Source organism: Marmota flaviventris, chromosome 5, assembly GCF_047511675.1.
Source record: "Marmota flaviventris isolate mMarFla1 chromosome 5, mMarFla1.hap1, whole genome shotgun sequence".
Lineage (NCBI taxonomy): Eukaryota > Metazoa > Chordata > Mammalia > Rodentia > Sciuridae > Marmota > Marmota flaviventris.
The window spans coordinates 94,933,902-95,078,080 of NC_092502.1; the positions used below are offsets into that span (position 1 = coordinate 94,933,902).

At 34.2% G+C, this 144,179-nt stretch overlaps 1 protein-coding gene and 1 long non-coding RNA gene across 8 annotated transcripts; both read left to right on the forward strand.

The window, feature by feature from the left end:
- The first annotated feature begins 32,175 nt into the window (after positions 1-32,175).
- Positions 32,176-96,427, forward strand: Tmem161b (transmembrane protein 161B). Of its 7 annotated transcripts, none has more exons than XM_027927604.2 (12): positions 32,176-32,277; positions 50,643-50,746; positions 63,423-63,506; positions 65,892-65,989; positions 70,875-71,031; positions 85,258-85,409; positions 86,158-86,218; positions 86,705-86,845; positions 89,255-89,368; positions 92,722-92,896; positions 93,906-94,002; positions 95,234-96,427. In XM_027927604.2, exons 1-12 carry the CDS (start codon positions 32,275-32,277, stop codon positions 95,509-95,511), a joined length of 1,464 nt encoding a protein of 487 aa, XP_027783405.1. In that variant the 5' UTR covers positions 32,176-32,274; the 3' UTR covers positions 95,512-96,427. The 7 variants fall into 7 exon arrangements, with proteins under 7 accessions (XP_027783405.1, XP_071468534.1, XP_071468536.1 ...); XM_071612432.1 differs by lacking the exon at positions 32,176-32,277 and adding an exon at positions 34,342-34,360; XM_071612433.1 differs by lacking the exon at positions 93,906-94,002 and having other exon boundaries at positions 95,234-95,428.
- A 41,712-nt stretch (positions 96,428-138,139) lies between these two features.
- On the forward strand, positions 138,140-139,958 carry LOC114086275 (uncharacterized). The gene is made up of 2 exons (XR_003581624.2): positions 138,140-138,490; positions 139,647-139,958. It is a non-coding gene; the product is annotated as an uncharacterized lncRNA (long non-coding RNA).
- Positions 139,959-144,179: the final 4,221 nt, after the last annotated feature.

Genomic DNA, 144,179 nt, shown 5'->3' on the forward strand with positions numbered 1-144,179 from the left:
TTGAAAACTGGACCAAAAACTGTAGAGTTTTTTTGGCTTAAAGAACTAATATTCAATTAACCAAAAAAATTGTAAGTAGACACAGAGGAATTACAAGAAGGTAATAGGGAAAAAGAAGGTAAATAATAAAGTGATAGTTAAATAGAACCAGACTAATAGTTACATTAAATATAAATTGATTAAATGCTCCAGCTAAAAGGCAACTTTCTTCTGAATGAATAAGAAATCAAGACTTAATTATGTGCTGTCAAAAGGGAATTCACTTTAAATATAAAACAGAGTTAGCTGGGCGTGGTGACCCATACCTGTAGTCCCAGTGGCTTTGGAGGCAGGAGGGTTCCAAGTTTGAGGCCAGTCTCAGCAATTTAGCAAGGCCCTGAACAATTTAATGAGACCCTGTCTTAAAATTTAAAAAATAAAAAGGCTGGGAATCTATCACCTCTGGGTTCAATCCCCATTATCTCCCCTCTCCGGGAAAAAAAAAACAAAAACAAATAAACAAACAAACAAACAGAATTCATGGCATAAGGAGATTCTTATAAGATAATCAGGATACTGATTGTAAATATGTCAACAATTACATATTTTTTAAAAAGTAGTCAGTATGTCTAAATACTTACAGTGATTGTATTTGATAAAATTTAGAACTTTTTTTCTGGTGCTGGGGCTTGAACCCAAGGCCTTGTGCATGTTAGGCAAGTATTCTACCACTGGATTATACTCATATTTGAGACTTCAAATATCCACTTTGGAGTATCCATTTGGAATATCCATTCTTTTCATGCACATATAATATGCTCAATAAAATAGATTATATGCTGAGTCATAAAACAAGTTCTTATAATTTTTAAGACTAAAGTTTTGCAAACTATGTTCTGCAGTCATAATAAAATTAAGTTATAAGTTATAAATAAATATAAGTCATTTTTAAAAATTCATGTATTTGAATTAACCTTGCACTCTAACTCAGTGGGCCAAAAAAGAAATAATAACTAAGAGAGAGAGAGAGAGAGAGAGAGAGAGAGAGAAATAAAGATATCACAATGAAAGTTAGAAAATATTTTTTCTAAACTAAATACAATTTTATTTGCTAACTATACATGAAGAAAGCCAAAGAGAGGAAGAGAAAACAGGTAAAGGAACTACATCATATATCAGTAAATAAATCCTTAACAATCAGAAAGAAATTTGCAGAGAGGTTCATGTGTCTTCCATGTGTTCACAAAAAGGGGTTTCCTATATAGTTTCTGGCACTTTCAAATTTTTAAGTAAGTGCTTATTTTATGAATGGGCAAATAAATTAATAAACAAGTAAATATGTGGAAAATTTTCTCACAAGTGGAGTAGTTGACCACCTACCTAAAATTCTATGGAATCTCTTACACATAAAGAGGAACTTATTAGCTATCTCTATAACAATGGATGCCAATTTAACCATATGACCATGGAGAATGTTTGATTCACAACTAGATTTCCATCATCTCACAATTGAACTTAATGCCAGAATGTGGCACTTGAGTTGTATGGTGTCTGAACAATCCACTTTCAATGTCTCTGACTCTCTGTATCTGACAGCCCCACATGGTAAACAGCATCTATTTACAGATTCTGGATGGTGAAATCCTACTCCTCTTTGTTGTTGATCACCACCAGATTAGTCTCCATTCTAGAGAAGTTCTCCTTTAGGTGAAGTTCTCCTAAATCAATTCTCTTTATTTCAAGATTTTGAGTTAGTAGGAATAAAGTAGCAGTGGGAACTAAATGACTTCCAATTCTTCAGTCTTCCAATTCTTTCATGGCTGAATATTGTCTTGCACATTCCAATTCTGTGTGGACTAGTTCTTTTATATAATTTTTGATACTTCTTCAAGAAGCTGAGAATACTTTTTAAATAGAATGATAAAAGTAACAGATAATGAGTTTGCCTTAAGGAAGACAAGTATCAGTGATGAGGCAAGAGGCAACTTGGGAAAACTGGGATTACTTTTGTGAGCTGCAGGAGAGTTTGAGTTGATGTCTTAGGACTCAGGCTCATTTTTGAACCTCACTTCCATCTGAGTACTTTTCAAAGCCATATTGAGAAGAGACCTTTTTCTTTCTTCAGAAAATCTGTATCAACCCTTCCTTAAAACATCTTTTGCATGATGGAGGTCAGCCTGGGCCATTTAGCAACAATTTCAGAGGTTTCAGTCCATAGATAGCCAGATCCATTGCTCTGGGTTCTAGGTGAGGAAAAACATCATGGCAGAAGACTGTAGTGGAAGAAAGCACTCAATATTTCATACTGAACATAGAAAATATACTACATATCAAATTTTATGGGATACAGCTAAAGACTGTTTAAGAGAAAAGTTATAATTCTAAATGCATATATTAGAAAAAATATAAAAATGGTAACCTAAGTTTCCAAGTTAAGAAGCTAGAAAAAGAAAAATAAACCCAAAATAAGTGGAAAAGGAAATACTAAAAATAAGAGCAAGAATAAATGAAATCAAAAACAGAAATTGACAAAAATGGTTCTTTGAAAGGATTAACAATAACATTAAAATCCTTAGCAAATAAAAATGTGATGTTATTTTTCTTGATTCTGTTATGTTTGTGGAACTGTCATTTAAAAAAAAATTTGTAAACTAGTAAAATTTTTTAAAGTTATCTTTTTTAATGATTTCTTTTCATTCTAAATAAACATTTTCTTATTCAATTTTTAAATTTGAAGTTCCGAGTTGTTTTAAAAGAAGATCTCTCCAATTGTACAACCTTTAGGCTATACAAAATTAGATCTTCCCCTGTTCTGAAGTATTTTCAGTTTTAAAGCTCTGCATGTTCACATTTATGGAGTGCTACAGTATGACAATCATTGTGTAAGACAGAGAATATATTAATAGAGATGGACAGAATTCTTACCCTTGTGGATTTTATGGTTTATAGGGCTTCCCCAGATCCACCAACACAGAAACTCTAGGGGAAAGGAGAACATTAATAAGTGCTCTAGATAATTCTTATAACTAGGCAAGTATGGGAAATATAAGGAACTTGAATATTCAACTCTCCCTTTTCCCTGATTTGGTTCCTGACTCAATTCTGACCATACATTGTAGGTCTGCAAATTATTTGTTATCTTATAAAGTGATGTGAACCCTAGGTCTTTATAGTGCTACAGGCTTTCCTATTTAGAGTCATAATTTTATTCAATAAATATGACATTTTAGTTAATAAACATTTATTGGAAGTCTACGAGCTGTTACTAAAATTGTTATAAAATGAAATCAAATGTTAAAACAATTTATGTTCTTTAAATAAAACAGATGATAATTGATCTCCAAAGGTGTTTTCTATGAGTTTTATTCTGGTTTGTGTGGGCATGTTGGTCATACTATCAAGAGGTACATCCTAAATTCCCCTCTTATTAAATCTGGCCTAGAAGACCAAAATAATTTGATCTATAGGATTTAGCATAAATGATATCCTGGGACTTCCTCAGCTGCATTGTAGAAGTTTTGCAGTTTCTATGTCTTATCTTGGAATGCTAGACAGACTAAAAAATTCTACTACATTTATTCCACCATGATGTTAAAAATTCCAAGCTAGCCATATGGAGAAACCACAGGGGGAGAGACATTCCTGGCAAGTACCTAGCTGTTCTACTGTAGGCACCAGTGAAGAATTCTTGGTTGGCCAGTGCCAGCTAACATCTGATTACAACCATATGAGAGATGACAAAGGAAATCAACTGGGAGAAAAGAGGGGGAGGAGGAGGAGTCAGGAAAACTCTCTGAAGGACATGTCTGAGCTAAGTCTTAAAGCATGAGGGAGGAGTAAGTCAAATAGGGAATGTGAAGAACAAAGTGCATTCCAGGAAGAAATGCATCAAAAGCAAGGGCCAGACATGTGAAACACAAGGTGATACAGATAAACTGATATACTGGTACATGTAATTCAGAATTTACTAAAACATAAAGTTCAGAGTGTCATGAAACAAGATTGGTGAAATAGTTAGGTGTTGGCCCTTGGATGGTTTTGAATGCCATGTCAAGGATACTAGTTTTGAATACTAGTTTTTGATCCCTTTTTCATACTTCTCAAATAGTAGAGGACATGAAACATGAAAAGCCCTAGGTTGAACATGATGTATCTTTTTGAAGAGACTATTATCCTCAATGGCGAGTAATTTAATGCAGTATTATTTTTTATATTTAAATAAATATGTGAGTGTGTAGAATGCCATGTTCACTTAATTTTTTTTTTACTTATTTAATGTGATGCTGGGTATTGAACCCAAGGTCTTGTACCTAATAGGCAAGTGTTCTACCACTGAGTACCATTCCCAGTCCTAAAAGTAGGTTAAGGTATTTCAAAGCAGAAGGTTACTCTCCTTTTGGTTAGTTCCTCAAAGGTATGACCTTGCCCTCTTTTACAATCATTTCTTTGGGGAAGTCTGACAAAGTGATGAGGAACTACTAAAGGGACAACAGATTATCTATTCCCAATTAATTTCAATTGAATTATGTAACCTTTGCCAGCCCCTCACTCAGAGATCAAACTTTGTCTCTTAGATCACTAATTCCTTGGTGTGTGGTAGATTTCCCAGAACCATAAGTTTGTTCCCTTTCTGACCATGAAATGACTACAATGGAGATTTCTATTGCTTCTATTCACCTATTTGATTGAAGTCTTTGAGGCAGGACATCAACCTGAATTTGCTAAGTGCTGTGATTTAAATTATGCCATCCTCTGGGGCTAGTTCTTATGGCTAATATTATTTCCCAGATTTAGTCTGCCATTTTCAAACTTTCTCCCTGACAACTGTTGAGTTTCCTTTATGTCTCAAAACAAGACTTCACAGTACCTTTGGTTACAAACAATCTGTATTAATTTAAAGAAACATTTTATAGGAGCATTTAAGTAAACTGAACTATTTCTCCAAGTCTCATTTTGAAAATTTTAATATGAAGTCAAAGTAGAGAATTTCTGAGCCTTAAGTTTAACACATTAAAAATTGCCCTGATCAATGATTTAAATATACTGACAAGGTTAGATCAAGATGAAGTTAACTTATAAAACTGCTTATCTTCCCAGGGGAAAAAAATCCTTAACGAAAAATAAGAAAAAAACAAATCTTGTGACTTAAGAACAAGCATAGGTTCTATGGGCTGAGGTCATGGTTTAGTGGTAGAGAGCTTGCCTAGCATGTGTGAGGCACTGGGTTCGATTCTCAGCACCACATCTAATTAATTAATTAACTTTAAAAAAAAAACAAGCATAGGTTCTATTCACAGACCAGAAATTTTAAGGAATTCATGAAAGCACAAAAGAGAAAAGGCAGAAAGGATAACATTATTACTCAAAAGAGAACTCCAGCAAAAATCGAAAGTGGCTTTGGAGTTTTATGTCCATTTGTTGACTCATTCACATATGTGTTGATTCAGATAATATGTAGAAAGTACCCATTAGGTGTCAGGTACTATTTTAAGCACAGAATAAAACAGTGAACAAATATTCCATACTTTCATTCAGCTTTCAATATGGCAAGGAAAATAGATAAGACACAAGCAAATAACAAGTAAGTGATATATGTCTAATAATGACAAGTACCAGGAAGAATAAAATAGAGTAAGAAATTATAGCATAAAGTGGGGTCCAAGGTTATATTTTCCATGGGATTGTTAGAGAAAGCCTCTCTGAGTAGATAATATTTAAATGGAGACCTGAAGGAAGTATGTGACCATGTGAAGCACTCATCTTGGGAAAGAGCATTTCAGGCAGAATGAACAGTAAGTATAAAGACAGACAGGAGTGTGGTTGGTGACTGAGAATACTGAGGAAGTCTTAGGTGACAAAGTAAATCAAGCACTGAGATAAAATGGTAGTTGAAGTTGGAGATGAAGCCTGGGAGAATAGGTCAAGTAAAGTCTGATAATCAGGCCACAAAGGATATAGGAGTTTTTCTAAATGTGAACAATGAGATGCTACAAGAGAGTTTTAGGTGATGGTATGACTTGACTTGCATTTTTTAAAGAATCACACTTGCTTCTATATGGCAAATAGAGAACATGGAGAAGCAAGTACAGAAGGAAAGAATGAAAATTGGAAAATGAGTTAGAGGTACAGGGATGATCCAAGCAGAGACGGTGATGGTTTGCTCTTGGGTGTTAACCATGGAGGTTGTGTGAAAAACAAAAACAAACAAATAACAAAACTCAGAACTTAGAGGTAACTCTAAATAATTACTTAAACTAAACATAAAATTAATAATAATCTGAAAATAAAATTCCAGATTATCACCCATAATGATAAAAGGCAGTAGTAGAAGAAAGGGAACAGAAGGAAGTGAAATTGGCTAAAGGAAGGATAAGTTTACTGCTTACTTTTAGATTTTAAGAGAAAAATACACATAAAATGGAAGTTAAACATATATAAGCAGAATAAAATAAAAGATATGATTTAGCAGCTATTAAAACAAGACAGTAAGCAAGTTGATTCATTTCATTAAAGGCAAAAATTAAAAAGTAGCAAATAATATAAAATAAAATTTCAAGGACAAAACCAATCACAATAAATATAAATAATTTCCCCTAGTAAGATAAAGCCTTTGTCTACTTGGGCTTTTAAAAAAATCCAGCAATATACTTTTTAAAAGAGTGAAAGAAAATGGACTTTTAAATATCTGAATCAATAGAAACCTCATTATCAGAATCACCTAGAAAAGGCATTATGTTAGACTCAAGGTATAGACTTTGGGATAAGGGCTTTTTTCCTTCTTCAGAAGCCCAAAGTAAAGCAGAGATGTTTTGCATATCTGGGCACCAATACTTGTGATTTCTTCTGAAGAAAGTAATGGAGAATAAAAGATACAGGGTAGAAGGGAGCTTTACTTCAATTTTCTATCACATACATTTTTGTAACTTCTTGAATTTAGTTTTTCATGTATTTGTTTTATGGTTATTTTCCCAGTTGAGTATATTGTTCACTGAAATAGCTAATATGACCAAGGTTCTGAATGAACTGAATATCTATATGGAAAAAGATTAACCCCCTGACCCTTTCCTCACATTACATACAAATTTAAATCACAATGTATCAAAAATAAAAATGTGAAGGATAAAATAATGGAACTTCCAGGAGGAAATAAAAGAATACCTCATGACCTTAAAGTAGGCAATGTTTCCCTTTTTCTTTTGGTACTGGGGGTTGAACTCAGGGGCACTCAATCACTGAGCCACATCCCCAGACCTATTTTGTATTTTATTGAGAGACAGGGTCTCACTGAGTTGCTTAGTACCTTGCTGTTGCTGAGACTGGTTTTGAACTCATGATCTTCTTGCCTCATCATCCAGAGCCAATGAGATTACGGGCGTGTGCCACTGTACCAGGCATCTTTTTACTTTGTTGGAAACAGGGCCTCACTAAATTGTTGGGGCTTTCACTAAATTGATGAGGCTGGCTTTGAACTTGTGATTTCCTGCTTCACCTCCCAAGTTGCTGGGATCACAGGAATGTGCCACCATGCCCAGCTAATGTTTTTCTTAAATATAAAAATACTAACCATGAAAGAAGAGACTGATAAAATAGGCTACATTAAAATTAAGAACATATTATCATCAAAAGACACCAAAGAAGAGAGTGAAAACTGTCTTTGACTAGGAAAAGAGAAATGTAAAACAACTATTGATAAAGGACTTATACTCAAAATATATAAAGCATTGCTATAATCAGTTAGAGACAATTCAATGTTTTCCAAAATAGACCAAAGATTTGAGTAGTCCCTTCATAAATGTATATGTCTAAATGATCATTACACCTTTGAAAAAGGATTCAATGTCATTATTAATCATGGAAATCCAAATTAAAACCACAAGTAGATAATATTGCACACTAAACTTTTCAAAATCAGGCACAACTATTCTTGAAATTTCTGGTAAGTTATAAATTGTCATAATCCCTCTCTTCCTACTATTTTTATCTTCCCTCCATCTACTAGCAAATTTCCATCCTGTCATGAAATTCCTTTGTAGATGATATCAAGGTGATAGTTTTTATTTTCAAAACATAATTTTTTTCTTCCAAGTTCAACTGGCAAATAACAAGCTCATAATAATGTAATGTATAAATCTGTACCAGCCTCTTCCTTGTCTAGTCAACCTTTATTTGGTTCTTTATTAGAAGACAAAGTGACTTATATTTTCTCACTTATTCATGGAGGAAGCCTCAATCAAATAAGTGATTTGTGTATTAATGAGTGAATTGCTAAAAAACAGTATACATGGAGAGTTCCCCAAAGAGAGAAAATGAAAATTTTTATTATGCCCAAAAGGGACTTGCATGTCACCTATAAATAGGGAATGAAGTTAGTGCAGTTATGGTCAGAAAAAAACTAATGACTAGCATATTTAAGAAAGTAAAATTGCTCTCATATTCTAGGTAATACAAATTTCCCAATTTGGTCTGAGTACCCTTTAATTTTATCTGATCATACAACATTTCTTTCTGCTATTATAGATCTCCAGAGCAGAACATGAAAAATATTCTTTTTTCTCTTTCTTTTCATAATCATTACACACTGAAATTACTGTTCTCTATGATCAGAGATTTCCCTGTAGCCTCTTTTCATATATAGTCTATGCTCTTCTAAACTTTCCTTTCCATGGTTCCTCAATAATCAAATCAGAGCTTTTAGGAGCTAGGGTTAACTCTTGGTCTTAGTGCTTTCAAATTCACTTTTGGGAAAAGAAATTGATAGAGAATTTACTTTTTTTTTCCATAAGTAACTACTTCAAGGAATTATCTTTTAAAATGAATTTCTGATGATAGAATTTTAACATCTGATGAACTGGTGAAAAATGATGGTGGTTGGATTTTTAGGTGAATAACCTTTCCTCTCAGCTTCCCTCTGCCCCTTATAGCTATAACACACGGTCTCTTTTCCAGTAAAGCTAGTTCTGTTTTCTACAGACTACAAAGTATAGTTATCTGATCTGCCCTTAGTCCCATGTAACTTTGATCTATTTTCTTTCAGAGGTATCTCCTTCTCAAAAAGCCAGGAGGAACTGGCAAAAAGTTGAAAAAAATTCTTTTTTCTTTTACCCAAAATGAAATGACCTAAGTTGCAAGGACTAGGTAATCTCAGTTTCTCTGGAAAGTACAAAGTATTGTTTTTCATGGTAGGTAGTAAACAAAGAACAAAATACATCCTTGGCAACACAAGCAGCTTACAATGGACCTGAATATAGGTGAAGAGCCTGAATATTATGTGCCAGCATTCACAACTTTTGTAAGAAGCACAAGCAGCTAACCAAGGGCCAATTATTGCAACCTTTGCACTGAACTGAAAACATCTATACTGTCCCAAAAGAAGGAACACTGTTTCAATAGTTTATATCATAAGTGTTCAAAAGTTATAAACCTGCAGTTTTAACATTTTTAAAGTCAGTACATGAGTGTGGAAGACTATAGAACAAAGTGATAGATAGCATTTTAACTGATGTTAATATGTGGCCATATTTGATGAGGCTCAAATCAAGACTGAGAAAAATCCATAAGTGTGTAACCTATGCAAAAAAACTCAGAGAGATGGTAGACATACTGAGCTATTTGAGAGTTGTTTTAAATACAAACTTGCTCCCTTGGTCATTTCATTTAAATAAGTAAATTACCAAATAAATGCCAGTGATATGGGATTCATATTAGTATCTCCACACCTAAGTCAAAACTGAGCAGTCCCCCAAAGACTGGTAAGCTCTTACTTTAATTTGTATCTTTGATACAGCTTCTTATTTTATACTGATAAATAAAATTTGGTGTCTATAAGGAAAAAGTGAACTAACTCAGGGAACTGGTGGTTATGGCCTAAGTAACTAGCTTGACAAAATGACTAAGTTTATTAATAATAATAATTGCAATCACCATATAAAGTGCTGTTTTAAGAATTGCTTTAAGACCTTGATGTAAATTAACTCATTGAGTTCTTTCAGAACTCTATACGGAAATTATTATTTTCAAAGTACAGAGGAAAAAAATCTAAGGAAAAATGTGGTAAAATCATTTCTAAAATTCCATAGTCAGGAGTTGCCAGAATTTGGACCTTAGCCATCTGACTCTGAAGCAACATTCATGGCCATTCAAAGCTCATTAAATTAGTCAATTATTCAATATTTATCAAATATGGGTTATGTTGTTAACACTGTGTTAGGCTTCAAGGCATATATGAATGAAGTATATCTCATACAATACCTGCTCTCATAGAATGTCAGGAGATCTATGAGAAATGAATATGAATAGTAATCAAATAATCACATAAACAAATGTGAAATTACAATGTGATTTATAAATAAAGGAGGAATGTATGATATTATGGAAGCCAAAGAAGGAGATTAAGGAAAGTTTTGCTGAAGAACTGACATATGCACTAAATATGAAAAATGGAGAGGCTTAAAGTAGGCATAGAGGAAAAAGAAGAGATTTCAAAGCAGAGGAAACACCACATACAAGTTCTGTGTGGTTGACTGGGTGTGGCATATGCTTGTTTGTATTCCCAGCTTTTCAGGAGGCTGAGAGGCAGGAGAATTTGCTTAAGCCCAGAAGTGTAAGACCCTGTCTCAAAAAAGCAAACCAAAAAGCCTTTTGAAGTGATTGGGAATCGGAAGCATACTAGTAATTTAAGGAAGGCTAATGTGAGGTGGAATCATAGTGAGCAAAATGGAGAAGAGTGGAAGACAAGGCTGGGAATACCAGTAGGTGCATACCTGGCAGGGTTTTTGAAAGCCATATTATTTTGTCTTTTCCTTAAAACCTTTACATTATCACCTTTCCAAGCACTGAAAGATTTCAGATGAGGGCAGGAGTGGTGGTGGAGTTACATGAATAGATATATGTTTTAAAGAAACCACTCAAACTTTAATAGTGATAATGAGATGGATAAGGACCAATAGATGTAAACACCTGAATTAGAGGGTTATTTTAATACTCCAGGTGAAAGGTAATTATTATGGAGTGATGATGATATAAAGAGAAGTATATAGAATCAAGCTACTATAGGCAGAAAATCAATTGGAACCTCCTAAAAAACGATCTAAGATAATTTGGTCATACACAATTGTTTTGTTGTTTGACAGATAAAAATAGTCCCCAACTATTGAGATAAACAAAGGGGTAACTACTAAATCAAAATGAAAGCAGTCTCTAGCCAAATTCTGTCATACAAACACATTTTAAAATAAATATTTATTAATAAAGATGCATACATGACAGTTCATATATAATATCTTCTATAAGATCAATTAAGCTCTAGCTCTCTGTTCTTTCATATGCTGTGATATAATAGTTATCTATTGCTACATGACAAATCACCTCCAAACTTCGTAACATGAAACTAATATATATATAAAATTTGTTTTATTATCACAGTTTCTGTAGGTCAAGGATTTGCAATCAGATTGGCTGGGTAGTTTTGGTTCAGGGTTTCTCATGAGTCAAGATGTTGCCCAGGGATGTTAACTGAAGGATTAACCAGGGATAGAAAATCTGCTTCCTTGATGACTCACTCACATGACTAACAACTTAATCTTGACTATTAGCAAAAGACCTTAGTTCCTCCCTATATGAATCTCTTCATAAAGCTATTTGAACAGCTTCACAATATGAAACTTTTCCCCTCCAGAACAGATAATCCAAGAGAGAACAAAGTTGAATCTGCAATGTCTTTCAAGGCAAAGCTTCAGTAATAGCATGTATTTATTCCATAATATTGTACTGGTTACATAGATTAGCTCTATTCAGTATGACAAAGGACTACACAAAGGAACACTAAGAATCACTGGTATTGGGTCATTGAATGTGTCCCATAAAGTTCATGTTTTAGAAACATGGTCCCCAATATACCAGTATTCAAAAATTAAATCCTTGTAAGGTAATTAGTTTTTGAAGTATCTAACTTCATGAATAGATTAGTCCACTGAAGCATTGATGGGATAATGGTGTTTTAGTCAGCTTTTTCATCACTGTGACTAAAAGACCTGACAAGAGAAATTTTTGAGGAAACACTTATTTGGGACTCGTGGTTTCAGAGGTCTCCGTCTGTAGACATCTGGGTCCATTGGAGCTCAAGTGTGGCCGACCATCATAGCAGAGTATGGTAGAAGAGAGTGGATCAGGACATGATCAGGAAGCAAAGAGAGAGAGATTCCACTCATCAGATACAAAACATATACCCAAAGGTACACCCCCAGTTATCCCCCTATTCCAATCACACCCTATCTACCTTCAGTTACCATTCAGTTAATCCCTATAGGGATTAATTCACTGATTGAGTTAAGGCTTTCATAACCCAATCACTTCTCAAACTATCTCACACATTGGGGGAGGCACCTAATATCTAAACTATAACAAATGGAGTAATGGAGTAATTAATAAGCCACTGGGACAGTAGTTCTATTATGAAAATGAGTTCTCTCTTTGGAAAGTTTACTCTGCCTTGCTACACAATGCTCTTTTCCATGTCATGATGCAGGAAGAAACCCTCATTTTGCATGATGTTTTTGGACTTTCTAACCTATATAACTGTGAGCTAAATAACCTCTATTCTTCAGGTTCTCAGATATTTTGTTATAGTAACAGAAAACAAACTAAGACAGTCACCAAGGGCCAAAGTTGGCTATCGTCTTTGACTATGACATGCATCACAGGGTTATTTGAGGCAGGTACAGCCATAATTTAAGGCAGGCTTCAGGCAATCAGGATTCACTCAATCAATACCTACGCAGAGGACATTTCAGGAATCAAACCTTGGGTGCCCATTTGTAAGGATCCAGGTTATGGTGCTTGCTAGGAATTTATAGCCTATTCTGTAAAGGCAGAATGTCTAACATCTTTTGACCAAACCTCATACTTTGAATAACAGTAATTTTGACAATAAAATCCCTTGCTAATATTCACTATGCTAATTAGTAAAATTTTGTTGTTTGTTAAGATAGCTAAACACTATGTACTTGTCATAACTTCCTCTGGAATGTGGCTTTCTGATGAAATACTAGCTGTTATATCTGGGAATGTGAATTCTAAATTATGGCAAGCAACAGTATGCACAATACACAGTCTATAGTCTAAATTAACTACATATGTACCTATACATAGTATTACATATCCTCAATTTTTGAATGTAAATTATAGACATCATACTACCATCCATGATTTAAAAAATGTAAGCTATGACAAAAGTAACAATTCTGGCCAATAACTATCATCATATGGAGCTGTTCATATTGGATAGAATTATTTATAATGGAAATTAGTGAATGGTTATTAGGAAAACAATTCTGGTATTGGGGTGTGTTGCCAAAAAAAATCTATATTTATTTTAATTTTTGAGGGTGAAGTATTTGTACATTATATTATAGGGTTAATTTTTGAGAACAAAGTATTTGTAGTTTATATTACAGGATTATATCATAAAGAATTACATGAGTTAATAATTTCAAAGCACTTAGGACAAGTGCCTGACACATAGTAAAGTTATCAGTAAATGTTTGTGATGATGATAATAGTGGTTGTGGTGATCATTTGATAAATATATACATTTTATTATTATCAGTTGTATTGAACACTGAATTTTTACCCAGATTCCTCAAAAGAACCAAAATACTTGTTTTCTCAGCTATTAGGAATGCTATTGGCTGACAGTTCTCAAAATGTCAGCTCCACTAAAGCATTGCCTTCAACATTACTCAAGGTCACACCAACATCCAGGGGGAGAGCCTGTATCCAATGACTGGTCATTGATGGGTATATAAAGGTCCATTCCCCCTACTTTAACTTGGCACACTTCTGAAAGGCTACTGTAGTTTTAGAGCCACCCATAGAGTCATTATATGCTTTGTTAGAACTATGTCACAGGGGCCAGGGTTGTGGCACAGTGGTAGAGTGCTTGCATGTGTGAGGCACTGAGTTCCATCCTCGGCATCCCACATTAAAAAAATGAATAAATAAAAATAAAATAAAAGTGTTGTGTCCATCTACAACTAAGAAAATATATATATTAAAAAAAACTGTATCACAGCCCATCTTCTCCCTATACCCCATCCTGTATTTCACCACAGTGTCGATTCCAAAGGAATTCTTTTTGATAAATTTTCCTGTATACAAGTCTCAACCTCAGGTTCTGCTTCCTAGGGAACATGATCAGAAACATCAATGTTGTTTAATAATTTAGAAAACTACATAAACAAATGTATCCTTTTTTATTGATTGGTGATTATTAATACAAGATGTAAATTTTATTTTTAATTTTGAAACAGGGTCTTGCTAAGTTGCTTATAGCTCCACTAAATTGCTGAGGCTGGCTTTGAATTCATGATCCTCCTGCCTCAGCCTCTCAAGTTGCTGAGATTACAGGTATATACCACTGCACCCAGCTAGATTAGAAATTTGAGATCTAAAGTTAGTGCTAGAGACAAATATAACAAATTATTAATTGAAATATTTATCATATTAAATATTTTCTCATGGAAAATATGGCAATATATATATATATAAAAAACTGTTCATCTGATGTATGGAAGCACAAAAGGACATGAAAGCTTTTAAAACAGGTAGTTAGTAAGCACACTTTGTTTATCAGCAAAGGCGACGGTAATACATAGTCTTAGTAAGCAAATTTTGTTTATCAGTAAAGACTACAGTAATAACAAAATCTTAAAGGGCTATCAAATAACAAGTTCTTACTAGGCAAATTTGCTGAGTCCAAAAGTTTCCCTGGTCACCCTTCTTATAGTGACTCAAATTGCTTCCTTCCTTATTCTGGCGTTTTTCATCTCAATATAATGCCTCATCATTGTTGGTGCTAAGAAGGACAGTACAGTGAATATGTTAGTCAGCTTTTCATCACTCTGAACAAAACACCTGCCAAGACAACTTAGAGGAAGAAAAGTTTATTTGGGTTCACAGTTTCGGAGGTTCAGTTCATGGTTGGCTGACTCCATTGCTGTGGGCTGGAGTATCAGAATATCACAGTGGGAGAATATCACAGTGGGAGGCTGGTGTTGTGGTTCAGTGGTAGAGTGCTTGCCTAGCATGTGTGAGGCCCTGGGTTTGATTCTCAGCATCACATATAAATAAAATAATGGTTCATTGACAACTAAAAAATATTAAACAAACAAACAAACAACAACAACAAAAAACAGTGGAAGCACATGGCAAAGGAAAGCTGCTCAGCTCAGACAGCCAGAAATGGGGAGAGAGAGGGCTGGGGGGAGAAAATATTAATGAGGAGCCAGGGACAAAATATAGTATCCAAGCACATGTCCCTAGTTACCTACTTCCTCCAGCCATAGCTCATCTGCATATAATTACCACATAGTAGTTCACTTGAATTATTAATCTATAAGAATGGATTAATCTACTGATAAGATCACAGCACTTAGAATCTAATCATTCACTTCTGAACCTTTCTGAATTATTTGGCACATGAGCTTTGTGGGGGACATCTCTTATGCAAACCATAACAGTGAATCATTCAGTGACTCAAATGTTTTGATCTGGAAGTGACACATAACACTTTTGGTCACTGTCTACTGGTAGACAGTCACATGGCCCTTATCAACTTGCAGAACAAAGAAAAATAGCCTTTGACATATCCAGAAAGACAAGAAAAACTGAAATATGGGTGATCATTGATAGGTGTCAGTCTTGAGGACAGTCTTGCATTGTTGAGGGAGACTAATATTTTAGTTTTGATAAGGATTATCTTATAAAGAACATCCTATTCTTGAGACAAACTCTCTACATAGATCTTATCCTAGAAAAGAAATTAATTTTAAGCCCCAGTATCTATTTTGTAATTTGAGTGAAAGAAATTTAGTTAGATATAGAGAATCAGCAGCTAGAATAGAATTTGGCAAGCCATGGACAATCTCTTTAATCATAATTAGATAGATAGAGATAGATAGATAGGAAAGTCACATTTGAGTGAGCTTTGAAAATCTAGATAAAAATCCCCCCAGAGCCTTTCTTGAAAAGATGATTGTAAAATTTAAAAACAAGAACAAAGTAGAAATAAAAGTGAGCTTTGCCTAAATTTCCTTCCATATTTGACAATTCATTCTTGTAAGGAAAGGAGTAAAATTATCCTGTCAAGTAAATAAACCTCTCATCCTTATTTCTATCACATTCTTCAATAAGAAAAATGTTTCATATGAAAAACATTCCGTACTATAGACAGTTCATAGCATGAAAAGTTCAAACATTAAAACTATGCTGTAGTTTGGATTTGGAATGTACCCCAAAGGCCCATATGTTAAAAAGCTTGGTCCTCTGCTTGGTGCTATTAGGAAGTATCAGAACCTTTAGTAGGTAGGGTCCAGAGGAACAAAATTAGGTCTCTGGCAGGGGGTGGAGGAGTTGGGCAGGATGCCCTTGAAGAGGATACTGGGATCCTGGACTTTTCCTCTCTTTTTTTGCCTCCTTGCTACCATGAGGTGAATAGCTTTGCTCAACCATATGCTCTCAACATGATGTATTGACTCACCACAGGCCCAAAGGCTATGGGCCAAATAAACATAGATTGAAATCTCTAAAACTCCGATCCAAACTAAACCTTTCCTCCTTATAAGTTAATTATCTCTGGTATTTTGTCAGAGTGATAGAAATCTAGCATGCACTCAAGAAAACAAAAAGGAAATAATGATAATATTTCCTTGCTTTAGTCAGCCAGGGCAGTGCATACCTATAATCCCCACAACTCCAGCAACTGAGAAGGATTACAAGTTTGAGACTGGCCTCAGCAACTTAGTGAGGTCCTGTCTCCAAAAAAAAAAAAAATGGTTGGAGAAGCAACTTAGTAGCAAAGTTCCCCTGGGTTACATCCCCAATACAAAAAAAAAATATATATATTCCTTGCTTTCCAAAATCTTAAAAATAAACATACTAATTTAATTTTGGCATACAGTTCTATACAGTTTTATTATATATAATAGATTAATGTAGGGATCACCACAATCATGATATGCAACTATCATGATATGCAACTATTATATTACTCTCAAGAAATTCTCTATGGTACCCCTTCATAGGCACAACCTACCCCTAACACTAGCATTAATGATAGATCTGTCTTCTATCACTATAATTTTGCTATTTTGAGATTATGTAAACAGAATCCTACAATATGTAACCTTTTGAGGTTACAGTCAGCATAATGGTTTTGAAATCCATTCAAGTTGTTGTATTTATCAATAGTTCATTCCTTTTATGAACATTTATGTACAGGTTTTCATGTGAACTTAAGCTTTCATTTCTCCAGTAGTTCGATTTCTGTTTTGTGTGGTATGTATGATTTTATCTATATAATAAATAGCCAAACAGTTTTTCTAGAGTGGCTCTGTCATTTTACATTTTCACCAGCAATATATGAGAGATCTACTTCCTCTGCATCTCAGCACTTGATATCATTTTATTTTAGCCTTTCTAACAGGTGTATAGTTGTGTATCATTGAGATATTAATTTGCATCTAACAGTCAATGATGTTATTTAATAATGATGTTATACACCTAAATAGTGCTTTGCATTTTTACAAATAATGTTTTAAACATCTCAATTCTCACAAGTACAGGTGTAGGGTAGTTCAAGTGATAAAGAGCTGATATGTATATCTGATATATAAAAGAAAGCCAGATATAATTATACCAGTGATACTCAAATAATTTAAAACAGAAAAGAAGCATGAAGGTGATTTAGCCATCCTTTCCCATTTTATAGAGAACTGAGTCCCAGAAAGGTTAAATGACTTCTCACACTGCTGGAATCATAACAAAAACACACTACTGATACTTGAATCTCTTCTATAATGTCCATCTAAGAAGTGATAATTTTTTCTTGAATCTTTTAAGTGATTGGGAATCACTCATTTTTTAACTCTGTTCTGTTAGGAAGTTTCCTGACACTGAGGTGAAATTGCCTATAAACAAGTGAATAGTCTGTAAGTGTTTTGACATTGAGCAGAAATAGCTGACTATAGATTGTTGGTGGGTCTAGTTCCATCCTCAGACCTCTCCAATGGAAGTGTTATCTCTTTTCCTTATGGCATGATTTCAGATACTTGGAAACAGTTATTCTGATGTAACAAATATATCCCATGTCAAGCTTTAATATTTACCTAATACCATTTCTAAAGTGAGCCTGCTTGCTTTCCTGTAAACTAGACCCAGATTTTTTATGGTGCCCAAAAATGAACAAAATATTTTTAATACAGAGTTTATACATTTTACAAGTATACATATATGTTGAAGAAAATAATGAAATTCCTTTGCCTCTCATTTAGTATGAGTATTTCCTCATATCATTAAAAATATGTTTTTAAATTTGTAAACTAACACCATATTTTTATTTTTTTACTTTTTCAGTACTGGAGTTTGAGCCCAGGGCCTTGTATATACGAGGCAAGTGCTCTACCACTGAGTTATATCCCCAGACTTAAAAAAAAAAAATCTCATTAATTTACACAGGCTGGTTTGAACTTGTCATCCTCTTGCCTCAGCCTCCCAAGTGGCTGGAATTATAGTCATGTGCCACCATGCCAGCTCAATACTGTATTTTAAAATGCATTTATTTTTAAAATGTGTTACATGCACATGGTGCAAAATTCAAAACATCAAAGAGGGTTTACAGTGAACAGTTAAGCCTCTCAGCCTTTTGGTTAAATGTTATGCTATGCTACGCTATAATATTTCAGACATCTTTTAAAAAAACACATAGATCTTTATGATTTACATTCTATCACATGGTTGTCTCATACCTGCTTAATCATTCATCTTAAATTATTTTACATTATAAATAATTCTCTTGTAACATCCTTCTATATCTTTGTGTGTAGATATGTATATTTTGGATTATTTCTTAAAGTATCTCTCTAGAAGAAAATTGATGCATCAAGTAGCCTAACTTGTACATAGTAACTTTCCACAAAATTGACATTTTATGTTTGTACAAGCAGTACATAAATGTCCATTTATGGTAAATGGGCTAGCTTATTAAACTCCTAGTTTACACATGATAGTACCCATCAACCCTATACAATTTATTGTTTTAAATTTATTATTATTATCATCATTATTGTGTGTTAGTACTAGGATTGAACCCAGGGCCTCACACATGCTAGGAAGTACTCTGCCACTGAGTTTCACCACCAGTCCTTTAATAGCTATTTGTTTATTGAAGTACTGGAGATTGAACTCAGGGGCACTCGACCACTGAGCTACATCTTTAGCCCTTTTTATTTTTTGAGATAGGGTCTTGCTAAGTTGTTCAGGTTGATATTGAAATATGGTCCTCCTGACCCAGCCTCCTGTGTAACTGGCATTACAGGTGTGGTCCACCATACCTGGCTTAAATTTTTACTAAACACAATACTTTACAAATTTAACTAAACACAATACTTTACAATTAACATTTATAATTTATTTACCTCTTTACAAGCCCAGTTCACCCATCAGATTTTATATTTCTGTGGCCTAAGGACAATATCTTAATACTCTGTAAAAAGCATAACATAGACATATACATGAAGTAGTATTCCATAAATTTATATTTAAATCAGTAAATAAACTTAAAAATCCCTACTAGTTTGTTGGATTCTGCCTATATTGTTATAGACTTAAAATTTTTGTCTATTTTAATTATGACCATCTGGACTTTAACTGAGAGTCAATATCTAGCTATTTTAAATTCTAGAAAATACCCCATCCTTCCTAATTATGAATCAGGTTAAAAATTTGATAAATGTGGGTTCTCTATATTCATTTGTTAATAAAATACAATGTTGACCCAGATAGTAACTATGGATCTATCCTAATAACCTCAGGAGAGGCTGACTGCCAGCCAGGAGTCAGTACCTTTTTGTTAGAGTCTGTAAACAAGTCAGGATGGCGCCTGGGAAATCTTAGAGTCCGTAAACAAGTCTGGATGGTGCCTGGCAAAATGCCAGAGGGAGTGGTTTGAGAAGTAACAAAAGCAAGCCATTAAGTGTGGAGATTCCTGATTGGTTGACTGATGTATCTAGTTTATGCTAATTAGATAAGCTGTGTGGAATGTATAAATACTGCTCCTTTCCTGCAATAAAGGGCTCCCACTCCTGCTGTATCAATGTACACAAATTGTTTGTCACCCCCCCCCCGTTATTTTGCTGCAGCCGTACTCCGGCACCTTTTGGTGTTAAGTTATTCTCTAAAGGTACTACTATCTAGCCCCTTCTCTAATCCCATCCCAATTTACAAGTACATGGTAAAAAATGTCAAAATTCTTCTTGGTCTTAAATATTGTCTACTACATTTTATTTTCATAAAACCTAATAGCCATCAGGAAAAAAAATTGACTGAAATAAATTATAGTAGGTAAAACCATACTATGTTGTATTATTTCTTTCTCTTATATACTCCCAGAGGATCCTTTATAATTCCTTTCAAATTCTGGCTTAGATCAACATGGTCCTGCCTGGAGATTAGAGGTGCCATGGAATCTCTGTTGAATGTATAAAGTTCCAGTCAAGTAAAAATTGAAGAGTTTCCAAGAAATACAGATTTTCCATCTTATGTCACTAGAACCACTTCATTTGTCCATGACTCTTTCTGTATTTCTGAGGATTTTTGACTACTTGGGAATATTGAAGTATTTCATCCTATGAGTAGTTTGAATACAATTGCTTCCTGCTACAGATCAAGGGGACAAGGAGTGGGAAGAATTTATCAATTCACAGAGGCTTTCGGTGGTTGCCAGAAAATATTCTGGGGGATCTTTGGATCTTGACTTGACTGTTGCATGTCTTCCTGATTCTGGCAGTGCACAGTAACTGTCAGGTCTTTTTCAAACCTTTGCAATCTTTCAGATTGTGTGGTCTACAATTTGCTAACTCCACTCATGGTCACATACTTCCTCCAAGAAGTTTCCTTAGACCTTCTTCACTCTCCATAACTCATTCACCATGTCTTATTTCCTCTAACCTAGAAAACCCAATTTTGATGGTTAATTTTATGTAAACTTGACTGGGCTAATGGATGGCCAGATAATTGGCAAAATAATAATTCTCGGTGTGAATTTCTGGAAAAGATCAGTAAACTGAGTAAAGACTTTCCCTTACTAGTGTGGGTAGGCATCCTCTAATCCAGTAGGAGCCAGCCTATATACATAAGAAATGGCTGAAGAGGGGGCTAGTGTTATGGCTCTAGGCTGGAGTAAAGGCTCAGTGATAGAGTACTTGCCTATCATATGGGAGTTAAGTACCACATAAAAATAAATAAAACATAAAGGTATTGTGTCTACATACAACTAAAAAAATTATTTTAAAAAAGGCTGAACAGAGAATTTTTTTTCTTCTTGACCTAGAACATCAATTTTTTGTAGTTCTTGGGACATCAGAGCTTCTGGTCCTTAAGCTTTTAGACTCCAGGATTTATACCAGCACCCCCAGTCCCCATTGTCTAGCCTTGGATTGTAATTTAACATTACATCATTGGCTTTGCTGGTTCTCAAGCCTTCACTCAAAACTGAATTATATCACTGGTTTTATTGGTTATCCAGCTTACTGATAGCAGATCTTGAACTTCCATGATCATATGAGACAATTCTCACAATCTTATCTATGTTATTCTTTTAACTGTTAAAAAGCAACCTGAGACAATAAAATTTTAAGGATTTTATTTGAGCAAACAGTAATTCATTAATCATACAACTCCAAGTGGTTTGGGAGTACCATTGATGGAACACAAGTGGGAAGCTTTTATAGGACAGAGAAGCAAAGCAAAGCAAAGACTTGATTGATTAGTTATATAGTTGCCATATTTGATTATACCACTGGAAAGTCCCTGGTCATATAAATTTGTTGGCTACTTCTAATTGGTTGAGCTTACATTTTGTTTTCCTTTAATATATGAATATATAAAAACTAGCTCAAGTTTCATTTTGCTTATGTTTGCAAATCAAATGAATTTAACTTATATGAGTTCTAACTGGTTCTGTCTGCTCTGGGATCCTGTATGTTCTCAGGACTCATTTCTACTTTCCCTCCAAAGCCGAAATGTAAACTATTTATAGCAAATGACAGAATATAAATTCAAACTGTCATGCATTCTCAGAATTTTTTCCTCCATTTGGGAATAGTATTGCTTTGTGTCAATATTTATACTACTCTTTTATAAGTTGCTATTTATCTACTACAGTAAGCTTAATGCAGTGTTTTGAATGTGTTACTTCCATTCCTTGTAACAATCCTGAGGATGATTATCTCCATTTTACAGATGGGAAGAGGAGATCCAGAGTAATACAACTAGTAAGTGTTGCCAAAAGACAAATGCTCAACAAATTTATCGAAAAGATCTAACTGGCTTTTATTAGTGAGAATTAGGTCACATTTCATTCTATAAAATGGGCTGAGTGGAGGTGGGCTTTATAGCAAAAAAAAAAAAAAAAAAAAAAAAAAAAAAGCTGAAGAAAGCATAAATCAGGAACAAGACACAGATTGATCATTTCAAACTTACTTTCCTAATATGGTTAGAGCAAAGGGGACTTCCTTATTATGTGAGATAAAAGTAGCCATTTGGGGATTTGGCTATTTTCTTTATCCTGATTTCCTGGAAGGTAAGATAAACAACTTAAGTTTTAGTTTTATGATATGTAACTTCAGCGGGAGTGATTTCATTTTGGTGTGGTCTACAAGGGCCTAGTGCAGAAGCTCAATTCAAAACAATGGCCTCCCATAAATTTAACAGTCTTGAAACAATTAAAACCAGGTTTATCTAAACACAAACACATGTTCTTTTTACTTTATCAACTTACTTCTCAAATTTCCTTTGTATAGAACAAAGCAAAATAGTTGCTTTCTGGGTTAGTTCTCATTTATACCCAAAGCTGCAAGTGGGCTTTCCTTTTCCCTGATCATCTTCTGGCTCTGAAGAGAATTTTAGAAGGTCCATTATATGTCCTTAGTTTTTATTTAATTTTTACAAGTCTCACCTTATTTGGGGGCTTCAGGTTTCTCAACACTATCCTTTAGGGCCCATTTTACTTTCTTACAATTACCCTTAGTATGTTTTTACTTTCTCCCAAGGTTTCTGTCACTTTTAATTAGCCAAGAAATTCCTTCTTGTTGGTCAGAATCAAGTTACCTAGTTGCTCTGCTGGGACATTAACTCATGAGAAACACAAGTAAAAAAACTTTTCAGATGTTCTATTTTAGCCAATGAAAACTTTAAAAAGGTGTCCAGCTATTTGAATTTTCTTTAATTCCTATACTGCTACAAGTGTTGACAAAGCGTATACTAAGTAAAGCATTGTGGTATCAATAATGAATTCTGTTAGGAAGAATTCACATGTGGCAGTATGTATGGAATTAGTTTAAACCTCTTACATAAAACACTCTAGAGCAGCTCCAAGCTTCCTATTGTGTGTATGTATATCTGATTATTCTATTCCCATTTCTCATCCCCCACACAAGTTTACTACATGGAAAATAATTATTTTTATTAAACTATATTTGTCATAACACATTTTGAGTGTAATCTCAAACCAAAAATAGGAGGTGGGATAGGGAATATGACCTTATTGAAGTTAAAATGTCTGAAAGTCTACAAATTAGGATCTTAAAGCAGAAGACCATATATTAAGTAGGTAAAAATATGACACTTAAATTTTTGCTAGCTCTGTGTGTGTGTGTGTGTGGCTAAGGATGAAACCCAGGGCCTCAAGCATGTTAAGCAAGTGCTCAACCAACAGAACAACACCCCAATCCAATTTTTGCTAACCTCTAAGTGAAATTTAACATTTCCCTCAATTGTGAACATAGGCTATTAAACCATGGTGTTATTAGAAGTACCAATGACTTTTTCATCTATACAAACTTCAAATATTTTCCTACCATAGTACTAAAGTTACAAATATCTCAAGACATGATTGGTGCTCAGTACTCCAAAATTATAGATATTAGACCCTCCGCTAGATTTTACTTAATGCATTGTTACAATAGCACATGCATAAGTACACATTTGTTTACTATTTTATTAGTGTATTCTAATAGGATTGGTTTCACTTATAAACCTATGCATTATATTTTAAAAGCATTATTCTGAAAAAGGTTCTGAAGGCTTCAGCAGACTGCCAAAAAGATCCATGGCACAAAAAAGGTTAAGAATACCTATTATAGACTGGCATTGCAAGTGAAGAGCATGTGGTCTGGTATTACGTTGTTGCTTGGATTCAAATTCTGCTCTGCCACATATGCTAAGATTTTGGCTAAGTTATACACATTCTTTGTGGAATCAAATTCTTCATGTGTAAAATGAAGATCATACCTGCCTAAAAGTCTTCCAATGAAATTGATGTGATATCTGTAAAGAGCTTCACACAATGCCAGGCACCTTTAGTATGTTATTCATCTCCACATCTACCTAGATTCTAAGAGTTTCAATCAGAAGCTATTTATATTTATTTTACACACAGATTTGTTTTGAACTCTATTGCCACTTGTTAAAATCATATTATTAAATATTGACTAGCTTCAAATGATTATGAAATACATGCATGATAAACAGAAGAATGAAACAATGAAGACCCATATACCCTCTATACAGTTTAAGAGGGAAAAGTGTTATTTGAAAAAAGGATGAACATACAATATTCAAATTGTGACAATTTTGAGAGTCAAAGAAAGGGATATTAGCCATAATATCAGGCAAACAGGCAAACTAGGATGGTGGCAGGCAAACCTGGACTGTCTAGTCAAACCAACATGTATAATCACCATACTCTTAAGCATTTTGTATGCCACTTCCATATTCCTCCTTCTCTCTGTAGCTACAGAAAATAACTATCTTGCATTTTATGACTATTATTCTTTTGTTTTTTATAGATTTATGTCTTATGCTTATACCCTAAAGACAGTTTACTTTCATTGGTTCTTAAATTTATACAAGTGATATCACACTGTAATTTTTTTTAAAATTCCCATTTTACTCAACATTTTGTTAACAAGACTTAACCATGTCCAGACTCGCAATTCACCGCTTTTACTGCTGTTTTCTACGTACAAGTATATACAATATATTTATTCTAATATTGATGGATGGTGGTATAGTTTTTACAATTTTTACCATTATATACAATAATGTTATAAATTCTCTTGCTCATATCTCCTGTACAAATTTTTCCTGGGCCATAGAAAAGGTACATTCAAGTTTATTAGATTATGTGAAGTTGTTTTCCAAATTGATTATCAACTTATACTTCTATCAGCCATGTGTAAGTGTTCTGGAGATACTGGGTGTGACGTAGTTTTTCCTTGTGATTTGGTATACATTTTTTTTTTTAAATATAAAATTAAAAAAATATTTTTTTAGATGCTGATGGACCTTTATTTTATTGATTTATTTTTATATGGTGCTGAGGATTGAACCCAGTGCCTCATACATGCTAGGCAAGTGCTCTATCACTATGCCACAAACCCAGCCCAGTATCCATGTTTTCTTCTCTGTGAATTGCCTGTTTGAAATGACAATGGGGAGGAGGGCATTATCTTTTTTTCTTTTCTTTCTCTCTTTTTTTCCCCCTTAAGTATAGGGATAGAACCCAGGGGCAGTTTACCCCTTAGTTATTTCACAGCCCTTTCTATTTTTTGAGACAGGGTCTCTGTAAGTTGCCCACGCTGGCCTTGAAATTGTAATTCTCTTGCCTCAACCTGTAGAGTTACTGGGATTACAGACATGCACACAAAGCTTCACCAAACTGTAGTAGTTCTTTATGCAATCTGTATACTAATCCTTTAACTAGTAATATTTTGGCATTTCCCATAAAAATTTTATTATGGCAAATGTTAAACATATATAATAGTTTACAGAATAGAGGGGTTGGGGTTGTAGCTCAGTGGTAGAACAATTGCCGATCGTGTATGAGACATTGAGTTTGATTCTCAGCACCACATAAAAATAAAAATAAATACATAAAATAAAGGTATTATGTCCATCTACAAAAAAAATTAAGAAGAACTTTACAGAATAGAACAAGTGCCTATTACTCAGCTTCAACAATTATCAACTTATGATGAATCTTATTTCATTTATACTATCATCCATTTCCCCGTCTCTTATTTGAAGCATATCCTAGACATCATAGGTCTACTTATAGGTCTCTTCCCTGGGAAAAACTATAAATCTGAAGCACACCTACCCACATTCTAATCATCTCAATTACTCACTTGATTAAGGTGATCTTGGATTTCTCGTGTCTAATATTCCTGTCGGAAGTCATAAATTCTTTCTTAGAAAATATCACAATGACCTCAAAGTATAATCTCTTTATGTGTCAAATAATGCTGACAATCAATAAAAAGTAATATAACATAAATAAGAGAAAATAGCAAACTTTTATAAATAAAATATTAAAAATAACAAAAGTAAAAAAGACAATATGATAAAGGACAATAAACAAACAAGAGATGCTTCAGATAACAGCCATAGTTATTATGCCATAGTTATTAGACATAGTTTTCTTTTGTAAAAGCACTGAGTTATAAATTTGAGAAAATAAAAGATGAGATTGATATTGGGTTGATAACTGGAAACAATAAAACAGAACCAAACAGAAATACTTGAATAAGTAACTAAAAAGATACTGAAATAAATGCTTTGACAGGTAGTTTTCAACAGATTAGAAAGAACTAAAAACAGTGAACCTAATGAAAGGTTAAGAATTATCTAGAATGAAAGATAAGAGGCAAATATAAAGAAAACAGGGGACAAAAATGAAATGGTCAAACACATCATGTAAGTGGAGTACCAGAAGATGAGAAAAAAAGAGTGGAAGCAAAATCAGTATCCAATGAGATGAGATGACAATTTTCCAAAATAGACCTAAGAACATCAGAACCAGATTCAAGCAGCATTATAAACCTCAAAAGAAAAAAAAATCAACAAAAACACCATGCTGGTGTATCGAGGAAAAAATAAATTACCTTTAAAGGGTAAACATAAAACTGATGTTACTTCTAAGAATGGAAGCCAGAAGCAATAGAATGTATCTTTTAAAATCATAAAATAGTTGCTAATTCAGTAAAAATATTGGTTGAGAATAAAACAAAAAATAATGTTTCAGAATACAAAAACTGGAAGAACATGTGAACATGTAATATGCAAACATTCATAAAACATTCATATTAATGCACTTTCTTGAGGAAAAATAATATAATCTCAGATGCAAACTGATTCAGGTACTCATTACACAGAACAGCAAAAGAAAGTTTGTGTAAATATAAGTGCACATTAATTGTATAAAAATAATAAGAATTTAGGAAATACACATCAAGAATAGACAATTTATATAAAATGGTAAGTGAAGTTGATTGATGTGTGCTAAGGTCCTTATATTATCTAGGAAGAGGTATACTAAATTATCTTAGAAGTTAATCAACTAAGAGTTCATGTTGTGATCTCAGGTCAACACTAAAAAGAATACTAAAAGATAAATAATTGTTAAGCTTATAGGCCAGAAGAGTTAAAAATAATTAATCAATTTAAAAGAAGGTAAAAAAGAAAATGAACACAGGATGCCTGTAATCCCAGCATCTTGGGAGGCTGAGACAGGAGAACTCCAAGTTCAAAGCCAGCCTCAGCAAAAGTGAGGCACTAAGCAACTCAGTGAGACCCTATCTCTAAATAAAAACAAAATAGGGCTGGGGATGTGGCTCAGTGGTCGAATGCTCCTGAGTTCAATCCCCAGTAAACAACCACCCCCCTGGAAAAAAAAAAGAAAAAGAAAATGAACACAGGAGAGGTAGGACAAATAAAGAAGTAAATATCATTGATTTAAATATAAACATATTAGTAATTCTTACATGTAAGCAGATGGAATATTCCGATTAAAAAATATTACCACAGATTAAAAAATTTATTATTTTATATTATTCCTCAGTTTAAAAACCACCCCTCCACCCCACTCACCCCACGACTGCACTTGGAATAAAACCCAAACCCCTTCCTGGCTTTCAATGTTAACATGATCTAGCCTTTCCAATACCATCAGCATTATTCTTCCCTTAGGCGCTATGTTCCAACTATGCAGACTTTCTTTTGACTCCTGAAATATTCCAAGGTATATCATTCCTTTGTTTTGCATTGTCACCCTTTCTGTAAACAATGATTCCTCAATTTCTGCAAAACAGGGCTCTCTTATCATTGAAACAGAAGCATAAACGGCATCTTCTTAGAAGCTGTTCTTAATAATATAATCTAAAATAGTCATCTATTTAGTCATGAAGTACTATTGTTATAATACTCATCTAGTACTTACTATCTTACATTTTCCTTATTTATTCATGTATGGTCGGTTACTACTGAAACGTGAATTACCTGATAGGGACTATGTCTACTTTATTTACCATGGTTTTCTCAGAGTACAGAACAGTGACTGGTGATAAATATTTAATGAATGAATAAAAGTAATTTCAGTTTCCAACAGATATGGTTTTGTCTGTTTACTGCCCTTGGTGATGGTGACTGTTTTAGATTTTCCTCACAAGAAAAGGTATCAAATGGTATCAAGATCCCATTTCATATGTTAATGGTTTTTGAAAATGTGCACCATACCACTTGTGTAAAATTTTCAGAGTTTATGGAACCAATTGATCAGATATGTGGTACAGTCATAGAAACAACTGTGGTAAGTGTCATGGAAATAAAGGAGATTCAGGGAGGCTATTCAATCATTAAAAGGTTGCAATATGCTTCTGAAAAAAATTTTTCCCCAAACTAGAAAGATGAGAGCAATATAGGTGAATGTTAAAAAGCAAAATTTTAGAAACAAAAGCCAAACTGATCTATTCTTTACCTAAATTAAAACAAAAAACAAAACAAAACCATCTGGGCTGGGGCTGTAGCTCAGCAGCAGAGTGCTTGCCTGGCATGCTGGGTTCAATTCTCAGCACCACATAAACAAATAAAATAAAGGCATTCTGTCCATTTACAAAAAAAAATTAAACAAACAAACAAAAACCCACCCTGAGCACTATTCTGCATAAACTGGGTAGATCAAACAATAGAATACATTTCTAATAGTTTGGATGCTAGGAAGTTAGAGATTAGGGTGCCAGCATGGATTGGCTTTGGACAGGGCCCTCTTCTTGAACTGCAGATAGCTGTGTACTTACTTTGTCCTCACATGATGGAGAGAAGAGGGAAAACATGATCACTTGTATCTCTTCTTATAAAGTCATTAATTGTATCATAAGGGCTCCACCCTCATGACAAATCACCTTCCAAAGTTCCTATCTATTTATGTTGTGTCATTGTGGATTAGGGTTTCAATATATGAATTTTGGGGGGAAACATATAGTCCATAAAATGCTCTTTTAACTTAGAAATTTAAACATTTTCCATTAGAAACTCTAGTCTAATGGCTTTTAAAAACAGATAATATCCCACTAAGCATATACAACAGAATGTGACTAATCTTATTGTTATAAGTAAGACTGCAACTACTTTTTATCATTTAAAGTATTATGACAACTAACATCTTGTCCACAAAGAATTTTAAGTGCAATTTAACTGAAATGATCTTTGTCCACAACATTAAGGTATTTCTTATAGAGGAAAATGGCAAAACAGAACAAAAACAAGATCCCAGTTCTCTAGGTGGTTATTGGAAAATAATATAAATGACAGGAGGGCTGGGGATGAGGCTCAAGCGGTAGCGCACTCTCCTGGCATGCATGTGGCCCAGGTTCGATCCTCAGCACCACATACAAACAAAGATGTTGTGTCTGCCGAAAACTAAAAAATAAATATTAAAAAATTCTCTCTCTCTTTAAAAAAAATATAAATGACAGAAAAAAAAGAAAGCATGTAATAATCACACTTATTAAATGATAGTAAGAACAGTGAAAGGTTTCTTAGAGGAGAAACTAAGCAGTACATTTTGCAAAAACTAAGGACTGAATTTTGAAAAAAGTAATATGTTTTGAAGGTTGTAAGAGTTCCAGGTCAATGTGAGTATTAAGAGAGGAGGTAACTTCCTGTTGGCACTTCTAAATATTTGGGAAAATTTCTGTCAGGACATTTCAACTTTTTAAATTAAGTCCTAATAGTAAGCAACCAAGACGTTTCTCAATGATTATGCTCCCAACCCCCTTGTCAAAACTACTGAGTTTCTTTTTAATCTTCATCATTCACACCTTTTTCCCCCTTTCATAACTCTTTCCTTTCTTTGAATCTTTGTCAAATACTTCTATTTTAAGAAATGGAAACAGGAAAATTCCTTTAAGACAGGTAAAGAATAGAAAATACTGTTTTTCTATAGGATAAAAAAGGGATTGGGTGACACTGCATTAAAATATATGCATTTAAATCATTAAAATACTACTTGTATAAGATTTATCATGATGTAATAAAGATAACTGTGAAACATGAATATTAAAGGATATTAACCAAGGAGTATTTATCAATGTGCTTTATACTTAATAACGAATATAGAACCCCATGGCATATAAAAAATGATAAGCAGATAACAAAAAGTGATTTATTTTCTTGGTTTTACTCTGGCAAGAAGAGCATCTATCCTGATAATAATTTCAACATTACTGTCACATAGAAGGAGATGCTTTGTGAACCTCAATGAGGCTGCCAGGTTGAGGACAGATATAAGAAGAACCACACTGTCAGAAATGAAAGAGTAAGACTTCACAGGATATGTTGTCACTGACAGGCTGATAGCCACTTTCCTTCTCCACCTTTTCTTCCTCAAGGATAGCACCTGCTTCCCACAGATCCACTAGCAGACAACTACAACCCCTCTCTAACACACTTAACCATCTGTAGATGCCCTGGGGCTTGTCTATTTACAACCTAGTCCCTACACAGCAGAAGCTGAACCCTCAGGGAAGTTCCGGATTGATCCTCAGCAGAATTTGTTTCACAAACTATTCCTCAGCCCCCTCCTGCTTCCAGCTGTTTCTGTCAGTATTTAGGATTTCTGTATCTTCCCTCCTTATAATGCTATGTATCCCCTCAACACACACAAAATTTAAAGTAAAAGACAACATAACTCACACAACCAGTCTCTGAACCCCCTTTCTAACAGAAAGCAACTGCTCCATGCCTGCTTCTTTTGGATGGTTCAGACCTCTAATTCCCAAGGTCTTTGGGCCATTTATGACATCCATATCATTCCCTCTAGATACTCTGGTAAGAAGGGTGAAACTGAAAATCCATAACCATTTCTAACTTCTTCTGAAGCTTCTTAGCTTCCCGCCTCAGTTCCAACTTCATGACAAAACTTGACACTACAGCAAAAAGAAGTGGATGAGATTACAGATAGCCACAACTTAAGTAAAGATCCCCATGTACTTCTGGGTTGATGGTGCTCTGCATACCCATTTCAAGCCTGCCTCCAGGACTATATCTCATTATAATAAAAAGGCATAAAGAGTTGACTGGGGGTAATTTCCTTTCTTTCCACTTGATAATTTCGTTTCCTTTTTTTTTTTAATAGCCAAAAAGAAAACGTCCATATCGGAATATATTCTCTTCCTGGTTACTCTGTTCTTCGTAGATGTCCTCTGGCTCCAGCTGGTGTCTGAATAATGAAGAAACTTCTCACGGTCAGATTCCATTGACCTGAGGGAGTAGAGCTGGACACACTAAGACAGGAAATGAAAACCACAGAAGGACAACAGGTCTACCGAGAAGGCGAGACTCCCCAAAGGGACGAAATCAGAAAAGCGAAAGGGTACAATGAGACAGGGCACTGGCTAAAAGCCGAGGCAATTACGGCGTTGTATCAGGAAGAACAAGACCCAATATGGTCTTTATCCTCACTAAATCCGCTGGGTAAAGGGGTCGACTCTCACCCGAGCCACCTACTTGTGCTTCCGTCACCTCCCAGAGGGAGAATGCGCTCCTTCCGAAACCACCCAACCTACCTCAGAATCGTCTTAGGCGCGGCAAGGGCGCTCCGCCCGCCCACCTACCTGTGCTGCGCCTGCGCCTTTCCCGCACCTCTCAAGGTCAGCACCACCCCCAGCCCCTAACCTAGCACCGCGGAAGTTGCTTTAGAGGACGTCCTACGTATTTTCACCTCTGCGTAGCGTGGGGTTGCCGGCGTTCAGGAGGAGGAGGAGGAACTTCCTGTCCCGCGCAGGCAAACTTCCGGCAGAGCCGGAAGACCTTCTTCCTCGCGGTTTCTAGAGGTTCCCCTCTGCAACACCGGTAGGGGAGATCGGCGGCTCCGGGGTGTCTGGTCCACTACCCGTCCTTGGCGCCATGGTGAGTTCTTCTATGAAGGCAGGAGTAACAACTGTGGGAGAGAAATGGCCAGGAAGTCTCCTGTGAGGGGAGGCGGTTGAGTGCCTTGCTTAGAATGGAACTGGCTGGAGCACCCGGTGAACCTCTGTGCAGGACCCACTACCCGCCCCAAGTGTCAGAGCTCCTGAGGAATCAGCATCCGTCCTGACCAGCCGCGAGACTAGGAGGGCGGAGGGTGGGAGTGGATCTGGCAGGAAGTACCGAGTGGGTAGCCTGCCTCTTCGTGGCCCATCACTGTGTATGGCCCGTGGCGCCAAGTGTACCCAGAGTTGACCTTGCCCAGCTCATCACCTCCTCCCCGCCTTCTTTTTCAGCCGCAGGACAGAGACTGAGAATTAGAAATACCTTTAGTGTCTCCAAGTGAACACGAAATCAGGATATCTTTCAAACTCAGCCATTTCAGAATTGGAAAGGATGTGAAATTTAAAAATCCCGATTAGTAAGAACAGATTTTATTCGAAAGAAAAAATCACAAAGGTATGGAGGAAAGATCTATCATAGTAGAGAGAATGCCCTGATCATGGGATCAGCAAGGGTCTCAAAGGTTAGACAAAGAAGGTTCTCTTTTATGGGGAAGGGTAATAACGCTAGAAAGAACCACATATGGAGAAATAAGATAAAAGACTTGTGTTATGATGGATACTAACCAGAGAATGTTTTTCTCTGAGGCAGCCTATTTTGAGGAGCTGTTAACAGTGGTTTGTATGCTGTTTCAGAATGAGTGCAAGCCAATGTCCAGGGACTTCTAGGAAGAGACTCTTAATCAAAGTCTGATTAATAAGCACTTGTTTTCCATTGATTGGTTGTGACAAGCAGTTCAGGACGTCATTTATGAAACAGACAGGGAATTTGGAGGGTCTAGATCCTGGCTTTGTCATAGGTAAATTCGCAGGAGCTGGGTGGAAGACTAGACTGTGAACCTTATTTAAGTTCTATGGGGAATGGTGATTCTGTTGCAGTAAGTCATTTTCTAGAACACAAAACGATGGTTTTTATTTTTATTTTTTAAATCTTTGTTGTTTCCAAGATTACAGAGCTCTAGCATAGTTCAAAACTGTCAAGTTACTTCATGGTGTGAAAGCTTTTAAACCCTCATCTGTAGGGCTTATGTCTTGGAATTTGGCTGTAGTCAACCATGATTTTTTTCAGGGCCAAATATTGTCAAGTTTCATTTTGGTTATTGTGTGATGATTAACTTTTTAATGGCTTAGAAAATGAAATGAATATAAAACAAAGATCTTCAAAATAATATAGTTCCTATGCACTCTACCAAATGACATATATCACTTTAAGCATTATGTTTATGTATTTTATTTTTTTAATGTTTATTTTTTAGTTATAGCTGGACACAATACCTTTATTTTATTTATTGATTTTTATGTGGTGCTGAGGATCGAATCGAGAGCCTCACATGTTGGAGGCCATCACTCTACTGCTGAGCCACAACCCCAGCCCTCTGTTTATGTATTTTTAACCTCAGTGAATAGTATGGTTTGTGTGTCTTAAGAGAGGTTTTTCTTTTTTCTTCTTCGCATCAATTAAATTAGACAAAGAGAGGGAACTGGTAGGAACCAAATCTTGATCAACCATTCTATCCTCTTGAATATTACAGACAAATATGGGGTTCAGAAATAGGAAATTATTTACTTGAGGTAGTAGTCTGAACTCAAACTCTGATCTCAGTTTCTTAAATTTAAGATCAACTTTTTACTTCTTGGTCTAAAAAGTTGAAGATGGTGTAATTTAAAATCCTTAAATTCGTCATAGTCACAAAGAAGCTGAATATGAACTTGTTTCTTGTGTTCTGGAATAGTAGCAATAGAACCTTTCTCCTGCCAATTCAAAAGAGGTAATTATATCTTAAATGTATTCTTATGCTTATTCTCAGAATGTTTGAGACTGGGGATCAAATATTTGGCTGTGTTCATTCTGGCATTGCTTATACTTCAGAGCTAATTACTTGACTCTATCTTTCCTAGATATGAAATTGATAATGTCGGTATATGCAAGTGTAGTCAGAGCCTGGAATTCTTCAAAACAAAAGGTTTGACCACTTAATAAAGTGAACATATTGAATTTATTTAGGATTCAGCTTAGTTGAAGTGACAACAATTTTTACATTGTTTAGGCCTAACGATGTAATAAAAAGGACACACTAGACATGAACTCAGGAGATCCAGATTCTGCCCATTATTATGTGAATTTGGTAAAATCACTCAACTTTGATAAGGATTCCAAATTTCTCCTAGATAAAAGAAGTAAAAATTGATGGGGATTAAAGCACCATCTAACACTATTTTTGCTGTGCTAGAGATTGAACTCAGGGCTTTGCACACAATAGTTGAGTGTTCTATCACTGAATTAAATCCAGATCTTTTTTATTTTTTCCAATTTTTTAGTTGTAGATAGACAGAATCCATTATTTATTTATTTTTATGCAATGCTGAGGATCAGCGCTAGTGCCTTGCATGTTTTAGGCAAGCACTCTGCCACTGAGCTACAGCCACAGCCTTCTCCCAAGCTTTTTTAATTTCATATTTTGAGACAAGGTCTCCCTAAGTTTCCCAGGGTAGCCTTGAACTTGTGACGCTCCTCACAGTAACTGGGATTATAGGACCATGCCTTTGTGCCTAGCCTAATTCTTACATTCATGATTGTGGGGCTTCACTTTGAACTTTTTTTTTTTTTTTAGAATAGAAGCATATTTCAAATTAAATGAAGTTTAGTCTTGGTTTCTACTGTTTTTTTCCTTGCCCTTTTGTTTTCTTTAGTTTGATTCCTTTTGTCATTTCTCTTTTTATTTTTTACATATCATGTAGGTAATATTTGGAAATTTTTTGTTAGGTTTGGCTAAGTACTTCAGTGTTGTCTTAAATACTACTCCAGAATGTAAAGAAACTCTTGGGACATTTTTATTTTATAATTTAATCAATTATAAATTCATTCTGCTCTCTGATACAGTTGCAGAACAAAACTCCATAGATGCCTGTGCATATAATAAAGTCCTCATATTCTGAGCAAATAGCAATAGGATTTTAATCTAGACTAAAAATACTGAACTCACTCTTAGTTTTTATGCTTTCAAATTGTGAAAATACTCTAGAAAATTTATTAAAGGAATAAAACCATTTGTTGTATTCTTTTAGAAGATTACAGATCACTTTTTAATAAAAAATCATCATTCATCATAATCTGTCTGAGAATATTAGGTAGATTAGAGCTAGCTCCTGGAATTGTAGGTATTTCAGCTCATTTTATCTATGTAGCATCCTGTAATAACTGCCGGAATTAAGCAATGATCTATTTATGGAAAAACAAGTAGTAATCTTCTGCCATAGTTAATCAGAATTAATGAGAAAGTTTTCCTTCAGAGAGAAGGTAAGGAGGAGTATTGGGAAGTGATAAGGTAGTAAACGTTATAAGAGAACTACACATAATTTCAAACAGTACAGAAGAAATAAATTAATTCTAATTTGGGGAGGTCATGTAGTAGGTAACTTCTACTGAGTTTTGTAGAGTGGATTAAGATTCTAACTTTTTAAAAATATATATTTTTAGTTGTAAATGGACACAATACCTTTATTTTATTTATTTTGTATGTGGTGCTGAGGATTGAACCCAGTGCCTCACACATGTTAGGCAAGAGCTCTACCACTGAGCTACAACCCCAGTCCCAAGAGTCTAACTGTTCAACACAAGTTTACATCATGAATTACTCATGATATTTGATAAAAATGCTTGCTGGGGCCCCATTATTGTGGGGCGAAGTTTCAGAATCTTTAAGTCTGAAGCTAGCAGTCCTTAGACCATCCTTACAAGAAAATATAGACATAAGAAACATTGAGAAATTAGAGGTGTTTTTTGTAGCTGAGTGATAGTCAGATGTGAAGTTTGAAGAATGGGTGCTGTGCAGACTTTAGCATTTGCCATAATAGTGGCAGAGATTTGGTTTTCTTATCAGACCTCTGCCTTTGACTTCTCTCTGCTACTTTCCTAAAGAGGTTTAGGTAACAGAATATTAGAGACTGTTCCTTAGTATTTGATTGATTGAAGGTTGGTTCTTTTTTGAAAAATTTAAATTTGTTCTTTTTAATTGTACCTGACAGTAGAATGTATTTTGATATATGTACATGGAGTATAATTTCCCATTCTTGTGGTTGTATACAATGTGGAGTTACACTGGTCATGTATGTATATATGAACATAGGAAAATTACGTCCGATTCATTCTACCGTCTTTCCTATTCCCATTCCTTCCCCCTTCCCTTCATTCCTGTTTGGCTAATCCCATTCCTTCCCTCTTCCCTTCATTCCTGTTTGGCTAATCCAATGAACTTAGGTGCTCTAAACATTGTTGTAGCTACATCACTATAGTATGCTAATTTTAAGACCTTTGGGTATAGGCTGAGGAGTGGGATAACTGGATCAAATGGTGGTTCCATTCCAAGTTTTTTAGGGAATTTCCATACTACTTTCCAGAGTGGTTGCACTGGAGTGTATGAGTGTACCTTTCCCCCCCTACAACCTTGCCAGCATTTATTGTTACTTGTATTCTTTTTTTTTAAGTTTAAGTGAATATTTATCTCAAGATATGGAAGGATTTCTAAAAATCAGTAGTATGAAGGAAATCACAAAGTGATGATTCATAGACTTATACACTGACCACAGATTTATATACCTTGTATTCTTAATAATTGCCATTCTGACTAGAGTGAGATGAAATCTCAATGTAGTTTTAATTTGCATTTCTCTAATTGCTAGTGATGTTGAATATTTTTCATGTGTTTATTGACCAGTTGTGTTTCTTCTTCGGTGAAGTGTCTGTTCAGTTCCTTTGCCCATTTATTAATTGGGTTATTTGTTTTTGTGGTGTTACGTTTTTTGGGTTCTTTATATACCCTGGAGATTAATGCTCTGAGGTGCAGGTGGCAAAGATTTTCTCATTTTGGGAAACGGTCTGTATCTGATGTTTTTTGTAAATATTTACTTCTGGTTTGTGTGTTGTTTTCTCATTTTCTTGATATTATCTTTCAAAGAGTAGAAATTTTACTTGTAATAAGTCTAGCATATCAACTATTTCTTGAGAGCATGCCTTTGGTGTTATATATAAAAAGTCAGTGCCATATCAAAGATCATCTAAGTTTTCTCATATGTAGCCTTTTATGACATAGTTTTATCTTTTATGTTTAAGTCTATGATCCATTTGATTCTGTTTTTGTGAAGAGTGTAAAGTCTATGTCAGGATTCATTTTTTTTTTTTTTTTTTTTGCATACGAATGTCCAATTCTAGCACCATTTGTTGAAAAAATATCTTTTAAAAATTTTCTGAATTTTTTGTTGTTGATGGACCTTTATTTTATTTATTTATATGTAGTGCTGAGAATCAAACTCAGTGCCTCACACATGCTAGGCAAGTGCTATACCACTGAGCCACAACCCCAGCCCCAAAAGACCATCTTTTATTCATTGAATTTCCTTTGCTCCTTTGCCAAAGACAGAGTAACTATATTTATGTGGGTCTATTTATGGACTCTGGATACTGTTTTATTGAACTATTTTTTTTTCTTTCACCAATACTCTACTGTCTTGATTACTTAAAATTAGTTACTGTCAGTTGTGTAATTTTGTTCTTCAATATTGTATTATCTATTATGGGTCTTTTGCCTTTCCTTATTTTATTTTGTTTTATCTTCATTTCTTTGTGATAGGAGCTTTTTGCTTAACAGAGGGTATTGCACAGAACAAATACTAAACACATGTACGTGAGATTCTTGACATGCAGAGATAACGTTGAGGTGTGGAATGGCTGGAGCTAGCAAAGGAGGCAGCTGGTTCAGGGCAGCTGAATTTTTGTGGCTTCTCCACTGCCTAGCTAGCTTCCATTCTGTGGAATCACTTTTCAGGGAGGCACTCAAACATGCTATAATGCTGAGGACCCTCACATCTGTATGACCTGCCTAACTGGGCAGGGCCCTGGCCTTTCTCCCACATCAGGGTGGTCACACTGTAATGTTGAACAAATCTATGCCCACTCATATTGGGCTGTCTCTCTAGGGAGCCTGTGGACAACCTGGTAGGGCCTTATTTAAGACATGCTTTCTCCCCAGGGGGTACTCCAATGGTGGGCCATGATCACATCATCAGCTCTTTGGTGATGCTACGTGAGGGGAGTTTTATTTGAGCTATATGCCCTCTATACATATACCAGAGGACCTGGCCCTCTTTCCTGAATAACATTCAGCTTTTGGCTAATTGAAAAACTCATATCTTTCCTTTATTCTAAAACCTTCCATATGTCCCCTTTGCTTGCTAAGTTAATCCAGATTTCTCACCCAGGCAGTTAAAGCAACCTATGACCCAAATTTTATCTATCCGTGGAACGGACTTTTACCTCTCCTTATAAACTTTGGAATCAGGTTGTTTTTTTTTAATTCACAAAATAACTTCCCACAATGTATAACCACAAGAATGAGATCCTAATTAGAATAAGTTATACTCCACATATGTATAATATGACAAAATATACTCTACTGTCGTGTATACCTAAAAATAAAAAAATAAAAAGACACTGGAAAACAAGATAATGTACCAGGATTTGGATTGAGATTGCATTGAATATGTAGATCAAGTTGAGAAGGACTGACATCTTGACAATATTGTGTCTTCCTATTTTTTTAAATTTATTTTTTTAGTCATACATGACAGTAGAATGCATTTTGATATATAATACATACATGGAATGTACATACATCAATCATATTGTCTATTCTATTCTGCTGCCCTTCCTATCCTCCCTACTCCGTCTTCCTATTCTTGAACATGGAATAGCTCTCCTTTTTTTTTTTTTTAGTTCTTTAATTTTGGTCATTACTTCTGTGTCTATTTTGTTAGATTTATATCTAAGTATTTTTTTAATATGTTGATGTAAATAGCATGATTGATTGGTTGTTTTGGTACTAGGAATTGAACTGAAGGGCACTTGTCCACTGAACCACGTCCCCAGCCCCATTTTGTATTTTATTTAAAGATAGGGTCTGAGTTGCTTAGCACCTCACTTTTGCTGAGGCTGGCTTTGAACTTGGAATCCTTCTGCCTCAGTCTCTGGAGCCACTGGTATTACAGGTATGCACCGCCACCCTCAGAAAATAGTATGTTTTTAATTTAAGTTATTCTTTTTGCTGATGCATAGGAAAGTCACTGGACTTATATTAATTTGTGTCTTACAAGCCTGCTATAATCACTTATTAGATTCAGGATTTTTAGTCTTTTATATTATATTATTACAATTCTTAAAGAATACACCTCATTCACTGAAAATATCCTAATTTTATATCTATATGTTTTTTATTTATATGAAACAATCGTAATTCTATTTTATAGTAGATTAAATATCTTTTGCACTTTGGCTATAAACTTATGATTTAGTAAAGTGTGGAGCAGTTTTTTTTTTTTTTTAAATATACTTTATAGCTGTAGATGGACACAATACCTCTATTTTATTTTTCTATTTCTGTGTGGTGCTGAGGATTGAACCCAATGCCTCACACACGCTAAGGGAAGCGCTCTACCACTGAGCTACAACTCCAACCCCCTGAAGCAGTTTTAACTGTTGTTAAAACTGTTTGCTATTCTTATATTGAGACTCAAAAAGTTAATCTTAATATCTGATTGTAATTTTTAAAAATCTTTAATTAAGATATGAAAATCAATAGTTTTTATTTCTAAAAATAACCTTATGAAAAGTGAACACATTGCATCAAAAGTGCTTGAATTGGAATCAGGTGACCTTTATAGTTTGGCTCAAGATTGTATGATTCTGAGTATATAATTTGTGCATGTTGTTGGTGTGCATTTAGTTGAATGTACATTGTGGATTCAAAAGAATGAATATTTAATTTGTATAGAATTCAAGGATATCACAAAGAAGGATTGGTTGGACTAGTTCTTTAAGGGTAAGTAGAAGCACTACAGGCAAGTAAAAACCCACTTGAATCGAATGTATGAAAAATGATATGTCAAGAGTTTTGTAATGTTTTGAATAACCAATAAAAAAAAATTCACTTTTCCTAAATTTTCAAGGAAAATTGAATTTTCCTTGAAATTTACTTTTCCTCAATAATAATAGCTACATTTATTTAGCAGTTACTATTTATCATATATTGTTTTAACTCATTTAAATCCTTATGAAGTCGTTAAGTCCTGTTTTTTGTTTTTAACCTAAGTAGTTAAACCTTTGTTTTTTGTTTTTGGATGTAGAAATGGACGCCCAGCAAGATTAGAGTCACTTGTCCAAAATCACACAGTTAGTGGCATTGGATTTTGTCTTCTTGCCTACTTCTTGGCCACTGTGTGGTCTGGCCAGCCTGATTATTGTTTAGCTTTGATAAGTTTCATACTTAAAAGGTTGCATTTCAGAGTTCAGTACCTTATAAAAATATTGTTGGTATTAATAAGTCTTTCTTGAAGGAAATTGCCATGAACCAATAGTTGAAGTAAGAATGCTGGGTGATAAGTCAAGTCCACTCTGTTATATTAATTGAAATTCTTGATTTTCCTTTATAAATATTATCTTATATAATCCTTATAAGGAAGGGATTATTATTCATTGTCACTAGTAATGAAATGTTAGATTTGTGAGTGCCAGTGATTTAGTGTGTATTTAGTTAAAATATTGCATCATAGCTGGTTAAGATCTGTTTGGGATTTTAGAGATATATGCCATGTCTTGTCATTTTGTAGATAAGGAATGAATCAATGAATGCTAGAGCTTTCCTAATTACTGTGTAGCTAGTTAGTGACAGAACTACATTGATCTTAGTGTTTAATAATTCAGTGCATTTAAATATTCACAATGAATGCATTTACCTAACAGTTAATATTAAGAGTACACATTAAATTTTCTTGGCTATTTAAATTTTAGAGTTAAGATAAAATTTTTATTTAAAATGTGTTTAATGAAGCTTTATTAGTATACTAACCAAAGTTATAATATTTAGTTTGTTTAAAAGAAAGCATTTGTAAGTAGGTTGCATTAAGTTGATGAGATGATTATCTCAAAAAAGATAATCTTGTCCTTTGAGAGATGAAGAAAGCACAATATATTATCTTTTGCTCTTAACACAAGTGGTTTTCTTCAGGCTGAAGTTGAGTGTTTAACAGTCATACAGTCATAAATGTAATGAAAAATCGGGGGCATATTTATGCTTTATCCTTTTATTTTATCAAAAAGTAAATATTTATTCAACTTACATTGAAAACCTGCCACATTAGGTACTGTCCTGGGAGTGGGGATGGAATGTAAGAAATGAACTGAATACAGTTTTAGTAGGAAAAGGTGCCTTAAACTTGTGGTCACAGTTGAGTATAACAATGGCTAGTTTGGAGGTTTACTTATGATTTTTTAGTAGAAAAAAATTTTACTACAAAGTGGAAAGTCAAGTTTTTTTTTTTTTTTTTAAAGGGGAAGTGAACGTTGAAGACAAATAGAAATTGGTCTCAGCAAGATGATTTGTTTCATTTGGCTAATAGCTCCTTCAATTATAGACCTGTAGGGATATTTTCTACAATGTCAGAAAAATACTCTTACAAGCTAAGGAAGAGTGGCAGAATTTAGGATGCCTTCTACTGAACCTTTTGTTTGTTACTTACCAGTAGTATAATGAAACATTTGTGTGTCCTGGCTAGAGATGAAGTGACTTGTTAAAATCTTTTAAAGTATTTTATTCTTTCTTAATGTTTTAATGGCTGTGTTTTAGATGAGATACTGCATAATTTATTCACCCAAAGTAATTGTGGAAAATTATCTTTAAAAATAAGTGTATATTAATTTTAACAAATATGTTAAAATGGTTTATGAATTATATTTAATTAGAATGCTTTCTATCCTTGTAAAAAAGTATCTATCTTTGCATTGTATTTGTTAGTCTTCATTTGCCTTATCAACTTACATTGAGGAAAATGTTTTCTCTTATTTCTAAATTTAATCAAGTTTTGGTAAATGACTCTACATGATCATCTTCATCAGAAATTCTGGAGCTGCTGTTTTTGAATATAGTTATGTCAAATTCATGAATTCTGTTATATTGTAGGTGTAATCTTTAAGAAATTTTAAAAGAAATTTAAAACATTTAGGCATTTTATGGAGGATTGTGTTTTTTTGAACTAAGTTTTAAAATAAATACATTGAACTTTTTTTTTCCTGAGTTAGAAACCACAAAAAAATTATGCTTGTACTTTTTTCCTTCAAGAAAATGTAAAACCTTTTTTTCTATGAAACATTGCTGGCATATTAATTCTATAAATAATTGAAAAACCCATGTGCTTGAACTTAAATCCTAGTTGTTGAGGTTTTATGAGTAATTCTGTTTTTCTGTTTCTAAAATAGGTTAAACTATATGGAATTGATACTTCATATGTCAGGAAAGTTAATATCAGCATTTTCATGTGATCCAGTCAATAACTATATTAAATATCAATAGGTGATTTCCTTCTTATTTTTTTGTTGCTTTGCCAGTAAGGTATTTCTGTTTTCTGTTATTTCATAATTAGCACAGACTTTTTTTTTTCTTCCTTTTTCAGTCCTGTCTACTGTATCTGTAAGGACTTGAGCTATGTTATAGAGAAGGTCAGGTTAGCCCATATAATCATATTAGAAGTGGTCTATGGGAAAGACTTCTTGTATGTTCATGATTATTTTTATACTACTTTTACCACTATTGGCATTATACAGAAGGACTTCTTTTGATTAAATCTAAATAGTTCTTAATCCTATTAAATAATCTACTGCAGTTACGCTCTTAAAAAACCCACCTTGAGTCTGTTGATCATTCAGGTATATGCTCTTAGCAGACTGTTCATCTTATTTCTATGCCTCCTTTTTAGTCACATAGATAATATCGGTAATTGTTATTTTATGACATTTTTCTCTATCTTCAAATATGTTGTTATTCTTCAAGGTCATCTCTTGTTCTTTGTCCACTTGGGTGCTTTGTTTGACTCTTTTGATTAGTCATATAACTATCTTGGATTTTCCTATTTCCATGACCTTTACAAGGTCCTACCTAACTCCAGATTACTCATTTCTTATGTTGTGCCTGATCTACTGAATCATGCAGGCTTGTCGTTGCTTGGCAGTTATTCATTCAATTCCTATGTCCCCCACAAAAAAAAAAAAAAAAAAAAAAAATTCTCATGGCTTTCAGCTGCTCTCCCCTTTCTTTATAGCTCAACTCCCTGGCCCATTATGGTTATTAGGAGATGATCTGAGAACTCTGAAATGCTTTATGAGGTGTTTTGCAAAATAACTGTCTCTACTAGGAAATAAGATATCTGGAATCTTGACCTCTTTTTTTCTACCCTTGCCAAGTTTATATAACCATGAAGAGCTTAGTTTCAAATTTAATACCTCTCCGTAGATACTCGTGCTTCCATGTAGTGGGACCGACAAGGTCTCATAAATGGTTTTGGTCTGATCTCTTCATGATCCTAAGTGGTAGTATTGGTTCCTTCTGTTTTGCTTTACACACACACATATGTTCAGATCTATACGTGTGTGTGTGTGTGTGTGTGTGTGTCTGTGTACACACATATTTTAGCAACTGTCAGATTTTCCTCTTATTGCTTACTTTCACCAAGGAATAATTATGCCCATTATTTCTATTGTCTCTTTACATGATCACCTGAGTTTTATCCTTATCTACTGAAATTTTCCTTGCATAGATAATTACTATCCTCATTATCTTCATACCTATTTTCCTTAAAAAAAAATTAATTCTTTTTGATTTTGCACTTCTGCAGCTGTTCAGCTCATGTTTTTAATAGCGTTGCTTGGACTATTTTAGTGGATTTCTAATTAAGCTACTTAACTTTCTATTACTTTTACCCTTCCTTTATTTTTTGGCAGTGCTGAGGACTGAATGTAGGGCCTGTGTCTGCTAGGCATTCACTTGACCACTAAGCTACACTACCACCCAGCCCTTTTTCCCCCACCATAGTGGCAGAATTACCCTTCCAAAATTTATTTGATTTGGTTACTTCTAGAATAAGGTCCAGGAATTATTTCCCAGTACTTTCAGGAAAGTCTATTGTGTATGACTTATACCAGCCATGTAGAATGTTTCCTTATTTATGGATCATGACAGTTTTTCTCATTTTATACAGTTGGGTATATCTGCCTAAACTTTTTTCTTCCTATTCTGACAATGGGATATATTTTTTAACCAAGTCAGAATAGTTTAGATGTCATCTCTGAGTCAGTCTTTTCCAGACCTTCTGTGAAGATTTGATCACTGCCCTTAACCTGGAGTGTTCTCATAACACTGGGCACTGACCTCTACCATATCACTTAGCACATTGTAAGTGGCAGTAAGGGGTTGTTCACACTAAGAATCTGATAAAATCATCACATGATGAAAGAAATCAGTTATGTCCTTTTGCTTTGAACTTAGATGTGAATTGGTTCCAAGACCGGCTATAGATTACATGGTAGCCAAATCAACTGTATTTATATATTGAAAGACAAAGATTTTCCATTCAGGGAACACAGCCCAGTAAAGGGATGGGAATCACAGGGTGAGCCTAAAGAATTGGAAACATTAAAAAATTAACTTTAAAATTTTTAAAATGCAGTGATTTTTATTTAGATATCTGAAGAGCCAGTCTAGAAAAAGTTGAAATAGCAGAATTGAACATATTTATCCAAAGCTTTCTGACATTTGGAATATTTTGCATTCTAGAGAGGTATTCTATGTACAGTGTTTTTCATCATACTTCAGCACTAACTAAATGAAATATCCTTCAGTGGTATTTGATGCTTTCTGTTGTAAATCTACTCACCAGACAGCTTGGTTGGCTCCAGTATGTTATTAAGACACTAATTGAATAGAAAAATTAACTCAACTTGAATATCTGAACTACTAGTCTATATATTTTACTGTAAATTAATTGATAACTCTTTTAGAAATCTTGAGTATTTCTGGTTGCTCCCATACTGATTGGTCATCCTTAGCATGCCAACACAAGTATGTTTTCTGTATGTGCTCAAGCTGAGGATACAAGCCAGATCCCCTTAGAAAGCCTGAGTTTTGTCAGTCCTCTTTCTTGAGTTTTGTTTAGGCTACAACTTTCCTATCAGTTGCTCTAGAGTTCTACCAATCTTTTGAAGTAGACTTTGTCTTTGTTCATTTCTCCTAGTTTCAACCACTTTTATCTTGATCTTAAGTATTCTTATTGAATCAATCAATATATTGTTATGTCTAATTTCTTTATATGTTACTGGCATTATTTCATCCCCTTACCCTGCCTATTTAGAAGACTTCCAAAGTGATGAGACATGTAAGCTAAATACCTCTTTTTGGTTTTAAAGATTTTCAGTGATCTAAAATTTTGTCTTCATCTTATTTCTCACAGTTACTTGCCATTTTGTTAAGCTAGGCTTTTTGTTGTGTATGCTATTTTATGTTCACATTTATCTTTTATCTGAAATTTCCTTCATTTTACTTTTCTGTGATTTCAGTTTCCATCTTAAATCTCATCAAATAAATGAAACTGTTATACCCAATTGTTAAATTTCTGTAACACTTCTTGTATGGAATTTGGTGCTTCAATATTGTCTTGATATATTTGTTGTTAACTAATGTTACTCATGGATTTTAAATTTTATTAAGACAGATTTTTTTTTTTTTTTTAACAGTAATGCCATGCATCCATTCAACACACATGTGCCCTAATTACTGTGTGTTCTGAACTCGAAATGATATTCTTCCAGGTGTTTGGGATAATACAGTCAGTGAAAACCAAAAATTTTTTGTGCCAGCTCCCTGATAACAGCCAGCAAGATACTAGGTTCATATTAGGTAGATGGCATATTTCTAAATTTTAATTTTCATTGTTTTTCTATTTATACATGCAAGTTCTATGGTGGTATAGTTTGAATTTACAGTGATTATTAATATTATTTGAGATATTAAATAAGTTATCACTATGTGAAGGTATGTATAGTTCTTACATATAGTTTTACCACCAAAGTAAGCGAGACTGCACCTCTATTTCTTATCTTTAGTTCAGGTCCTCCTCTTATTCTTGGACAGTTGTCCTAGTACTGCTACTGGACTCTCACTCATTCATTCTTGACTTGGGAATCCACAACTATTTTTCTTAACTTTCCATCAGATCATATTGCTTTTCATGGGATTCCTCTTGCCTTCAGGTTAAATTCTAAGCCTGATAGTTTTTGCCCTTCAGTATCTGGTTTTTGTCCTAACATATTTCTATGTGAAGCTGATAGTAGTAATTATTCACTAAACTGAGAATGCTGTCTTGACTCATACTTTACCTTCCAAACAAAAAAACCTTTCACATTTTTTTGCCCTCAATAATTTTTACCTTTTTGCTGTGTTCTCACAAACTTCCTATCTTCTCATAACTTGGCTATATAATATTCTATGTACTATCCCAGTGGACTGGCTACTCATTGATGGCAAGGACCATGCACTTTCTCCATGTTGCTAGTGATCTATGGCCCATGCATGTAGTTTGTTCCTCAGTGGTGATCATTAAATGAACTAGATTAGACTTTAGTGGGAAAAGCATTAAGCTGGACATTAAGTGTTTGGGTTCCAGATTACCCTAACTGGGTAGTTTTATGGTCTTGGTTGTTTGAATCCCCTTTACCTCGTTTGTAAATTGTTCAGGGATTATTTGTTTAAATATTTAAAGTATGCACTCTTAAGATTTATGTGAACCTAGATTGAAATGACAAAGTTTACATCTTCTTTTGTAGTAAAAATTATTTGAGCATGTCTAAGAAGTCTGTCTAAACATATCTAGCTGTCACTAAAACATGTGAAAAATCAAGAAAACAAAAAATAGGTAGGACATTAGATAACATTCTCTTTCTTTTATCTCCCTTCCAACTTATTCAGAGAGATGATAATTGAAACCATTTGGGTTGGTCTGAGTCCCAAATTTACATGCAGATATGCTTTCTAATGGTAAACAATGCTTTGTTTCAATCTGTTTGTCAACAGGAGAGCTAGTTTAATGAAACATAGCAAAATGTCAACTCCACTGAGGTTGACACATTCAAAGCGTGAAATTTAAAATTGCACCATTTATATTTAAGTTTTGAGGTTTTATTTTAAGTTTTGACAAACCAGGAAAAAACTGTTATTTGGTATATTTCATTTCTTGGAGAAATATTTAATTTTTATTGGGAAGAATTTTTTTAAACTTACTCAGAAACTATTACTGACAAAAATTGAAATGATCATTCTTCTAGACACTAAGGACAAATAACTTTCTTGCTCTTCATGACCTCAGGTTAATAGATGTGGAAAGGTTGAAACCTAAGTTACCCCAGTGTTTCACCCTTCTTGGGTCCTTATGGGCTATTTCATAAATGACTTTTCCCAGTCCCAGTTATCAAGAGTCAGAACCTAGGGGCAATGAGTCCAGACAGAAACCATCTCTTTAGTCAAGTTATTGTTTTCAAGCCTTAATAAAACCATTAAGGCTACTTGAGTCAATGACCCATATGGTTGTGTGCTTTGAGACTTCAAATTTGATGGACTTTGTAGCTTCACTGAATCTCAGTTTAGCAATTTTCTATTATTAAATTTATGTTTCAAGTTTATGGTAAAATTGACTTAAGCATTTTCCTTTATTTAAAAGTAACAAAAATACTCAGGAAATTTGATCTTTAAACATTTCAGATTCTGCTTTTTTATAAACTCAAATGTATATACATGGCAAAGGCAACCTTGGGCAGTTAAGACAGGTCATTAGAATTCTATTTGAATTTTAAATGGCCTTTTAACTAATTAGAGACTGTACTTTAGTATGTTAATCCTTGATGTGTATACTGTGTGGATTTCATGTTAATGTCTTAAATGTTGATTTAGGTTCAATATTAATAATATATTGGCCACTGTGGTGGTGCGTGCCTATAATCCCAACTACTTATGAGGCTGAGGCAGGAGGATTGCAAGTTTGAGGCAAGCCTGAGCAACATAACGATATGTAGAAGATTGGAATATTTCTATTATATAATAATATATTTATTTATTAGCATAGTACACAGGTGAAGTTTTGGTAAGTTACTTTCAGCTTCACTTAAAAAGAGTTACTTTCAACCCTTTTTTTAAGTTTCACTTAAAAAAGTTACTTTCAGCTTCACTTAAAGAGCTTCACTTAAAAATGGCATATAAAATAAAGCAACAGAGCAAGGTTGCATTTTGGCATTGCATACTTTTTAGTTACATGTTAATTACAACACTGAAAATGTACCAGCTATACTGTGGTGCCTACCTTTCTTTGTGGTAAGTCTCTTTAATTCATCCTTTGTCTCCATATTTGGTCAGTCTCTTGAATTCTTTAACCATATCTCTAGAATGTATTTCCTTTCTGCTAACCAAAGATATGGATACAGTTTAAAGCATCATTGTTTCTGGTCTGGATTATTAGAAACATAATAGATATTGCTAATTCTGGTCATTTCAGTTTTCTGATTTTTGTTAGTTTTTGCCTTAATATGGTTTACATCTTTAATAGTGGGTCTATTAGTATCATCTCACTATGTTTCATGATTTGAAGGAAGGGAAAAGAGTGGGTAAGATATTCCCCTTCAGTTTATCACTTGCCATAATATATATCTTCTAGATCAGACTTTCTGAAATGTCATTTAATAGCTGTGATATTTAATGAATGTGACTAACATATGCTTTCTGCATATGCACAGATAGTACTAACATATATGTATTACTTGTATTTATTACTTAGTTTGTACAAGGCACAGTTTATATCATACTTTGATTAGGTAGTTTGATTTATTAATTCTGCCTTATAGAAGCGGAAACAGATGCAGAATATTTGAATAACATACCCCAAACAACTAATAGATAATGAAGGGATTGATGGGAGAAAAGTAAAAGAATTGTTGAACATTATTAGAAGAGCTACTCACTGTAAGTAGGTAAAGACAGTATGAGTTCAGTTTTCTTTTTTAGTAATTTTCAGGCCAGGGATGCCATCACACTTAATATAGTGGGTACTCTTAATCATTTGCTACCAATGTAGAGTTAAAAAATAAAAAAAATATATATATATATAATACTTTTACTTTTTTTTTTTTTGTACCAGAGGTTGAACCCAGTGGCGCTTAACCACTGAGCCCCATCTTTTTTAATATTTTATTTTGAGACAGTCTTGTTCAGTTGCTTAGGGCCTTGCTAAGTTGCTGAGGCTGGCTTTGAATTTTTAATCCTCTTGCCTCAGCTTCCAGAGCTACTGGATTTCAGGTGTGCTACTATGTCAGGCACATATTTATTTAAAGTTTGCCAAATTAATATTTTAAGTATGTTGAGTAAATTAGAGAAAAATGAAGAAATCACTATTTTTCACTTCAGTTTGATACCTTTAATTTTTTTTTTTTTTAGTTTTATTGATTTTATTTTTTTAAATACACGACACTGGAATGCATTACAATTCTTATTACACAGAGTACAATTTTTCATATCTTTGTATAGAGTATTTATGCTTTTATACATGTACTTTTGGGGGGTTTTTTTGCATTACAATTCTTATTGCATATGCCACAAATTTTTCATATCTCTGTTTATATATAAAGTATGTTGACACACAATTAGAGTCTTCATACATGTACTTTGGATAATGTTATCCATCACATTCTACTGCCCTTGCTAATCCACTGCCCCCTCCCTTTTACTCCCACACCTCTTCTCTATCTAGAATTCATCTAATCCTCCCATGCTCCCCCTCCCTACACCACTATGAGTCAGCCTCCTTATATCAGAGAAAACATTCGGCATTTGTTTTTTTGGTATTGGCTGACTTCACTTAGCATTATCTTCTCCAGTGCCATCCATTTACCTACAAATGCCATGATTTTATTCCCTTAATCTTTTTTCTTTTAATATGTTTTTTTTTTTTTTTTTTAATGTGGTGCTGAGAATCAAACCCAGGGCCTCACACATGCTAGGCAGGCACTCTACCACTGAGCCACAACCCCAGTCCTGATACCCTTAATTTATATAGAACATTCCTGGGAATAGATTTTGAATATGCTTCTTCATTTGACTTATTCACATGGATGTGACACTCTGGGAAACTCATAGAGTACTGAGATGAGACCACATACTGTATTTTAAATTTAAGACTAGTCTTGAGTACCTAAATGCCAGAATAATGATTGTATTTCAATAGTTAACTCATTTTTCTTAAAATGTACTTTTCAAAATGTACAACAAATTTTCCAGCAGCATTCCCAAATCTAAATTCATTCATTGTTAAATTTGTTTGTTTTTTACACAGGGTGTGATAGGTATACAGCTGGTTGTTACCATGGTGATGGCCAGTGTCATGCAGAAGATTATACCTCACTATTCTCTTGCTCGATGGCTACTCTGTAATGGCAGGTAAGGCAAGGGTAGGCTGATTGTGACGGGCACTTTTGATTTCTAGTTTACAAGATTTCTAGAAGTACTAATTCCTTTTTCTAAAAGTATAACAAAGGAAGGTCATGAGAAAATGTAGCTGTTACTCTTATTTCATATATTAGTTGTTATATATCACAAAGGTAATAGGGTCATGGACAAGAGTTCAGTAATCCATCCCACTCCCCTTTTCTTTTGTCTGCTGAATGGCTGGCCACTAAGAATACCATGCATATTTTCTAGTTAACTTTTTAAAAGTTGGTAACAAGAAGATGAGAAATTAGAAATCAAAATGCTTAAATATTTTTACCATCTATTGGGAAAAAATACTCAAAAGTATGTGTCCTGTTGTTATTTACTCAATTGAGAGTTTATTATGAGAGTTAATTTGTTTTACTGCAAAGAATTTTAAACTAGTTCATCAAGGAAAGTGAGAAGTTGCATTGTGGGAGTTTAATTTATCTACTGTACTGAAAGCTATCTACTGTCTATATTCTTTCCACAAAAGAACTAAGTTGCTTTGCTAAAATATGTACAATAAAATAATAAGATTAAAAGAAAAGGAGTTAACTAAGAGTGATACAGTTTAGACAAAAGCAAAATGTCTGAAAACAGAAATGCATGCCAAAATCCCATGTAATTGTGAGAGGCAAGTGATAAATTTGATCCTGTGTCTACTTTAATTAATCATTTCTAGTGAATAGTCAAATTCTGTTACTACCTTGAGTGTCCATTTTCTTTTGTTCAGACCCTTTAAAGCTAGAAAATAATGGATAACTCTCCTACTAATGATTTCATATACTGCAAGAGGAATATGCCTTTATTTAATTCAGAGCCTTTCCATTAACAAACCTTAATTTCCTTCATAGAATTTATTTTTGATTTTTAATTATTTACGTTCTTTATTTTTGTATTTGTCTCATTGATGTTCAAATATAGAAAAATATTTAAACTGCTATAAATTTTTTGGAACATTATAACGTGTGTATGTATGATTAATGTATGAAATAACAGGTGTTTCCTAGTGTATATTGGAAAATAGATAATAACTAAAGTTTTGGTAAAGTTGAATGCCTCTGTTTGACCTATTTTATAAGTGAAAATCATCTAACTAGATATTTACTATATATTTTTAATATGCCTTATGTCATCATGTTTACTTACTTTGCTTATCAAAATGATTTTCAGTAGAACTATCAGTAATATCAGCTGTGCAAATTATCATTAATTCTAAGTAAATAGAATCTGAGTTTGTAAAGGATATAAACTACATTAAGTTAGCTTTTCTTCTGAGAATTGCACATTTCTAAACTATATTCTTGTGGTCCAGTGAGGCTTCTAGATCTCTTTTAGCTATAAAGAACTTAGCGGTTTTGTTCTTACGTGTTCTGCTTTCCATTTGTTTCTGTAAAACTTACGTCCTCTAGGAAAAACTAAAACTTAGAGATCAAAATCTGATTATTTCGTTAATATTGGAATAATGTATTATATTTAAAAGCTTTGCTTTTAACAATAATGTGTCATAGAATATATACATAACTTGAGGGGGAATTCAGTCTTCAAAGGTAAACATGAAGTTGATTTTCTTCATGATCTTAAGATACTTTTATAAACAGATTACCTTTTGTATTAATGCCATCTTTAATGCCATATCAGCTTTCATGGATATCAAGATATTCTAATAATGGTGACTTTTCTGTTATTGTTAGTTTCATTTCCTCACAGTTTTGTGTTTTTAAGGTCATCTACCCTTTTTCTTCAGTGTTAGTACTGAAATTTTGAGGTAATGAAAACTAACTTGCTTAGTGTTATCAACTAGCTCAGTTGAATAAAATCGTGGGTTTTACTATTTGATAAGTTTATATAAAAGAGGTTTTTACAACCTTTTAAAATATGAAATTATAATGTTTTAATTGTATTGAAAAAAATCTAAAAATCTCTCAGTTCGTTGCCCATGTAAGAAGACTGTTAACCAGAAATGAGAATTTCCATTTTAAACCTTCTGAGCAGTTGAGTTGAGAAAAGAGAAATTTAAGGATAGTCTTTAAGGTCTGTAAAATGCTTAAAGGAGAGAGCCTTGTGAGGACTTTTTAAAAACTGAATAGTGTAGAATGGTTTGGGAGTATTGAATAGTATTGAATAGAACTACTTAAGTTCTCAACTAATAACAAATTTATTTGTATATATTGTTTTGATATTTACTTATAACACAGGTAACAAACTCAAATTGTAAATAAATAGTTCATAATTTTCTTAAAAGTTATAACTTCTCTTTGGTATCATTAATTAATTTCTGTCCCTTTAAAATGGAGAGTTTAAAGGTACACATGTTCAGTATGTTAACTTTATTAGTAGCCTATTTCCTGAATTAGTCAATACCATGAAGGAGTAAGCGATTACACTGAAAGAAATAAGCAGTTTTTGTATAAATTAGCAATCTAAATAATTTATTTTCTAGCTTGTGTTAAATAACATTTATATATTGCTTTTAAAATAAACTTTTATTAAAAATACTGTGTAGTCTTTAGCCTAGTTTAATTCCATTATATCACCTTTATATTTGTATAAAATTATATTGAAGAAATTTTTAAAAATCTTTTATCTCACTTAAATCTGTATACTCTTAGCTAAGTAGGGGGGGGATGCATTGGGATATGTCATGACCTCCAAAATCTGTGTCTGAAATTAACATCAGTTATTATCTGTTAATATCAATTTCTTACTTATTTTCTTTAGAAAGGGATCAGGGTCAAATGGGGATTCAAAGGGGTTGGACATCTCTCCAGGTAGATCTTTCACAGAAGAGTTATTTAAGGATTCAGTTATCCTTCAAGGGGTGGCTTAGGGATTCTAGCTTTCTTCTATCTTGGGGCTCTTCTGTTCCTCCTGTGACCTTGGAGTCCTCTATTAGATGCTATGCCAGTTGGCAAGTAAACAGAGAGGGCTATGGATCTTTCAGGAGATTCTGCAGTATTGAGCTTAGAAATATATTCAGCATTTCTGCCCACATTCAGTAGGCTGAGATTCTTTGACTAGTTTTAACTAAAGGGCAGGGTAACAGGGAAATGTTGTCTTTATTGTACCCAGAAGTAAAAAAAAGTTGATGAGTGTCTTCTTTTTTGCAATGGGTGATATTATCTCTGTTTTTTTTTACAAATGAGGAAACAATTTTAAATGATTTACTCAAGTCTCTATACTGAGAAATGAAACAAATCCAGATCTCTTCCCCAAGAAGTTTGATTCATAGTCTAATGTAGTAGTTCCCCTTACCTGCCATTTGACTTTCTACTATTTCAGTTACCTGCAGTTAATTGTGGTCTGATAATATTAAATGGAAAATTCAGAAATAAATAATTTATAATTTAAAATTGTGCACCATTCTGACTAGTGTGATGAAATCTCATGTTCTTCCTACCTGGGATGTAAATCATCCCTTTGTCTAGCATCTACAAGCTATCTGCTTGTTAGTCAGTTAGTAGCCATCTCGAAATCAGATCTACTCTCGTGCTATTGAAGTGCCATATTCAAGTCACCCTTGCATCATATGTTACAATGCCTATGACATTCACTCCATCTCATCATGTAGGCATTGTGTTATTTTACATATGTCATCACAAGAAGGTAAGTACAGTATAATAAGACATTTTGACAGACCGCATTAACATAAATTTTATTACAATATTTTGTTGTAACTGTTCTATTATTAGTTATTATTGGTCTTTTATTGTGCCTAATTTATAAGTTATCAATAAGTTTATATGTACAGGAAAAAGTTAGCATATATAGGGTTTGGCACATGTGGTTTCAAGCATCTACAAGATGAGGGTTTGTCTTTGAATATATTCCCTGAGGGTAAATGAGAGACTGCTATATTTATTTGATTTATGGCTGTTATCCACTCCTCATCTTGTCCTGGAATTGTCATACATAACTAAGTTTTAAATTTCAGGAAATAAGTCTTAACTTTTCTACTACCATGGTGACTTTCATTGGCAGTTTACAGAGTAATTTATTTAAGATTATTATCTTCTTTTTACATTTTCTCCTATGTCTACTTTACCTTTTAGAATATATCCTTCAGGTTATAGGTGTTATGAGAATTCTCTTTACTTACTGTATTCTTATGGTCATTCTTTGGCTACTTAGCTTTTATTTTAGCTAAATTCAAAAACACATCAACATTGATTACTAAAAACCTATTAAATATGAAGTAGAGCTTAAGAAATATTACCTGTTGCTCAATCTGTACCCCTCACCTCATCATTTGGCATTAAATTTATCCCATGTTACTAAATTAAAAATATTTTGTATTTCATCCTTTCAGGTTTTTTAAAATAGGAAAACACAGATTGAGTATGCCTAACTTAAAAATCCCAAATCCCCTGCAGCAATCTAAAATTTGAAACTATTTTGACTGATGAAATGGAAAATTCAACACCTGTGATGTCTTGTACAATCAAAATGCAGGTGCACTAAAAATATTATATAAAATTACCTTCAGGCTATGTGTATATGGAAACAGATGAATTTACTTAGACTTGGGTCCTGTCCCTAAGATATCTCATTGTGTATAATGCATATACTCCCCAAATCTGAACTCTGAATACTTTCAGATAAGAGATACTCAACCTGTATTGGAAAATATTATTAGTTCTCCTTTTCTTACATGTCTTTTTATAATTGTCAGACTTCGTTGAAGGGTTTCCTACTTGAGCAAAAACTGTGTAGTTAGATCTCTTTGGCCAATAACCCATGGTATGTATTATTACCTGGAAAAACTCACGTACCTGTAATGCCAGTGATTCAGAGGACTCAGGTAAGAGGGCCACAAGTTCAAGGCCGGTCTCAAAAACTTAGTGAGACCCTATGTCAAAAAATAAAAAGGGCTGTGGATGTAGCTCACTGGTAAAGCATCCTGGGTTCAATCCCCAAGTACCAAAACAAACAAACAAACAAACAAAAACCCACTCAGCCTGAAGAGCCTAATGCTTTTAGAGTGTTTCTCCTTTCTTCCCATAGGGAAGAAAATCTTAGGTTGCTTTCTCTGTATCTTTAGTATGAACAACCTTTCCTCACATAAGTAACACATTTTGCCTAAGTGTTCTTCATGGTGGCTACTGATTTGTAGCCAAAGTATTCTTAACTTTCTATTGTAATTAAAAGTTACTTTTTGTTTTGAAGTTTGCTTGGCTCCTCATTTCATGGAGAGGTAAGTGATAGGTTACATTCTTTGTACATTTGAATAGTGGGTTTTGCATGAGGAGTAGGATTTGCTTTTTCTTCATAATAGCCTCCTTTCTGAACTTGCTTTCCATTTTCCTAATTGTTTATCTCAAAATTCATGTATTTTTCTCCACCCCTTTATTTCCCTAATCTCTCACTTTGGTCTGCTACTTCCCTTCATATATCCTTCATCAAAAATATATTTTAGTCAAATTTATTCTGATTTTTGTCTCATCCCATATTGGAGAAAGAGGGTGTTATAACACCTTCATATTCAATCATTCTAATTCTTTTTGCCTGTTCTGTGTTGCATGTTGCCTGATCTAACAGTCTGCAAGTTCCCTTTGGTGACAGAAACCTACTATTCAAATGCACAGTAGGTGGGACCTATGACCTAAGGGAAAGATTGAATTTTCAGCTATCACCCTATGGAATGCTTGAGTCCTTGCTCTTCTGCCTTAGTGGTCTTAACTTCCAATTTCAAAATGATCATGATACTCTATTAAAATTTCCAATGAAAAAGAGGAGAATGTTTCTGTATAACAAATGTCTCAAAATAGAAAATAAAATACCTACTTATGCTGAAAGATTGTCTAGGTTTTAAGTTGTATTTGTTCTTGTTCAGTTTTTCCCCCTCATTTCTCAAAATTATGGCAATTTAAAACAGAAATGGAAATTGTCTTTAATTACTGCCTTCTTATTTCAAGCTACTATAACAAAGTACTGTAGGCTGAGTGCCTATTAAAAACAGACATTTGTTTCTCAAATTCTGGAAGCTGGATCTCTAAGATCAGGACTACCATGGTCTATTTTTGTGAGGTCCCTCTTCTGAGTTGCATACTACTGACTTTTATATCCTCACATGGTTGAAAGAGAGCAAGCCTTTTTTTTTTTTTTTTTAAAGGGCTAATATCATTTATGAAGATTCAACCTTTATGATCTAACATTGCCTTCCAAAGGCCCAATCTCCAAATATCACATTGGGAATTGGATTTCAAAAAGAAATTTGAGAAGACCCAAACATTCAACTCATAACAGTGAACTATACCCTGGCATACAATTTTGTATGATTGTTTATATATTAAAATTCTTTAGCTTACACTATCAATAGTATGTTTTTATATATTTGTTCATATGTAGGTTTTCCATTTTAAGTTTCTAAAGTAGTTCACTGTAAATGACATTGTTGCTTAAATTTTACAAATAAAGTCTAGGTCTGTACATTCTATATTTCCACCACCTATTTTTTCAATGCTATTGAACACAGCTATAATGGTCTGGTAATATTTTATGTAAGTCGTTTATATAAGAATGATTATTGAAAAATTAACTTAATAATTTAGTAATGTGCAGTACCAGATTATCTTTATTATTGGAGATACTGGCTGACAGTCTGAATTAAAAACTTAAGTGAAAAAAAATCGCTGAATAGCCAAGGTCAATGTCATAAAATATGCTTTAATTAAAATATTTAACTTAAATGCAAGAGTCTCAGTGTTTTAGTGAGATCTCTTTATTTTTTAAAAAAGTTTTTTTTTATATCTACAGTATAGGAAAAGATGGCAATTTGATTAAAAAAAATAAAAATAAGAGGTGATATATAGTCCCATCACCCAAAGACAATGACTGCTAATTTTGTTGAATTTCCTTGTCACTTTTCTCTCATAATTTCCCCTACGGTTATGATAAAATGTATGTACAATTTTTACATGGTGTTCTTTGGCTTAACATATTAAAACATTTATCTTTAATTGTATTTTTGTGGCTGTTATTAACTGCTGCATGAACTCTAAATCTGATAAACTGTTGCATTTGTCTTCAAGCCAATATTTGAAAGGCATAGTGCAACAGTTGCTGGTAGGCTATCATTTTGCTAAGGATAGGCCTATTTAGTAACAGCAAGGAAAAGACTAAAAACTGAGACATGAATACAAAATACAGTAAGTGGGAACTATATGATATAAAATCAAACTATGTAAAAAGCATCGACTGTTATTAAAGTCAGGCAAACTTACTTTTAGGTTTTACCTCAAAATCATGACCTCTGGTCTTATGGCCACTGCATGCTACTTGGTAGTGTATGTATGTTCTACTTCTCAGACAGCGTTTTCAACTAGAATTCTTTTCTCAAACCTTACGTTTGTGTAATTGCCTCAACCTGAAACCAGAGCCTATCACGTTCACACTAAAAAATCCATAACCTTAGTTACATGTACAACCCCTCATCTTTATTTGTATTTTTAAAGTTTTTATATATTTTAGTTTTTGCCTGCAGAAGAAGTGTCCTATCAGAGACCCATTCATGCATTTAAGCTCTAGGCCTCTTTCCCTATAACTTTCACTCAGATTTTGATGCTTTGGCCATTCCATCTATTCCTAGGTCATCAGTTGTTCCATTTTACATTGGATCATTCCTGTTTGCAAAGATACTGTTTTGTTTTTTAAAGATCTATCATTGAACGACAACAAAAAAAAAGAAGAGCTACAACCCTGCCTGCCTCCCTTCTTCAAAAACTTAAGGCCTATTATATTTATTCTTAGTTTCTGGCCTACTTCTGTTTCTCTTCATAATCATTTGTTACAAAAGTTATCTATACTTCCTCATTAACTGTTTAGCCTTTTACCGTTTTCACTTTCTCTTCAGTTCATTTTTATTAATTTTCTTGTATTTAAATACTACAATTATGTAATGATCCCAGCTCTCTGAGCTCTAGATTCCAGTATACTGTTGCCTTCCTGATATTTTCACTTGATGTCTCATTGGCACTTAAACTAAAGTTCCTGGTTTCTTCCTCCTCTATTCCGTATCACAGAATGTATCACCATCTTATTCAAATCAGAAATGTAGAGAACATTCTGGATTCCTTTCTTTTTTTACTCACTACCTTAAGTCCATCATCAGGACCTATTGATTTGGGTGTCTAAAATACATCTTCTTGCTATTCTTCATTGCCTCCCTCCATTTTACTGAGCAGCAAAGGGGCTTAAAATATAAATTTATTATTTCTCTCCCCTACTTTGAGACTATTATTTTAGCAAAAAATCTAAACTTCATACAATGACCGTGACCTATAAGGCTTTGCATGATCTATTTCCTTTCCTATCTCTTTGGCTTCCCTTTTGTGTTTCTTCCTGAAGCTATTGCCTCTTTGGCTTTTTAGTTACAGTAGTATTGTGTCTTATCACAACTGTGCTTTTGGACATGCAATTCCATGCCTGGAATGTGTGCTTCCCTTCATTTTTCTTATCCTTTTAAGTTACTGGTTGCCATTTATTTTGTTCTTTCACTGATATTACAATTTGTAATTAATTTTTATTATTTAAAATTAGTTAAATTCTGCCCTGATTGAAGAGAAGCATCAAAAAGGCATGGACTTTGGCATTATTAGGCATGATTATATCTCCATTGCCTAGCAGAGTGCCTGCTGCATAGTGGGTGTTCCATAAATGGCTAATGAATGAATGAATGAATGAATAGATAAGTAAACAAATTAGAACTAAGTAGTCCTAAAAGTATATGAAATCCATATATTTCACCTTTGAAAAATTGTTAGTAGTGAGGATGACCCTAAATTATCCTGTAAAAACTATAACAAGCATAATATATTTTAGAAAAATGGATTTATAAAAATAAGATGAAAGAAGCATGAGTATGTCTTAAAAGAAAATGGTTCTTACAAAATGTAAGGGTCTTAAAAATATTTCATCATTCTAAATATAAATTGGGCTACAGATGGTTCAATCCCCAGCACTGTAAAAATAAATAAATAACCCGACCAACAAACAAAACCTAAATTTTTCTATACTACGAATTTTTCACAGATTATGAATTTATAGTTCCCAAAGCTGAACAACTATTTTTAGTCTTTGTAAATATAGTTTTCTTCTGCTTATGTGTGCCTCTTTTTTTTTCCCCCCTGTGGATTCCATATTTGTAATTTTGTCCACTTGCTAAAATTTATTTGCAACCCTCAAATTAATACTTGGATGTAGTTTTTCTGGTCATCCATGGATATATAGAGTGGTGCACAATTTGGCCCTAACCTATGTTCCCAGTTGGAATCTAACAAGGCAACTTTGCCTTCTTGTTTCATATCTCATATTGTAAACAGGTGTTTTTTTTAGTGGTCTATTTGGGGCTTCATTTTCAAATATTTACTTTTTGTTGGTTATTTCATTGTTCAAAATGTTCCTCAACCTTTTATTGTCAGTAATTCCTAGGCACAAGAAAGCTGTGATATGCTTTATGGAGCAAATATGCTATATTCACAGAACTCAGTACAATGCTATTCTTGTGATTACAGAGATTAGATAAGCTTTGTTCAGACATGAGGGATAGTGCTGTTAGCCATGAATTCAATATTAATGAATCAACAATATATACTATATAAGGCATCTTTACCAGAAACACATAAAACAAGGTTATGTCTTGATCAATTGATGAATATGTTGTGACAAGAGGCTCGCAGGAACCTAACCCTGTATTTCCCCTAGGAACAATGGTTCAATGTTCGCGGCGACTTTATAGAACATAACTACCGCGAATAACGAGAATCGACTGTAAGTTAAAATTCTGGACTTCAGTGGAAATTTCAGGAGTCTAACAAATGGCCTCCTCATCTGTTAATTGTAATTTAGGGACTTTTTGGTTGGGATATGTTTTACTTTAAAACTATTAAATTAGGAGGAGAATAAAATTATTTTGGTTCAGTGATTCTTTTTGAGCACTTACTATATGCCAGTAACTATACTAGCTTTGAAGTAAACAACCAAGTCACAGTCTTCACTTTGAGAGTCTTTCAGTTAGAATCTTCACTTTTTATTTAACTGATTTGGTGTCAGCTAGGTGTAATAATGCAGTTCAGTTTTTGACACTTAACTACTAGGGTTAGCATATACTTTACATGTTAAGTCAAAAGTCCTCCATAAGTCTGCTTGTGTGTTTGTGTTACTTCAAACACCAGCTTTGAGTTCCTGTGGTTACCCAATCCACTTCTGATTGGCTGGCTACAAATCCAAAGGTTGCCATGATCTCCTTGGTTCACTAATTTGCTAGAATGACTGGTACAACTCAGGAAACTACTGTGTACTCATGACTGCAGTTTTATTATAAAAGGTGCTTGTAGGGTGCAGTCTGGGGAGGAGCATAGAATTTCCATGTCCTCTCCCTTCAGAGTCAAAAGATGTCACTCTCTGGGCACAACTGTATGTTAACCAATTACAAAGTTCCTCTGAGCTTCAATATCCAGCGTTTTTATGGAATTTTATTTATAGATATGATTTTATATTGCTGATTTATTAGTTTTTCTAAATTATTGAACTCAATGTCCAGCTTCCTTTCTATCACTACAACCCTCTCAAAATGTGTTTAGATGTTTCTGGTAACCAGACCTCATTCTGGAGCTTTTTAGGGACCTATTGCATGCTACCTCGTCAGCATAACAAAAACACCTTTTTCACTTAGGATAATCCAGGGACTTTTGAAGCTTTGTGACAGGATCTGAGGGCAAAGAACATATATTCTTTTTTTTAAGAGAGAGAGGAGAGAGAGAATTTTTTTTAATATTTATTTTTCAGTTTTCGGTAGACACAACATCTTTATTTTATTTTTATGTAGTGCTGATGATCGAACCCAGCGCCCCGTGCATGCCAGGCGAGCGCGTTACCGCTTGAGCCACATCCTCAGCCCCAAGAACATATATTCTTTATTATACTATAGGGAGGCTGACTTAGAAGACAAATTAGGAGTTTGCCAGGAAGGGGCATAGATGTTTATAAGCAGAGAGAAGAATATATGCAAAAGCAAGAGATCAAAGAATTTGTGAATAATGAAATGTCATTTAGTCAAGTTCGAATATTTTACTTTCAAGTGGGGAATGGTTGAAGGTGAATCTGTAGAAGTAGGCTGTGGTCAGATTATAAAAGGCTATGGAAACAGGAAGTCACAAACTCTGTACACATTTGGTCCTTGTCATATGTGTTTTATTGGAAAATTTTAAACATAAAATAGAATAGTGTAGTTATCAGAATTAATAGCTGGTGACCAAACTTGTTTCATTTCTACTCTCCTTCATCTCCCCTCCCCCAACATTTTATTTGTAGCAAATTTCACCACATTTTATTATTTTAGTCATGAATATTTCAGTGTATATTTCTGAAATATTTAAGCTTTAAAAAATTATCACAGTCCCATTATCATAGCTCAAAATTTTTTAACCATAATTCCTGAATATCATCAAATATCCAGTCAGTATACACATTGCCTATTCTGTAGTGTTTTTAGAATGGCAGATCAGTTGATAATTATTTGTAAAAATTGTGATACTTAGTATTAAAAATCTAGATTTTTGTGATTAAAAAATTGGAGCATCTAACAATTCTATGTGTATCTTTCTTTATAACTACAGCACCTTGGTCAGAGTCCTTGCTTAGTTGCCTTACTCATTGCTTTTACCCTGTAAAGAGCCTTTGGAAAATATTTAAACAGGCATATTTCATGAGTTTTTCATTATGGAAAAGTAACAAAGTAGGCCAGTGGATCTGATAAGTGTATCCAGGAAAGCAGGTAGGCCAGTTAATAAGAGTTTTATGATAGAGTTAGAGAGGATGACATGCTGAGGAAAAGTTTGAACACAGTCTTTTATAATAGAGTTGGTGGAGTTTAGAATTGTTAAGGTTTGAGGAACAGAAATGATAATGTGGAATGGATACATTGAAAATAAAATCTGAATATCAAATTAAGTGAAATGTAGATAGTGGGACAACTAGGTAGAACAAAATTTTTTTTAAATATTAATTGATTTTATTTTTTAAATACATGACAGTGGAGGTAGAACAAAATTATAAGGAACTGGTTGGTGTTTGGGAGGGGATAAATGTATTTGTTTGGGTATTTTGACTGTGTGGTAGAGGTGAATGTGCCCAGTTGTTGTTGGAACACATACTAAAGGAGATTACAGCCAGAAAAATAAAGGGTTTTCGAATACAACAGTTTTCTCGAATTCTTATATACATAATATTTGAGAATTCTCAAATGAAATTAAAGGGAAGGGAAAAGGAATAGTCTACCTTGTGAGAGATAACCACCCTCTTTTTTAGGAAACTGATGTTCTTTTATGTGAAAGATGGGTGGAGCATTAATGGATTCTTGCCCACTGGCCTAAGAGTTTACTGTATGTTAACTTTTAATAATACTTGTAGCTTATAAGAAATAGATACATACGTTACAGGGCCTGGCATCTAGTAAGTGCTTGGTAAGTGCATTTGAATCTAAGCCCTCTTAAGGCTTAAGCAGTAGTACCTATATTGGATTAGTTTTCACATGATATTTCCCTGCAGAGTCTTCACAAATAGGAAACTCCGTAAATATTTGTAGAATAAATGAATAATTTTGGTGATTTTAAGTGATTTATTTAAAAGGATTTTCCCCCCTTAGTTTAAGGTGGTATCAGCATCCTACAGAAGAAGAATTAAGAATTCTTGCAGGGAAGCAACAAAAAGGGAAAAGCAGAAAAGACAGGTAAGTTATATTGAAGAGCTTGAAAGCATTAAATATTTAATAAAATTTATGCAAATATATTCTTATGCTTTAATTAAAGGAACATTGATTACACTTACGTAGTTGATAAATTTGAGATAAGAATCTACAAATCTAATACTGGAAATTAATATATAAGCAGAAAACAATTATTATTTTACTAAAAAAATGTGTAACTGTATTTTTTTTGTTTAAATGAGAAAAACAACACTGTTATATTTAAAAAATTTTAGTTGAGGGTTGATGGGGAAAGAGACCAGTGACCTATGCATTCACTCTACAACTCATTTAATGATACACATGCTAGGCAAGTGCTCTACCACTGAAAAATATCTCCAGCTCCTAGCTCTTGAATGTTTTGTCCATGTTTAAAATCTATTCAGAGAACTAATAAACCACACTGCATGGACTACAGTAGCTTCATCTATAAAATAGATTGAACATAGTAATTTTGAAGAATTCTTCCAGGTTTAAAACTTTGTATTTCTTTCTGTAAAGTTAAATTTTCATGGCAACTACATATTAATTATCCTCTCTGAATAGGCTTTAATTTCCTTGGTCTTCTCCAAAATTATAATTCTAATATATTATAAAAGTCACTGAAATTAAATTGTCATTAAATATTTATCATAAAATTTATGTTTACCTGGCCTAATAGATTTGTAAGTACTAAAAAAATTTTTAAACGTTAATTATTTGGCAGTAATTGGAAATTTTCTCACCTTGCTACTATTCCTCTTTTTCTTTTACCATTAGAAGTACACCTTGAAGTTCATTAGAATATTAATCATCATCCTTCCTTTTTTATTCCAATAGTTAAGTTTTTTAACAGAATATTCTTTTCTAATATAGTTTCCAAAACACTTTCCATAGTTGTACTTAGTCCTTAGTTCTACTTAATTTCTGATAATTACCTAATGATTTATACTTGACTAATGGGAAGCTGTTGATTAAAGATATTAAATGTGCTGCCCGAGTTCATATAATTTAAGGCTTTATTCCTAGTAGCACTAGTTTGATTTGTCTGTATGAGATAATTTTTACTGAGATTCTCCCAGTTTATATTTTTATTTATTCCCAAGAATAAATACAAAATTTCTAGTTTGAAATTAATTTTATCAAAAGTTAATTTATTATTTTGCCTGTCTTTAAACATTACATATGGTCTCAAAAGACTAGAAATGGAACCACCATATAACACTACTATACCACTCCTTGGTATTTGTCGTAAAGAATGAAAGTCATCATATTATAGTAATACCTTTGTACCCATGTTTATAGTACAACTCACAATAGCCAAATTATGGAACCAGCCTCAGTGTGTGTCAATAGATAAATGGGAGATATGTATGTATGTATGTATATGCATATGTGTGTATAAATGTGTATATATATAATTTGTATGTGTTTATATTCACATATATACACATACATACATACAATCGAGTTTTCGTTCAGCCATAAAGAAGAATGAAATATGTTATTTGCAAAGAAAATGGATGGAACTTCAGAGCATTATGTTAAACAAAATAAGCCAAACTCGGAAAAACATGGGTCGTATGTTTTTTCTCATATACAGAAACTAGAGGAAAAAGGAAAAGAAGGGCGGGGATGAAGGGCTCATGGAAGTAAAGGGGAGACCAGTAGATTAGAGGAAAGGGACCACAGGGAGAAAGGATGGGAAGGAAGGGGGAAATACTGGGGAATGATATTGACCAAATTATATTATTATATCGTGTGTGTACATATATGTAACAACAAATCCCACTATTAATGTATAATTATAATATACCAATAAAAATATGTGAAAATTAAAATTAAAAACAATTTGGGAGTGATATGAATGCACATGACATCATTATTTTCTTCCATTTGTGATTTTTAGTAGATACAGTTCCAAGGTAGCCTTCATATTTCTGATTTTCTTAAACACATTAATTTTAATATTTCTTCAGCTCTGACATATTTCTTTGTGTGTGATTCAAAGACAAGTATACTTGTCTTCATTTGCTTTTATTCTTGTGCCTAAAGAAGGAGATATTAGGTGGTCTTTAAAACTACAAAAGAGAAAATAGAAGAAATGGGTGTGAAATACTAAACTAGAAACCACAGTTTTGTTGCTGTCTAATTTAGGTAATTCTTTTCCCTGCCAATTTATATATATCCACATGGTAATTTACATTCACATTTTGTAGCCCCCTTTCAAAAACTAATTTCGAGTATCTTACCTCCATTCTGATGAAATATTTTAAAATTTGCTCTTTTTCACTGCAAAATTTTAAATCTCATTTGTATTTAGTCTGATACAAGCACTTACATAATAGTGTAGGTAACTTGTTTTTTGTGTCACCTGTCTGATTTTTATAGGAAATATAATGGTCACATTGAAAATAAACCACTAACCATTCCAAAGGATATTGACCTTCATCTAGAAACAAAGTCAGTTACAGAAGTGGATACTTTAGGTAAGGGAATTTTGGTAAAATGTTCTGTAAATCTCAGTTTTATATTATGGTAGTGAAAGTACTTTCATTTTATCTGTTGTGGCTAGTTGGTGTGCGTGTGTGTGTGTGTGTGTGTGTGCGTATGTGTGTGTACACGCGTGCTTTTCTGATCATTCAGTACATGAGGCACAATCTAAAAACTTAGAAGCTCCAAGTGACTTCAGTTGATTTAAATTTCCTTTTCTGTTCACCAAATTTGTAGTAATGTTTTGATCATTTTTCAAAAGAGGCTAACTTACACAAGTTTGTCACACAGTCTCTGTTTATTAAGTTGAGGTCACAGTTTTTATAATCTTGAATTCTAAACTTACTTTGCTTCCTGTACTTGCCTACTTCTTACATAATGTGACTTGCAAAGTATATTTGTATTGAATTAACTATATTTTCAATAATTCAGTTTTATTCTGACATTTAGTAGAAACAAAAGTGGTTTTAGAACAATAAATGGAATAAGAATTAGGAAATTTTACTTATACAAGATTCATAGATACATTGAATATCTGAGTAAGTCATTTACTTTTCTGTAATTGTATATTGACTATAAAAGTTTAAAATAAAATTTATAAGAAATTATTTGAATCTAGAAGAGAAAGGTGATATTATTTTTTAAAACTAGTTTTCTCAGGGTGCGGTGGCACACACTTGTAATATCAGATACTTGGGAAGCTGATGTAGAAGGATCACCAAGTTTGAGGCCATCCTGGACAATTTAAGCAAGACCTTATTTCATATTTAAAATAAATAAATAAAAGGTCTGGAGATGTAGCTCAGTGGTAGAACAAGCACCCTTGGGTTCAGTCCCCAGTATCACACAAACATGTAAACCTCCCCTGCAAAAAAAAAGCACTGGTTTTCAAACCTCAACTATTTATTAAAATCATTTGAGAAGCTCTTTAAAAAAAAATCCCCTACTCCCACCCTTGAATATTCAGTGAATCTAGAATAGATTCTGGGAATTTGTGTTTTTAAAAGTATTCTACATTTGGGGTTTTTGGTTTTGTTTTTGTTTGACCATGTTTGAGAGCCACTTTTGATAATGTATAAAGTATCATGCAATTCTGAGTTAAATCACACCATCTTCAAAAACGCATAACAAATTTATCTAGTTTTCATATAGAATTTTTTAGTGATCTGAAGTACCTTCAAAATATTTGAAAGTTGAGTATTACACCTATATAAATTATGTGTATGGAAAATAAACTGTTCTGGAACCCAAAAATGTTAATGAAGAACAATATAAATCAATTATCTAGTATCATTTAGACTTTTAAGACCTGTTATCTGCTATGCTCTTTTTCTTTTTTATTTTTTTTTTAGTTACAAGTGGACACAATATCTTTGTTTTATTTATTTATTTTTTTATGTGGTGCTGAGGATCAAACCCAGTGTCTCACACATGCAAGGCAAGCACTCAACCACTCAGCTACAACTCCAGCCCCTCTTTTTCTTTTTCCATATAAAAATATTTAAAACATTTTAATTTTTTCTTTTTTTGATACTGGTGATTGAACCCTGGGCTCTTAACCACTGAGCCACACCCCAGCCTTTTTTATTTTTTAGTTTTTATTTTGAGACAGTGTCTTACTAAGTTACTTAGCACCTTGCTAAGTTGCTGAGGCTGGCTTTGAACTTGCAATCCTAGATATGTAATATCTAGGATATTATGTAAAATGTATTATGTAAAATTATGTAAAAATAGATATGTAAAAATACAAGAATATAAATATATTCTCCCTGATTGCTAGTATAATTTTTATCATTTTTACTAATAGCTACTATTTATTGAATAATTATTTGCTACTGAACTTCAATAATATCTTTAAGTTTTTGAACATCAAGCACCTTGAATACTTTTATCAACTCATCCTCACAGTTCTGTGAGGTAAGTAATTCTGTGTGTGTGTGTGTGTGTGTGTGTGTGTGTGTGTGTGTGTGTGTAGGCTCATTAGGACAAGAATTAAAAAATTTATAGGCAGGGTTATATACTGCATGTAATAGAGCACACAAATGTAGGCTATTATAATGAACTTTAACAATTGAAATCGAGATAATGTGACTACAACACATAACATGTTCAGTATTTGAGTTTTGAGAACTAGTTGCAAATGATCCTGCTCAACAACTGATCATTTAATATCAAGAGTATTCTAATTAGGAGGCCAATTAGTAGCCATGGTTGCTGCCAACCTTTGGGACCTGGCTTCCATGCCAAACTCCAGAGCTACTGTTGGGCCACTTTGTGGCTTCAGAGTTGGTCACTGAAGAGATGTTAAACATCCATGAAAATTGTCATTGCTTTGAGAAATTCTCCAGACTACAACAGATCACAGATATTCGAGCTGAAATCTGTTAGTCAAGCCTGGAAATTGAACTTCTGAAACTAGAAAAAGACAGCAGATGTTGTTCATCTTTTCCATTTGTCTCAGAAGTGTCATGCACTACAAAGCATGAATAATCGTCTGGAAGATGTGCTAAAAGAAAAGAGGTCCTATAGGCAGACTGTTGAAATCTGCGTGCCAGGAAAACTTACCTATGGAAGCTGTTTATCACAGGTTAAACTGAGAAGAAATGAACAGATGTATATGTTTTCTGAGGGTAGTTCTTGTTTACCAGTTAACTTTATAGCATAATTCATGAAACAATGTATTATTGATGTGTTTGTTAATATTAATATTGATACATTAAATAGAAAATTCATTACTTTAAAAGAAATATTACTATGGTGAAAAGAAAACTTCCTTTTGCACATTGTGTTTTGGGAATTACAAATTAGGACTTTAATGGGAAAAAATTAGATCTTTAACATGTAGCAAGGTGGGTAAAAATTGGTTTTATTATATATAGATTATTATATATAGACTGTTTTCTGTGAAGTAAATGTATTATTCACTTAATGTTACCTATATGTAAAAATTCTGTTGAAGATATTTAACATAGAAGAGAACAATGTCAATTAAGAAAGGAAAAACTGGATTGTGGTCTCATCTCTACTACTTATATGCCTCAAAGTCTTGGACAGAATGATAGCAGTTTTTGCTCATGATATAGTTTTTGCTTCAGTTTCCCAGTCTGCAAAATGAAGATAATTTCTGTTGCTGTCTGTCTTGTGAAAATAGTATAAGTATCAACTTGAAGTTCTTGGTTATGATTAATAAATGATAATACAATAGAAAAAATATTCCAATTAACTAGAATAGAAGGGAGATTTTTTTTAGATTTACATTTATGTAATCATTTGTGAATGTATGCTGCATATGTGTATTTAAGTAAAAATGGGGTTTTTCTGTCTGAACTTTTGATTCCAATATTAAAAGGCAAATATGTAATTGGATTATTGAGTACAAAAAGAATATAATTGTAACACTTGGGTTAAATATATAGCCAAAAATGTATGTAACTTGTACTTCGATTGAATGTGTTATCAATATCTCAGTAACTATTTTGAAAGCCCATCTCAGTTTGTACTAGTTGTCTATTATAAGAACCTTAAAGAACATTAGAACTTGTGAATGTCACCTGGCTGTTTGCTATGAGTGAGTTCCATGGAAGAAGCCTGTGTGCTTGTGAGCAGGCATGGAGAATTAGAAAACTTTTTGAACAACAGACATTTGTTTATCTTTTCATTCACTTTACTGTCCTCCTTTCAGAAAGTTATTCAAAAGGCTGAATGTTGGTAATTTCTTTTTTTAACTCACTGGGGGCGGGGGCGGTGGGGAGCAATTGAGGGAGGAATCTTAACAACCATTTAGGATAAATCTTGAAGTCTAATGTTCAAAACCAAGATCAGTCAAAACAGAAATCCTAAAGCAGTTTAAATAACTTGAAGCAAATTGAGAGTGTTAAAATAACAAATAACAAATTTGCTGATTTGTAAAAGGACTTGGGATTTTTTAAATTTACTGTCATCACTTAGAAATGATATTAGTTTTGGTTAGTTTGTTTTGATACTTTTAAGAACTCTCACTTTGAGTGGTATTTTATTTTTAAAATATTTTTTCTGTAAGGACATCGTATCTTTATGTATAATTAGATTACATTTTGCAACCAAGAAGTTTGTTCCAAAATAAAGTTGATTATTTTATTATGTGCCAGTAAAAACACATTAATTGATGTTTATATATGTGATTTACTTCCACATTTTAGGAGGCCTTTTAAAAAATAATGTTGGTATTTTGAAGTATACTCTGATGAAAGTAAACCAGAATAAAATAAGCAAACAAACTTCCTTATAAAAGGTTTAAATTAAGTTAGATGCAAAGCAACAGAATTATATTTACTTTTATAGAATGTTAATTTTAACAATAAGCTTTGAAGAATGAAATTGTTGAGGGATATGGTTTTTTATAAAATCAACAAACATTTCAGTTTATTTTAATTTGCAGTAGCAACAATTACTAGTCCTTCATTAGTGCGATTAATCATCGTAAAAATTTTAACTCTTACATTACAAAAGTGAACATACATGTAAATCTTTATATACTACACCCAGTTTTATTCATTGAAGTTAAGATATTATCTATATCCTCAAAAAGAAAATTTTTGACTTATGATACCTGAAAAAAAATAGTTATTTCAGCTAAGAAAATGCCAACACATTTGTAATCATATTTTAATGACAATTGAGGTAATTTTGATAATCATTTCAGGTTTATTCCAATTATTTAATTTCCAAGCTATTATATTTTTAACTTTGGATGCTAACATTTTGAGTCTGTTTCCATTTTTATATTCCTATGTTTGCAAAACTTATATTGCAAATCAATAAATAGTCATACTTTAATTATGGATAAATTCTCATAATCTATGTAATTTTAAATGAAAATCTTTTTTAACCTTTATTTTTCAGCATTGCATTACTTTCCAGAATACCAATGGTTGGTGGATTTCACAGTGGCTGCTACAGTTGTATATCTAGTAACTGAAGTCTACTACAGTTTTATGAAGCCTACACAGGAAATGAATATCAGCTTAGTATGGTGCCTGCTGGTTTTATCTTTTGCAATGTATCCTTCAAAACATCATTAATATTAATTTATAAACTTCTTTTGCAGTTAATATCATTAGATCCTGTGTCTTATTAAAAAAAAAAAGAAATTGCAGATTAGAGGACTTTCCTTTGTTGAATTCTTCATGTAATTGAAAAAATTTCGGAGAAATAGAGGTAAATAGTTTTAGAAAGTTAAATATGAGGAAAGATGCCAGTTCATTGATTCCTTGCTTATCAAAGTCTAATTTTACAGAAACAGCTTTTTTTTTTTTTTTAGGGATTTTCTTCCAGGTGTTTTAACTATTATATGGTATTGGTACTATTTTAATTTTAGATATTAGCTTACCTTTCTCCTTTCTTCCATTCTTCCCAGGCATTTATTAAATTTGTTATCAATTTTTTACTATGTTATTTTTATAGCTAAGCATTCTGGTATACTATTACCTTCCTTGAATACTTCATTGGAAAAAAATTTTGAGATAGGGTTTTGCTAATTTGCTGAGGCTGCCCTCGAACTTGGAATTCTCCTGCCTCAGCCTCCCATTGAATGTAAGTTCTCTACTTATAGGTCAACTGAGACTTCATTTCAGGGTCTTCCTAAGAATTCCTGTACCCTTTCTGAATCCCATGCTTGCCTCTTCCTTAGTTTTGGCAGAGGCCATTCTTATACTATCCTTAGAAAAAGTGGTAAGTTGTTTTTGAAGTGTTGTATGCCTGAAATTATTTTTCTTATACTTGACTGATAGTTGGCTCAGTAGAAAATGCAAGGAAGGAAATAATTTTTTCTCAGATGTTTTTGAAGTTGTGAGAAATTGGATGTTCTCTTGCTCTTCTTGTTTACTTTCTCTTTCCCACTATGTACTCTTCCTGAACTTTTTCTCTTTATGCTTTTGGTATTTTGAAGTTTTATCATTAATTATGTTAAGTTATGGATTTTCCCTTTAGGTCTAGAAATTCATATCTTTGACTGTTAAGAGATAATTTTGTGCCATACTGAATGTCTGTTTTCATCCTTATGCTAGGAGTTTAGCTATTTGGAAACTCAGGCTCTTGAGTTCTGGAAAATTGACTTGAATTGTTGGTGATTTCTTCTTTATTATTATTTTTTTTATCTTGTTAGAATGCTTATTGTTTAGATATTATCCCTCTAAGACTGGTATTCTAAGGCTGTCATCATATTTCCCATGGATGTATGTATGCATGTGTATGTTTGTATGTGTGTATATGAATGTGTGTACACATACATATGTGTATATATACACATACATGTGTGTGTAATATTTTTATATTTTTTTATTTTCTGGGAGATTTTCTTAACCTGAATTCTTATATTCATTTTGAATTTCTGACATAATTTTAAATTTTAAGCTTAGTTTAATTTCTCTACCTCCTTTATGAAACCCTTCTCATTTTATGATTATATTATCTTCTTGTGTTTGTTTATAATAGTGATAGATTCTGGTAAAGTTTTCTTCCTACCAAATATTTTTCTACTCTAATTTACTTTTGTTTATTTAATTTGGTTATTGTCTTGTTGAAGGCTTTTTTCAGAGAACTTTAATTGACCTATGCTTATAGTTCTATATTTAACTACGAGACAAAAAGTAGAATAGAAACTGTGAGTGTATGGTGAAATAAGTTGTTTACCTTTCCTTAGTCTTCAGACTTGTTTCAGATAATAGAGGTGGATTAAACTGGTTACTTTTTAAGGTACTTTTTCTGCCTTAGTACTGGGGATTGAACCCAGGGCCCTGTACATGTTAGTCAAGCACTTCACCACTGTGCCCAGTGGTACTTATTTTTAATACCTACTGTTACCCCCAACACACACATTCAACAACTGGCACTTTCACCCCAGTACAGAGAATTACAAACATCACATCAGTTCCTTCACCTTTCTGGGAGTTCTGCAATAAGATCAGAAACTTCCCTTAACTTTTTGACTCAGGTTCCTCATTGTGTTTAAGTCATTTACTACTACCTGTTTGCTTTCTAGTATCCACATTTTACTGTTTTTTAAGTACTTGAAAACAAATTTCTTGTCATTTTGGTGTGGTTTAAGAACAGACTAAAAGTAAATGTTATGCTTGCTCTGATATTTTTATCATGTGATTTTTTTAATTTGTTCTAGTTGATTATACATGACAGCAGAATGCATTTCAGTTTACTGTATACAAATAGAGCACAGCTTTTCAGTTCTTTGGTAGTATATGATGTACAGTTGCACCATACATGCAATCAGTCATACATGTACCTAGGGTAATGATGTCCATGTCATTCCACCATCTTTCTACCCCCATGTCCCCTCCCTTCCCTTTGCCCAATCAAAGTTCCTCCATTCTCACCCCCACCCCCACTCCTACCCCCGCTGCCCATTATGGAACAGCATCCACTTATCAGGGAGAACATTCAGCATTTGTTTTGGGGGGGATTGACTTACTACAGCATAATATTCTCCAGCTCCATTCATTTATCTGCAAAAGTCATAATTTTATTCTCTTTTAAAGCTGAGTAATATTTCATTGTGTGTATATACCAGAGTTTCTTTATCCCTTCATCTATTGAAGGTCATCTAGGTTGATTCCACAGTTTATCTATTGTGAATTGAGCTGCTATAAACATTGAAGTAGCTATGTCACTATAGTATGCTGATTTTTAAGTCCTTTGGGTATATACTGAGGTGTGGGACAGCTAGGTCAAATGGTGGTTCCATTCCAAGTTTTTTGAGGAATCTCCATACTGCTTTCCAGAGTGATTGCACCAATTTGCATTCCCACCAGCAATGCATGAGTGTACCTTTTCCCCCACATCTTGTCAACACTTACTGTTGCTTGTATTCTTTTTTTTTTTTTTTTAAGAGAGAGAGAGAATTGTAATATTTATCTTTTAGTTTTCGGCAGACACAACATCTTTATTTGTATGTGGTGCTGAGGATCGAACCCAGGCTGCACGCATGCCAGGCAGTACGCTACCGCTTGAGCCACGTCCCCAGCCCATGCTTGTATTCTTGATAATTGCCATTCTGATTGGAGTGAGATGGACTCTTAGAGTATTTTTGATTTGCACTTCTGTAATTATTAGTGAAGTTGAAAATATTTTCATGTATTTGTTGATTGATTGTATATCATCTTCTGTTCATTTCCTTAGCCCATTTATTGATTGGCTTATTTATTCTTTTGGTGTTGAATTTTTTGAGTTCTTTATATATCCTAGAAATTAGTGCTGTGATATGCATGTAGTAAAGATGTTCTCCCACTCTGAGGGTTCACTCTTCACATTATTGTTTTTTTTTTTTTTTTTTAATATTTTGTTTTAGTTGTAGTTAGACACAATACCTGTGTTTTTTATTTTATTTTTATTTTTATGTGGTACTGAGGATCCAATCCAGTGCCCCACACGTGCTAGGAGAGCTCTACCACTGAGTCACAACGCCAACCCCTGATTGTTTCCTTTATCATGTGATTTTAAAAAAAATTTTTTTTTAATTGTAGATGGACACAATACCTTTATTTATTTTTATTTGGTGCTGAGGATTGAACCCAGTGCCTCACAACACATGCTAGACGAGTACTCTGCCACTGAGCCACAATCCTAGCCCTGCTATATAATTTTTATTGTTTGTAAGATCCTGCTTTCTTTCTTCAGGAATTCTTATTAGTAAGTTATTTATCTTATTTGAATGGATCTTTAATTTTTATCTTTATTTTATATTTTCTCAATTATTTTCTTATACTTTTATAATTCAATCCCTCTGTTGATTTTGATTTTTTTTTTTTTTTTTAAGGTACTGTGGATTGAACCCAGGGCCTTGCATAGCCTAGGCAAGTGCTATCTCACTGAACTATATTCCCAGCCTTATTTATTTATTTATTTATTTTTTAGACAGGGTCTTGCTGAATTTAATTTCCCAGGCTTGCCTCAAACTTGGGATCCTCCTTTTTCAGCCTCCTCAGAAACTGGGATTACAGTTGTATTGTCCTTGTACCTACCTACCTGTTGAATTGTTTACTGTGAACTTTAAAAAATAATAATTAATTAAAATTAAGTCTTTTATTTAATTAATTTGTTTATTTTTGGTAGGGGCTACTGATACTAAACTCAGGCCCTTCCTACATTCCAACCCTAAGTCTTTTAGTCTTTTTTTTTTTTTTAGTGTTTTTCTTTTTATAGCATTCTCATGTTGTGGATGTATAATATCTTTTTACTTCCAATGTATTAATCTTTTTTAAGTTCTCATTTACACCTTACATTGCATTTTTCCTCCTTTTTGTTTTAATCATGGAGATTGTTCTCAGATGTCTGTGAGCTTTGAATATCTGTTGATATTCATTCAAGAAGGCACTACAAAATTGAAAGTTTTGTGCAACTGGCTGGAGTTTATTGATTAATGAAGCTTTTTGTGGATGATTAAGGGAGACCTTGAGGGGGGGATTTCTAACTGTCAGTATTTGCAGATTTGGGGCTCTCATTTTCTCCAGAGAGAATTTGTCTATTCTCCCACCTGTGAAATAAAACCAATGACTAATATTATGGGAACTGATAGATCAACTTCTCAACATTCACTATGTATGTAACTTACTAGCTCTTCATTGTCAGCCTAACTTTTACATAGTAATCCCAAGCCAATCTTCTCTGATTTACTATCTTCAAAAAGTAATCCTTACACATTCTGCCAGAGTTGGTGAAGAGCAACCATGTAATTTATGTGATTAGGCAAGACAGAAAATCTGGAAAGTCTTAATTACTATGAATACAGGCTTTCAAACAATCTTCCTGTTTTCAAACACTCTACAACTCTACATTTGGAAGTACCTGGTGTCTCTAATTCCTGGCTTTTCTAGGGCCTCTGATGAATGAATTTGCTTTCTTTCTTAATGGGTTCCTCTCTTTGCAGACCCAGTATACCAGAAAATGCTGAAACCTAAATTAGTTGTTGCTTTTTCAACCATTTCCTGTCTTTTAAAACTTTATTGACATCTTTTTTTTTGTTTTTCCTGTGTCACTTATTTTTAATTCTTGAGGATTTTTACTTTCCTATGTGGTTTCTTCAGTCAGATTTTGGGAGTAAGCAGAGGAATGTGTGTCTTATGTCTTTTATATTCAACCAGAGACTGTTAACACTATTTAAGCACATACTATTTTAAATATATGACATGATTTGACATTTTAATTCATTGTGTTCGTTCTTTCTTGACTCTTTTGGATTGATTTAGTTATAATGTAGAGTAGAAGGACCAGAGCACAGCCTTGAGAGGCAGTATCTTCACAGGTATATAGTATACTAGGTAGAAATATGATCATGTTTTTCAGTTGAGAAACATCCTCAGATATGTATTTTGAAAGATTATGTTCACTTAGAATATTCCTGTTTAATTTTGTAGCATTAAAAATGTGATAATACCACTCAATCAGAATACTCATTTTTCATATCAAGTCATATAAAACCCACTAAAACATTTCATTTTAATAATTAGCATAGCTGACTAATCTTACTTTTTTCATACTTCGAGCTCTCATGTTCTTTGAAATGTTATTTATTATGGAATATCCTTTTCTTGATTGCCTTCATTGTTTATACATATCCAGAAATATATATTTTTATATACAATTTAATTTTAGTGAGATATAGTCCTAATACTTACCTAACCAAATTTTTTAAAATATACTTGTAAATAGCTATTCATATTGTTTCTGTGAATAAATTTCAGCTTTCTGTTTCATTCAGTAATGCCCAATAGTGTGAGAGCAAATGTCCTTAAACAGTCTTCAGCACTGAACTGACTCTGCTAAGTTTTAAGTACTGCACTCACAAAAAGTGCCAAACAGTCTCATCCCTGCTGGAGTCTCTTAGCTTGGTGACTCATCCCAGAAGGGAAAGAAAGTGCTGAAGAGCTTATAGTTCAAGCTATTTTCTGCCAACTTTAAATCTCCACAGAATGGGTAGGGAAGAAGAAGGAAGTAGAATTCTGTATATGTGTAGGTATGTGATTTTCCATTCAAACCTGTAGCATGTGAGAAAACAACCTGCTCCCTTTCACAGCATAGAAAAGACCAAAATTAAGTGCCAGTTATCCATATTAACACCAAAGAGGGGTCTGTTTATAATCTCTTTTATCTTAGTCATCTTGTTTTCACCCTATGAACTAAATCCAGAAGAAATGACCTCTGAGTGGCTTCTCTTGGTTTTTTTATTTTATATGTCTACTTATTAGTCTAACACATGTTGCCATTGATGACATAGAATAATAGCTCTACTGAATTCCAAAGTCACACATTCTTCAATTGATTCAGAAATTCTCTGCAGTTGTTACTGATGAATTATCTTTTGTTAAGGTGGTACCCAGGTCAGTCACATAAAATTTATCAATTCATTCAAAAGTTGGGAAGAAAATTGCTTTATTTCCATGGTCATTTTGTTTTTTCCCTTCGGTTTTATTTTACATACTTATGTAGGACAGCAGTGATAATTTCTATAGAATCTTGAAGGTTCTAAAAAATGAGAATTGACTTTTTTAATGTGTGACTCTAACCCCTGAATCCTGGAACCTAAAACTGCATCATCTCTCATGATCAGCTCTACTTTGTGCTTCAACTTGAGTTGTACCTTCATCTCAGCTATCACATTTTCGCTCTCACTCCTAAATCCAAACTAAGTCTAGTTCTCTTCATTCTCATTTGTAATTCTAAGAACCTTTTTTGAAGAAGCCTGTGCATTTCCATTCTATTTATGCCCAGTTGCTAGGTAGGAGGAAGATACAGGGTGAAGAAAGCCTTGCAGTAAGGATGGAACAGTTCTAGTAATTGTCTTTCCTGTCTGATGGCCCATGAGGTGTCAAGAGTCACTGGAAAAATATCTTCCAGTTTTATGAGTATGAAGCATGTTTCATTTATGAATAAATGAAAAGTAAAAGGGGTCTGGGGTTGTGGCTCAGTGCTAGAATGTTCGCCTAGCATATATGAGATACAGGGTCCAATTCTCAGCACCACATAAAATACACAACCAAAGTCGTTGTGTCCTTCTACAACTAAAACAATATTTTAAAAAAAAGAGTAAAAAGGTAAAAATGATGATGGCAAAAAGCCAAAGATCCCGTGGTAGGCATAAAACTTTTAAAAATAAAAATGCTCTAAAATGTATGAATCTTTTTTTTTTTTTTTAAGAAACTTTCTTAGGAATGAACTGTAGCACAGAAAGTAATGAGTCAATTACATGAATTTGAGAAGAAAGTTATTCTATAAAGAATGATAAAGCTTCTCAGTAGTCCTATTATATTTGGCTAAAGAACTGGATCATTAGTCACATTTCCACAGCACTTGTATTTTACAATGTGGTTGATTTTAAGGTACAAAACCCTATTATGTATGTTTTTATGGCTGTGTTTAAATTTTTAATTTGCTTTGGATGCCAGACATGCAAATTTTACATAAAGATAAAAACTGTGAATGATTTAAATTAAAATAAATTGTAGGGTTTTCTGATAATACTCAGTTCTATATATGTAAATTTGCAAATTAAGCATGTGTAAGTTAAATGCTACCTTTTTTGCTATTGAAAATAGACATCTGCAGCAAGCTATCACAACTTAGTCACCATTTTCAAATTCCATAAAGGTTCTAAATTACTATATTCTTACTGTCTAAAAATGTGCTGCTTTAAATTAATGAGGAAAATGAAACTCTAAACCCTGAAGTAAACTGGATAAGATGTCAAGAAGGACAGAGTCAAAGTTATTGAATCTGAGCTAAGGTACTTATTTTTTCTTGAGAAGTTGTGCATAGCATGTTATCTAAAAGTTTGTTTCTTTTATAAACTTTTGGAGATCTTATGTGATTTCTAGATTATACAGACTTCTGATTAGAAACTTAGAGTTAAATAGAAACGATAGGAGCTTATTTCTATTTTTTAATTTATAATTCTTTTTTCTCTTAAAGTGATAATTTTTCTTCTGAAATAAATTTTAAAGATATTTTGTTTCACTTTAATGCAAAAGCTTAATTAATAGGGCTTTATTTTTATATATTTGGTTTTGTTTTCAAAATAAAGCTTTATGCTTTCAAATATCTCTATTTTCCCCCCATAATCTGGTTAGGTTGAGGTTAGTGATTATGGGATGAAATTTTAGACAAGCATGACATTTTTTTTCTTCTTTCTAATTGGTAATTGAACCTACCTAAGAAAATATGAAAAAATAATTTTAGTCAAAGAGTATCAATGCTTTATTTATTTTTAACATTGGAATTTAGGATCAGAATTTTTTTTAAGGATTTTACTTACTCAGTCATAAGGGCCTATCAAGTACTTATTGTTTAGTTTTATTGTGTATCTGTAAGTATACATCTATAATAGATTTTTGGTACAGTTTCTAGGTTGTTTTGCCGTGTAGAATGCAAAGTGTTACTGGTATTAAGTATTTTGGTTGCCTTTTCTGCAGGAACAGTAAATGTGAAAGGCTTAACCATTTGATAGGAAAAAAAATCATACTTTATTTTTATTGGTAATGCTCATAAAAGTAAGAATATAATCTTTCTTCTTAGAGTTGAAAAACTTACATGAAATTTCTTGGCTAAGTGGAAATATTACCAATTATAAAAACATACTCAAAAATTTGTAAAAAATATTAGAGAATACCCATCATATTTGTGTATTGGCAACAATGTATTTCTTATTGAATTTTCCTTGTCAGAAAAGCATTGATAAATATCTTTGAATGATTTGGGCATTTTTTGGTATAGAGGTATATTTTCTTAATGAGAATTGAGGCTTTAAAGCGATGTGAGTATAAACTAAGTTGAATCATAATAGTACCTTGATAAATGTTATTAAATGTTATTCTAGATGTGAGAAAAAAATTGCCGTTTTAGAACTAAATATTAAGCCTGCTCACCACTTTAAAGCTCTTCAGCTTAACCTTAATCATAAATAAAATATTTCCTCCTAAGTAAGTTTCTCTACCTGCCCTTGATCTTTTTTTCCATTTGAATTATTGCATTGGCATCTATAAAATGTGAACTATTTCCAACTGCAAAAAGTATGTTAATACTAAATTAGAACTTTAAAAGTGTCAGCCTTGTGTCAGGAAAAAAAAAATGTTTCCTCTAATGTTCTTGGTTTCAAGGGTTGAGATTTTGCAACAGAAAGTAAACTAATTTAGCATGTAAAGTTGGTGGTCTTTCAGCTAAGAATAAGGGGTAAAACTGGTGAAAAAAAAAAACGAGTTTCTTAAAAGAAAATGACTATTTGCATCCATAGTCTTCCATATATAGCCTTGAATATTCTTTAAACATTAATCTGTAAATAGTGAGAGGAAAAAAGTAAGAAGTTCATTCAAAGGGAAGGTACTTGACCACTATTATTTTCATTGCTTAACCATAAATAAATAAATAAAATGCCATGTTTTTAACTAGTGTTTTTTGGTTGTACATGTCTGTAAGTATAAAAGCTTAATTTTGGCATCATCATATTATTATTTACATCAGATATTTGTACATAAAAAGGCAAAAATGTGTACCTAATTTACTTTGCTACCTAATTTACTTTGCTAAACAGCCCAGTAAGAAACTTTGTTACATACAGCCTTAGGTAGTATAGATATTTTCTATTAAATGATCTTAAAGTTACCATAGTTACCAGTGAAAAACTCAAATGGAACACCATACTCTAGTTATTTCTCCTGACTTATAAAAACAATAAGCCAAATTTATATTCTAAGTCTAATAATAGCTTTTTTAGGAAGTTTTTGTTTGGCCTTCTATTATATACTTAAAGAGATTTAAATGCAACTGAGACTTGTATCATTATTTGATCTGTCTGTCCTTGTTTTTACTCCAATATTCTCTGGTATTAGAAGTTCAGTATTTAATTCATTTATCTAGGAAACATCAGATTGTTGCTGAGAACTACAAAGAACTCTTTAATTTTTAACTAGCCCTCTCAGGTGGTGGATATAGTGTCTGCATTTTACTAATGAATAAATGAAAACATGGAGAGGTTAATAAATTTTCATGTGAAAGATCACATAGTAAGAGTAGAACCAGGATTCAGCCAGGCACTCTAGATCTAGAAAATGCTTTATTTATAAATTGGTCACACTACAGTTTAAGGTACTATATGATTATATGGCAAGTGAATTTTAGTAGTAAATGCTATAATAAATTCCGAAGAGTAAGAGACTGGTCTTGACTGGTGAGGTAATGCTAAGCTTTGGAAGGTGTGGAGTTCAGTTGAGTCTATATGATTAGGTAGATGGGAGAGAAGAGGACCATTCAGATGAGAGAGAAATTATTATCCAAGACAGTGTTGCAGTTACATTCTGGAGATGGTAAATACACTATCCTGACAAGTGGAGGTTTGGGGAATATTGAATGAAAAGTTGAAAGCATGGAAATGGCCAGATCATAGCATTTCATTTCAGAATACCGTATGTGTATTTTACACTGAGTTGTGGGGAGGTTTTGTTCTAATATGGAACTCAATAAATACTTAGTTTAAGATTTAACTAGCCAATATGAATTGAGGATGCAGGGATTGTGACATTTTAGACATTTATGGAGTGGGGTGATGTTGAAGGATTAGTGATCAGGGCAAGATCATGTTTCATGCCTGGGTCAGGTTCTTATTTTGTTTTCTTTTCCTTCAGTGTTGACATATTTTGTGATTTATTTAATTACTCTAGGGTTTAACAGTAAATATAATCTTTGGTCATTCTGGTCATTTGATGTCACTTTTGGCCAAAGGTGTTATTTTATTTTTCAGTTTAAGTGGAAGAGTTGGAAATTGTCTTTTTAGAGATTCTAGTTTCCATTTTCAATAAAAATGAAGCAGTGTTTTTTCAAACCTGGGCTTAGGCCCTCAGGCAGTACACATAATCGTAGTGATATCTCAAAAGCTGTTCAGTAGTGGTTTTGGACTTCTTTATTCTGTGTTTTAACCTTATTTCCCTTTTCTTGTCTTCCAATACATAAGTTCTTTATAATGCCAAGAAAGAGATGGACTATAGTGTTTGATGCTGTGAGTTAAACTGGTTTTGTTTATTTTGGAAAAGAGGTAAATAAGTAAGGAATTTGGAATTCAGAGTAACGTAGAGGGAAAAGTGTGCGTATCCTAATTCTAAAATCTTATCACCACTCTTAAACAGTGTTTTGTGCTTCCTAGATTCTGTCTTAAATGTTGTTAAATAAAACTTTAGACTTGTAAAATTGTTGCTAACTTGTTTTTCAAAAAATTTGCTACTCACATTCTTCACTTTAAATATATATTATTTGTATGAATGAAAGCTTTAATAGTCCTATTTATTTAAAATCACATCTTTTATTTTGTGTTATTTGCTTTTACTTTTTTCATGTTATTACCTAACCTTCTATTCTTACTAAGTAACTAAGATCACTTATTCATCACAAATAGCCTATGATTTAAAAGTTGCATAATTTAAAAACTACTTGTATACTAGACTCTTCTCTGTATACTTTGTTTTCTCCTGTAAGAAGTGAGAAATCTAGTTTAGGGAAATCTTAATTTTGTAGTTTTTCTTTATTAATTAAATTACTAAAATAAATCATAATGCAAATTTAAACTATAATATGTTTATTACTTTGATAAAGTAAAGCTATTCCAAGAGCTTAGATTTTGCATGGTTTGGATAAATACTTTTTAATCTTTTTTTTTTTTTTTTCCTAGCATACTCATCTGGATATCGGAAGCATTTTTATTACAAACTGTTTATTTTTAAGTGTAATGCTCGGGATTGATCCATGGATCTTGCACATCCTAGACCACTGAGCTATCCCCCTGGGCCTCAGAAATATGTGTTAGGCAGGGTAATAGGATGATTTTTTATTGATGGTGGAACAGGACTTACCTGTACAGGTATCTCTCCTAGCTAGAGACCCTGGATTATGATCAGGGTCCTAGTCCCTCAATATGTATAACCTTCTGAACTTTTTCCTTTAGGAAATCTTTTTACTGCTACTGTAGACTACCAGCGTTTGCCTTTAAGGTGAGAATGTAAATGCAAAAACTGAGAAACTAAGGTAGAAATGTAGACAAAAATAGGTTGTATGCATTGATTCCATGAAGAATAGTTTTTTAAAAGTCACATTCTTTTTGTGACTTGGAAGTTAATTGTGCTTCTTTTAAACCTCTGTTAATCATTTTAATTGAAATTGACTTTGTATAAATTCATCAATTAAGGTTAAGATTAATATCGTAGAATCAGGACAACTTCTGTGGTGTTTATTGCTTATACATGATTTAACTGTTAACTAAAATAGAGGGATTGACAAATATGTACAATATTAGTGATTTTAGAAGGAATTTGGCGGGAATAACACATGGAAGTATCCCCAAATACTGCATTGAAAAATAAAAACTAGAGTGTAAATATTACTCTTATTATAGTTTGCTGCATATTCTTATTTAAATTCTTATTATACTTTGCTGAGGTTGCTGGTTTTACTGATTTAGAAGACTTAAAAATTTATCCCTTTTTATAAAAACAAGTTAGCCTCCTCTTACCTAATGCTCAATACCTTGAAAAAACTGATACTGAGAATTTTTGAGCTGCTTACTCTGTCTAGGGCAGTTCTATTTTGAAAAGACTTCATGGTTCTGAACTATTGTTAAGTGCTGTGACAGTTTGTAGAGACAGTATAATCAATTGTTAAGTGCACAGATGAGATTCAGACTGCCTAGTTTAAATCCCAACTGCCTCTAATCTAGTTTTGACTTTGAAGTTTTTACTTAACCTGTGCCACAGGTTTTTATTTTAAAGGGGTTTTTGATGGTGTTGTTTTTGGTTTGTGTATTTGTTTGTTTTTGTCTGTGAAGCAAGGATAATAGCATGGCTAATGTGTGGAATAAATGAGTTAATTAGTAATGCCTGGCACATGGCAAATACTAGGTGTTTTAGTCAGCTTTTTCACTGCTATGATTAAAAGACCCTACCAGAACAATTGTAGAGAAGGAAGAGTTTATTTGAGGGCTCATGGTTTCAGAGGTCTTAGTCTGTAGAAGGCAGGCTCCATTCCTCCGGGTTCCAGGTGAGGCAGAACATCATGGTGGAAGAGTGTGGCAGAGGAAAGCAGCTCACATGTTGATCAGAAAGCAGAGAGAAAGGGTCTCCACTTGCCAAATACAAATATATACCCCAGTGCCATGTCCCAATTTCCACCTCCTTCAACCATATCCTAACACTTCAGTTACCATTCAGTTAATCTTTATCAGGGGATTAATTCACTAATTGGATTAAGACTCTCACAATTCATTTCTCCTCTGAATCTTTTTGCATTGTCTCATACATGAGCTTTTGGGGGACACCTTACAGCCAAGCATTCCAGTGCTTGACATAATGTTAATGTAAAAAGTTACTTTTCTAGATTTGTTTCTCAAATGCCTTATTTTGTTTGCTTGGTTTATGCTTTCATGGAGAACAATTTGGTAAAAGGGAGATACTAGTTCTAGCTTGGACTCATGCTTTTATTTGATACTGACTAAGTGAATTGTTGTGGGTGGGGTTCAGATGTCTTCAGTAGTTTTAATAGATGCATGTTGATACTCGGGCTGTTTTTGAATATTCAGTTGGAACTTGCTTTCTCTAGAGACAGTTTCTTTTAAACTTATGTTTTCATATGATAGATCTTCAGTAGCTATTGGTAATTCTCAAATTATAAATTGTTGGGTGGTTACAGATAATTTCTGTAAGGTGTGTTGTGTGTTTAATTATAAAGGTAAACTGTTCAGTAAACAAGCCCAATAAAGACAGTGCCCTAATATAACGTCTACCCTGGCTTTTCATGTCACTGAGAACCTATTATAAAACATTCCTATAATAACTTCTTAGTGAAATTTGAGTCAATTAAATGAGAAATGCATTCCCTAATTGCAACTTAATTGTAGTATACTTTCCCTTAATTTAAAAGTGTTGTAGCACTGAGGATATAGCTCAGTACTTGCCTCTCATGCACAAGTACCTGGGTTAAATCCCCAGCACCACACCAAAAAAAAAAAAAAAAAAAAGTTATAAACTTCACTTCATTTAGATTTGCCCTGTTTTTATATTCAATTTCCTGGAAAACCATTCAGATTTTCATTGTTTTTAAAATCTTCTTCCAAAGGGCATCTTTTACATAAGCATATCAAATCTGAATGTTGTAGTCAAATTCTGTTGGGGTCCACATCCTGTAAAGATGGTTGTGTATAGCTCCTGCAAAGTTATTTGTGGTTTTTCCTGAACTTTTCCTTCTGCAGCAAAGTTCTATTTTCATTAACTACACACTATTTTAAAGTAGAAGATGGTGGTGAAAGATCAGTTTGTGTCACCTTTGGATTTTTTTTCTTCGTCAAAGCAATGGCAGTTTTGATTGTAACAGAGAATTATCTGGAATTTGGACTTGAAACAGGTAATAGTTTCATTCAAAGATAAGTTTTGATTTGTCCAGAATTAGTATTTTTTACTTCAATATTTAAGTAAGTTTTAGAACTGATAAATGCTTAAAATTAGGGTTGAGGTATATACTGCACTGTTTTAAATAATTTGCCTGTATTATTTTAAATGAATTCTTCCTATGTTCTTGTGTGTGTGTGTGTATGTTTGCAGTACCAAGTATTGACCCTCAGCCCCCCCCACATATGCTAGGCAAGCATTCTACCACTGAGCTACATCCTAGCCCTCTTTTTATTCTGAGACAGGGTCTCAACTAAGTTGTCCAGGCTGGCCTTTAACTTGCAGTTCTTCTGCCTCAGCCTCTTGAGTATCTGGGATTATAGGCATGCAGCATTATGCTTGCCTTCCTTTTGCAATTTTTTTGGTTTCAGTTAGTTGTTTGTTTGTTTTTAAACCTTTCCCCCAAATACTATCCCTTTATTTTTCCATTTGTAGTTAACTAAATTTCTGTTACTCACATAAAGAATTAATGCAAATTTTATGCACACTCATGGAATGTACAAATATCAAAGGGATGTTTTCAAAGACTATTCCCTGCTAATAACCAAATTTTATTGCGTTATGGCATACTAATTAACACATGAAAGAGCTAAGCTAGTCATTTCAAAATTTAAGATATGTGTTTCCTAGCATTTTTATTTCCAAGAAAAGAGTCTGTATTTCACCACTATGATAAGAGTAATCTTTTTTTTTCCCCCCTGCAGGGTTTACAAATTTTTCAGACAGTGCCATGCAATTTCTTGAAAAGCAAGGTTTAGAATCTCAGTAAGTTTTTGAAAAATTAAGCATTGTTTAAATTTAAAATTTTCCATTTTTAATGAAGCAGTATTTACTTTAAATGATTGTTTTTAAATCATGAAAAGAATTCTTAAGTTGGATATAACTTCTAGAAACATCCTTACTCATTTTTTCCATCTGTTTAAAGTCTGAATCTTTCATAAAATTCTTGTGTTGATTTGTTCTTTAATTTCTTGCTTCTGGAGATTAAATTAAAGTTATGTCTAAGTCATATAGCAATTCTATACTGAATATGTAGGTTAGATTGTTAGAAATGCCCCTAAAGAGGTGCCTGGTTTAGCTTACAATTTACTTTCAGTTCACCAAGATCCATTATAGGCACTTGAATAAGAACAGTCTTTTTGTAGACATTTACTTTCCTTATCTTACTGTTATTGTGTTTATATTGTGTTTGATTCTTAGAGAGCTAACTGTAAAAATTTATCAGCTTCTTTTTTAAAACTTTATTTTTAGGGGTCCTGTTTCAAAACTTACTTTCAAATTTTTCCTGGCTATTTTCTGTTCACTCATTGGGGCTTTTTTGACATTTCCTGGATTACGGCTGGCTCAAATGCATCTGGATGCCCTGAATTTGGCAACAGAAAAAATTACACAGTAAGCGGAAAATGTACATAAGCACATGCAGATAAATATATGTTTTCCATCTTAATGAAGGTATATTATTGTAATAAATCATAAATTTCTATATTGAAACTTAATAACCATTTGATGTCACACCACTTCCTCTCTCAACTATAAGCAATTTCTCTTATTCACTTCTAAATTTTAAGCTTTGTGTTAAAAAAAAAAATCGATTACTACATTTCTCTTTACTCGTTAAAATAGAAAGACCACAATTATATTAGTTCTCTGGTATTCATAAGCTTATGATATTTTAGTCTCTACACCTGAAATGAGGATCTATGGAAATTTCCTTCTGAAAAATCAGATCATTTTACCTAAAAATATTCTTATAAATTTTATGTATTAAATAATTAACTATTTTATTTAAAACATTTTATTTAAGATTTTTTCAAAACTAAATTATATATGTAAGAAATGTTGGTTTTCTTTATTGATCTACTTGTTAGAACCTTGATAAAATTTAAACATTATTTTATTAGGGGTTACTAATATTATAGTTATAGTAGTAATGCAGTGCTCTTTAATATAGATTACTTTTAACCACCAAATTCTATTTTAGTTCTGAAATGAAAAAATCATATTAAATCTCTACATATAATTTAAAGAACTTTTATTATATTCCTTGCATTGTCAGTGTTTTTGTTCTTGTTGCTGTAGATGCCTTGGCAAAAGGGCAGGCTAATAATGTGCTTCAACTCAAATCCGGATCCAAATTCCTGTCTCATAATTTTGTTTGCATTCATTGGAAGCCTAACTTGAGAATATTCCACTTTTATATATATATTTCTAGTCATTAAGTTTCAAAGGCAGTCATAGTCCCAAACATTACTGCTCTTTTTAAATCCTGTATTTAATGATGCTGATTCTCTGGTCTTTTCTTACTCTGTGTTTTCTTTTTAATTTAGTTGAAATTATCTTTTTCCCATTTTTCTAATATTCCTTGTACATGTGTTTACTTAGTCTCATCTCCTGCCACACACTTCTTCATCCCTCTTTTTTTTCCTCCTTTTACTCAGCATGCTCTTAGCTGTATCCTGCTTTACTCCCACTACCAGTTCCTCTAATAGCTTCTTTAAGACAAAACCTGGTTCTCCCCCTCTTCTTTACACACACACTTCAGTCCACTAACCCCAGTGTTATGATTTAAATAAGCTGAAAAGGGTGGGTGGAGGGGAGCCCTTCACAAGCTACTGAAACCGCTGTGGGCTGCTCCTTGATACTAGAGTGTTCCCTAGCAACACTGCATACCTAATACTGCTTCTTTCTTCCCCAGCACCCAACGGTTTACCAAGGCTGTTGGATGAAAGAATCACTTTATAAAAAACATTTAAAGCAGCCAGTGGTTTGGGAGAGGGGTTGCACAGTGCACATTTTAGTGTCCTTTTCAGTAAAATGTAGCTTCTTTTTAAGCTTTTTTTCTTTCGGGATATATAGGGGGTTTATTTTACTTTCAATTTATTGCAGTCCCTCATTGTATTAGCACCCTGCCCAGATCATAAGGGTGGGCAAGCTAGTTCTGTTGTGATAAACATGATTGGCACAAAGAATAGGATTACCTTCATCCCATGGCTAGGCACTATGACTTATTTTAATAGTGAGGGTTAAAACCACAGTTCCATGTTTCCTTGCCAGGCATTCATGGCTTTCTGACCCAGCCCTTTTTCCTTACACAGATCACTATCATTTTGCTGTGTAGTGATATTTTAAAATATGTGTACATATTTCAAACTCTCCAGTTTAGACCTTCTGTTAGCTGATAGTTAAAAGAATGAAGAATTTGCCTTATCTCTAAGATAAGAAAAATTATTACCAGCCACCTGTTTGTGTATAGGACACAAACATAGTGATTAATAATGAAATTACAGCTCAGACCTAAAACCCTTTGCTATATTAGGTGTATTACTTTATCAAGAGTAAAGTAAAATCTGTTGATTTATATAGGCTAGGAGAATATTCATAATAGTCCAAAAAGAAATGTGAGAGTTACTTGTGATTTTCGCAGTATAGGGTAAACATTATACATGATCATTACACACTGAAAGGTTCCTCTGTATCCATTAGATTTGTTCACTATATAAAATTAGATCATTAAAGTACCTGTTTATTGAATCATGGATCTAATATGGAATTGTTAAAGAATATTAGAATAGAAGTGAACAAATCTAGATTTTGGTCCTAGATTTGCCTATAACATCTGCTAAATTGCCATGAACAATCACTAAACTTTCCTGAGTCTCAATGTTCTTGTGTGAAAAATTAAGATAATAAAGTTTTTTAAGGACTGAAATCTATTGATAATGATCAATGAAATAGTCAAGTTTCTGTACTTTTGTATATTTTGTTTCTGGATTTTTATGTTTATTTCTTGCATGCTTTCAGAACATTACTTCATATCAACTTCTTGGCACCTTTATTTATGGTTCTGCTCTGGGTAAAACCAATCACCAAAGACTACATTATGAACCCACCATTGAGTAAAGAAAGTGTCCCTTTGTAAGTATGGATATTTGAGGGCTAATTTTTGTTTCTTTAGAATTCAGAACTGCTTTTCTAAATGTTATTTATTGTATTTAAGTTTCTTTTTTTTTTTTTTATTAGTTGCTCATGACAATACAATGATCTTGACATATCATACATTTGAATCAAGTGGGGTATAATTTCTCATTTTTCCAAGTGTACAGGTTGCAGAATCACATAGGACACTATATTTTTAAAACATTGCTTGAAATGCTAAAAGATAGTAATAAACTTGAAGCTATAGTTCATCATTTAACCTTTTTGTGAACTTCCTAATGAATATTAAGGATTATTATCCTATTCTAATATTGGCTTTTATACTTACAGGCTTTTCTTTAATGCTCAGTTGTCGTCTGGCATTTTTCTACTGTCATTGTGCCAGTGGCTTTGATGCCCTCTTTTTTTTAATTTTTATTTTGGTGGTGCTGTTATTTGAACCCAGGACTTTGCACATGGTTGGTAGGTGCTCTACCACAAAGCCCCTATTTAGATACCTTCTGTAGTTATTTCAATATTATGTTTTTACTTGTGAAAATTGCAGAAGAGAAGGATAGTATACATGGAATTACATATACTTATTTCCGTGTGTATGGAAATGTTAACATTTTCCATATTTGCTTCATCTATTTTTTGATAAAATATTTCTCAAGCTAGAGATATAACATTTTTATTGCTAATTACTATAGTTTGATAGTTTGCATCTCTAAGAAAATACAAATGTTTTTCTGTAACTATAATATCACACTTAAGAAAACTAAAAATTATCCCTTAACATTATTTTCTAATACCAATTCATGTTTCTCCAGTTAGACAACTGTATTTTAACAGAAGATGATGACAAGGAAACAGATATATTTCATTAAAAGGCATTATAATCATATTTGGTATGATAGATGTGTACTTATGAAACTTAGAGTATTAGAGAGGTTCTGGCAAAGCTGGTTCAAACTCCAGTTTTGCTCCTCACTAAAACCATCACTTGAGGATGATTACTTAATCTTCACCGAGCCTCTGTTTCCCCATAATAGTACCTACCTCACAGAGTTATCATTGGAATTGAATAAAAGAACACGTGTAATGCAACTGGCTGGAAGTGTTTAATAAATGTTCCTTTCACTGTTTTGCCTTATCAAATTTTGACTAGCTATTGACTCCAGTGTACATTTTATATTATGTACTGCTTTTAGATCCTGGTACAACTTTGTCTTAGAGTATGTAGTCAGTGATGACCATGAGACATTTTCTTTTTAGATTTGTTGTCAAACTAAAGAAATATTCACCAAAGAAGTAATGTTTTCCCCCCACACACCAACTAAACCTTAACAGTAATTTTAACTTGACAGTTTTCTGAAATATTTAAAAGTAATTCTAAGGATCCTAGGCTTCTAGGTAAAATCTCAAAAAAACAAACAAACAAACAAACAAAAAACCTGCTGTCATGTCTTGGATGCTGAAAGCATTCCTCAATCCTTCCTTGAAGTTTGGTCATAGAAATTGGATTTCATACTATTGAAATTATCTGATTTTAAATATAGTAAATTTAGGAAAACAAGGAAATTAACATTTATGATATCCCTGTTATATGCCAGTTATAATGCTAGGTACTGATATTTCATGTATTTTATCTCTTTAATTCATATAGTAATTATCCATTTGTGGTTGCTGTCCTTATCCCATTTTCTAGGTGAATTATCAGGCTCAGAAGTTAAATAATTTGGCTAAGGTTACTCAGTCAGATATGGCATACATAAAACATTTGGTTTTATACAACTTTCTTTCTTCACTATTTATACACAAAGACCTGGGGTCATTTTCTCATAGCTTTTTCTCCCATTTTTTACATCCCAATACTGATCTGTTTCAAAAACAGCAAACAAAATTGTAGTCTTAATCTGTTTCATCCTATTCTTAAATTGTGAATTAACAGTTAAATAATTAGACAGGTGGTTTTATATTTTTGTTTAAAATCTAAAGTCCATGCAGTAGATGAAAGAATAGCTGCCCATTCATCAAAGAGAGTAGAACGAAGAGAAAAGCAAGTGACAGATTCTTTATCACACAAATTGGTTTGCAGATAAATCTTTATTTGTAGTCAGAAGCAAAAATGGTTGTAATGTTATTTCAACTTCTAAATGTATTTAAATCCAACCATGCGTTCTGACAGAACATGAAAACAATAGAATGAAGAAAACAGTACAGGGGTGCTCATAACCTCATGAAAAGAAAGCCAAAATGGCATATGCAGTAAAGCCCAGAATGATTTCAAGATTGCTGGAGAATGTCTTCTTCCTTCCTTTACCTATGTGTTTTGTCATAGCTCAGGATCCTTGAGATACTTGATTAGATCAACTTATCAAATGTTTATGGTAGCACTTGAATCTAAATTAGAAGATACTTTTAATGACTATTTTCCCAAATCCTGAACTCATAATCTAAGCAAGTAATTTTCTCACTCACTACTTTATTCTATGTCTTCATTTTCATTATCTGTTATCTCAAAGGTTGTGAAGTAGCTGTCTTAAGAATGCTGCCTGTCAATTCTCCTTGTTGCACAACTCTAGGGAACACAGTATTCATTTATAGGTCCAATGGAAAACTTTAAGGCTGTGGAATGCTTTGTATCTTGTTTTACTGTTATTTTTACGTGATTGTCTCCTTCATTCATTATAGTGGACAAAAATGTTATGCCTTTATCTTTTCTGGCCATCAGTATTTTTCCATTGAAATTCTGTGACCATGTGCACTCATAACCTTGTGAAAGGAAACAGGCATACATTATCAAGCTATTGTCCCATCCCCATTTCTGACCTCTAGTTCATAAATTGTTCAGACAAAAATCATATACTTTTTTTTATCTTCTCTACCTTTTCTGTTTTCCGTCCTGTTCAACAACATAATTTCTGCAGGCGACTTTTCCTGTATTGGGCATTTAGTTTCTTTCCTAGGTCCTTGCCATTGCACAGAATGACTGTAATTAACTAATGTGAGAGGGCTATCTGTAAACCAATGATTTATCTTGGTTTACAGAAACCAAGAGCAATCAGTAATTGGAGTCATAAAAGAAGTTTGAAAGACTGCTGGAGGTTTCTGTAAAAGAAAACAATCCCATTCTGCCATAGATGTAGCAATATAATATTTTCACTTTTATAGCACAATTACACAGATAAATGTATCACAGAAAGTAACCATTAATACCAAGGGCTCTTTTAGGTCTCTAATTCAGTATAGCTAAGTATAGATTTCTTATCTTATATGGTAAATAGTAACATAACTAGCATGCTAGCATACTGTGGTCTTTGAGAGAACTATATCAACTTTTTGATCTGTAGAATGACAGAAGCTACATTTGATACTCTACGACTCTGGTTAATAATCCTGCTGTGTGCTTTGAGATTGGCCATGATGCGTAGTCACCTGCAAGCATATTTAAACTTAGCCCAGAAGTGTGTGGATCAGATGAAGAAAGAAGCAGGCCGAATAAGTACAGTTGAACTACAGAAAATGGTAAGTTTTATATCATTGTTCAAATGAAAATTGGCAAAACTGTTGTAAAAAAAAGAATTTTGTTTTTTTAAATATTATTGTAGATAAGTGAGACAATCTTAGGCCAATGTATATCAGAAACCTTGATCTGATTTTGGTGCTAAGAAAGGATCTCAGTTTCTCTTCTGTATTTTAAGTGTCATATAGTTGGGTGATGCAAAGCTGTGATATGCCTACTGTTGCTAAAGGGGATCCCTCTAGTTTCAATATATTGTCCAGATTTGGTGACTTAAAGGGTAGGAAATACACGTTTTAGTGACTAAAATTACCAGTTTAGTGGCTAAATATATTTATTTTCTCATTATTATATGTACTTGAATATGAAATGTAAATGTTCAGAGGAGATTCCAGAGAAGGAGAAAGCTAGGAATCCCATCCCCCACTGTAGTGGACCTATATATTTTTTAAAGATTTGGTACTGGGGTCTCCTGTTTTGGATTCTCCATAGTCAGGGACATTTATCAAGTAAGCTTTTTTTTTTTTTTTTTTTTTACCCTTTACATATTTTCATATTCTTCATAATTTGGCTTAAATCAAATGTATTCGTGTAGAATGAGGATTGATATTTTTATTTATGAGGTATTTATGTTCATATAGATTACCTGCTATTGCTATTTAGTTTTATGTTCGAGGTGGCTGTCCTTAGAGATTTTAACATTATGTTTTATCTTTGAAATATAAATGAATTTATACCATTGGAAATTTATTGGTTATTTTCTCCATTTTAAATACATTGTTACGGAACTTTTAAAAGGAATTTATTATAATATTTTCACATTCTAAAAAATCTTCAAATTGCCTAAATCAGTTTAAAATTATTTACAATTAAGTGCAAACTTAATAATATATAGCTTTCTTCCCATGTAAGGATCACTTATCTCAAGCATTTCACTTTGATAATTATATGAAAGTTTAATTCACTTACAACATGTGAGCTGTATCAGAAACTTAAGAATGTTGTTGGTTACAGGTGGCTCGAGTCTTTTATTACCTTTGTGTCATTGCCCTGCAGTATGTGGCACCTCTGGTAATGCTGCTTCATACAACTCTGCTTTTGAAAACACTAGGTAGGAATACCCTGGAGACTGGGAAACATCTTTTACTTTCTACCCATAATTAATAATGCTTCCTGTCACTTGCAGAGAAATATGCCATATAAACTGTTTCTCCCTTAAAAGTTTTAAGAGGAAGCATGGGAAAGTTTGAGCCATGGAAGTTGATTAATCATCTTGATTTTGAGAACTCAAGGTTCATGGGGTTTTATAATGTACACTTATAAGAATTGTTCTACTGAAGGTTAATTCCTAAATTTACTTAATGAACTTACTTAAGTTCATAAGTAACATACCACTATTGATCTTCATTACTTTTGTGTTATATAAGAGGGTGGTTTAAGATTTTGTTAGTGCCTAATATTTAAATTATTACAAGTTGTTTTAAACTTACATAAATTATGGAATCCTCTGGTAAGTTCAATTTTAGGTAACTAGGTTGAAGGGAAAAAGATTTTTCAGTGAAAGAGCAAAGTTGTCTAACAGGTCAAGTCCCTGTTGGTACTATTCACGAATGATCCATTATTGCACTGATCATTTCCCTTTGCTTTGATCAGGCAACTTGCCACCATGTGGGTTTAGGAAGCCCAAAGAGACTAGAAGTATTACTTGGTGGATTTAGTAGATTCCATAAACTGATGATAGTTGTAAAGGCCCTTTAGAAATCTGTGGAACTTAAAGGGGTAGGTAGCTTAGTTGTAAATTATGTGACTCATATCCTATGCAGTGTAGGAAAGTATATGATAAAAAAATTTCTGGAAGCTGTTAATAGTTGCTCACATTGAAATCATAGTTTCTGAGAAAGAAATTTATTCTGATGTTGTTGAGTTAGAAAAGATTTCCAAGAAGTTATTGAGTCTGTCCCTATTGCTCCTGTAGAGGCAGTTGATTCATATCTTATACAAGGAAAAATTTGTTTTTATTATATTACCAGGTTTTACTGTAGTTAATTAAAAGTATATCAGTCTTTTTGCTTTACTGATGAGAACAGATTATATATAGTCTGGTCAAAATAAGTATATTCTTTTAATATGTAGAAAAATTATTATTAGTAGTAGTAGTAGTAGTTGTTTTCAATCTAAAATGATTTGCTCTACTAGTAAACTTATTGATCTTAATTTCAAATGTAGGTTAAGAGGTTTTTTGTTTGTTTGTTTTTTGTTTTGCTTTGCTTTGCTTTGTTTTTGTTTTTAGTAAAAGCTTTGGAATTAGTTAGTCTTCAAGTTTTGTGTTTTGAATTTTCTAGGTAATCATTCCTGGGGGATTTATCCAGAATCTGTCTCTACCTTGCCAGTGGATAATAGTCTACACTCCAATTCTGTTTACTCTGAATTACCATCTGCTGATGGGAAGATGAAGGTAACTGTTACGCAAATAACAGTGGCACTGAGCAGCTTAAAAAACATTTTTACTCCTCTCCTTTTTCGAGGACTTCTATCATTTTTGACATGGTGGATTGCTGCTTGCCTCTTTTCTACAAGCCTTTTTGGGCTCTTCTATCATCAGTATCTGACTGTGGCATGAATCTCAGTTAACAAAAAAGGTTATCCAAGTCATACTTTGAATTCAAATATCTGTGCCCTTAAAGGGCTAGCAAAAACCAGAAGAAAGCAAATACAAAGGAAAAAAAAAACAAACCATATCAAAGTATCTTGTTTTAAATGCTTCCTCTGTATTCTCAGGGTGAATTAATGTTGTAATATTTAAAATCACAAGATGGATTGTTAACTATTACACTGTGTCATTGGAATTTTAACTTACTGTATTAACTAATGTGAGAGGGCTATCTGCAGGGGTAATACTTGTGATTACCTTGGTTTACAGAAACCTCCAGCAGTCTTTCAAACTTCTATTATGACTCTAGTTACTGATTGCTCTTCATGGTATTAAGGTACTGTTAGTAGTCCTAGTGGCTGCCTATAGAACAATCTTCAAACTGAGCCATGCTTTAGGGGAGAGAACAGAACTAAAGTCATTTCTGTTGGTAATATATTAGTTACTCTTCAAACAACAACAAAAATCCAACAGAAAGGAAGAGATAGCTACTGTATATTACAGTAAGGAAAGCTGCATAGTTACTTTAAATTTAATGGAGTTGTATGTGCTTGATATCTGCAAGTACTGCTGCTTGAGAGTAGCAAAAGTGTTGTTTTAAATTATATTCTACCTAAGTTGAAAGTTCTTTTAAAACTGTTGGCCATATGAACATTTGCAGTCTTGCTGTTAGGTTTAGGCCTGCCATATTTTATTTTATTCTGTGATCCTAGATAGTTTCTTTTAATTGTCTAAAAATATTTATCAGTACTGATCAGACTTTTAAAAAATTACTTTGTAATCCTGCTGACTACATGTATGTATTGTATATATATTATATATTAAATATATAATATATTGAGATTATAAAAGATGAAAATATTGGGATCCTTATAATATTTTAAGTTGCTGAATGTATGTTAAAAAGTGATTTGAATGAGATGTATTTGTATCTCGAAATTTTATTTCTGTTTGGAATGAGATTAAAATACATTTTGAAAGTTCAGCAGAGCATGCAGTTTATTTGTTGTGCATATGTAAAAGTACTTAAAATTTTACGAATGCTTTTCATGATTTCTCCCAAATTGCATTTTTTTTGTCTTTTAAAAATCACAATCTACTGATATTATTAAATCTAACCAAATCTACAAGTATCATTAAAGCCCTTGTTAAATAGAACTTATTTTAAATTTGTAGTGTCTACAATTAGAAATATTAAATTTTATTTTACAGGCCAGAAATTGAGGTCATTTGAATGAAAATAATCAAATGAAATGAAAAAAAAAATCATAAAATTTCTTTTAATGCTTTTTATATCTAAAATCCAAAAATTACTATGGAGTTTTTATTTAAATAAATAAATGTTCTCCCATTTAATTGTCTTGGGAGACTTTATATTAATGTTTTGATGCCATTACACTATCAGTTTGAAATGGAATTATTTTTCTTTCTTTTTTTTTCTTTTTCTTTTTCAGGTACTGGGGATTGAATCCATTAAGCCATATCCCCAACTCTTTTATATTTTATTTAGATACAGTGTCTCTCTAAGTTGCTGAGATTGGCTTTGAACTCACTATTCTTCTGCCTTAGCCCCCCAGGCGTGCGCCACGATGCCTGGCAGGAATTACTTTCGTGGCTTAAGGTTTATGTTCATTTGAATAATCTCAGTGCAGCAAATTCTTGTCTTTTGGTATATATTTAAATATTTTTGAAATAGCAGATATTTTAAAAGACTGAGCAATAAGTGCTTAAATTGGATAAAACTCTTTAGTTGAAATTAATTGTGAATATAGTCTAATAATACTTAATTTGTATTTCTAGAAGGGCCATTTCATATATATCTTGAGATACAACAACATCACTAAAATAGTATAACAAGATTATACCAAAGTTTGACATTTATTTTGTATATGAAGAAGGTTCTTACTGCAAACTCAAAGACTCATTACCTGGTATTTATAACTGTTCTTGCTAAAGAGCTACAATTTTTAAACTATTATTAAAGCACATTAGATTAACTAATGAGTTTGGTTACCTTTTAAAGCAAATTTGAACTAATGGTTTATTTAAGCATTGTAGGGTGGGAGGGCTGCTGGGAACCATATCCCAGGCCTTGCAAATGCTGGACAAACATACCCTACCACTGACTCCCCCAGCCTGCTATCTTGTCTTTGTACCAGAAATTACATTCTTTAATTGCTAAAGGGTTTTCACTTTATGGAAACAAACTACTTTAGTATCCCAAAATTTGACTAGTGGAGTTCTTTTACTTGTTATATTAGACTCTATTCAATAGAATATGCTTTGAAGGGTCAGTTATTTTTATTATGTTTGCCACATAAGTGGGAACCCTTAGATAAATTTTTCATGTGATTTGTAGAATTTTATTCAAGAATTTGTTGATTTTCTTCTTCCCTACCCCTACCCATTGCTCTACAAAAATCAGAACTGTATTCTCCCTCCTACTCCCACTGATTTGTCTGAAATGAAAAGCATATAATTTTATCTTAATATTTGTGTGCATTTTGATTATCTTAGGTATTTCCCTCAGAATTCCAGGTGCTGTGTATAAAATGACCAATGCATGCAAGCATAATGGGCTCATTGTGTAATTGTTTCTGATATAAATATCATTGATAAAATAGTGTCATTTCTGCTTGAGTTATGATTTAGGAGAGATAATCATCCATTAATGGAATTGATTGGTCCAGGAAGCAATAAGTAGAATTCATTCTGAAAACTATAATTGGAACTTCACTAGATAGATTTTATTCTTTCAAATAAAAGATTAAATTCTCAGTATTGTGAAGCATAAGTTCTCAACATTCTCTGAATTCATACACACTTTCTGAGCCATCATATAATTGAAAATATTCTATCAAGATATATGGCTTTATCCAGCAAAATAAAACTAAGTGATTTTTTAATGCGGCTCATCCTGTGTCTTTACAGAATTTTCAGTGGCTTAAGGAATCAAATTTAAACACACTTATGGTCCTAGAGCTTGAACCCCATGACTCAAATAGTTGTAAAGTCTCATTTTTCAGCTCCTCCTCAGCTCATTATGTCCATACCCTGGTTTTAGAAGATTCTGATAGGAACACTAAAAATGGTCAAGCCTCTTTAAAGTGATAAACATTTTTACATTTTTTTCCCAAAGAAAAAACAAAATCCAGGTATAGTTTTCTTATATGTTTATCATCTGTTACTATGTTACTATTGAACTTATTAGCTACAAAATTGTTATTTCAGAGAGTCTGTGTTTTTCCATCCTATTTTTTTGGGGGGGTTTGTGGGTATTTTTGTCTGTCTGTTGTTGTTTCTATGTAACTTCCTACATGTTATTCCTCTGGCATTTGGCAAGACAGTTTATTTTCTTAAACACAGTAGCAGCATAATTAAGTAGAACTGAATTTTCACCAATCATTGTTGACTTCATCTGTAAAATTAAGAGTTTGTATTAAATATCAGGATATGTTTTTCTAAATCTGATATCAATTTCTATTTGTGTTAACATGAAAAACTATAATTTTTGGCATTAGCAATGTTTACTGAATCTTTTCTCTTGATATTCAGTCATTATTAGAGAACATTCATTTATTGTTAGTTGAGAATTATTTCCCAAAGAGTATCCAGGACTGTTTTGGTTTTACTTATTTAATTATATGTTCTGTAAATATTTATTGAGTGAGTGTATTATGGTAGGGATTGTACCATGTACTCTTAGACATATCAGTGAACAGAACAGAAAATCCCTTCTCTTTTAAAGGGAATTTGGTGAGGGATGCAGACAATAAATATGAAAAGGAATCTACTCTAGGACATGTTGGGGATGAGATCTAATCAATGAAGAGGGAATATGGAGTTGAAGGACACAGATTAAGTTACATTTTGAAATAGGGTGTTCAGGGAAAGCCTGAGAAGGTGGTTTCTGAGCAAGGACTTAAAGAATAAGAAAACCATCATAGGATTTTTCTTATTTTTTTTTTTTTTCTTGGATTGCCATGGCTCCTTGGTATACAGAACAACGTGATTGGTGGGCACAATGGGCTTACCTGTTATCCCAGCAACTTGGGAAGCTGAGTCAGGAGGATCTTAAATAAAGGCCAGCCTGGGTAAATTAGGGAGACCCTCTCAAAATAAAAAAGGCTAGGGATGTATAGTTCAGTGGTAAAATACCCCTGGATTTAATCCCCAGTGCTGGGAAAAAAAGAAAAGGAAAAACAAAAACACTCCAATTGCTGGGATTTTGCTTGCTATGAGTTCACTAAGTAAAAAAAAAAAAAAAATTAACTGATAGTATCAGGCTGGGAATATAACTAACTCAGTGGTAGGACACTTGGCTAGCACCTGCAAGACGGTGAGTTGATCCCTAGTGCCACCAAAAATTTTTTAAAATTGAAAAAGTTGAAATGGATAATATTATTTATTCGTCTATTCAGTTGGTATGTTGTACTTGAAGTAGTATAGTTGTCGAGTTAAATGTTGAGTGTTTATTAATAGACAGTAAAGCACACAACGAATATAACTCCTTAATCTATGTTTTATAATTTATCTGGGAAGTACTTTTTAACTTATGTGGTCATATTTATATAATGTGACTAATGGCAAATTTACATTAGTATGTTTTATCACAACTTTCAGTGGTACAAAATATTAAATGTCTTATACAGTTTAGGTAATTAAGTCCCCTTTGCTAAAGTATTAAACACGAGTGAGGTGTAGGTATTGTTTTTAGAGGAATGCTTTACAAAAATTAACTTCAACACATCTTTTTAAATTTTCATTTGAAATGCCCTTTCATCCTCTAATTCTGCAGTGAAACAGTTTATACTTATGAATAAAATTTCCAAAAGACTAAAATATGAAAGCATAAATTAGATAGCAATGAAAAGATATAAAAATTACTATAAATGTGTTTGTGTATTTTTACTTGTTTTTAAATTTCTATTTTTAACAATTCCTTCAGTCATGAAATATAAGCTTTCCTCTACATGTTTAAATTTCTATCATTATAGGAAGTCCTTATTTACACCTATTTTGGATAGGTTACTGATATTTAAGTTAATATTCTGTTGAGGCTGAATATCAGAGAAAGAACTGAATTATCAAAATAAACCCCAAAAATTATTTTTAAAAATTTTATCACTACTTTTGGTAAAAATACCATAGTGCAGGAAAAAGGAAAAAATAATTTTTTGAACATTTTTTCTTATTTCCTTGTTTGTATTTTCAAACTACTCAAATTCCTGATGTGGGGACTGTGCCTGCTATTTGTTGCAATTGTGTATTCCAAAACTGAAGAAATAACTACAGGATGGGCTCAGGGAACCACTGGGCTGACTATGACAGACCTGAGCTAAAATTCCTTTCAATATCTGACCTCCATAAATCCCTATTCTGACTGGTGTACATTTGAGTTCCCTAAAATTACTGGCAGTTCAGACCCAGTTTTCAGTGTTCCCTGAAGGTTTGATTATTTCCTTTTCCTAGTTTGGTTAATCTGGTGAAAGGATGTAAGTAAGTCCCTTTGGGGAATGCTGGGAGAAAGATTAACAGTATAAATACTTGGTCGTGTTCTAGGAACTAATTGAAGAGGCTGTGACCCTTTGTTTCAAGGTGAATGATCGAAACATTTTTTATCCTGAGTGCTTTACATGGTTTTGAATTTTTTTATTCAGAATTTTGAGGTCATCAAGGTAACATTTTAAAAATTCAATCTCATATGTATAATTCCTAAATAAGACTCTTGGCCTACGTGGAATTACATAATTGAAGTTGGTTTCATCAAAGCATGAATGCTAGTATACCAAATGATTCCACATGGATTGGAATCACAGTCTAACATCTTATATTCATTGATATAAATACTGTCTGATATAAAATCACATACTGTCATTCTTTAGTTATCTTCCAGAGTGAGTCTCTTAATATGATTAAACATTTATTTCACCATTTATTCAAGAATCATTAAATCTTTTGTGTCTCTGTGTATATACACATAAAATGTATATATATATATATATATATATATATATATATATATATATATATAAATGAAAGTTTTCATCATCAGAACTTATTGTAGCATCCCAATTTTATGAATTTTAACATGTAAAGCATATAAGGAAAGTTTTACTCTCAAATTGCATCAGAGATGCCCCACTTTCAATAAATGTCATATATTAACTGCAAATATGAAGGGAGTAACTGTTTTAAAAAATTATTACCTAATCAAAAACACTGATCAAGTACCAGTTTGGGGCACTTTTAAGTGTCATTGAAGGAGGTGTTCAGCTACTAGATCTTCCAAAGGACTTTAAAAGGCCAGAACCAAAAAACCATGATTGCAAAATGTGGTCATAGACAGTGATGCATTCCTGTGATCTAATTCCATCTCAAATACAAAGTAAACAGATGTTTGAAATTGTATTTTTAGAAGAAGTTTTAAATGCATTTATTCTTTTTAATAAAAATGAAACAGTTCTTTAGCATCAATAGTAGGAAAATAGGAACCTCCAAAATCTTATAAAAGCTTATAATATTCATAGATATATATAATTATAAACATTTTTACCTTTGTCCTCCAAAGGTGACATTTCTACCTGGTATTTGAACTAGAAAAGTGTTACTTGGGAAGATGTTATTTTGTAGATTTGTGCTACAAGATGGTATTATTATTTTCATTATAAGTTATGCTGTGCATTCATTTTTATGCTTTTTATAAACAATGTTAGAGTTGTTTTTTTTTCCCTGCATGGATTTTTACATTCTTCCAAACTGAGAAAGTTCTTTTTTACAAATCTCTATTCAACCATACACATGTAGACTAGATACAAATGAAATATGTAACATGATTCAAAAGTCAAGGTTATACAGAATACAGTAAAGACTGAGGGAATATTCTTTAAAGAATTTTTCAAGGTATTATAATTGCTTTATTATACATATGTGTAATGATGCACTAGTAATAGGATGGTGGAAATATTGTTAATTCACTGCTTCTTATTACCCTTAAGTTTATTTAGCTAAAAGAAAATTAATGATGAGTCTTCCAGATAGAATATATTTTGATTATGGCAGATCAGTGATCTCATTGCAAAAACAAATAGTCATTTTAGTTACAAAAAAGAAGCATAAGAGAAGCAAAAAGGACTAAATGAACAAGAGTATGTCAGGTCCTATCATTGCTCCAGTCCTCTAGACAGCCACTGAAAAGTCTGAACATTGGACACAGGCTCATTTCTTCTCTTACTAGTTCCCTTCCTCCAGGGAGAGGCCTCTGAGTTATATTGATCCGTTGGCTATGCTGTAGGTCCTCTGGAGCAGCAGCAAACCACTAGCTTTTGTTTTCAGCAGACTCTGGACTTCTAGAATATACCAGGTCCTGTCAACTCTCCAAGACTGTGAGACAGAAACCAGTCCTCTATCATCCTTCAGAGAAGCTAGCACACTGGATGCACACTTTAACTCCCTATTGACAAGTTGGGCATTAGGGGGTGTTCTCCACATCATTCTGGGTGAGCAAGGGAGAGGGACAACAGCAAGTGCTCCAAACCATTGATTTATTTTGTGTCCCTGCTATTTTTTCTTAAGATATCACATCATTTATTCTGTGTCTTCTTTTCCTCTGGTCCTTCTACTAGCCAAAACTATATGTTCTTGTGGCAAAATAGGATTTCACAAATTAGCACAAAAACTTCTTCAGGAGGTAGGAAGAGCTCTTGATGACTAAATAATTAGGATGGAAAGTGAAGTGTACTTATGTACATACAGGAATACACAACCAGTGAAACTCCACATCATGTACAATCACAAAAATGGGATCCTAATTAGACTAAGTTATACTCCATGTACGTACAATATATCAAGATACACTCTACTGTCAATATATGTAAAAAGAACAAAAATAAGTGAAGTCACATGCAGACAATAAAAACAAAATTATTTGTATAAGATTGGTCTGTAATTATCTCTTAGAGTCAACATTTGGAACATTTTTCTGCTTTGCTAAATTTAGAAATCAGACCAAATTTGGCTATTTGCCTACTAATTTAACCACTACATAGAGCACCTCCAAAAAGGAGAAAGGCAGATCATGTATGTGTTAAAACCCAATTCTATGCAGTGCTCAGAAAATGTAGGCCAGCTACTGCTGGGTAGTAGAATCCTTTACTCTATAAACACTTATACAGAAACCAGCCCCTCATGACCACAGTCCTCTATCCCCAAAGTCTGCACAGTGGTTGGATGTTCAGCCTTGTCTTTTCCTCCCCAGAGAGAACCTGGGAGTTAGTTTTCTCCTAGCCACTCCTGAATGAGCAGTAGGAAGGGATGTGGTGAGTGTATGCCACACATTTCCCTGCCTGCTTCAGTTCAGCTGATTACCTGCTCACGTAGGTTGCAAAAGCCTCAACTTATTTCTGTTATTTCTTGTGGGAAAGCAGTGACTTGGATCATGATCTCTGACTACCTCATGGCTGCATTTGCTCTGGGAGCTTCCAGTGCAAAGGTGCAGATCAAGATTACCCAGTTGCTATGGTGATGCAAAAAAATACTGACTGTACAAAAAGTTATAATTAAATGTCATGTGATTTTAAAATTCAACAGGTCTAAAGTTCACGTTAACAATGGAAAAGGAAAATGGGCAAATAATGTTAAAAATATTTTTAGCAGTATCATGCAATCAGTGAAAGTAATTTGTATTTGTGATAATAAAGGATATACATTATAATGTCTAAGATAATCAGTGAAAGAATGTAAAACAAATAAATAGAAGCTGGAAATGGAATTATGTTAATTCAAAAGATATAAAAATAAACATGAACCAGATCAGACAGTATGGAATCAAATTAAGAATGTACTCATCAGTAAACATAAATGGACTAAATACCTCAAAGAAAAATCTGTTTAGATTACTTAATGAAAAAAAGTATGTAGCTATATGGTGCTTTTAAGAGGCAAACTGAAAGTAAAAAAGGCATGAAAGTTTGCAAGTAAAAAGGTGAAAAAAAATCAAAAGGGTGAAACACTGAAAGAAATTTAGTTTATACTGTTAGAACAAAGTTACAGTAAGCCTAGAAAAAGAGATTTCATCATGAAGAAATGTCATCCAATAGGAGCATATCACAATCCTAAATCCATTTGTACCCAAATTATCCTCAAAGAATTGTGATAGAGTCTTAATAAATTAGAGAAAGCCATAATCATACTTAATAGCTTTAGCACAACTCAGTAGTAGAAAGAACAGACAGTTGTAAGACCAGAAATTCTGAACAATAATTTGACATGTACAGATCACTGCATCAAAATAATGACATTCTCATTACTTTCAAAACTAATTGAAACTTTATCAACATGACCATATTCTGAGCCATTAAAGAAAAAGCTCAGCTGAACGTCTCAGCACACAGGCAGCCTATAATTTCAGTGAATCCAGAGGCTGAGGCAGGAGGAGAGCAAGTTCAAGGCCAGCCTTAGCAACTTAGCATGACCCTGTCTCAAAATAAAAAAGAAAGGGGTTGTGGTTGTGGCTTAGTGGTAGAGCACTTGCCTAGCATGTGTGAGGCACTGGGTTTGGTCCTCAGCACCACATAAAAATGAATAAAATTAAGATACTGTGTCCATCTACAACTAATAAATAAATAAGTAAATTTTTATAATTATAAAAATAAAAAGGGCCGAGGATATAGCTCAGTGGTGAAGTGTCCATGTTCAATCCTCAGTACTGCAATAAATTAATAATTTTTAAAAACTCAAGAAATATAAAAATATTAAAATCATTCATGTTTTCTGAAAACAGTAGAATTAAGCTAGAGATTAGCAAAAAGACAACCAAACAAAAATGTTTTCAACTGCTTTGAATTTAGATATTATGTTTCTACATATTTCATAGGTTAAAGAAACTGGGAAGTATTTTGTATTGAAAGACAAAGAATATATGACATCAAATTTTGATACTGCTTAACCCATGATTAGCAAAAGCCTATAGCCTCAAATTAATATATTAGAAAAGGTTATGATGACTAATTTAATTTCCACTGAAGAAACAAAAAAGATCCAATCAAACCTAAGGAAAGTACAATAAAAGGACTAATAAAGCAGAAACCAATGAAATACCACTCAAATGTATAATACATATTGTTAATAAAGCTGAAAATGATTCTTCCAGAAGATTAATGCACTTGATTAAATCCTTTCCAAAGCTGATTCAGGAAAAAAAAAATAAAAACCAATATCAGGCTTAAAAAATATTAAATGACTATAGGCCTATCTATAGACCTATAAAAGATGTTAAGAATACCATTAATGGATGAATGAAAATCCAGTTACAAATTCCAGTTACAGGCATGCTCAGGCCTGTGGTCCCAGCTACTTGGGAGGCTGAGACAGGAGAATTTACAAGTTCAAGTTCATACTGGTCAACTCATCAATACTGTGGCTCAAAATTATTTTTCAAAAAGGACTGGAGATGTAGCTCAGTAGTAGAGTGCTGGCCCCACAGGCATGAGTCTATTGAAATGCACCAAAAATTAAGACAGTTTGCTAGAACTGTAAGTGATAGGTTGATGAATATAAACATAATAAAATAACACTGATAATGGAATCTAGTGAAAGATACATATGTGTGTGTGTGTTTAAAATTCAACCTTAGAAGAATATTTTTGATGCAATATCTTCATTTATTTATTTTTATGTGGTTCTGAGGATCAAACCCAGTGCCCCACACTTGCTAGACAAATGCTCCACCACTGAGCCACAACCCTAGCCCTCAACCTTAGAAGAATTTTTATTGCTTCAAGTATTTATAATAAAATGTCAAAAAATAAGAATATATTGTGAACAACCCTACATCAGTAACTTTGCAATTTGGATAAAATGAACAAATTTATTTAAAAAAGGAACCTAGCTGGGCTCAGCAATATACACCTATACTCGCAGGCACTTGGGAGGCTGAGGCAGGAGAATCTCAAGTTTGAGGCCAGCCTCAGCAACTTAGCAAGGCCCTGTTTCAGAATAAATAAAAAGGGCTGGAGATGTAGTTCAGTGGTGAAGTACCCCTAGGTACACTACTACTAAAAAATTTCCTCAGAAAGAAAACTTCTATCCCTGTTGGCTTCAACAGTAAATTTTGACTCATAATTGAAGAAGGAACAGTGCCAGTACCACTTACACAAACTATCAAATAAAAGAGTGACTCTTGCCTTATTCTTTTTATAAGGCAAAATGATATTGCCTTGAACCTGATAAAGATATTACAAGAAAGAAATCCTGAAATCAATCACTACTATGATTATACATGTAAATATCTTTAGTAAAAATAGTAGCAAATCAAATTCAGTGATAGATAAAATAATGTATCACAGCCCAGTGCAATTTACTCCAGGCTTCCAAAGGGAATTCGACATTTGAAAGCCAATTAACATAATTTATCAAATTAAGAGAAAAAATATGGAGGGCTAAAATCTTATGATTCAGGAAACATTTGACAAAATGTAATAGCAAATTTTTATAGAGTTTAATAGAAAATTAGGAATCGAGAGAATTCCTCCTGAATTAAAGGAGGAATATCTGTCAAAATCTAACAGCATACATCAATTGTAAAGTGTGTTATTGAAGACTTCTCACTTGTTTGAAGAAATGAGAGAAGGTTTCTGCTATGACTGCTTCCATTCAAACTTATACTAGAAGTTCTGATGGGTAGAGTAAGGCAAGACTCCCCCAAAAGCATTAAGATTGGATAAATTTTACTATACGAAAATTAAAAATCTCTATTCAGACACAAAAAAATCAAGAGGGTAAAATTAGCCACCCTCAGAATGAGATATATATATGTATCCGAAAAAGATTCATGCCCAGAATCTGTGAAGTATTTTACAATTATGGTTTCTATATTTTAGAAAAACACCAGAAAGCAGAAAAATGGCACTCTGCAAAGGAAGATATCCAAATGAAAGCATGTATGACTTGATTAATCATCAAGACAATTAAAATTTAAAGTACAATGTGATAGAACCAAAAAAGGGCTAATATTTCAAGTGGAAAATGTCAAGCACTGGCAAGAAAGTATTAAGACTCTCATGTAAATGCAAATGAGAATGTAAGTTGGTACAACCATTTTGAAAAATATCTCCTTTCTGAGCACAAGTGAAAAACCTTCAATAACACGCTTTGTGATTGATGTACGCTGTTATATTTTGACAGATATTCCTCCTTCAACTGAGGATGCTTCTTTTTATTTCTAATTTTCCATTAGACTCTGATAAGGTTTAGCAAATAGTTCCTTATGATAACAATTTCACTAGTAGGTAAATAATTACAAAATTCCATGCATGTGTTTATTGAAAGACATGCACTACACCATACATAGAGCAAGTGAGTACCAAGGTAAGAAATATGCAAATGTTATTCAGCCCTAAAATGAATAAATAAATTGTGGCACATTCACAACAAATACCATGCATGCAACAGTAGGTATGAGTGACACTAAATGGATAAACTGTGGTAGAAATCACAATGGAGCATTGAATAGTGTGTGTAGTGTTTGGCGATGGGAATGAGTAATCTACACCTACATGCCACAAGGTGGATGAATCTCTCGGTCATTAAAACTAACAAGACAGTGGGTTTTTTGTAATCCCACTTATACATAGTACGGAAGCAGGCAAAGCAAACATGCTGTTGAGAGTCTGCATGAAACAATGACTGCAAAGTAGCTTGAAGGGGACGTCTGAGGTGCTGCTGCTTTATCTAGATGCGAACTAGAGGATTGTGTTCTATTTGTGTAAACTGGAGCTATAAAATTACATGTTTTCTATACAAATATTATTCTTCAGAAAAAAAGCTTAAAATTATGATTCTACTGAAAAATCTCTGATAAACTGTTAACGTAGTCAGGTCAACCCCAGCTCTCATGTCAGTACTATGAAATATTACACGAAAATATTTTACTGCCAATAAATCTTAAAATCTTAATTTTACCTCTACCCACTCCTAAAAGAAAAATCAAGGCTAATCTAATTGTTGAATGTGAGTCTTCATAGTGGTTACAACTGAACTTTTCATATTTGAACTCTTAATCACACTAATTGGGATTACCAAATAGGTACCATGGAATGGAGTTGCCCATGTACAAAATGATGTTTCAATGAGGATTTTAAGAATTCTTTCTGTTTTCAGCATTGTTAATCTGTTTAAGCGTTAAAATTTATGCTGCTTGCTCTTGAATGCAGTAGATAATAACTTTGATTTTAAGAGATGCCATCTACACCAAAAAAATAAATATTAAAAAAGAGATGCCAACTAAGTAATTAAGCAACTATATTCTCAAAAATCAATAATCATTTATAACCTTTCAATTGGGTGGTTGCTTATATCTCTCCTCTAAAATATTATATAACTTGGTTCTTTTTAATTCCTTGTATATCATGGACCTAAAGCAACACCTTATAATCTTTCAAAGCATGGCATTCAATCCTTGATTGATTACTTGAATTAGGGGAATGTATAAGTTATTTTTAATAATGAAGAAGATATTGGGGCTGGGATTATGGCTCAGTGGCAGAGCACTTGCTTTGCATGTATAAGGTACTGGGTTTGATCCTCAGCACCACATAAAAATAAATAAATAAATAAATAAAGGAATTCTGTCCATCCACAACTAAAAAAAAATTTTTTTAAATAAAGAAGATAAATAGTTCCTTTTATTACCAATTCATTACATCCTAAACAACGTTTTTTACTAGGCTACCATCTACACCAATATCTAATTATCGAATTGGTTATTATTTGCCCTACATTTTTGGATCAAATATTTAATAATTTTCAGTTCATGTATCTGTTGTGACTATAAATAATATATGTATAAATGTGAAATATTCAGATCTATTATATTGCTCTTGGAAAATTAAGAAATTTTAGTTGCTGTGTTCGGCAGTATAGAAGTGGACTGTTACTCTGTGTCATGTTACTATCTCTTAACCCTGAAACTTTCCTAATGAATCAAGAATTGGGAATGACATGTAGGCTACTGCTGCCTGTGCTTATGTACCATGATCTTATTACATGTAATGACTCGTTCATTCCATGGTCATATATCTGTCTATGAAATATATTTACTGACTATAGATAGCATGGCAATGAGCCACCCTTACATACCTATTAGAAGGGCTAAAATCCCCAAATCCAACCATATCATTCACTGGTAAGGATGAGAAGCAGGAACAATCATTCGCTACTGGTGGGAATGGAGAACGGTAAAATCACTTTGGAAGACAGTCTGGCACTTCCTTCATTTCTTTTTTTTTTTTAATGTAGTGCTAGGATTGAACCTAGGATACTCTACCACTGAGTTACACCCCCAGCTTTTTAAATTTTTTTTGAGACAGGGTTTCACTAAATTGCTGAGGCTGGCCTCGAACTTTTGATCCTCCTGCCTCAACTTCAGGTGTCACTGGGATTACAGGAGTACATCACCACAACCTGACATGATTCTTAAGAGTCTTTGACTTGAGACCCAAACTACAGCTAGTTTCAAATTGTTTATATGGATATTCCAACATAAAGGAGGAAGGATCATATCTCCCCAATCTTCAAATGTGGAAATGTATAGACACTTCCTTACAAAAAGAACAATCTAGAAAAGGTGGGGGGAGTAACTTTATGGTGGTGATAATACCATCTTAGCCAAGTGATCAAGATTAACATCAATGATAAGTCATGATAATGATGAGCACTTGACACACAGTGATGAGAGTGGCACTCAGTTCTGTGGTTCACCTCCCAATTCCTATCATGCTAGTTTTCATGAGAAAAACATCAGAAAAACCCAACTGAGGGCCATTTTAGAAAATACCTGACCAGTATGTCTCAGAACTAGATGTTATCTTGGAACAGAAACAGAATCATCCTACATGTTACCTCGGAACAGAAACAGAAGATATTAGGTAAAAATTAAGGAAACCTGAATGAAATACAGACTTTAGGTAGTAAAAATGTATCAGGGCAGTCATTAGTTGAAATAAATATACCATCCTAAAAGATGTTAATAAAATAGGGGTAACTGGATTTGGGCAAATTGAATTCTCTACTATTTTTACAATTTCTCTGCAATTCTGAAATAAAAAGTTTATTTTTAAATATATATGGAGTTTATCTAAATGTTTAGTAAGGTTTTATGTAAATATTAGACTCCAGAAATGCAGAGTTAAGAGCGGAGTTCACAGATTTCTAAATGTAAGGGAATGTTTGCTCTTCTATAAACAAATAAGGAGAATAAAATAATTTAGTGTGTTTTCCCATGAAGTTAAATTGATATAGTTTAAAGTATCATTCCTTGTTCTGAGATTGTTTCTAGAGTCTGTGATGTTAAGATTCCTTTTGCAATAAAGTAATCTACTAGTAAATTTGGTGTGTAACTATACTACTGCTATAAAAAGTGAATTATTGGTCCCTGAAAACAGAGTCAGACTCACATCCTTTGGCAATATAGTTTTTGAAAACTTTCAGAAATTAGCTACTCCTGCCAGGTAGAACCAAAATACCATTGCTTTGTGGGTTTTTTTTTTCCTATACACAACTGCACCTATGTTAAAAAATCTGGATTAATAGCCTTTACTTCTGGCATCTTGAGCAGAAGAAAAACAAGTAAAAGCAAAGATTTCCACAGTTTCACTAGGCATCTAGTTATAGGAAGAAGTGCTAGAAAAAAAAATCTCCTTTATAAACTCTTACTCAAAAAAAGATTAAAGACTCATTGAGAATGGCACTCCAGGGTAAGGGTGATGGATTCACTAAGTGAGGGATAGAAATATGTCCAGAATGGAAGTCAAGAAGTTAGTATTTTTCAGCATATCATGAGCTGCAGACTTTTCTTCCTAAATTACAAGAGTTGGTTGACTAACCTCTTGAGAAAATATTTTCTGAAAATAATTAAAGACTCTATCTGTTTCTACAACGGCTATTGCTTTGCATGGACACTTAAATTTAAAAAGCAAGGCAAAGTTCCAAGTGTTGTCATTGATAGTCATACCTCTATAAAGTACCTGTGTGTTTTAATAATGTCTATTCTTCATTTGAATGTTCATTAGTTTGGCCAGCAAACATTTAGTGGTTACCATTTGCCAGTATAATTGGTGCTGCTCATGTGAATGGGAGCAAGAGCCTTTGTCCCAAGTTCTTATTCTCTAGTTGAGAGACTTGGTTGCCATACAGTAAGGTAACTGCTTCATTAAGGATGAATACAAATTTGATTTTTAGGGAAAACTTCATGAGGGACAAAGGCTATCTTGAAAGTTGAAATTTGTGTTGTGAATGACTGAGTGTTAAGAAAACACAGAATATACAGACAGAAACTGCAAACTTAACAGTTGGAATAATAGTGGAAGGAATAAATACATTCTAGAATCACAGATACAGAGTGCCAGTATGAAACATAATTTAAAATATTATTTCAGAAGTCTGGGATCCTGGATTATATGCTTTTGGCAGTATTTCTTATCCATAAAATGAGGGGAAAAAATAGTGTATCTCCGATTTACTTTCCTAAAGTTTTTATCCTTGTAGCTGTTCATGAAACACACCATGCAGCAGAAAACACTGCGCATATAGAGCGCATATTTATTCGGACATAAATTTAGAGAAACTTTGAGATGAGGTTCAGATTAGAGAAAGTGGAGAATTGATAGAAGTACCAGAAATATAGGATTATTGACTGTTGATTATATTAATTAGTGTGTGTGCTGGATAAAAGACTATAAGCAATGTGCCCATGATATAATGTGAACTGCAAGATTTAGATAAACTGCAGAACTTAGATTTAAGTTAGTGATGTAAGAGTCTACATCTGGGGTGTATACCCCAGATCTCACCGAGTTATCAGCTGCAAGCACAACTAAATTAGTACTTAAAAACCTAGACTTCTGGGGGGGCGACAGGACTCAGAGAGACAGAGAGGCCTCTGTAACTGTTGTCCCCCCTACACCAGACTCCTCTGGCCTGGATCAGGTTCCAGTGACCCGGATTTAAGACACGTCACAGGTGAGTGTCTGGGACCCTTGGAATGTGTATTAGGATGTGTATCTGAAGTGTGATGGGCATCAATAAAATAGGTTTGATTGAATCTAACTGCACCTCAGACTAAGCCAATAATAACCGCTCGTGACAAGAATGTTTGAGTGGGGTCAGCCATCTTAAACAACGACAAAGAAGGAAAAGAAAAGCCTACAGTGGTGTCTTTCCATATTTAGTGCTATGGCAAAGACCATATGTCAGTCTCAGAAGAAGACAACATTCACTACAAGGCAAAATGAATAAAAGGTTGTACCAGCTATTTCCCTGGGTCTCTTTCAATTTTAATGTTATCTTAGCTTATAGTTGTTTAGGTTGGCTGTCTTCACTCAGACATTTCCCCTGGTTAGTGTGCACCTCCGGTTGGGTCATGGTAGAATCTCTGATCATCCAGCCACAGGGGAGTTGAGTTGTGGTTACATGTCATTCAGGCTTAATGGAATAAGTTTATGTGGGGGCTCTACTGGCCATCTAAATATACTGATTCATTTAGTACTAATTTCTAGAATATTCCTAACTTCCTATAGATCGACTGATCCAATAATACATCATTAGATTCTGAGGTCAGATGTGGGTTAAGTAAAAACAGCATTATATTATCTTCCCGGATTTTGTGACATTTGTTTTATTTTTAATGTTAAATAATTGTGATTTGCTGTGATTTAAAAAACAATTTTTTTGTATTGGGGATTGAACCCAGGGGCACTTAATCCAAGCACTTATCCAAGCATTTTTTTAATATTTTATTTAGAAACAGGGTGACCCTGCATCAGCTGGCTACTAACACCTTTCTATCACCAGAGGGCATAAATGTCCAACCAACAGCACCACCTCCATATGCTGGGAGGCTCCCAACCCCCACAGTTGATAGTTGGGATCCTGAGACAGGATCTCAAATATTAACATGCCCTGTATTTGAGGTAGGAGGGCAGCGAATTCACCATGCTTTAAATTTCAAAACAGAGAAGCAGCTAAAAGAGGCTGTAACAACCTATGGTCCTCAAGCACCCTTCACTGTAAGCTTGGTCGAATCCATTAACAACTTGAACATGATGCCAGCAGATTGGGCTAATATGTGTAAAGCTGTGCTAAATGGAGGACAATACCTGTTATGGAAGGTTGCCAATGAGGAATTTTGCAAGGAGACGGCTAGGCGAAATGCAGCAGCTGGTTATCCTTAGAGAAATCTAGATATGTTGTTAGGAAAGGGACCTTATGAGGATCAGCAGCAACAAATTGCATATGATCCTGGCGTATACGCACAAATTGCTGCAGAGGTGGTTAGGGCATGGAAGACTTTACAAGGACATGGAGGTTTATAAGGTCAATTATCTAAGGTAATACAAGGAGCTAATGAATCTTACGCTGAATTTGTAGATAGGCTTATTCAAACAGCTACCAGAGTTTTTGGGAATACAGAACAAGCAATGCCATTAATAAAACAACTGGCTTATGAGCAAGCGAATCGTTGGTGCAGAGAAGTCATTAGACCATGGAAACATGAAGATTTAAACTCATACATTAAATTATGTAGAGACCTTAATGAACAAGAGCAAGTCATGGCAGCTGCAGTAAAACAGGCTTTAGATGCCAGAGACATTAATGAACAAGGGCAAATCGTGGCAGCTGCAGTAAAACAGGCTTTAGATGCCAGGCCAAGAACATGCTACAATTGTGAACAAACAGGACATTTTAAAAGGAATTGCCCCATAGGAGGAGGGTTTAACAAAACTAGGTATCAAAGGAGTAGAATACCGGGTGTTTGCCCACGATGCCGTAGAGGGAGACATTGGGCTAATGAATGCTGTTCTCAAACCACCATAGAGGGTACTCCATTATCAAAAAACGAACAAGGACCAGGTGTTTATCCACAATATCGTGGAGAAAGACATCGGGCTCCATTGCCAAAAAATGGACAGGGGGGCCCAATGCTCCGGGGCCCAAAACCACAAATATACGGAGCACTGGAGGAACCCAGCAACCCCATCAGGGTAGTGCCCAGGACACATTGTCCATCAGATCCCTCATCAGACAAACCAGAGGGAGCGCACGGTTGGACATCTGTGCCTCCGCCAGAGCAGTACTAACTCCAGAGATGGGAATTCAAATCATTCCCATAGGGGTAAAAGGACCTCTTCCCAAAGGAACAGTAGGCTTATTATTGGGATGCAGCTCTTCTACTCTAAAAGGACTTATGATTAAGTCCTGGGGTAATTGATCCCGATTATGAAGGTGAAATAAAAATTATAGCCAGTTCTCCAAAGGGTATACAGTAATTTCACCAGGAGATAGAATAGCACAGTTACTAATAATACCCAGCCTACATGATAAATTTTCCAGTCATACTGTAGAAAGAGGTTCCAAGGGATTAGGCTCCACAGGTGTAGATTGGGCTATGCTTTCTTTAAATTTAGATTCTCGCCCCATGCTAAAAATAAATATTCAAGGACATGAATTTAATGGGCTACTGGATACAGGTGCAGACCTCAGCATTATCTCTCATCAAGAATGGCCAAAACATTGGCCATTACAACAAGCCACTCAAATGCTTCGAGGCCTAGGAGTGGCGACTAATCCCCATAGAAGTGCAATGGTATTAGATTGGAAGGATCCTGAAGGATGTGAAGGAACTATACAGCAATATGTATTGGATCATCTTCCCGTAAATTTATGGGGACGAGATGTCCTAGATCAATTAGGTTTGACATTAACAAATAACATCAATCAAAATGCACCCACTATTATGGCTAGACAAGGTTTTAGGAAAGGAAAAAGATTAGAAAAACAAGAACAAGGTATAGCAGCACCAATACAAATAGATCAAGGAACGGACAGACATGGGTTGGATTTTCAGAAAGGGCCACTGAGACAATAAAAATTACTTGGAAATCAGAAAGACCAGTATGGGTTCCTCAGTGGCCCCTGACTAAAGAAAAGATACAAGCAGCCCATGACCTGGTCAAACAACAATTAGCAGAAGGACATATACAACCTTCTGTATCTCCCCATAATACTCCCATTTTTGTCATCAAAAAGAAATCTGGTAAATGAAGATTATTGCAAGATTTAAGAGCCATTAATAATGAGATGGTTATTATGGGACCTGCTCAATCGGGGATTCCCCAATTGTCTGCTTTGCCAAAGACCTGGTATGTTTTAGCTATAGATATTAAAGATTGGTTTTTTTTCAATTCCAATTCATCCTGGGGATAGTCCACGTTTTGCATTTACTATCCCTGCACTAAATCATGAAGGTCCTGATCAGAGATATGAATGGAAAGTACTACCTCAAGGGATGGCTAACAGCCCAACTATGTGTCAAATTTATGTTAACAAAGTAATCCAGCCACTTAGAAATCAAAATCCTGAACTACAAATATTTTACTATATGGATGATGTATTATTAGCACACAAAGATAAAAACACATTGCTAGAATTTTATGCCACACTTACAAACTTATTAAAAAATTATAATCTAGAGATAGCAGGAGATAAAGTACAATTAAATTTTCCAATTAATTATTTAGGAGTTCTATTATCCTCAACCATGGTCCGTCCACCAAAAATTCAAATACAAGTAGATCAACTCAAATCACTTAACGACTTTCAAAAGTTATTAGGAGACATAAATTGGATAAGGCCTTATCTAGGTATACCAACAGGAGAGTTGGGACCTTTATTTGATATCCTAAAAGGTCCATCAGATCCAAATTCACCCCGAATGTGAACGCCTGAAGCAAGAAATTTATTAAAAATCATTGAAACATATATGGAAAATATGCATTTGGATAGAATTGATATAAGTTTGCCTTTATTATTTATTGTACTACCAACAAAAAATATTCCTACAGGAGTATTTTGGCAAGAAGGTCCATTATTATGGATACATTTATCTTATTCTCCTAACACTATTCTTACTAGGTATCCTGAGGCTGTAGGACAATTAATACTCAAAGGAATAAAAGCAGCAAAGGGAGAGGTTGGAATTTCTCCCAATAAAATTATTACTCCATATACTATGAATCAAATTGATGAGTTAGCTAATGAGTTAAATACTTGGGCAATAATCATGTGCAAATCTAATGTTTCATTTGATAACCACTTACCATCTAATCCTTTATTGTCTTTTTGGTCATCGCATCCTGTAATTTTTCCAAAAATGACAAGAAAAACACCTATCATGAATGCTCCAAATATATTCACTGATGGGTCAAATAATGGTACAGCAGCAATAGTTACACCTGATCAAACTTTTACATTTTTAGTACCCAAACAATCAGCTCAAAAGGTAGAGCTTAATGCAGTATTACAAGCTTTTGTGATGTTTAAAGATTCTGTATTTAATTTATTTTCCGATAGTCAGTATATAGTTAATGCTATAGTATCCCTTGAAGATGCTGGTAGGATTTCCCCTTCTTCTACTGTTTTCTCTTTGCTTTCCACTATACAAAGTCTAATCTGGGACAGAAAAGATCCGTTCTTTATAGGACATATCAGGGCACATACAGGATTGTCTGGAGCCCTTAGTTTGGGCAATGATTTAGCAGATAAAACTACACATGACATACATATTTTCTCTACACTAGAAGAAGCTATAAATTTTCATAAAAAGTTCCATGTCAATGCTAATACTTTACAAAAGCGTTTTAAAATAACTAAGGAACAAGCTAGACAAATAATAAAACAATGTCAAAATTATGTGACCTTTTTACCACAAGTTAATCTTGGAGTCAATCCTAGAGGATTGATACCTAACCATATTTGGCAGATGGATGTCACACACTTGCCAGAATTTGGAAAATTAAAATATTTGCATGTTACAGTTGGTACTTCTTCCGGATTTTTGATGGGCTCCCTTCATGCCAGAGAAAAAACTAAAGATGTTATAGCTCATTGCTTACAAAATTTTGCCACTGTGGGCGTTCCAAAACAGTTAAAAACAGATAATGCCCCTGGTTATACTTCTACCTCTTTTAAACAATTTTGCTCAACATTTGGCATTACTCATATAATAGGAATCCCATACAATCCACAGGGACAAGGCATAGTTGAAAGAGCTCATCAAACTATTAAAATGTACTTATTAAAGCAAAACGAAGGAATTGGAAAGGGGTATATATTCCCCAAAGATAAACTTAAAATAACCCTTTTTACTCTAAACTTTTTAAATTTGGATTCATCAGGACTTAGTGCTGTGGAAAGGCATATATGTCCAAAAAATGTACATAAGCCCAAGGTACTTTGGAAGGATATTCTAACAGGACAATGGAAAGGTCCTGACCCAGTAATCGTCTGGAGTCAGGGGTCTGTTTGTGTGTTTCCACAGGGAGAACAGCAGCTGATTTGGATTCCAGAGAGATTAACTAAGGTCCTGACCCAGTGATTGCCTAGAGTTGGAGGTCTGTTTATATGTTTCCACGGGGAGAACAGCAGCCAATTTGGATTCCAGAAAGATTAACTAAAGCGATTTCTACAGACCAAAAAGAAGATGATTTGGCTCAAATCCATAACAGCTGATATCCAGAACTCCAGTTTGGCTACCCTTACATCTGCGACAGAACCAGGATGCTTTTTTCAATATCTATTTTATTATTGCCCTTTCCCACATCATGAAGTTCTATTTTGTTTTTTGAGCTCATACAGATCTAGGTTAATGTTTTGCTGATCAGTTCTATTTTTTGACTATAGAGTTTTTAAACATTGCAATGGAGATTTCACCTGTAAAAAGTTATAAGGCCTTTACTATTATGTGTTGTGTGCACACTTGTGTTTTATGTTGTGTTTGTATGTATGTATGTCCATATATCATATATGATGAGCGCTCATGAAAAAATGGATCCAAATTTTTTTTTTGTTCACGTGATTTAAATGGTTTAATTTAAATTGGGTAAACAACTGTTGAGGATTGTTTTAATATGTGAACAAAAAAGGAGGTTAACAGATCTGTTTGTTTACTTTCACCTTTCCTTTTCATTATATTTAATAATTCTCTTCAAGATAATGTAAATTGTTAAGAAAATTGTTTTCTTTTAGTGCCTTCTGGAATGTTACACAATTTTTTCTTTAGCCATTATTGCCAGAATTCCTATCTTCATCCCAGTGCCAGTGAAGACAAAGATAAAACCAATCTACAGCTTCTGCAATAGCCATCACTGAACTGCTTGCAGAACTTGCCTGGACTATGTATCACTTGTATGCATTGTGAACTCACCTGTATGCATTGTGAACTATCTGTTGGTGCAGCGACTTGTGGTAGTGTTGGGGTATTTTTGCTGATGATGTCATCGGTGGTACAATTTTTCCAAAAGGAGCCGTCAATTGGCTTGGTGTATCTTCCTCCCTTCTGCTTGTCATGATCGTTCAGCTAAAATTTGGGGGCCAACAGAGGTGAGGCAAAGAACCTCACCCTCCCGCTGGTACAAAGACCTATCCACAGGTGTGGCTGTATACTGGACCAGTAGTCAGTGACGTGTAAGATCCAATTGCAATGGTACCAACCTAAGACAGGAGGCTGACGCCTTGAGGTCAGCTCATCTGATAACGGGTAAGAACCATATGTACTATTGGACAACCTAAGGCAGGCACGGTCCGTAAGCCACATGCTTGTTGTTTAAACAGAGAGAGGGAGATGTTGAGAGCCACAGCGGAAGGGGCCCCAGCAAACTTTCAGACTGCCAGCTGATGATTGGCTCACAGTGGCCCCAGCAACTTCTAGCTGATTGGCTCCTCTGCGGTGATGCTCATTGAGCTGTTTCCATGCCCTTTCAGACTGCCAGCTGATGATTGGCTCACAGCGGCCCCAGCAACTTCTAGCTGATTGGCTCCTCTGCGGTGATGCTCATTGGGCTGTTTCCCCACCCTTTCAGACTATGGAGCTGCTCATTGGGGGACTTTTTTTGGCTCCGCCCACGCAACCCAGCCAATCGGCCTCAAGAGCAGGAGGAGTGGGGGAGATTGAGAGGCTTGTGGGAAGCTGGTGGTGGCAGTTGGGCTCTGAAGGTTTTTCCTGAGGAGCTGTTTTGTTTGGCGTGTGTGGTTCTAAAAATAAAGTTCGTTTCTTTTGACAAGTGGCTCCTGAATTGTGCCCAGCCAGACTGCGGCAACCCTGAGTTGTTTAGTTGTTGGAGTCTGTAAACAAGTCAAAATAACACCTGGCATTTTGCCAGGGGAATGTTAGAGTTCGTAAACAAGTCTGGATGGTGCCTGGCAAAATGCCAGAGGGAGTGGTTTGAGAAGTAACAAAAGCAAGCCATTAAGTGTGGAGATTCCTGATTGGTTGACTGATGTATCTAGTTTATGTTAATTAGATAAGCTGTGTGGAATGTATAAATACCGCTCCTGTCCTGCAATAAACGGCTTCCACTCCTGCTGTATCAACGTACACAAGTTATTCGTCACCCCCCAGTTATTTTGCCCAGCCAGCCGGGCTGCGGCATTTAGTGCCTTGCTAAGTTGCTGAGGCTAGCTTTGAACTTGAGACCCGCCTGTCTCAGCCTCTTGAGTGGTTGGGATTACAGGCATGCACTATGGTCCCCAACTCTGCTAAGATCTTTAATTTTGTTACATATTCAATTTTTGACCTAATTTTTTTTGTTTACATTATTATGCTTTTCTCACAGACAGTCCTCCAAATTTTTTATGCTTTAGGTTCCACAAAACCTCAATCGGCTCATGCTTAATGCATCTTCTGGATTTAAACTCTTTCTCCCTCTTGCTTCAATAATCAGCCAAATAAGCAAATAGCAACAATAAACTTGTCCATCTGCCTTCTAATGCATAGACGTACAAGAAAGCGAAAATTTTAACTTCACATTTAGACATACAAATCTAAAAGAAAAAAAAGGTAGATCTAGTGTTTTTGCCTTCCTGAATTTCAGTTATTTATAACCAGTCACATAACTACAATATAAATTTCTTTAATAATGAGGGAGGATGAAAGTCACAGAAATGGTTTAGAGAGGAGGATACATTGCTACCAAGGAGGTAAACAAGAAGGAAGGACATTGAGAATTTAAAAGCCAAGCCCCAAAAGTGTTAGTTTATCATCAGCCTAATAGGTACAAACAGAAGCTCTGGACAAAGGAACCACTCTTCCTTCCAGGGACTTTAGAAGCTACATTGGTTCTGTTGTTGTGTGTGTTTGTTTGTTTGTTTGTTTTTAGGAAACTGACTCCAGAGAATATCTAGTAATACAGTAGCTATTAAAATAACAATTCTGTGATCATTCTGAGGGGGTTACTTTTTTTTTTTTTAAATCAGATGGGTGGAAAATGGTTAGATAATTTAGCACATGGAGGAAGCTGATTGGAGGGATGAAACCAAAGTCATAATAAGACTCTAGGTTTGGGTAAAAGAACTTTGAGGGCGACTTTGTTTATAAGAATGTGTGGACAAAAGAATTTATGGAAGACAAGACACATGGACGCAAGTCCTAGCTATGCTATTTGATATGGCCTGGTTTCCTCTCTTGTATCAGGTGGATGCCAGCACCTTCTATATAGGGTTTTCATGAAAATAAAATTAAAGAATTTGTGGTTGGTACACATATCAGGGGGGTTGTTATCTAGGGTACATTGAGAAGGGAGGTTGCTCACCAAACTCCTTGAAATTCTAAGTAGATGTTTTTATATGTAAAAACCTGTGGAGTAAAAGGTTCACATCTTTTACAAAATTCTTAAAGGGATATGTGACTAAAAATAAGAGGCACTGAAGTAGGAGCTAATTTATGTAAGAGAATGAATGGGAAAGGTCTGAAATTGCTTAGACCTAGCACAGGTGAGGCTCTGGGTTCAATCCTCAGTACCACATAAAAGTAAATAAACAAAATAAAGATATTGTGTCCATCTACAATTAAAACTATTTTTAAAAGTCATAACATATTTTTTTCTTTCAAACTTTAATTTACTTTTTATCCCAAAATAATTCATTCTAATTACTTATTGAGAAGATTAAACTCTATTGGAATCTGTACTTTAATGTCCTTTGGGATTGATGATGGATATCCTAGGCAATTCAGTTTATTTGTGTATCTACTTATTTTTACACAGTTATCTCATTTCCATCATTACCAGTGATTTTTTATTGCCAAAATCTCCCTGCCCCACTACATGTACACCCACACACTCATTCACCCTCCCCCAACTGAGCCTGTGCATCTTTGCATCTTACTATAAAGATGACCTTCTCAGGCTGGCTTTCTTTTCTTTTCTTTTTAATTTGTTTTTAGTTGTAGTTGGACACAATACCTTTATTTTATCTATTTATTTTTATGTGATGTTGAGGACGAAACCCAGTACCTCACACATACTAGGCAAGGGCTCTACTGGATAAGCCGCAACCCCCAGGCCCCTCAGGGTGGATTTCTTGAACTCTACAGTTAAACAACTACCTCTCTTGCACATATAATTACTTTTTCAGTTCTTGTTTACCCTGCAGACTATAAGAACCAGGTGGTGAAAACTAAGGTTTTTTTTCTCTATTACTAGAGTCCTAAGTTCAGTAAACAACCTGATTTATAACAAGGCAAGAAAAAGAAAGATTATCATTATCAGTTATTCTGAAACTATCTTAAACATACAGCAGAGTTAGTAAAAATAGTATTTTTAAAGTTTGCTAAACCACGTGACATGTTGTCTACAAGCTGTCTCTTTAACCATTAATATATTTGTGTGTTTCCTGATAAAGAAGAGTATCTCCCTATTTAATTACAATGCAGTCTTCAGAATCAGGGATTTATATTGATACCTGACTTTTATATCAACTTTAGGTCACAGCCAATTAATGTTATGGTGATTGGGTGCAGAATTGAATTTCGTTGTCATGTCTCTTTAGTTTGGAATAACTCCTTAATCTTTTCTGGCTTTCATGGCTTTTATCATTTTGAACACAGTATGCTTGTTATTTTGTAGGATGATCCTTAGTTTGTAACTGCTTGATGTTTTCTTATGTGTAATTCCAGCTATTCCACTTTGGCAGGCTTATTACACAAGTAACAGTGTGCTTTTCTAATTGTATCCTATTAACAGGCGGATGGTGTTCACATTAATCCCTTGATGAAGGCAATGTTGCTTCTGTAAAGATGTGCTTTATCCCTTTGTAACTAATAAGTATTTTGTAAAGAGGTAACTTGAAAAAATACAAGTACCCTTGGTTCTTTAGATAAAGAAATAAGTTGTTATATCACATGGACTCATGTTGATAATATGAATTATTCTCTATTATTATCATTATTTATTTTGATGCTCAAATTATCCCAGATTTTAGTGGAAAACTTTTCAGGCTGACTTCTATGACCTTTGACTTGTCCTTAGACTAGCATATATATATATATATATATATATATATATATATATATATATATATATATATATGCTAGTCTATATTTTTCTTGGTTATATGATGGGGAGAATTCTGCTTCATCAGAGGAAAAATGTAGAGAATAATCAGCACTTTCTTACTTTTATTGTAAGCATTTGAATTTGTATTTGTTCAGCTCTGTATTTCTCAATTGGAACACTGTTGGCATTTTTGGCAGAGATTCTTTATTGTAGGATTATCCCAATATTAACAGATATTTTTTACCTCAGACTCCCCACTCACTATTGCTGTATAGATCCTTCTGCTCTCAATTAAAAAAAAAAAAACTGGCATAACTGAAAAACAAAGACAACAATAAAGCACTTCTGCACATTTCCAGCTGCCTCTGAGGAAGGCAACTCTCCCTGAGTTGAGAACCCCTAGGGCTTTCAGCAGTTTGTGTAACAGTGGTTTCCTAATATGTTCTTGGGTTCACACCAATTCACCGGGGACCACAGGGAGCAGTTTACTACCTGTCTTTCTTCTGTATTAAGCTTTTAAACCTGGTAAAATCAATGCTCTCTCTCTCTTTTTTTATTTTAATTTTTTTGCAGTTGTAGATGGACAGAATACCTTTATTTTATTTGTTTATTTTTATGAGGTGAGGCTGAGGATCAAACCCATACTTCTAGGCAAGTGCCCTGCCACTGAGCTACAGCCCCAGCCCAATATTCTGTTTTGATCAAGAAATATAACATCCATCTTGGCTTGGTGAATGTTCCCTGTTGATTTTATTTTGGGTTCTGAGGTCCAAAACTAAATACTACTTTTGTCAAGGGATTTTCTTCTATTAGTAAAATGTCCCTTAAATTATTTGAAGCATGCAGGCCTTAAATACAAAGCTATCTGAATCAACTGGATTATAAATACTTAAATTAAGGTCCTAATACCATTTTTCAAATATAAGGTGCTATTGGTTGCTTAGCTATATATTTTCATAGGAATGGTAAGTTGTGTGTGTTTGGGCAAGGCAGATTCTAGTTCAGAATCAGGTTACATTCAGCATCCTCTTACATGAACAAGCTGAGCCTGTTGCACCTGCTCACAATGCCACTCCTCCCTCTGGACAAGGAAGGCCAGGTTCTCTCCAGGACCCACAGGCTGTAGGACCCACAGTCTCATTCCCCCTCTTTGCAGTGGGTGTACACAACAGTCTCCCTGCAGTGTGAAGAAGCCATAACCCTTCGGCTAGGACTTAAAAGAATGAGAGCTTAACCTACTAGCACTTAAAAGAATGAGAACTGGCTTGTATTTTGCTCTTATCATATGAATTTAAGTCCTCCTTTAGAGGAAAAAAAAATGTTTTCCTTATTCCACAACTGAATATAGAAAGGAGAATTAAGGTTCAACCATGCTATGTTTAGGGCAGGGGGATATGTGTATGTGTATACACACACACACACACACACACACACACACACACACACCCTTAGACATAAAAGGAAGCTCTATATGAACACATGGCATGATTTTTAAAAATCACTGCCGTGCATCTGCTGATTAGGGCAGAACCTGTGGCAGAGGTATTTATTGCTTCTCAAATATTCAAGGGCTCTCTCATGCTTTCCAGCCATCTTGCAGTTTGGGAACCATGTGAATGGTAGAGCCAATTAGTATGAGCTAGAGCTATGGACTGAAGTGATGTCTACATATCCTCAAATTTGTAAAGGTACGCTCATTTTTATGCATGCTTTCAAGTAAACTTGAGTTATGCTAAAATTGGAATAGAATATTGGACGTATTTCTATAATATAATTTCAGGTAGGACATGGTGGTGCAGGCCTGTAATCCTAGCTACTTGGGACGTTGAGTAGGAGAGTCACAAATTTGAGGTCTTCCTAGGCAACTTAAGTGATACTCTGTCTCAAAATTAAAAAAATAAAAAGGAGTGGGGATGTATCTTAGTGGTAGAGCACTTGCCTGGCATGCATGAGGCCTTGGATTCAATCCCCAATATCAGAAAAGAAAGAAGGAAGGATGGAAGGAAAGATAGATCATTTCAGTCAGCCTAGGAAATAGAAGACATTGTTGGATGAGTCTGGTGTGACACCTTCATGGAGAAACCAGTGTTTGGTTTTATTTGGTTTGGCCGTGAAGAAGTTTAACTAGAATTGATATGATCCATTAACTAGAAGGACCTTATCTGAATGGAATCCATTCAACAATTTGAAGACTATAGGAAACTCTGTCAACATGACAATGTTTCAATGCTCATTGGTCAGTGATGTAAGCCATAGGAAATTTATTTAAACTCACAAGAAAACTTGGGCTCCTTTAACTGCATAATCTGGTTCCTACTTTTACTTCCTCTGACAACATGACACATATTATTTCAAGGGCATTCCCAAAGACTTGCCTTAGCAGAGTCTTATATCTTTAAATATCAGTTCATTTAGGATCCTGGACAGATGTTTTACAAAAACACACACACACACACACACACACACACACACATACACACACACACATACTCGAATCTGTCTTAGGATATCTTAAAATAAAATATTTAAAATATTTATTCATCTAAGAAGTTTTTAGAATTTGATTGCTTGGTACTGTTGAAAATGGAGATTTTGTACACTGTGTCCTTATGACCATTTTTTTTTTTTTTGCAGTTGGTGAACAACAAAAACAAGGAAATAAAAAAAAAAACATAGAACAATTTCATACCTAAAATTGAAGGAGTTGATTACTGTCATTTTGATGATGTGCCTTTTATACATTTGCAGTGGTTAAGAAAGACTTTATGGTTTGGAGCATGAGCACTTTAAAGTAATTCAAAATTATTGAAGAGCTACAAATTTTATAAAGTGCTTCAATTTGTTACCGACTAGAGCAGCAGTGGAACGATTCGGAAGAGCTTTTAGTACTATGTACAGCCTGCAAATGCTCTCATAATCTTCCCAGGTGTCTCTCCTTTACAAGTGGGGGCTCAGAATGTTCCTGCCCAGAGACTCTCCATCACTGACAACAGCAGAGCTGTTCTGGAGGCCTGCATGCCACCAAAGCAGTGCTCATACATCAGTATGGTTTTTGGTAGTGCTGTAAACTTCAAAACAAACTTTTATTGTTATTTGACTTTGCCAAAAGGAAAAAAAATAACTATTGGTCTAAAACAAACAAACAAACAAAACTATTGGTCTAAAACAGACTATTAGATAATCAATTTGGTGTTGGATGGACATAGGCATGTGGGGAGTGAAAAATAAGTGGGATAAGAATGGGAAAGGCTGGGTAGGCTCTGCAAAATGAGCAATTGTCTTTTCAGTGATGTTAAAGAAACACTGCAGAATCACATTTTAAAAGTTGATGCTTTTGAGAGAGGTTGAAACTTTAAAAAGCAGGTTTTGTTGTTGTTGTTATTTGGGGATTTTTTTTTTTTTTTTGTACAGAAGTTTGAACCCAGGGACATTTAACCACTGAGCCATATCCCCAGCCCCTTTTTATTTTATATTTTGATACAGGGTCTCGTTAAGTTGCTGAGGGTCTCAGTCAGTTGCTGAGGTTGGCTTTGAACTTGCGATCCTCCTGCCTCAGCCTGCTGAGTGACTGGGATTGCAGGCGCCTGGCCCCGCCTGCCCAGCTTAAAAGCAGCTATTAATGATTTCTTTCTGCTTTACCAGTGGTTTGCATTATCTTTCTGAATTTTGATTTACATGTTTTAGAGCAACAATAAGCCCTGATTCTGACAAGAAAAATAAGGCATAATCTTTGATATTTAAAATGACTAGGCAGTTTAGATATTACCTTGTAATAGGGGGTTCCACTATAGCATTTATATAATTTTGCTTTTTAATATGGATTTACATAGCTGATATGCGTCCTGAATGGCATGTGGTTTCTCCATGTGACAGCTGTAAATGACACATTTTATATCTTTACGATTAGAGCTATAGAACTAAGCTAGGTCATTAAAGGAGAGGACAATATTAAATCAGAACAAAGCTAAAAGGCATAAAAACTCAAAAGCATAACCAATTATGAGAGGGATTTACCAAGTCTCTACTATGTATCTGGCAACATGAAAGCTGTCTGGAAAGCTCTGGTCTGTGTGGTTCCTCACACAGATGATTCTTGCCAGGCCACATTTCCAATGTGCTTTTTGCTACCAAGATGTTGATGTTTCATTCCATTAAAGGGCATGATGTATCATTTTAGGAGATGACTTAACATGTTATAACTTACAAATCATTTGAAAAACAACATATCATCCTAGTTTTATGCATTAGAAATATAGCATGTTATGGGCTGGGGTTGTGGCTCAGCGGTAGAGCGCTCGCCTAGCATGTGCGAGGCCCTAGATTCAATCCTCAGCACCACAAAAATAAATAAATAACATAAGTATTGTGTCCAACTACAACTAAAAAAAATACTAAAAAAAAAAAAAAAAAGAAATATAGCATGTGGTAGAGCACTTTCCTGGCATTTGTCAGGTACTGGGTTTGATTCTCAGCACCATATATAAATGAATAAGTCGACAACTAAAAAAATTAGAAAGAAATATAGCATTTGCATTGAGTAATATTTTGAGTATTCAACATCCAAACATTTAAAGCCTCTAAGCTTTTCTCCTCATCTGACTATCTTTGTGGAACTTCCACTGAATACCTCAGTGTACTCCTCTTCTATCCCTAAGCTGAAGCAAGGCTGACTTCAGACTTCAGAGCCACATAATAGTAAGGCAGAGAGCCCTGTTCATCACACTTCCTCTTGAACAATAGAGGGCAAGGTGGTAGGTCATGTTAAGATCAGAACTTTCTAAGAAAATAAAATTTCCCCCTCTCTGCTTTCATTCATCTGTTTTTGTTCTTGTGAGTGAATTAATGCCATGAATAACCTAGAGTGCTTGACTATTATTACCATTTCTAATTTAATATTATTTACTCCCTTTCTTTGCCTGCTTACATTTCTTCTTCCAATAGCTGTGGATATTTCTGACTTTTTTGAAATGCTGCTTTCTCTTGTCAGAATGATTGGAATTAATGGTGACTTCCAAATCTCTGCTCTGAAGGAGGTCAAGGATAATACCATCACAAGTGCCCACCCACCCCTGAGTGTCACAATCTGTCCCAGACAGCTCAGTTGGGGAATTTTAGCCCAGTTCACTTACCTTTGTCTCATCTACTTTGTTATTCATTTGATCTAAATGCAAACACCTGGATGTTTGTAAACAATACAAAATATCCAGGTACTCTGTTTTCATTAAGAAAATCTAAGGCCCATGAGTCAAAATTGCCAAAACAGTAAAATAATCAAGAATGAGAGGTTTGTCCTGACTTCCAACAAAGACAATCAGCCACAAATAAGGGATTTTTGCATATTGAATTAATGTTAAATTTTAATTCTGTTTCAAAGCCAAGCAGATATGGTAAGAAACTCTTTTTACCTTGCCACAAGAATATAGTTATAAAACCACCAGATGTCTGTTTAGCATGCCTTATATAGAGTTGATTAAGAAAGCAAAATCTGATCTGCCTTTGGAGGTTCCTTAGGAAACTATTATTTTTAAAACCTGTAATTTGGATTCTTGTTTTTAAGTTAAATATATTGACTTAAGTCAAAATAAGATCCAGCTTATAAAATATTTGCACTAAGTCCTTTATGCCATGTAAAGCTCTTCCCTTCTCATTCCCACCTATCAAAATCTTATCCCTTATTTTCTGCTGGATATTCCAATCATCTTGGCTTAAAGCAATCTTTTCCTCCTTTGAATGCCTATTATTGCACTCGCTTAGGGGACCCATATGACACTTATCACATATTGCAGACCCTTATTCCTAATACATCCATATACATCTAATTTCCCAAACCTGATTACCAGGTTCAAAACTCTGTCGGGACACATATGCACTCAACATTTACTAGACATATGTTTATCAACTGATCCACAATATACAAAAGTTATGCCAGGCACAGGAGATGCAACATTGAAAAACAGATGTGACCGCTGGCCCTGTGGAGCTGATCTGTAATGTGAATCCATGAGTTAGGGTCAAAGAACATGTGTCATTTGTCATATTAGGTATAATTCTTTGATCATTGTGAGGGCATTGAAAATTGTTTTGAGGAAGGATCTAAGATTCCATTTTGTTTTGGTAAACAAACTTATATCTAATAATGGAGCACTAATTGTTGGTGTATATGCTTTTACTACAAGTAATATTTTCTAGTTTCTTCAAGATATTTTTTTAAAGATGTGTGGATAAATTAATTTCAATAAGATAAAAGTTGTATTTGCTAGGCTTTTAACATTAAACATAGGACCTCAGAAATAAATGTTTCACATTTTCATATTCAATTTACATTATGAAACATAAATTTTAAAAAGAGTTATATTAGGTCATCCATAAAATCAAAGACTATTTTAGAATGAAAGGAAACTTATACTTTATCTTATAATAAAACTCAGATTCATGACTGATTAAAAATTACAACAACAACAAAAAAGCAATTAATCAGGTATTGCAGGTAAACTTCCCCTTCAAGCTATGCCAGAGATCCCACATAGCACCTGACAAGGGTTAACCTGCCAAGATGTCAATCAACATGCTGACTGCAAGACACCAGGAAGCAAAACTCCACCCATGAAACCTAATCCCTGCCTTTGATGTCCTCCAATATAAATAAAGCAAGTCCTGGCTCCATTTTGCTTTTTCAGTGTAGAAGCTTGATCCCTAAGATCAGCTAGCATGTCTCACCCCCACTTTCTAAAAATATTTTCTGTGCCCTGTGGTTTTCTCCTTGTTCCGTTTTTCTTAGCTTTTATTTCTCAGCCAGCCTACTTCACCTAGGGGAACCCCATTTCTGTCTCCTGCAAGGGTCATGGGCGAGACGATATAATGTTAAGTAAGTAAAGTAAAAGCAATATTAAAAGGTTTTTAAATTTTTGGAACATAAGCTGTTAGTTCAAAACAGCAGCCTGACACTTCCAAAACATCAATAAATTATAGTAAACCACATATAAAGGTATAAGACAAGAAATTCAGAAATAATAATAACAAAAGATAAATTTTGAGAAGTTCTATAAGTTGGAAATTGGATGGAGGAGTGGTAACTGATAAACAAGGGGTGAAGTAGCCACTACTTAGAACATGCCAGAGATGAATGCAGCCAGAAGGCAACAATGTGCTTTATGGAACCCTTGGAGGACTCAGAAGTCATCAGGGGTGAGGGAGTGTAGAAGTAACAAGTGTAACCAAAGTCAGGTGTTCATTAGTTGCTTATGAAATTATCAATGCCTCCATGACAGTATATAGTATTTAGGCAACTGTACCACTTCCTATGCAAATATAATGAAGGATCTTCTCTAGATTGTCAGAATGGATCCAGAGAAGCTTGCGTTGATGCTCCAGATGATTACCTCTGATTCTTAATACATAACTAGCATCCCAATCACATTTCATTAATTGAACTGTCAGTAAATAGGACTTTATCCATATTCAGAGAGTCACTAGTTAGCCATTTTACTATTTTCCAATTATAAACAGAAATCAATTATCTCTATTCATTTGATGAATGTCAGAAATATGAATAGGAAAGGTCAAGAGAACAATCCATATAAAAAGAGAGATAGAAAGATAGCAACACTCTCTAGGAAACAGATAACTCAGGAATAACAATAACTACTACTACAAAATTAAAAAAAAAAAAAAAATATATATATATATATATATATATATATATATATATATATATATATATATTTCATGCTACAAAGACATTAGACAAAATGTGTCAATAAAACAAGGGCAGGATGCATATACATATGTATTTATATGAATATCTGTATATTGTTATCAAAATTATAGATCAAGAAAATGCTCTTGGTATTTAAAAATGTGATTATCAGACTAAAAAACATTAATTGAAAGGATGAGCAACAAGATCAGATAAATTTCAAAGAAGGTAAAAAAAAATAAAAAGGAAATCATGGAAATGCAAGAAAGAACATTAATTTTATAGTCTAACTTCAATTAATTGTAATTTCAGAAAGAGAGAAAGAAAAGATAGCTAACAAGAAAAACTAGACAAAAATACCAGGGTTTTTCTTAGAGGTGAAGGACAAGTGTAATTAGATTGAAATTATCTACTGAATTTTCACAGCAACGAAAAGATACAGAAGCTCATTAGGTATATTATTTGAAATTACGGAAAGCTATGGATAATGAGAAGGACATATAAACTTCCAGAGGGAATGAAAGCCTGAACTTTCAGAAAGGAACGAGAATCAGAATGGATCAGTCTTCTCATCAGGTATTGCAAAATATAGGGGGGGGGGGTCAATATTCAGAAGAAAATTATTTTAAACCTAGAATTCTATACCCAGCCAAATTGTCGATAAAATTAAAAATTGAATAAAGAACATATTTAGGCAATTTAAAAAAAAAAACCTGAACAATTGCCTTCCATGTGTTCAATCTTTGGAACAAAATAGGGGGAGAAAAAAATAGGTAATCCAAGAAAGAATGACATGATCCCATAAAGAAAATATTGGCTAAAACCCAAAGAAAGTAATGAAAGCATGCTGTGGCCTCAAGAACGTAAGGAAAGCATGCTGTGGCCTATCTGTTGTATGGAAAGTTTGGAGACAAGTATGTTAAGACTGGAGAATAAAAGAAGGCCCACTAAGTGAGGTTTTTAGATAATAATAGATTTAAAACATTTGATGTTATTCTTAAGTATCTGAAGAAATGTATGGAGGCAAAAATGACACAATCAAAGAAAGAAAGAAACTAATAGGAAATTCCAGGAAAAACAAAAATCTTGCACAAAAGGAAATATAATCTTGATTATACAAAATTTGCTTTGTCCCACAATTTTAAAACTATATTTATTCTCAGTTTTATATAAAACTTATAAAAAGTACAGAAAAATAAATTTTATTAATTAAAAAAAACAATGAAATGTCACTGATTTTTATAAGACAAATACAAAAAATACTATTTGTGTTTCAAATGGAAGGAAGTAAAGTGTGAAATCAACAGATGTTACCTGGCCAGTCTGGACAAAATAGCAGGACCACATTGGAAAGGAGAGAGACAGAGAGATTACCTGTGCTTGATGGATCAAAAAATACAAATGAAAATGTATTATTTACAATTAAATTCTGGATATGGTGGGGCAGACCTTTAATACCAGCTACTCTGGCGGATGAGGCAAGAGGGTTAAAAGTTTGAGATCAGCCTTGGCAATTTAGTGAGTGAAAGAACGAACAAGGCTCATCGGTGGAGAAAATACCGGTTTATTGAGGAACAGCTCTGCATATTTATAGAGCCAGGGGTGGTTTGACAGTTATGACAGTTTAATGGTTGAAGGGTTTGACAGTTGGCATGGGGTGCTTTCTGATTGGTGGGTAAGGATCATGTGAGTCAGCAGGGCTAGTCTGATTGATGGGTAAGGATCATGTGAGCCAGCAGGGCTAGTCTGATTGGTGGGTAAGGATCATGTGAGCCAGCAGGGCTCACCATTGGATGGCTCTTCTCGGGGGATGGGGAAGTTAGTCTTTGGAGCAGGGGCAACTCCCAACAGTGAAACCTTATTCCATAATAAGAATTTAAAAGATCTGGGGTTATAGATCAGTGGTAGAGTGCTTGCCTCACATATGTGAAGATCTGGTTTAAATTCCTAGCACCTAAAAATATTCAAAAAACTAAAAATTGCAAACAATATATAAAGTAAATATAATGGTATAACTATATTGGGTAAAGAGTACAAAAGTGGTACAGGTAAGCTATACACATGCATTTTTCATTGCTAAACATTATTTAGCAACATGGTGCCAATCATCAGAAGAAAAACAGATTAAAACAAAGTAATTTTTTTAATAAAAAGTGAGAGAAAGTTGGGACAAGAGACTTTATTTTTCTTCCCTTCCCTCACCCTTATCCTCTGTTTTATGTTTGAGACAGGTTCTTGACCTCATAGGCTCAAGTGATCTTCCTGCCTCAGCTGGGACTATATGTAAGTACCATCACATCTGCTAAGAGACTTTAGCTTTTCATTGTAAGTCATTCCATACTGTTTTAAAAGCCATTTATATAAACTTGATAAAAGAATAAATATTAAATGTTTAACAAATGGAAAACATTATGGACAGAGATAATTCCTCTTATAGAAAAATTAATGACTTGGTGAGTCTTTCTACCTTCACTTCAAAATCCCTCCTATGATTAGTGTTCTCTTTTTCCAGGCCTGCTCCAGATGAGACTTTTTTAATTCCTCCAAGATAGTACTTTCTGTGAAATCAGGAAGATTGTTCCTAAATTTACCTCTGAAATACAAAAGAATGTAACTGGTTTCGTATTAAATAAAAGTAATAGACAATTCTCTGAAAATATCAGATTGGGAAAATCTGAAGTGGGGGTGTTATGGAAGCAGCTAACGACAGCCTAACCTAACTGAATATTGGACTTTCAATTTTCAAAATAGAACCAATTTTGTCTAAGGTAGCAATTAGGATGCAATTTAGTGCTATAACCTATATTCCATATAATTATTCTCATATTTTGATTTACTTATATGTCTATTACTTTACTTTGTATTCATTATATTTAAGAGTTATAATTCCATAGAATATTTACCACCAATGTGCAGTTGAAAAATTGGGGGGTCAGAGAGGCTAGGTAACTTGCTTGAGTTCTCCCAGTCAATAATTTTGCAGAGTTAAGGAGGTGAACCCAGCTCAACTAACTCCACATCCCATGCCATGTTACCCCCCCTTTTTTTTCCCTGTAGCTATTTGCAATACAAGTATACACTTTGGATTCTTGGAAGCACTTGCTAATTTCCTGAATTATTCTTTTTTTATCAGTCTAGTTTATTAAAGTATAATTTATATACAATAAAATCTAACCTTTTAGTGTACAGATGGATTAATGTAGTACTTCTAATTTTGTTTTTTTCTACACTCTTCCTTTAAAGTCAGATAATTTATTTTTTCAGTTTCCCTTAGTAATTTGCTACAATTTAAAAAATTTTGACTTTCCTTTTAACTTACCACTGCTTTGGAAGTTCTGAATGCTACCAACATTGTTCTTATTAATTCTCTGAATCTTCTTTATGAAGTGGGGTTTCTTCGCAGAGTGAGAAGCTAAGACTGTAGTTATATTCAGAACTCATAGATTTTTCTCCCATTAGATTTTTCCCATTAGTGTCCTAAACCAAATGAAGAGTTATTTTCTTCATCTTTATCTAATTAACTTGTAGAATGTTTAATACTTATATTGTTACACAGACATAAAGAAAATACATCTTCTCAAATGATAGCTGAATGCAATTCCAAATGTGATTGCAGGGGAAAAAGACAGGCAAGCAATTCATTTTTCCAGCAGATACCTTTCTGTTAGATGTATGTAAATAATTTGTTCATTTCTTAATTGGACAAACATTTATTGAACACCTTCTATTACGAAGATTTCCATTAAGCATTTCCATCTAACAGATATTCTGATTAATTTTACATGTAATAGGTAAAAAAAAATAGTCCTAGGGTTGATATTCACTTTAATGAGAGTTAATGGCCAAGTTAATTAAATGTTGAAGTCATCAAAAGAGTAGAGAAGACTTTATGTTTTTTGTTAACTTTCAGCAATAACAAGATAATATTTAGCATATTTTTGAAGCTCAGTAACAATGAAATAACAATAATTAGGTGGACAAGACTTGAAGCCAAAAGTGGTTTTAAAGCTTTACTAGTACAATCAGTGCATTGGAATTTAGAGGACTAGTTTTCATCTGAATTATTCTTTAATTTCATATTCTTATACTTGCAACAAATTATGTTAGCATAAATTTAACACCGTTCTGTGTGAAGTACTACCTAATGGCTAAGAGCTCTGTTTCTGGAACTAGGCTGCCTCCATTTGAATCTTGCCTCTACCATATACCAGTCATCAATATCATATGATATTGAGAAAGGAGTTGACCTCTCTGGGCATTGGTGTCTTCACCTGTAAACTGGTCATTATAGCCCATGCCTCAGAGGACTCTCCTGGGGTATTGAATAAATAATCTATACAAAGCAATAAAACAGCACGTGACACTGTAACCTCCTGGCCTGCAAAGTAAGTTGGTTTTTATTTCCTCCACTTCCCTCAGTCAGAAGACTTTGAAAAAAAAATTTATAATAATGAATTGCTTAGGAGTTTTATTCTAGATTTGTTGCATGTTTTTAGTATTTTACTAAAAAATAAATTGTGCTTATTTTGTATTTTGTATTTAAGAGCATGTATTATAGGGGACCCCCATGCTAATAATTATTAAAAAGCTACCATTTCTCCCACAGGTCCAAATAGTCAAATAGACATTGAATACCTTGCATGTTTATTCATTCATTTGTTAATTTACTCCTTTTATCAGCCATGTGCCAGGTGTGCTGATTGGATAAGATAATAACCCACCAGTCTTCTACTACATTTGCAAAAAAGTAAGCAAAATATGGTGCCCAAATTGGTGTTTGATCTTCTGACTTGTGTGACTGTTAACTATAGTAGATATTAAGATAATGGCATCTGGAATTCTGAATGTGCCTCTGCTAAGTCACTTGTAATTTGCTAACATTCAATAATTAAATTGTTGTGGACTAGTAAAGCAGAATGGACCCCAAATCCTGTCAATGAATGCAAGAGGATCTTAAGCAGCTTACTGAAATAATAATAATAATAAAAAGTGAAGTTTTGAAACTAGGATTCAGCTTTCATTCTGTGATGGGAAGAAAAATACCAGTGCTTTAATTGCAAACATGATTTCCTAAAGCATTCCAAGTTCTCCTTAGAGACTTTCAGGGGCAGGGATTGACTATCCTTGTGCCTACTTGGATAGAAAAGGTCTTCATAAAAGTGCTATGTCTGCTGGCACAGTTTAATCACTTAATACCTTGTTCCAATTGAAAACATAACCCTACCCCATTCAGATGATGGAGCACCTACACTTGATCTGTCTATGGCTTGTGCAGTCAATGATATTTCCAAGGGAAGTCTTGTGATTATTGAAATGGAAATTAATTTCATAGAGTTGGGCCTGAACTGAAAAAAGAAAATGTTCATTGTAATCTGCTGCTGATGACTCCTGAAACTGTTGCTCAGTGTAAATAAGCTCAGGGTCAATCTGAAAGAATGGACCCTATGTGGGGCCTGGGTATTGGGAATATAGTAGGTTGGTGGGTGTGAGGAAGTAAGAAACGATTCTTTGTTATTGGAGAAAAGACAACTTCAAGGACACTATCTGACAGAGTATTTTCTGCATAGTTCTTAAGTCTTAAAATTGCTGAAATGAACCAGCTGTATTCAGAAAAAGTTATAAAATTATCAAAGGTATTAATTTACCAACTTCAGTAACTGCAGGAAAAATTTAAAACTCTTTATAGGGGCATAAAATTCTTACAGATAACACCATTCCTGAGAAACTCATTTCTTAGAACTAAAACCAGTGCTATGCTTTCAGCACTGGAGAAGTTCATGTAGGATTTGGTGCCCTTAAATAACTTGAAGAATCAACCTTTTTATCCATGTAAAGGAAAAACTATAGTAAGGTGCAAAATAAAGATCACAAAGAAGTGAAGCTGAGGTTGAGGATTCTTGCCTGAATTATGGGCTTATGATGTTTGCCCATCAAACATGACACCGCACGGTATGCAAAACTTCATGAACTCCTAGGATCAGAGGGACTTCTGGAGCTCATCTGATTCTATTTCTTTATTGTAAGAGTGAATTGAGGACTGGAGAAATAAGGTTTCTTTCTCAAGGTCACTAATTATTTAGAGGAAAACTCAGGATAAGAACCTCTTTCCTTTTAGCTTAGTGATTTTCAAATATTGTGCATTCCAAGGTATCTAGAAAAATCATTACTTTTATACAAAGTGCAAGTGCATTGATGGTGGCTGGGTTCTTTCTTGTGATTTTTTCAAGTATAAAACAATGGTTCTTAAATGTTTTTAGTTGAGAATCTCACTAAGATTCTAGTGAAAGATAGGAGCACCTTTATATAAAATGAGATATATACGCAGAGACACAATATTCTTTTTAATATATAATGTATATTTATGAACTCAAAGTCTGTTAGGGATGATGGATCTGATTAGGGAATCATTGTAGATGGCTAAAGCACAGAATATTATTGATGCTAATTACATAAAATAATAAGAAAGTCTTTATATTATTATTGCCTTTTAATTTTATGTAACTGCAAAATACATTGAAATAAAATATTCCAAAAAGTCTATAACTTTTGAACTGTAGAATACTTTGTTCAAGTTCTTAAATTTACAAAACTGAGACCTATGAAGGATAAAAAACTTAAGATTCCCTGGACAACTTTAGTAACAGAGTAAGAACATATTATGTTGTATGAATGTTCATATTTATACTAAACTTTGGAGCTTCTGCATGACAATAGAAATTTAAAGGACAAATTTAACTTTCAGAAGGGTACATAGCTTGTCAATATCTATTCTGATTTGTACCCCATTATACTAGGACATTATGAAATAAAGAGATATTGAATTCAGAAATGCTTATCTATATTAATCATCAAACCAGAAAACCTCTTTAGCATATTCTTAACATATATATTTTAAAATGTCACCTATTTCTAACTCAGTTGTGTAAAAATACATATTTAATTTTTCAAAATATTTTGGAAGCCAGTTTTTTTGAAGTGTTAAATTCAAGAAGATATTTCAACATTACAGGGAAGATTACTTTTAAAAATGGAAATATTTTTGAATTGATAAATTTGTTAATAACCAAATGGTTTTAGTTCATAAATCAGATACAAACAAGCAGAATACATAGGTAATAAATTAGGTGCTATTACACAGGAGACACTTCGGTGAAGAATCACTTGGGGATGGAGTGGGCCCCCACACTCTCAGAAACTCAGACACAGGTCCTCACCTTGTCCCAACTGAGGCATTGCTGCCTCCTCTGGAACCTCTTTTGTTTTAAAACATCAGTGGCACGTCTTAGATAAGTCCCCACTTTTGCACTCATCCTCGATCATTATAAGCTTTGGGAAGGGAATTTTGTTTTGACCTCAAACTCCATCAGGAAGACTGGGTTCTGGAAAAGGGTTACTGCCAAGAGAGTACTTTCCACTCTGGAGGTTTCCAGCACCCCGGAGACAGCAGGATCGCTGGCGGAGCGCGGGGGCGGCTTCCTGCCTGCCTGGGTGCACTCTGCCACTCCGGGCCCAGAACTCCGCTCAGCTTACAACTCCTCTCTGTCCTGCAATACCCCGCCAAGAATTTCAGGGTTCAGGGTCTAGGCATTTGACTTTGAGCAAAACTTACGTGCAGAGAACTTGGACCTACGGCTAGAGGGATCAAAGGCTCAGGACCAGACTCCGACTCCCGTGCCAGCAGAAAGTGCAGGCACTGGCCCTGCACTTCCGGAAGTTCTGCCAACTTCACTCTCCTTAGTTTTCCGACCCGCACTCTACAGCACTCTTTGAGAGTTCGGGAGAATGAAATCGCCTCTCAAAACCTCAAGGCTGGGAGAGAGAGACAGGAGATGAAGGAGAAGAGGAGATGAAGTCGGCCACTTGGCCACAGGTCCGAATTTTGACACACCTGGAATTCACCCTGGGGAAGGAAGGAAATGGGTGACAAGTGACATGCCCGAATTCTGCATCCTCACTTCTGCTGTACTCTTGAGTATATATATATTGTTTTAATTTGTACTTTCCCCATTACGTTTGGAAACATGTTTCTGCTTTTACTTACCCCTTTCCCCTCATACATCCTTCTCACTCTTTTTCTGCATTCCTAACCCTCCAAATGAACTCGAGTGCTCTGTAGTTATCCTGACTTGCACGGGGCCTCGGGGTCAAACGACTGGATTCCGGTAATGGACTCCCTCCCATCTCTGGGCTCTACTCTTGGGACTTTCCTGGCTACCGCGGATGAAAGTCAGATAACCACTATCACCGACAGCGAGAAACCGGGGAAAGGCTGTCCCAAGCCCTACCCAAATTCCCCCCCCCCCCTCTCTCTCTCTCTCTCTTTCTTTTCCTTTATTTTGTCTCAGACTTCTTAACAACCTTAGTCTCTTTTTATGTGAACTTTACACTTCACTTCTGTTATGAATTCTCAAAAGACAGGCAATGGGAGAGGAACCATGGAGGAAAAAAGAGCGAACAGGAGACACTCATTGTATATTTACTTTACATAAAGAAACGAAACATATGTAATTTTAGATGTTCTTCCGAATTAGAGTTCTGAGGCTATAGAAAACCTATTTTTAACGTTCCCTTCTCTCATACAGTCTTGATTGCCTAAATTGCTTCTAATTGGGTGGCACACATTACTGGAAACGAAGGACGCATGACAAGCAGCCTTCATTCTTCCACGGATTTAGATAATGTCTCTGGATGAATATCATTTCTGATCAGGAAAAACTAGAAAACTCATAAACAGCCCGCAGTTTTCTTAGGAGGTTTGTGCAATGGGTGGTATGTGTGTGGGGTGTCCTGACAATCATTCAGTCATGCAAACGGATGGCATTTTATAGAATGCACCTCATAATAATCCAGCGCCCATGTTTTTATCCCAGATCTACCAGGACACAAAAAATAAGCATACTTTTTTTTTTGGGGGGGGGAGGTCATTGTTTTGAAACTTACCTAGCCTTCTTCCTTCTCATATCTGCCAATTGTAAAAGTTTTCAGTAAGCCTCCTTTAAAACATTACCTCTTTCTCCTTACCCAAGATTCAAGATTCGGTCGTCCCTCAGCTTCCCTGGTGAGCGATGCCAGCCCCCAACAGGAGCAGTAAGCAAAGGTCATTACTACGCAAACTGGTGTGTTCAGGAACTCCGAAGAATCAGCAACTGGAGGACACCCCGGGGCCAGGGTTCTTGGAAAAGTGAGAGATGCAACCCCAAACTGAGTTTGCTGAGGCAAAGCATTTGAAGTGAACTGTTTTCTTCTAAGGTGCGTTCTGTCGGCTCCCGGGTGGGGTACCTCAGATGCTAAGAGACACTTGAAAGTGAAGGCTGAAATAAATGAACGACTGAACTAATTGTCTTGTCAAAGTACTGTTTAATTTTTTTCACTACCCAGAAATAAACCAACAAATACATAAATATTATTTTAGGCCAGAGGAAATCTGCCAAGAGTATGTTTCACTTTCTGCAGTCAACTTTAGAGTCATCGGGTTTTTCTTGTTAATTCTTTTCCTTACGAAAAAAATTCAAGAATGACATGGAAAGCCCCTTTAAGGCCACTTTAAGCTGTGTCAGAGCAGAATCCTGAGTGAGTTGGAAGTACCCAAACCCATCCAGAGTACCTGCCTTCAGGGTAGGGCATGGACAGTGCCTTTGGAGGTAGAGGGTCAACAGCAACTTTCTGCTGTGCCTAGGCACAACTTTTATTTCCCCCTTTATGAATCCAATAAAGACACCTCAATTTTTGGGAAATCTAACACTTCTGCTTCATTAAAGGTCCATTGCTATCTAGCTTCATATCCTACACTGGCCCTCAGAATGACTTTATTAGCCCCACAAAGATTCCGGCAGTAAGAAATTCACAGTGATTGCATTCCAACTTGGTCCCTGTAATAGACGTGTGCCTCACTGCTGGCCTTGGTTGGGTTGACAAACACTGCTGAAACTCTCTCTTTGGAAGGTTAACCCCTATAAATTTGTTCCTCTACTAGTCCCTTGAGGAGCAGGAAATTCAATGCAGAAGAAAACATCACTGATTGGGGGGACTAGAAAGTTCTAAAGGGAAATCCCTCTGCTTCAGTGGATGCTTTGCCAAAGCAGTTTAAAAACTGAGGGGGCAACACCAAATCTTGTACTTTTAAAAAGGTAACTCTGGTGATTCAAACTTGATTCTTTAGCTGGAAGGGGTGGGGGGGGGGAAGGAATTGCCTGGAAACGAAATTGACATTCAAATGGAGTCAGGTAAAGCCCAATGCCCCTGGCCACATTTTGGATTCCAAAAAGGCACTTTCCATCCCTACTATTTTAGAAAGAGAAAGGAATAGGAGGGGAGAGAGGGCCAAAAGGGGGGAGAGGGGAGACTGCAAGAGAGAAAGAAAGAAGAGGGGGATATTTAGCAAGTTAAGAGGTTAAATATTTGAACAGATCTGTAAATATATAGACAGCCCTCCTTATTTGGGATGTGTAATAATGCCTTTTGTGGTGCTGTCTGGCTGGGAGGCTGCAAAGAGGTCTGCTCCCTAGCACCTTCTTCCCTGGGAAATCAACTGGAAAGCTTATGGGTTCGCAAAACAAAAACAGAGTTATCCTCCTTTGGAGAAAGAGGAATTCTCTCTCTATTCTATCTTCAAATATGAGAAGGAAAGAAAAAAGAAAAAGAAAATAAAGAAAAAGCAGAATAAATGAAAAGGTTTTCATTTCCTAAGGTTTTTTTTTTTTTTTTTTTTTAATTTCTCCTCAGGAGTACCTCAGATAGCTATCTTCAGACTGAAGTAATTTCAAAGTATTGTTTAAGCTGATGACATATTCTAGCACTGTTATCTATTGTGCATCTGTTATTTCCTTGAACTCAACTAACAGCGGTGTGTGTGTTTGTGTTTCGAAAACCTGGGTTCTATAGCAGTGCTTCCATTGCTGAGTAGGGTGTTCTCCCCCACCCCCAACACACACACAATACTGTTTTCTGGACAACTGTACTGAGCGCTGTTCTGAGCGCGGTTGATGGCATCTGTCCTCAGCCTGTGCCCGTGGGCGGAGGACACAGGCTGTGGGTGTGTCTCGCCCGCAGGCGCGCGCGCGTGCGTGCGTGTATCCTGTATACATGCATTCTCTGGTGTGCCTCAAATGGAGCCATTTTTTTTTTTTTTGCCCGTGCGGCGTCCTGAGCATATGAGTATTATGCAAATAGAATCATTCCGCTTGAATATTTGTGGAGGGGGAGGGGATGAATCATTTTAATTCTGCTCTAATATTTTCTCGGCACCCTTCTCATTGAGTGTGAATGCATTTGGATGCCTTTCTGAGGTCCTTGTGTATGTGTGTATGTGTGTGTTGGCAGAGAGTGTGTGTGCGGGTCAGTGGGTGTGTGCCTCGGTGTGTGGGAGACATGCACGGTCTATGAGGACCTTGAGTGATATGTATTCTCTTCGGGTGTCCCGTCTGTCTGCCCTTCTTGTTTTGTGTTCTCTGGGTGATTATGTGCGTATTTACATATGTGTGCCTATTCTCCTGCCTTCGTGTATTGTCTTTCTGCACAGTCCACACATTTCATATATATTCTCTTATCTTTTGGCAAAGTGCCTTTTTTATTCCTCGAAGAATATTTATTGATGTGATAATCTGAAATGAAAAGTGGTCTCCCATGAAGGAGATGGAAGAAAAAGGAGTGTTCATCTTTCTTAATAGACGGGGCAGTGCCAGTTGACTGGATCACAGGGTTTCTCTGCACTTTCTGCCTGTGTGTCTGTGGGAGGGGGTGTGGGGGCGGGGATTGACCGGGTGGGGGGGAGAGAAAAGGAGCTTTTAACCAGAACAAAGATAGGGTACTGCGCCTCCTGGCGGCCAGATTTAATATTGCACCGAACAGGCCCGCCCCAGTTTTCTTAAGCCCAATGAATACTGTAATTTCCTTCGTTAAACCATTCAGAGACTGCCTCTCAGACCCAGCCTCCGGCCATCAGCCAATCACCAGGCTCCATGCAAATCACCTCTTCCGTTCTCCAAACCCGACTCTGCTTTAGATGCGGTTCTTGTTACCCCGCCCCCTCCTTATTTCCTCTCCTCCCCTCCTCCCTTCCTCCTCTGCCTCCACCCGAGCAGCTGCAGGGGAAGAGGGCAGTGCTGGGTGCCTCATGCATATGCAGACAGATCCTCCTCCTCCTTCCACCTTCTCCTGTCCGCTCCCGCAGCCTTTTCCCTTCCCCCCCACCCGTCCTCCGCCGCAGCCACCGCCTCCGGTTTCCCTGGCGCGTCCGCGCGCCTCGACGTGCGGTTCCCCGAGCTCGGGTCCAAGGCAGCTATTTCCCAGAGGGAGGCCTCCTAGTGCTCTAGGAGCAGGCGCGAGAAAGGGAGGAAGGCTCCCTTCCTTGAAATCCTCTCGAAGGTCAAGTTTGAGTTTAGCTGTACAGAAGCGAGAGGCGTCGAAAATGCTGCTACAGGGTCTGAGGGAAGGTTCTGCACGCAGACTGATTTTGTAATGGCTTTCTCCCCCTTAAACACCAGATTAATTTCTCTGAAACACACAATGTACTGGCCACGTCCAGAGGCAGGATGATGATAGATAGTTTTGTATGCCCAGAGCTATGGTGTGTATTTGTCTTCTACATCAAGGCTGCAATATCCTTAAGCCATAAAGCATTGGGGAGGAGATCAGGCAGCTTTAGATCTACTTAGAGAGAGAAGTGCCTACACGTGGTCAGGGAAGAGTGGTGCGCGAGATCTGTTAAAGGTGGGCAGTTAAATGTCAGCTCCTCCAACTTACAGGTAAGCAGACTAAGAGCATGAAGGAGAACCCATGAAAAGAAAAACCTATTCAGAGAGAGAGAGAGAGAGAGAGAGAGAGAGAGAGAGATCGGGGATAATTTGTCACTGTTATTTACATTCAGAATCTGGGTTCTTGGCCCTTTACAGACAATAGTAAAAGGTACACAAGCTTTGAATACTGCTCTGAACTGCCCTTGAAGCACATTGATGGGAAAAATGTCACAGGAGAAAATCGCGGTTTCTATAGTGCTTTGAGATCCTCTAATGGGAAAGCAGGAGAATTGCGAAGTGACCTTGTTTCATAGATCTCTACTGTGACACTGGAACACTTAAAGGATTTTCTACTGAGAATTGAGGAAATTCCCACTCAACACTTACACCATGAAGAAGTGAGTAGAGAGCAGAAAAATTTAAATAATATTTTGCCAACATTTATTAATTGAGCACATTTTATGGAGTGCTTATTATGTACCTGGTAGAGATCATCATCTTCTATGCAAAGCACGGTATGGGCATAGTGTTTCTCAGGTGTGCTGGAAATTAGGGAAAGCAACAGGAATTCTAAATGGTTTCTATCTTGGAGTTGCTCATCATCTTGCCAGACAAAAAGACACAGATAAATCTGATACAGTGTAACATGGAACATGAAAACAGCTTAAATATCTGTTAGGAGTGCATTCCAACAGTGAATATTCTACAGCAATTAAAAATGAATGGATTCTCTTGAAAGCAATATTGGATGAAAAAAGCAATTGCAAAAGAATACATGTGATATTAACATAATATTTTCATCTGTTATTATAACTACAAAAAAAA

Coding starts and splice junctions, on each gene's coding strand:
- Tmem161b (XM_027927604.2), top strand. Junction 86,219..86,704: donor AAGCAAGGTTTAGAATCTCA/GTAAGTTTTTGA, acceptor CTTTATTTTTAG/GGGTCCTGTTTCAAAACTTA. Junction 94,003..95,233: donor TCTGCTTTTGAAAACACTAG/GTAGGAATACCC, acceptor TGAATTTTCTAG/GTAATCATTCCTGGGGGATT.